Raw genomic sequence first — 133,589 nt, 5'->3', positions numbered from 1 at the left:
ATCTGCCGCCACATCACTTTATCGCTTTGTTTGCGACGCAAGACGCGACTAGATTTATCTCGATTGATCGCTGCCAGGCAGAGCTGATTCTACGTTGTTGCGGAATGTTCTAGTAACTTTGCGCTCTTTATCTCGAAAGTTCCCTATCAGCTTTAAATTGAGCACGGCCGACAGCGGCCGGCATTCTGTTCGACGACCGCCGAGCACGCTTGTCGCTTCGCCGCCGCCGAATGATTCAGTCCATTTTGGGTACAAGTCAGCCCAATAAACAGTTTTCTTTTAGAAGACCCTTTCGTCCGTCTTCATCGCTGCTTCGACTGCCGTCACCACTACGTAACAATATCACTTAGTTTACCAGCGAACATTCGGTAGTGAGCGTAGTCTCTCCTCTCGCCCGCATTGTCGACCGGCACATTTAATTTTTGCACGAGTTTTCCGTTGCACACAAATACGCTGGCCGGAACGCCGGTTAGTCTGAAGAAGGTCGCTGCCACGCCAGTAACACTGACCATCGAATAGAGGCCATGGTCATTGGATATCAGCGCGCAGAATGTGCAGGTGCAGCAGCAAACACTTGGCGATGGATATCGATGGATTTAAACCGGAGGTTCAAACTGGACGTCTTCAGACCTGATGGTGTGGGTTTGGCCCACACAATATATTAAACGTGCGCCACGGTGGCTCAGTGTTTATGGCGCTGGGCTGCTGACCAGAAAGACGCGAGTTCGATCCCGGCCGCGGCGGTCGCATTTCTATGGAGGTGAAATTCTAGAGGGCCGTGTACTGTGCGATGTCAGTGCACGTTAAAGAACCCCAAGTGGTGAAAATTTCCGGAGCCCTTCAATACGGCGTTCCTCAATAGCCTCAGCCGCTTTGGGACGTTAAATCCCAATAGAACCGAAATAATACCAAATTTATTGAGCATTAACAACAGCCGGGCCATCAGGTTTGACCATGCAACGCACATCAAGGGAAAAGGACAGTGTGAATACGTAATGTTGTCCTCACCTCACTGGGCTCGACAACCATAGGTTCCTCTTCAGTGGGAACACCTGGGACAAAATGCATGAGGACATGAATAAGATGTGGTGAAAACCGCAGGCGCAAATTCTAAATGTGGGATGTTTACGCAGAGCCGCTTTGCAAAACACACCCCGCACATTCCTTCGTGTTATGCACGCGTCCAGCGCACCACAATCTCTTATTGGGTCCAGGTTGTTGAAAATTTATGGGGCATAATCTGTCATTCCTATATCGCGGCCTTTACGGCAGGATTTGTTAGCTGCCGAAGCGTGCTTTACTGGGGCATTTCTGAAGGCGATAATATTAGAGGCCTTGTCGAAAAAAATAAGACTTCGGTCATAAAATTCGCTGATTGGCTGGAGGAAAGTGATGTCACCGGACCAGATATACTAATATATATATATGTATATATATATATACGCGAATGAGATGTATAAAATTGTCTGAAGTGGCGGTGCCCGGCTGGCTGAGTGCGTTTTACAGTCGCTGATGACGTCCCTCACATATTCTTGTCATCGCTCGGATTTTACACACACACGTCACCGCCTTTGATCGTAATGATACTAGTAGCAATGTTTCTCATTAAAATGAGGCCCGCAGTACTTATTTAGCGAACTCTTGATTTTCAGCGCCGCTGTTTGCTGGCCGCCCAATGTCTGCCTATCGTAACACATGGTGGCAGAGATGAAGCTCTGCATCATCCACTTGGGATAACCGCGAAAGGGCAGCTATACTCCATTTCAGACACCCGCTGCAACGCTGCCAAATGTAGCGCTCTTGATTGCACTCATCTCCTTCCTCTTTCACTCTCACCTAACTTCCTTTCCTTTTGGCGAGGTTGAGTTGCCCACCGGGAAGTTGTACAGTTAGTGCGCCTTTGCTTTCCTCAAAACTAATTGGCTATGAGCATTATAATAAATTATCTCTTATTGCCGACGACACGCTGTCACTTTCTCGTGCCTTAGACCACTCGATCAGAACAAAAGCGCGAATTAACATGCCTTCCTTCAGTGTCATGGCGTCTTCTTCCGTAACTTTCACAGCTTTGCACCTGAACGAAGTATAGACGAGAGTACTGCACTCTCGCACCGGCACCGGTTCACGCGTACTCTGCGGCATAAGGGGCCATCTTCCCCCTGGCTGCCAAACCACTTTTGCGCCATGCACTTACAAGCAGGCTTTGCAGTGCTTAAACATGTGCGTGTCATCCTCCTGAAAGTACAAGTCGTCTGGGCGCGACTGCGTTGGCTACGTATGTACTAACAGACGAAAACCAGCAGCTGGGTTGTGGAGCACTGTCTGCGATGTGCGCGACGTGTGTTGAGATCTCTGCCACTGCGGAGTGTTCAACCTGCATCTTTTCAAACTAGGCGTTAAAAATGCGGACCTGCGTCAACCCGTCCGCGGCGGCTACGTTTTTATAGAGGCAAAACGCTAAAGCGCCCGTGTGCTGTGTGATGTCAGTGCACGTTAAAAGATCCCCAGGTGGTCGAAATTATTCCGGAGCCCTCCACTACGGCACCTCTTTCTTCTGTCACTCTCTCCTTTATCCCTTTCCTTACGGCGCGGTTCAGGTGTCCAGCGATATATGAGACAGATACTGCGCCATTTCCTTTCCCCAAAAACCAGTTATTATGCGTCAAATATGGATCGGCATTTGAACGCCTGATTTGAAACGATGCCGTTTGCTTTCACCGAAAACCAATTTTCAATTTCAATATGGATTGCTGCGTATAACGAAACACGAGCCAATGACTAAAGCACAACAGTGTGTTTTAAACAGTCGACCAAACTGCATGGCCATAGCAATACGTTTAGCATTCATTTACTGTGCTATAACAACATGCAGGTACGATCGCAGGATTCGGGAACAAACGTCTTCTTTGAGGACATGTAAACCTGTTTCCTTGCTGCGAGCCTGCTCTGCCGCTCTTCTCCCTGCGGAGGTTGCGTGCGCCGCAGCGGTGCCTAACTGCATACGTGTGGTGGTGGCTGGTTTGGGGACTTCGGCTCGCGCGAAGCTCCCACACACGAATGTTGACGGCCGGTCCCCACCGTAGCAACCACAACACCGACCGAACGACGCCGCGTGCCAATACTGCTGCTCGGCCATGCAAGAAGGGCAAATGCAGCCCGATGCTACGTCGTTGGTTTTCTGTCTTGTCACGTTAGCGGTATCTATCATTGAGGCCGCGCTGAAATATCGCGGTGGCATACAGTATGACCGATAGAAGCCAATCGATTTGGTGGAGTGGTGCCATCGCGATGAGGCCTTTTTGATCGTGGAACCGGATTGCATTTTCATCTCGAGTGCTCAAGTGCCACACAAGTGGGTAGCGCTTCGTCAAGGTTTCCCGAATTAACGCATACCCCGGACTTCATAATATCGTGGCTACGCACGTTTGCAATTCGTGGCTCGCACATGTGCCAGCCTCGGAGGCTTCGAGATAATGGCTTGACAAAACCATATTAGACCTGCTACCTCTTCACGTATTCCCGCACTACCACGCAAAGGGCAGGCGTGCAGATGAAGTTTTTAGTGATGCTCGCTGCATTACTGAACCCTGCCTGACAGCTTCGCGGACATCTAACAACACGTGGTTAGAGAAAATCGCATGCAAAGTTCTTGCACTCAGCGGAGGCATTTGCATTGGTGGTGGACAAAGGGCCAGCAAAATCCATCGTCATTGGACGAAACGGCCCCGCTGAAATTAGCAGGATAACAAACTCGATTATTGCAAATTATGGCTCTAACTCCGGTGACGTGCAGCGTTTACATGGCGCCCTTTAGCCGCTGCTCCCATGTACCGGTACCTACCCGCACCTACACAAACGACACAAGATTTTCCATACACAATATGCAGACAAATGTCCGTGGTGCCAGGGTAAACCTACATTAGAGCATGTCAGATGAACCTGCCCTAAGGCAGACTTAGAGCCTAAAATGGACCACCCGAGTGTGACGCAGTGGGAGCACTTGCTGGCCAGCCAGGACGAGGAACCGCAACGATTTCCCGTACGCCGAGCCACGCTGGCAGCTGTCAAGTGCCGCATCCTGGACCGAGGATCGACCACGACGCCCAGTGACCCGTAAGGGTCAAGAACACTAAATTTTCCATCCATCCATTCATCCAGCCTGTGGCGAAACGCAAGCTTGCGCAGTAAGATCAGATGGCCAAAACGGGTGAAATCACTCCGGCGAGGGTAGAGTAGCTCTCACTACAAAAGAACAGAAAAAAATACAACGCATACTGCCGTCGTGAGAAAGCCCGCGTTCTTTCGCATTCCTGCACATAACCAGGCTTAAGTGCCTTCATAACTTATTCCGGCGCCGTCGCTGACACCCGGCTTAGCTAGGGTGCCTGGATGCCCCCATCGAGGCACCCTACTTCTAAGTCACAAGGAGCGCCACCTACCTCATGTATTTTGCACTCCTATTGCGACTTACAGCCACCTTCGCTACATCCGGCATATTTCCTCACTATATCAGGTAATAAATTTCATAAACGTGTGCATCACAACATTGCGAATCGTTTGACACCATCCAGAACCCCCGCGACAAACAGTTCGGTCGTAATGCCCGTCTGAAGGTCCTCGAAAGGCACGGCCCCAATTGCCTAACGTAATTTGTGCTCATTGTTCTCAATATTGCGGACCCGTTTGGAGCAAAGTTTTAAGCAGGTTTTTTCCAGAGACATTGATACCAATGTATTGGAAGTATTTTAGACGTCAAACTGTCCCTCTGTGCACATCTACTAGATGTACAAATGTCCAGCCATGACATCTGTACAACGTCCTATTTTAGAGGTACGGATGCATTTCTGATAATCCACTATATATCCCCTGAATGTTATGTGTCTAAATCTGGATATCTACTGGACATACACTGCCCAGCAAGTGCCGTATTTGAGATGTCTACAGGCTGTATGTAGTTATCTGGGGTCAAACTGGCGCCAGAGTTGTGGGCGAAATTTTATTAGCGGGAGCGCACACACGATACGGGCTGAAGCACTTATGTCACGGATCTCCCCGGAGAACACTCGGACCGAAAGAATGGACTAGGCGACAGGTGTACCCACACAGACGCACATTTAATACACCCTACGTCACACACACTAGCACACAAAACTAAGAAACTAACACAAAACCCAAAGACTATAAATACACACGACCCGGGAACACTGCTACCAGCGTCTACTACTAGCGTTCTACTGTTTGCGGTCGGCGTTCGGTCTTCCCCCTCATGCCTCGCTCTCCCTCGCCCTTTTATAGCCTCGGTTATAGCCTCGCGCTGTTATTCCCAGCAGTATGTACCAACTCGCTCAACTCTCCGTTTTATTGAAGTTTATTTCTTGTACATTGAGCCCTGTTACATGTGTTAATTCCGCTCCACTTGACAACCCGGCCGCTTTGGCTTCACTAATCGCTCTGTGTGCCTTCAAGGCACGGCTAGCCTCATGGCATGCAAGACGTGCGCTGTGCCCAGTTGAGATTCAGGTGTTGTGCGGCGGGATGCTTCCTTCAAAAGGCCACAGCCGCAGGATGTGCCGGATAATATCTTCGGAGTGGTGGCGACAGCATCGCTTTTACAAGGACTGCCTTTGGGTAGCATGTGGCCAGGATGTGCTTCACGCCCGACGTTTCCGTGAGTGGTGTGAGGTGGCAAACAGGCACACGGATTTCCTTTGGTACTCGTCCCGCCCTGTCGTCTTCTTCTTCTTTGTCCCTCGTCTACGCGCTGTTATTCCCAGCAGTATGTACCAACTCGCTCAACTCTCCGTTTTATTGATGTCGGCGTTAGTCGACGCAAGCCTTGTCGTCGTCTTCTCCTTTTCCCCACCAATCACCTCTCTTCGATTAATCCACGTCATCCTTATCGCCAACCTCTTCGTCTTCACACCTCTTTCCTTCATAATTTTATTTTAGACTCCCTATTATATATTACAACTCACCTCACATAAGCGGCGAGGGAGAGATAGAGTAGAGTAGCTATTCGGGCGCTCGTGTTGTCTCTTTCTTTGTTCGTCCTGGTGTCTTAGCGCTATATGTTCCATCAGAGATCGAGTACTTCCCTCGCCTCAAGCAAGGAGGCGTGTCGCGCGCATATGAGGCGACGCGCTTGTTCTCGTTTAGCACCGTTTGCACTGCAGAGGCCCCAGTTGATCTTATAATCAATGGTGTTACCCAGGTATTTACCGCTTCTTTGCCAGGGGAGTGTGATTCCGTGGAGGTGGAGAGTGGGCATGATTTTAATATTTTTTTGACCAAGGGTGGACCATCGACGCCACTGTTTTGAAGCGAAAAGCTTCACTACGCTAGTCAACACCGCGCTTCGCGCGAGCTGACGTATGTCGGAGCACGAGTAACGTCACTCACGGCGCAGCACGGACCCCGTCAAGCAGAAGCAAGCCATTCATCTGGCCGTGGAGGCCGCGAAGAGCCAGCAACTCTTTGCCTGCCTTTAATCGCGGGGGTCCCGGCCCCTACCCCCTAGGCCTGCGTGCCGGGGGTAGGGAGTAGGGGGCCTCCCTTCTGATGGAAATAAAGGTTTTTGGGATGGAAGGTGGCCGCCGCCGATTCCGTCGCCTGACCTTTTGCCGCTGCCGCGCGTGACATCACGCGCGGCGCAGGTGGCCACTGCCGCGCTCTATGCGTCATCGTTCGACGTTCGCCGCAAGCGCGTGTTTATCGCGGAGGCCGACTATATAACCGCTTGCCAGAGATTAGGCGTGCGCATTCAACATGGAAGGAGAAGAGAGTGATACTACCGATACAGAAGTGCTACCACGGGAGTTGGCTGAAAAGGAGCGAAGAAATGAACGGCTGAAAGCTCAACGAGCGTCCGAGACACCCGAACAACGAGAAGAACGTCTCGCTAAACAACGCAGCAAAGCCGAGTCTGAAACGCCAGAAGTACGACAGGCACGTCTCGCTAAACGGCGTGAAAATGAAGCTGAACAGCGACGTTCGGCCATGTCAGCTGAGAGTAGTCAAGATGGTGAAAGTTCGGGAATTGCTGAGCAGTTGCGAAGGCAGAATTGAAATTGATAGGCAATTTGCATAACTACACAAGGCAGACATATAGCATAACCATAAGCTAACCAAAGCATGTCAATAAGGTAAACCGTTAGCATAACCATAGGCTAAATCATAAAGCATAACCATAAGCTAAACCATAAGCATCACAGAACCTTTTGCGCATCCAGATATCTAGGCGTAACCTTAGCTAAGCCCCAGCCAATTTTTTTTTCTTCAGATGATATGGATAGACCCATATCATTGAGACAGGCAACTGTAGCATTGAGTGCTGCCTGAAGTGTCGTCGCCTTTCTTGTGTGTGTTGTTTTGGCGCAAAAATCTTTTTAGCATGTAAAACAAAAGTGGTGTGCTGTGTGGCGTCACTGCACGACAGAGACCTTCAGCGGTGGCTCAGTGGTTAAAGGGACACTGAGGAGAAATTGAAGTTGGCTTGTATCGATAGAATACCAGCTCCTGATCACAAAAACGCCGCTCTTACTGAAAACAAAGCTCTTGTAAGGTAGAAAATAGCAAGAACCAAAATACAGGTATCGCCGCCACAGGCCAAACTCGCAAGTACAAGCGTGGTGACGTCCTAGGACAAGAGACGCCACCTTGGAGGAATTTTCCTTCCTACATGTGGCGGGAATCTCTGAGGCTAACAAAGGAAGATTGCGCGGTTCAATATTGAAGTAAATTTTGTTTTAAAACCGATAGTGCACTTTTATCACATAAAGAAGGCAGACAAAAGGCAACCTGAATGTTGGAAGCAAAGAAAACCGATGCTTGGCGGCACCACAGGCGGCCAGGAGAGTTTCGATTTGTTAAGGCGCTTCGCGTATATGAGCTTTGCGTGCCCCGTGGTTTTGTTTTTGACGCGCCTCGATTTACAAGCGCCGAACAGCAGAGGAACTCCAAGTGCCGCTTCACGTGCTAGTTAACCTTTGAAGGAGCCTGTTAAGGCTTGTCAGATGTTCCCCACGGTCGATGAAAAACTATGATGGCACGATGGTCGGTAATCGTACAAGGCAGCACTTGTGTCTTCGCACGCTCGCCCGGCGAAACATTCCCGGCTGTGCCGGTAAACTTCAAACTACTTAACGGAAATCGTTTATTAGGGACGGGAGACAAGGTACAAGGCAGTTCAGAAAAATTGCTGATGGCCTAGCTCTGTTAGGCCAGGATATACGTAGCGAAAGCGCGGAGATTTCTGCATCGGAAGAGTTCATTCACTAGATGTGCCTTTATTGACCATTTCTGCTTGAGCCGTTGTGGCGGAGTGGTAGCGTATCTGCCTCAAACATCACAGACCCTGGTTCGATTCCGAACCTCGGCATAGGATTTTTTTTTTATTCAGTGAGTGAGCGGGGGGTTTCAGTGGCTCCCATAGATGCCGCCACCGAATACGTTGGTTAGCGGTTAAGCGCAGGCTCTGTTTAGGCGCGTTTATGCTCCGGCGTATCGCGCGTGCGCGCGCTGCACGGCGCCGTCACGTCGGCCAAAGCGAGATCCATATATACTGCGCTTGACCGCCGACGCGTTCGGCGGCTTCGGCGCACTCTGACCGCACTGGCGGGGAGACTTGGAGCATGTTTATATTTCGCGCCGAGTGTGCCAGCCGCCGCCGGCCCGGCCAGACCGATTCGGCTCCGCGGCGAGGTGCGCGTTGTGACGTAATTCAATAACTTCGGCAGTTGGGCGGAGCTGTTCTTTTCGAGCTCTCGGCTAATTTGATCCATTCACGGTACATGAAGGTACATGCAAGTGGGCGAGAGAGCCCGATCCAGTGGACCTGTTGGATCTAGCGGAAGACGTTGAAGCGTCGTGCGTCGGCTTTAGTTTCAAGGCGCCCACTTTAAACGCGACCGCCCTTGAGCACATATCCGTTTTTTGTGGCAATAAAATAAATAAATAACTTGGCCCTTGCAACCCTGGGCCTCGACGCCTCCTGCTGCCCCGTGCAACCGCGCCGTTCAAGGAATCCCAATCCGTTGGTCCCAAAGCCCCGGCTAGCCTCCGATGGGCGCGACGCGCCGACCTTGTCCTGGCGCCTCGCGACTCCCCGCACTGGGATTATGATATTTAGTTTGCAACGGCTGCTCACTGAGGAAGGGGTAAACGACCCGCCGGCGCCTAACCTAGCTGTGCTCCCTCGAAAGCATCGCACGCTCTGTGGGGCTGAGGTCGCTGAAATGCAGGCCGGAGATTTTGCGAGAACTACGTCGTCGGGTTCGGGAACGGAATTCATCGCAAAGCTGGCAAGACGCCGGTGCAAACGTAAACAGAGCGACGGTAGCGACCCCCGATAGATGCCTTCAACGTGCGGCGGCGGTAGCTTTCATTTCGGCAGCTGCTAGACCATACCGCTAGCCGCCAGAAATTACGGAGTCTCCGTTTACGTCACGTTTCACATCACTCCGTCCTGTGACGTCATAAGAGTTCTCCGTGTCGTCATAAGAGTTCTCGAGTTTGAATCGGAGCGGCGGGAAAAACTTTTTTAACGTCGAATCCAAATTTCTTTGAAATAAATGCATCTTTCGCCGCCGGACAAGCGGCAACAAAGCCATGAAATGCCGAACTATCAGATTTTGCTAACGAAAAAAATTTGATAGGGTTCTCCTCAGTGTCCCTTTCAGGCGCTCGTCTCCTGTGCCGGAGTACCCGGGTTCAAAGCCGACCGCGGCGGCCGCGTTTCGATGGAGGCGAAACGAATTTAAAAGGCACCTGTGTGCTGTGTGACGTCACTGCACGTTAAAGATCCTTCCTCCCTTCCCTTGCGGCGCGGTTCCGGTGTCCACCGAAATATGAGACAGTTACTACATTTCGTTTCCCCAAAAAGCGATTTTTATCATTTTACGTGAAAGATCCCCAGGCGGCCGAAATTTTTGCTGGGGATGTCCACTATGGCAGCTCTTTCTTTCCTTCCTCTTTCCCTCCCTCCTTTGCAGCTTCCCATAAGGCGCGGTTTAGGTGCCCACCGAGATCTCTGTGTCAGTTACTCTGTTATTACCTTTCCTCGAAAACAAATTTATTTCGCCAATACAGCCTCCGTATTCGACTTAAGTGTGTTAAATACGGCAGCTTCAAGTGTTTCCATCGGTGTGCTCAGTAAACATGGAGAAGATCAAATGAAAACATCCGTGGATATTTGTTTCCTGGAAACATCCCTTCGAAGTACAGTGTCTAGATGCCCGCTCGCCTCGGCTTTCAGGGTGGGGGCACCCTTTGTACTACCCTGCGCCGCCATTTCCCCCTTGTAGCGGCATTGATTGACTGAACTTTAATTTAAACCAGAAAAGACGTTTCTCCCCGCCCCCGGCACGCAGGCCTGGGAGACTGGGAGTTCCGCGTCCGCGGTTAGATGCTGGCTGGCAGCCCTTGACTGGTAGCGGCCTCTTCCGCCAGGTGGATGGTGTTGCGCTGGAGCTCAGCGTCCGGGCTTCCTTAGCAGCGTCTCTCAGGCTTCTCTACTATCAAAATATTTTTGCCCGTCTCGGGAGAATTTGGGCACTCCCAAACCATGTGGTCGAGGGTCCCTCTCGCCCCGCTGTGCATCGACCGTGCGAACTCCTCTCTGGGAACAAGTGGTAAGCCCATACTGAGTTCATAATTGTATGTATTGGTTTGTAGCCGCCTCCACGCGACAGCTTCTCTATTATTTATTTTTTGGGACTGATGGGGGTACCAGCCTGCGTCCCAGTTTGTAATGGTCAACAATTTCCCCGTAATTCTGCAGGCGCTCCTCTTTCCCCAGTGCTCGGGGAGTTCTACGGCTACCCGGAAATAGAGAACTCGGGCTATAGCTCGTGTGCCGCCTCGTTACCGGGGACGGCGGCGTGAGCGGGTGTCAAAATTAAATGAATTTTCCTAAGGATCTTGGCCGGTTCCGGTGAGATCCTGCCTCTTCCAAAATTTTGAATGGCAGTTCTACTGACGCTTACTACGAATTTTGCTTTCGCTTCTACGCAGGCGAGCGCTATAGGAACTACCTCCGCAGCCTCTGTTGCGCCCCCGGATGGCAGCCGCGGAGACTGGAGCCCCTTGGCCGTTGACGACCGTCCAGCAACTACCGCATCAACATACGCTACGTCCGCTTTCTCCATATTGCCGAACCTCAGCTCTAGAGCCTCGGCTCTCTTGGCCCCGCGTTCTACGCAGCGGCATGTTGGGTCCCACGCGTCAGTTGCGTGCAGTACGCTATGCGTATGGCACCGTATCTGTGCGGTAGCGTGGAGACTAATAAATCTACTGACCTGGAAATAGACAGCACATACTTGTGTGATGACCCCCATAATCCGCAGGTCCACACGGGACGGAGAGGCAAAGAGACACCGTATGGCTCAGTTTAAACAAACAGATATATTCAATAATTACACATGATTAAGATTATACATCAGAGGCTGGGGCGTCCGAGCTTACGTGCCGACGACTTCATGGGGGCGATGGAGTGGCTCCGGAGTTGGGCTCGAGCGGTTGCTGGAGAAGCTGCACGCTGTCGGGCTTCGGCGCTGAAGGCCCTCTTGGCGAACGATGTCGTCCTGAGCGTCCTTCTTCCGTACTGCTTCTCGATTTTTATATCCTCTTCTCCACACTCCCTAGGGTGAGGACGCCCACGCCGGAGGGGAAGGAGGGGGGGCTAGGGCTTTCACTTGGGCGCACAAACATACCACCGCACTTATTGTCTCGCCCCCCTCACGTGTTGAGTCCGAGGGAAAGAAGGTTGTCTTCGCGGTAGCGCATAGCGTCGGCTGTGGTACGGCGCGCTCTGGCCCGCTGACAGTTCCCGCGGGTCACCGGCCTCCGCTCTCCATCCATCAACTGACACTCGCTCCTCAAGGTAAGGCGCGCTCCGGCCCGCTGACAGTTCCCGCGGGTCACCGGCCGGGAAAGTGGTCCCTTGTCCTGGGATGTGCTCGGGAGGCCACCCCTGGAACCGCCACGGTAATTGGGGAGGATAAAGCACGCTTCCCCGCGGCGGCGGCGGCGGGTCCGGTTGGGTCCGGTTGGGCTTAAACCCCTTCGTTCTGGTCGTCACTCTCAGAGAGCATGGCTGGGTAATTGATGATGCCGCTGTCATCTGGGTCTCCGTCTACGCCGCGCCGTCGAACGCGGAACCTCGTAGCACACATAAGGAACGTCACACTCGCTCACCCTCCAGAAGAATGTTCTCCGAACATTTGAGTCCATGTGGCTCTACCTTGTCTTTCTGAATCGCCTCGCACAGTGCGTCCGACAAAACACTTTTCGCTCCACTCAACACCACTGCACAACACCATATGCCTCCGCTGTCATAACTGGCGTCTCCAGGGGCAGCACTCATCTTTTTTACAAATAAACATGAAACTCAGCACCCAAGCCTCTCCTTTCTAGTCCAAACTGGACGAAATAAATTTACCACAGTTACAAAGGAGCTCCCACTTCTAGCACGATCACGGCACATACAAAAATAAAGATAACGAAAGGAAGTAGGGCAGGTTCTGCATGCGCTCCGCATGCTCTCCTGTGAAGGTGTTACTTAATGACAGAAAGGTTTAACTACCAACTCCGATAACTTAACACATAAGCACATAGCAATGTTATGAGCTGCGGCATTACACAATTCTGACCAGTTCACAACTCCGCTCTGTTTACACCATTAGTCCGACTTAGCTTTCCGATTTCGCAGCGGATATCGGCCTTCATGAGTCATACTAAGTAAGTCTGTGACCCTTTGTCTGCTTTGGGACTCGCGAGGGCTCGTGGCAGGAGCCTCTCCTGGCGTTATCTGCGCGGCAACCTCGCGCGCTTCTTCTTCTAGCAATGCATGAAGTAAATCCGGTGGCATTCTGGCCGTCACCTCTGGCGCCTGCGAACAAATGCAGGAGAGGGCGTTTCTTGCGAACTATCTGCGCGCTCCGCTTCACTTCTGTCCCCATCAAAATCCGCGCTTTCCCTTTCCTCATTTCGTGAATACTGAACCGGTGCCGACTTGAGGCGATTTGCGTGTATCCTTATCAAGCGCCGGTTCACGTCTCGGACTCTGAAGTTTACCGGAGAAAGCTTCTCGACAACCTCGCACGGTCCTCTCCACTTCGTCTGGAACTTACGAGCTAGCCCAATCTGCCTTTGGCAGTTTTCAATGTACACGCTGTCCCCCACATTAAACGGCGCGTCTCTAGCACTGCGATCGTGCACCTCCTTCCTGCGCTTCGCCGCTTTCTTTAAGGCCTCCTTTGCGATGTCCCTCGCCACTTGCAAGCGCGATTCTAGCTCCACCTTATAGTCGTCCAGTGAAGCGTATGGGACACGACGGGGGCCCTCTGGCACTTCACTAGGCTGGTCCGGGTCTCGGCCGTAGAGAAGAAAGAATGGCGATTCGCCCGTGCTCTCGTGTGCTGCGGAATTGTAGGCAAACATTGCATACGGGAGCCACAAGTCCCAGTCCCGCTGGTCGCGCGAAACAAAATGCGACAGGAACCCGGCCACGGTTTGGTTCAGTCGCTCCACCGCGCCGTTGCAAGCCGGATGGTACGGTGTTGTCTGCTTCTTAGCGATCTTAAGCAGCTCGCAAACTCTCCTCATTAGCTGCGACACGAAGTTCGTTCCCCGATCTGTCAAGAGTTGCCTCGGGGGTCCATGTCGGAGCACGATCTGTTCGACAAATGCTCTTGCAACCGTGTCTGCCTTCTGATCTGGGAGTGCTACCGCTTCCGCGTATTTTGAAAGGTGGTCGACAAATACTAAAATGTACTTGTTTCCGGAAGTGGTCGTGGGCAATAAGCCCATTATGTCCATACCTGTCCGCTCGAAGGAAGCCGAAACCTCAGGGAACGGCTGAATTGGAGCTGGTCTTCGTCCCTTGGGTGTTTTTCTTTCGAGACAGGAATGACACTTCGCACAGTAGTCTCTAACATCCCGTCGCATGCCACTCCAAAAGTACAAACGCTCCACACGCCTGCGTGTCTTCGCTACGCCAAAATGACCGGCGCATGGCGCATCGTGAAACGCGCGAAGAACCCTTTCTGCCCACGACCGAGGTATGACGACTCTCTCCCAAGCGGTTTTCTCTGGTCTCCCTTTCCTGGTTGGCCTCGTGCGCCGACACAGGGTGCCGTCTTTGCCAATGAAATAACCTAGCTGTTCGGGGTGAGACGGTGCGCCCTCTAAGCTTTCGATTATTCGCTTCAGGTCAGGATCTTTGTACTGCTCTGTGCGTAATTCGGCGGGGTCGACTACGGGGACAAACTCATCTATAGCTGCCACGGCAGCTGTGCGGCTGAGTGCATCAGCATTCAGATGTGTCTTTCCTGACTTGTGCTCAACTTCAAAGCAGTATTCCTGCAGGTGTAGATTCCATCTAGCGAGTCGCGAGCTAGGGTCCCTGACACTCATCACCCATTTCAGAGGATGGCAGTCTGTGACTAGCTTGAATTTGCGGCCGTAAAGGTAGCATCTGAAGTGCTTTACTGCCCAGACAACGGCGAGGCACTCCCTTTCCGTAGCTCCGTACTTTTGCTCTGTGGGGCTCAGCTGTCGGCTAGCAAAAGCAACGGGATGTTCTTTGCCCTCGATAACCTGAGATAGCACGGCACCAACTGCGAACTTTGACGCATCTGTGGCCATAACGAAGGGCAAATTAAAATCCGGGTGGCGCAACAGCGGTGCACTCATTAGCTTCCTTTTCAGGGCCCCAAAAGCATCCTCCGCGTTTTCGTCCCAGCGAAAGGCGACATTTTTGGCTGTTAAGGCGGTGAGCGGCTTAGCGAGCTTGGCGAACTCCTCTATGTGCCTTCGGTAGTAACCGATCAGGCCGAGAAACTGCCGGACCTGGCGGACGCTAGTCGGGGATGGAAAATCCGAGACACACCTCAGTTTCTCAGGGTCCGGTCGCACGCCGTCAGCTGAAACAACGTGCCCGAGGTATTTCACCTCGTTTTTGAGGAATTGGCACTTAGAGGGCTTCAGCTTGAGACCCGCTCCTCTTAGTCGCACCAAAACCTGCTCAATATCGCGCAAATGGTTCTCAAAACTGTCACTGTATATGATAATGTCATCCATATACACGAAGCACAGCCTCCCCAGAAGACCTGCCAGGATAACATCAGCGGTTCTCTGCCAGACAGCAGGGCTGTTGGCCAGACCCATCGGCATTCTTTTCCATTCATAGTGCCCTGAGGGCGTGTTGAATGCCGTTTTCTCGGCATCTGCCGGATCCATTGCTATCTGCCAGAATCCCGCCGCCATGTCCACTACCGTGAAGTACTTGGCAGAGCCCAGTTGAGAAAGCGTTTCCTGTATATTGGGGATGGGGTATGGATCGATGCGAGTTACGGCATTTAGTTTGCGGTAGTCCACTACCAATCGATACGAGCCATCTGTCTTTTCCACCAATAGTGCTGGTGCTCCCCAGGGTGACTTTGAGTGTTCGACAATGCCGCGATCAATCAGGTCCTGCACCTGCCGCTCCATCTCCTCACGTTGGGAGTAAGGAATCCTGTACGCACGCTGGTAAACGGGCGATGAAGTGCCGGTTTCTATCCTGTGCTTTATAACGCCACAGCAGCCCAAATCCAGGTTGGACGCGGCGAATACCTCCGAGTAGTCGTTCAGCAAAGCAGCCAGAGCCTCCCTCTCCCTGGATTTTACGTGAGAAAGATCGAACGACACCTTTGGAGCAGCCGAAGGACTAGCATGCTCTACAGTTGCGAGTACCGTATCGGTGGGCTCACGTTTCTCTATCGCAGAGGTGAAGAAAGCCAATGTTTTGTTCTTGGGAAGGCTCAGTGGCTGCTGGCTACAGTTAACCACCCGTAGGGGCACTCTGTGGGCGTCATTAACTGTCACGAGGCACGCGGCTGCCTTCAGGCCATTGCTGAGAGAGTCGACCGGCTCAAGCACTCCCACGGCGCCGCTCTCTACATCTGAAGGCACAAACGCGTACAAAATGTGCTCCGACCAAGGAAGGACGACCGCCTCATCGACCAGCCTGACGGCAACCCGCGAATATACCTTCTCCAATGATCCCACTGTTTGACGGGTGTCAATATCGGTAATGCGAATCTCAGCCCCTCTCCTGTTCAAAAAAGGAACTTTTGATCCGCCCGCATTAACCTCTTCCTCAGAGAATGAGACTACTACCTTCCCTTTTCTCAAAAAATCCTGCCCTAATATACCTGACACTCCGTTTGGCAGAGACACCGTGTCCGGGCATACGTAGCAGGGGTGCTCCAATGCAATTCCGCCGAGAGAGAAGTGTAACCGGTAGAGTCCACTTATGCCAAGAGGATCCGCCGTTATGCCTACAAATTTGGTTGCCATACCACCAGACGCTTCCAACACCTCGCGGTCCCCCTTCCTTCGAAGCGTGTTAAAACTGCTCTCCTTAAGCAATGTCACCTTTGACCCCGTATCTATCAACAATTCCATGCAACAACCATTTAACTTGCAACGCACAACAGGGCATGCCTCGTCGGCCACACAAACTACCACCACCTCATCATCCACTGCTCCCTCCCCACGCTCCTCAGGCTGGGGAGGACTATCTAGTTTTTGTCTCGGTATCTGGAGCCCCGCTGTAGGCTTGCTTAGGGCGTGTCTCGCCTGCTTCTCTTTGTGGCTCCCCACGGCGCACGTTTTGGCAGAACCTGGCGATGTGTCCGCGACCCTGGCAAGCGAAGCATACGATTTCTTCAAAATCTCGCATACCGCGCCTGTAGCTTTGTGGCGGTCTCCGGTTTCCAGCGAATGGGCGCTGTTGAGCGCGCGCTTCAACCTGGCGTTCTACCTGCTGAGATAGCAGCTGTTCTAAGCGATCTAACCGCTCTGTCAAGAGAGCAACCTCAGGGTTGAGCACCGCTCTCTCTATGACGCGTACTCTCGCTGCGGCTGTCGTTAACGCCTCATTTCGTTCCTCATCCAATGCGGCCTCCACGGCTTGGTCGAAATTGCTCGGCTTGCGCGAGAGCAAGAACCGGCGCACGGGGTCTTGCAGACCAGCCACGAACAAAGCGGTCATTTCCTCTTTAAGTAGATCCTCCGCGTATTTCTTCCTTAGCTGGTCTCCTTCCTCCTCCCTGCTTAACGTATCGCGTGCTAGGCGCTGAAGCCGCGACGCAAATGTTCGCACGTCCTCCCCTACCATCTGTCCGGCGTCACGGAACCTCTGTACCCGCACGTGACGTGGTTCAGTGTCGAAATGCTCAAACGCGAGCTTCTTAAATTCCGCAAATGATTTTGTGGATTTTACTTTTTCGTCTCGCCATGCAAAATCATGAGCAGCTCCTGCCATCTTACACCTCGCCATTCCCAGCATTTGAGCATCGGACCATCCCCCCATTTTCCCAATCTCTTCTAGCATGGAAAAGAAATCGCAGATTGGAACCCCTGTCTTATCTCCCGTAAACGTCGGAATGACGCTTCCTAATGCCAGCATGCTTGCTCCGAGCGACGGCTGTGGAGTGGGAGCTCCCTCAGATACAGACATTTTTTTTTTCAAGCCCTCCGGTGCCTCAAGCCTCTCAAATGGGGGTAAAAGTCCCACAATCAGTCCCGTGATTCCCTTTTGATTACAATTTTGAAGTCATGAATGTCACAGCATTCAGAGGACATTTGCTTTTGAGACCCCACTTCTGACACCAGTGTGATGACCCCCATAATGAGCAGGTCCACACGGGACGGAGAGGCAAAGAGACACCGTATGGCTCAGTTCAAACAAACAGATATATTCAATAATTACACATGATTAAGATTATACATCAGAGGCTGGGGCGTCCGAGCTTACGTGCCGACGACTTCATGGGGGCGATGGAGTGGCTCCGGAGTTGGGCTCGAGCGGTTGCTGGAGAAGCTGCACGCTGTCGGGCTTCGGCGCTGAAGGCCCTCTTGGCGAACGATGTCGTCCTGAGCGTCCTTCTTCCGTACTGCTTCTCGATTTTTATATCCTCTTCTCCACACTCCCTAGGGTGAGGACGCCCACGCCGGAGGGGAAGGAGGGGGGGCTAGGGCTTTCACTTGGGCGCACAAACATACCACCGCACTTATTGTCTCGCCCCCCTCACGTGTTGAGTCCGAGGGAAAGAAGGTTGTCTTCGCGGTAGCGCATAGCGTCGGCTGTGGTACGGCGCGCTCTGGCCCGCTGACAGTTCCCGCGGGTCACCGGCCTCCATTCTTCATCCATCAACTGACACTCGCTCCTCAAGGTAAGGCGCGCTCTGGATCGCTGACAGTTCCCTTGTCCTGGAATGTGCTCGGGAGGGCCGCCCCTGGAACCACCACGCCAATTGGGGAGGATAAAGCCTGTTTCCCCGCGGCGGCGGCGGCGGGTCCGGTTGGGTCCGGTTGGGCTTAAACCCCTTCGTTCTGGTCGTCACTCAAAGTGCATGGCTGGGTAATTGATGATGCCGCTGTCATCTGGGTCTCCGTCTACGCCGCGCCGTGGAACGCGGAACCTGGTAGCACACACAAGGAATGTACCTCGTAGCACACACAAGGAATGTACCTCGTAGCACACACAAGGAATGTACCTCGTAGCACACAAGGAATGTCACACTTGTTTCACTCGTGGCAGTAGTGTGTTTGCAGTTTTGAGAGTATCTATGCATGATGCACTCGCTCCGACTACACGATAATCGAAAAGTTATGACGGACTGCAACCCGCCGCGGTGGCTCGGTGGTTAGGGCGCTCGGCTACTGATCCGGATTCCTGGGTTCGAACCCGACCTCGGCGGCTGCGTTTTAATGGAGGCAAAACACTAAGTCGCCCGTGTGCTGTGCGATGTCTGTGCACGTTAGAGATCTCCAGGTGGTCGAAATTATTCCGGAGCCCTCCACTACGGGTACCTCTTTCTTCCTTTGTTCTTTCACTCCCTCATTTATCCCTTCCCTTACGGCGCGGTTCAGGTGTCCAACAATATATGAGACACATACTGCGCCATTCCCATTCCGTCAATACAATTTACTATTATTATTATTATTGTTATTGTTATTATTATTATTATTATTATGACGGACTGCTGCTTTTCAATGTCAACCGCTGCACTTTAAAAGGACAGCATTTATTTGTGTTCCTTGATAGTGATAATATGGACTTTATTAGGGTCCTCGAATTCCAAAGAATTATGCTGTTTTTGTTGTTTTGAACGCAAATACTGTTCACAAAGCCCCAAGTTTCTCATGTATGCAAGTAGCACGGAGCATGCATGACCTGCCAAATATAATATTTTTGCGTAGTCAACATCCACTTTTCCAACATTCTCTGAAGTGACTTTATCTTGTTGCTGCACCGTATGTGAAAAATTCCACGTAATAATGTCAAATTTCTCTTCCAAGTAATCTGCCGCCTCACTGGTCTGGAGTGAAACGCTGAGGAAACGTCTGAAACCAAATGGTCATATTTTCTGAACTGCTTCCCTGAGTGGCTTGTGCCGCAACAAAATAATTCAATTGTCTGTGTTTCCATTTGGTGTTGACTACACATAGACTGATGATGAGACACGACGACGTCTTCCTAATTCCGACGATGTCTTCCTAATTCGTAGTTACTAAGTCGCTTTATTCGAGGGCAAATTTAACTTATAATTTATTTTGCCTTTCAAAACATGAAGAAAAATCATCAAAAGCGCCTGGTTAAAAAAGAGGCCTCACAGAAATGAGCCCCTGATTACTTATTTTCAATCTCATTGTCCCTGCCAGGATAAACTAAGTGGTGACGGAGCAACACAGGAAAAATAATAATAATAATATTAATTGGTTTTGGGGGAAAGGAAATGGCGCAGTATCTGTCTCATATATCGTTGGACACCTGAACCGCGCCGTCAAGGAAGGGATAAAGGAGGGAGTGAAAGAAGAAAGGAAGAAGAGGTGCCGTAGTGGAGGGCTCCAGAATAATTTTGACCACCTGGGGATCTTTAACGTGCACTGACATCGCACAACACAGGGGCGCCTTAGCGTTTTTCCTCGAAAATTGGTTTGAGGAAAGGAAATTACGCAGTAATTGTCTCGCAGTCTCGATGGACACCCGAACCGCGGGGTAAGTGAAGGAAGGTTGGACTAAAAGAGGAAAGAGAGAAAGAGGCGCCGTTGTGGCGGGCTCCGGAATAATTTCGACCACATGGGGATATTTAACCTGCACTGGCATCGCACAGCACACAGGCGCCTTTGCGTTTCACCTCCGTCGAAAAAACGCGGCCACCGCGGTCGGGATCGAACCCCTTACTCGCTTCGGCAGAACCGTGTGCTCCAGTTGCTTAGAGACGCTTGCTTGCTGTCTCACTCGATAGTCGTCGGGCAAAGCAGTAGATATCTCATTAAGGAACGAGTCTGGGCTAGCTGGAAAACCACGTTCAGGTACAGCACGCAGAAAGACGCGGGCTGGTGAGCAAAACCGAAAAGCTTTCATCAATGCTGCAACAGCCATCAAAAGAGAAAAAAAGTAATGTATAAGATACGGTTGCCCAGAAACACTCGTGACGAATTTTACTGACGTGGCTGCGTGCCGGCAATGAAAATAGCCTTTTTTCTCCTGTTGAGGTTTCTTTAAAAGCGATACGAAAAGGAAGCAAAATAAACCATTACTGGGGGAAAAGGCCGCTTTTCTTTCTCGTCACGCAGCCGCGCCTTCTTTGCTTACTGACGCACAAAAGATAGCTTTGGCGCCAGAATATTTGTAGCGAGCTGGCGCAAAGATGTAGAGAGAGGGGACGGGTAATAATGCCATCGTAGCATTAATATAAAACAAATAATAAACTAAACAAAACTCTCCGATGATAACTTCACATACGCTTACCCGCAGGAGTGCCCAAATAATAATAATCATCATCATCAGCAGCATTACTACACCCACTGCAGGGCAAAGGCCTCTCCCATGTCTCTCCAATTAACCCTATCCTTTGCCAGCTGCATCCACCCTTTGCCTGTCAACTTCTTAATCTCATCCGCCCACCTAACCTTCTGCCGCCTCCTGCCCCGCTTACTTTCTCTTGGAATCCACTCCGTTACCCTTAAGGACCAGTGGTTATCTTGCCTTCGCATTACATGCCCTGCCCAAGCCCATTTCCTTCTCTTGATTTCTACTAGGATGTCATTAACCCGTGTTTGTTCCCTCACCCACTCTGCCCGCTTCCGATCTCTTAACGTTACACCTATCATTTTTCTTTCCATGGCTCGCTGCGTTGTCCTTAACTTAAGCTGAACTCTTTTCGTTAGCCTCCACGTTTCTGCCCCGTAGGTGAGTACCGGTAAGATTATGCTGTTGTACATTTTCCTCTTGAGGGAAATTGGTAAACTGCCACTCATGGTCTGCGAGAGTTTGCCATATGCGCTCTACCCCATTCTTATCCTTCTAGTTATCTCCCTCTCATGATCCGGATCAGCTGTCACTACCTGCCCTAAGTAGACGTATTCCGTCACAATTTCTAGGCTCTCGCTTCCAATTGTGAACTCCTGTCCCTTGCTAGACTGTTGACATTAGTTTGGTTTTCTGCATGTTAATTTTTAGACCCATCGATCTGTTCTGCCTGTCTAACTCATTGATCATGATTTGCAGTTCACCTCCTGAGTGACTCAGCAAGGCAATGTCATCAGCAAATCGCAGATTATTTAGGTATTCTCCATTTATTCTTATTCCCAACTGTTCCCAATTCAGGCCTCGAAATACCTCCTGTAAACATGCGGTGAACAGCATTGGCGAGATCGTGTCTCCTTGCCTGACGCCCTTCCTTATTGGAATTTTATTGCTGACTTTATGGAGGACTACAGTAGCTGTGCAGTTGCTATATATCTTCAAGTATTTTGACATAAGGCTCTTCTACCCCCTGATTACGCAATGCCTGTATGACTGCTGAGGTTTCCACTGAGTCGAATGCTTTCTCGTAATCAATGAAAGCTATATATAGAGGTTGGTTATATTCTGCGCATTTCTCCATCACCTGATTGATAGTGTGAATATGATCTATTGTGGAATATCCTTTACGAAAGCCTGCCTGATCATTTGGTTTATTAAAGTCTAACGTTGCCCTGACTCTATTAGCGATTACCTTAGTAAATACTTTGTAGGCAACGGATAGTAAGCTGATCGGCCTGTAATTTTTCAAGTTGTTGTTTAAGATAATGTTTGCATTCTTCCAAGCTTCTGGTACAGTCGAGGTCATAAGGCATTGCGTATACAGGGTGGCTAGTTTTTCTAGCACGATGTCCCCTCCATCCTTCAACCGATCTGCTGTTACCTGATCCTCCCCAGCTGCTTTTCCCCTTTTCATTGCTTCTAAGGCTTCATTTACTTCATCTTTTGTTACTGGCGGGATGACGCATTGCTGTGCACTGCTGTCTTTCTCATTAACGCTCTGATTACATTGGCTACTGTACAGGTCTGTGTAGAACTCTTCGGCTACGTTAACTAATCCATATTGCTAATGACATTGCCCTGCTTGTCTCTTTACATCTGGTTTTTACCTATGCCTAGTTTCCTCTTCACTGTTTTTAGGCTACCTCCAGGTAGCCCAAATAATACGGCTGCCTTATTGGGAAACGCCTTTGTTATCAGGCTGTGAAGAAGCCACTCGGCAAATTTTGCTGTAGCCTGCCAGGTTTTAACACTCGCCTTTCACCCTTCATGGCCTAGTGCAAGCGCTTGTGGTCTGGTGGACAAAACATGCGACTCCTGACAGCGTGGTGCAGAGCGTGCGATGTGTACCGAGACAGCTGTAATCGGGAGAAGAAAGGCCGCGACGCGTAACGACAACGAGGTGCCTCTAATCGGAAGAAGAAATGCGGCGAAGAACGCACAAAACTTGCCAAACAGGCGAAAACGGGCCACGCCCCTTTGCATCAAGTGAGCTCGTAGTGTGTGGGATGCAGCAGTCCGAGACCAAGTTATGAGGGACTTGTGTTCCTGGTTATTCTGCCTACACTATTAAACTGCACCGGCTATTTGGCTTTGCTCGTGACAGCGCGCGCCGGAAAAATTGCCAGTCGCAGGTGAAACCAGACTGCCTGACAAACAGCTAGCCCCAAAGTAGGAGAGGTAAGGCATGAGAAATTCTTGTTTTCCAGAACAATTTCTGCTGGGGATGGAGGCGTAATGCACAACTTATCTTTGCATCCTCATAATTATTAAAATTAGCAGTCATAAAACGCATCTTCTCGAATTGATTCCATGACTAGAAATAAGTACACCTGAATTTGGGAAAAGTAATTTAAATGTAGAGTATCCCGGTCAACAGATTGCAGTAGAATGTGCTACGCAAGTTGTAAGAATACTACTATGAAGGAATACAGTGCAAAATGAACGCTACAGAAGAGAACCAACACGCTTGAGTGCACCGACTATTCACATGGCGCCGACTTCCTCGGCAGATTAGCTGCAAAAAATAGTATACTTTAGAGTAACTACCTCTGATTCACTGTTCAAACAATCTCTGGTACCACTCTGTCTCAGCAGAACACCACTTTTCCTGAATTCTACGCGGCAGCTGGTTTTCTCTTCGAAACAGCGCGCCGCCGCGTTGCGCTCAGTGCAGCTGAACGGGAGAGTGGGACCCAACATGCCCCCGCCGAAAGCGGTGTCTGCACCCTGAAAGCAGCGCTGGCCCATCAAGGTTCCCTAGGCTTAGCCAGATATCTGCAACTCCCTGCGTCGGCTTAATAATAATAATTGGTTTTTTGGGGGAAAGGAAATGGCGCAGTATCTGTCTCATATATCGTTGGACACCTGAACCGCGCCGTAATGGAAGGAAGGAGGAACTGAAAGAAGAAATGAATAGGTGCCGTAGTGGAGGGCTCCGGAATAATTTCGACCACCTGGGGATCTTTAACGTGCACTGACATCGCACAGCACACGGGCGCCTTAGCGTTTTTCCTCCATAAAAACGCAGCAGCCGCGGTCGGGTTCGAGCCCGGGAACTCCGGATGAGTAGTCGAGCGCTTTAACCACTGAGCCACCGCGGCGGGCGCGTCGGCTTGCTCCAAGCGCCGGAATTAGGCCTCCGGCGATGCCAGTAGCCGAAACGCTGACGCGACGCAGAAGAAACCCTGCCTGGTGGTTCGGCCTTGAAACGCGCGGCGGGTCGAACAAAAGCCAAACGCTATTGGCAAGCTGCACTTTCCGACACTAACCTGTCGGAGCAGAAATGAATGATTCGGTGGGCAGCCAATAACTAGCGCATGCTTATGGCACCGCCAAGTGTGTGCTCGATCAAAGCAAGCGGACACCTCACGAGCGCCTCAATACAGCTTTTCTATGTCCGTTCCTCTCTCGGTGAGGGCGCACGATCGAGGTAAAGGCACCGCACGATAATATGCTCAAGTCTGTTCCACTACATTTTTCACCCTCGAAAGCGCTCTTAACTCCGCCAGAGCGACAAAGCAATTGTGACCCAATCATGTCAGACAGCACCATTAAAATAAAATACAGCAAGTTCAAAAGCAATGCTCACCAGCTAGCACTCATCTGCTCAACCATAGCTGTAATCATCATTGTTTGTGTTCATGTGCACCCGCCGTGAACACAAATGAGCTTTTTTCAAATGTTTACTGCCTCGGCGTGGTTTTTCCTGGGCATAGCATTTCACACCACATTGACCATAAAGAAACAGTCCAACACACAGTTTGCAAAGTTTTAACGTGGAAATTTAAACTCATCCCGCACAAAAAAATGAAACAGGCTGGTTGAATGTACCCAAAAATAAATCAGTAAGGGCCAAGCGAGCCTAGGCAGAGTGATAGTGACGGGACCCGGGACATGGAAACGAGATGATATACTTCCGCGCCCAATGTCCGGATTAAACCAAGGAATTTCGACGGAGGCGAAATTCTAGACGCACATGCAATATGCGATGTCAGTGCACATTAAAGAACCCCAGGTGGTCGAAATTTCCGGAGCCGTTCTCTACGGCGTCCCTCATAGCCTGAGTTGCGTCGGGACAGTAAACCCAACCCCCCTCAATAAGGCAAACGAAACCAAAGAACAAGACTGCGAGTATCGCCGACGCGTTCGCTGTTGTCTGTGACCGCTAAGGTCAAGCGAGTGTAGTCCGCGTTCGGAGACAGCCGTTCTCTAGCCTTCACCCTTCCTCCTGCTTTCCCTCCACGATGCTTGCATTCGCTCGTGATTCCTCCTCCTGCACTTGTACACACCGCGCAAAGGGAGACAGCGTAGTGGAGAGCTCCGGAATAATTTCGACCACGTGAGCATCGTTAACGTGCACTGACGTCGCACGTGTGCACCGTGACATCGCACTGCAGTGCACGTTAAATATATCCAGGTGGTCGAAATTATTCCGGAACCCTCCACTACGGCACCTCTTTCTTCTTTCACTTTCTCCTTTATCCGTTTCCTTACGGCGCGGCTGGGGTGTCCGCCGAGGTATGTGAGGCAGTTACTGCGCCGTTTTCTTTCCCCAACAACCAATTTTCATTTTTTTGACAGTGGAAATTCAAACCCTTGCAACTGAGGACGACCATAGAGACACGCAACCTAATCCAGACGGAGTCCCTCGACTTGCCAGGACATTCGCGATCCAACCAGTTACTGCGCCGTTTTCTTTCCCCAACAACCAATTTTCATTTTTTTGACAGTGGAGATTCAAACCCTTGCAACTGAGGACGACCATAGAGACACGCAACCTAATGCAGACGGAGTCCCTCGACTTGCCAAGACATTCGCGATCCAAGCACTTAAAGCGCAGCATCCCCGTGCAAGTACCTCCGCTAGCGACGCATAAGCAACACGCAACCCTGCGGCTCTGCGACAGGGAAGAGGGGTCGTTAATAGAGCGTCCTTCACTGCGTTCTTGTTGCAGCGTTCGAAGCGAGCAAAGAACAGCTCGACGCCGATAGGAAGCATGCACGCCAGGACCTCGAAGTTGGTTTGGTTTTGGGGGGTTTAACGTCCCAAAGCGAGCCAGGCTATGAGGGACGCTGTAGTGGAAGGCTCCGGAAAAAAATTCAACCCCCTGCAGTTCTTTAACTTGCACTGACATCGCACACTACGAGTCTACAATTTCATGCCGCATTTCGATGGAGGCGAAATTCTATAGGCCCATTCGCGCTTGACACAAAGCATAGATGGGAAATGCCTGAACATCCCAAGGTTCTATCTCGCAAAGGTGATGCAATAAAATCCATTCAGCATTTCACAAACACAGGCAAAAACAAACAGTGTACAAAAATAACTAGCGCGCACGTTTGTCGCTTCAGGGATGAGCACTGGTCGTTTTTAACCGAAAAAACTAATCAAAAAATTTCCCTCCGTGTAAGCTAGCGAGGGAGTCTGCCTATAGTCTGCCTGAAGGCAGACTGCACAACTGAAACGCGCTTTTTGCGCTATCCGCAGAACGCTTAGGTATCGCATTTTGGTGCGGCTGATCTGCAACAACCCGCCATAAACTTTTGTTTGGAGGACGACTCAGACGGAGCTGTTCACCTACGTTCCAAGAAAAAAAATGAGGTTCCCGGTGGAGCCAGCGCGCAACTATATGCATGGCGTAAGTAGTTATACAATAACGCCTTCTTGTAGCCCTAAGCAGTACTACTGAACAACAAACGCATGGAAAAAACTAGTAGAATAGGGGCGGACTTACCATTTGTTGCCGTTGGAGGGCAATCCTCCTCGAGGTTTGATTCCTCAGGCTTGCACTGAAAGCTCTGTTTGGTGTCCATGTCGAACAGCAAAAATGACAAGAAATCCACCGAAGCGAAAGGCTGACTTCTCACCGTCACTGTTGACTGTCCTTTGTGACGCTAGTCGTGAAGTGATGCAACGCACGCGATGCTGAACTATTAATTATTAAGGAAATTGTTAATTTCTAGGCGAACGCTGATCCACCAGTAGATCCAACTGCCCAGAGCGTGTCCGCACGTGGGCTCAGAGGCTTGGGCGCTACCAAGACAATTCTCTGAGGGGGGGTGGCTTGCGAGAGGCTTGGACGCTACCAAGACGATTAAGGGGTGGGGGGGGGGGCGCGGGGACAGGTACTGAAACTCGGGAACAGCTTTCTGTGGCTGTGCGATGGAAGTTGGGAACGCGTGCCGCTAGGTAACAGGCCGGCGTCTTTCGCTCGCCAGCGCGTGCGAAAAGAAGATTCAAAATTGTTTTTTTTTGGGGGGGGGGGGAAGGAATTGGCGCAGTAACTTTCTCACATATACACCTGAACCGTGCCATAAGGGAGCCCCGCCGCGGTGGCTCAGTGGTTAGGGCGCTCGACTACTGATCCGGAGTTCCCGGGTTCGAACCCGACCGCGGCGGCTGCGTTTTTATGGAGGAAAAGCGCTAAGGCGCCCGTGTGCTGTGCGATGTCAGTGCACGTTAAAGATCCCCAGGTGGTCGAAATTATTCCGGAGCCCTCCACTACGGCACCTCTTCCTTTCTCCCTTCACTCCCTTCTTCATCCCTTCCCTTAAGGCGCGGTTCAGGTGTCCAACGATATATGAAACAGATACTGCGCCATTTCCTTTCCCGCAAAACCAATTATTATTATTATTATTATTATTATTATTATTATTATTATTATTATTATTATTATGCCACAAGGGAAGGGATAAAGGAGGGACTGAGAGAAGAAAGGAAGAAAGAGGTGCAGTAGTGGAGGGCTCCGCAATAACCTCGACCACCTGGGGATCTCTAACATGCACTGACATCGCACAGTACTCGGGCGCCTTAGCGTTTCGCCTCTATCGAAATGCGGCCGCCGCGGTCGGGTTCGAACCCGGGTACTCCGGATCAGTAGCTGAGCCACCGCGGCGGGTCGGGTGTGCAAAAAGCGCACTTGTGGAAGGTGGCGTCTCGCGCTCGCAGCTTCCACTCCATAGCCATAGAAAGCTGTATCTGCGTATAAACATTTATTCAGCCGAGGTGCACGTGTGCTTTCCAAGGTGAAAGACACGGACGCCACCGCATTCTCACAGCCGGCGGCAGCGTATTGAAATTCATGAACTGTACTGTGGGATGTCAGTGCACGTTAAAGAACCCCCAGGTGGCCGAAATTTCTGGAGCGCTTCAATACGGCGTCCCCCATAGCCTGAGCAGCTTTGAGACGTTAAACCCTAATAAATCATAAATCTTTTGCGTGTGTTTGGCAGTTCAGCGTTCGACACACCACACACGGCAGTGTCAAGCAGCCAGGCATCAAGGTGGTAGTGTCATGTAGGAACATTGAACGAGTCGCTATTGCTCAAGAAAACCGGGCAGCGTAGCCTCAGCATGCCGAGACAGGTTTACCGAATGCCACCGCCGCAAGCAATATTCGTTACCATAGTCCCCGATCATGCACCATGTTTTTTCCTGTCACCTGCTCCTTGCGGGGAACATTTTGCTTAACACAGACGCTGAGCCCAAGTGCATGCATTATTTTGTTTGCTAGCACTTACACTGGCCATTGCCCACATTTAGCCGTTGTCTGTATGAATACGGCTTTATGGCAGGCTCTTTACCTGCCCGCGTATTTTGGGTGGGAAGGTAAGGAGCCGTAACCTGCCCACCGTGTCAGGCGGCCGCTCAATTAATCGTGAGAGGCTGCCCGGGAAGAGCAACATGCATCGCAACCTGGATCGCAACCCAAGCCCCACCGATGGCAGCACCTGCCATAGAACGGGAGTGGCGCATTCGCTGCACACTGCGCCAGCACGGGTAGGAACACTCCGACTGATCTATGTATGAAGAGAACTACCAATTACGCATGTATGGGCATTAACTCATTGTCGCCATCCGTCAACACTGCATCTGATCACCGGAACCAAAGTAAAAGCCGAACTGCTAGCGCATTTATTTGACTTTAGTCTAACGACACAAATCGACCATTATTTTTTGGCAAATCCCTGTTCTGCTTTTTAATGAGCTAGCATTTATATCGGCCATTCCCCGCATTTAGCCGTTGTCAGTCTGTCCATTCGTCCGTTTGTTTGCAGCCAATTTTGTGGCAGGCTGCTTACCTACCATCCAAGTCGTGGGCAACCTGCCCAGGCATATATAACGACAGAAACCAAGGAGCATAGGTTTTTTTTTGTGGCATTGACCAATGAAGATCATTATTAAATATTTTAATAACTGCTTTTCTAATGAGGTACCTTTAAGCGATAAAATATTTACCAATATTCTCCAACAATACCACAAATTAAAAATAACTTAGTTGTGCTTTAGCTATGCTATAGAGCGAAAGCTTGGTCAGGCTGTGGTTTTACTTGTCAGGCGTTCGAAATCCTATTCTATATACCTTGCATGACCAGCAATGTCTTTGGGATCGTCAGACTCGACCCGGCACCGCTGATACACAGTCGCAACAGGACGGCTGGGTATCCATGGCTAATATTAAAAATTATTCGCGAAGGCGAACCCAAACAAAGAGCGTTAGCAAAGTTCTCACCCATGCTTTCGACAAATTCGGATACCAACATGTACATCACGAAACGGCAATTCGTTTGGTACCACCCGCATCTCTCTGCAACCACTGGTTCGCCCGCCACGACCCTATAGTTTCGAGGTCCAAACCATTACGGTTTCCAGGACCAATGGTCGTCGGTACGAATTCCTCACACAAGTCAGGGTTCAACTCGACTAAAAACTTTGTGCGCAGACTCGCGCAGTTTATTTGAAATCGCTCCAAACCCTCTGCGCTAGATGGGTGAGCCACAATTTTGTCACCAATGGCGACCCCAAGTGGCACCACTTTCGGCACACGCTCATTTGTGTTTTTTTTCTGTGGATCAATGGAGATTATTAGTGTATATTTTATCACTTAAAAGTGACTAAAAAAGCAGAAGAAAAAGAACCACATGCTGCCGGTGGGAACGGAACCCACGCCCTTCGTATTACGCGTCCGGTGCTCGACCAACAGAGCTAAGGCGACAGCTGCCAGACCTTTTGCTTTCTTCATCACCGTCATCATCAGCCTGACTACACCTACTGCAGGGCCAAGGCCTTTTTCACGACTCTCCAATTATACCTGTTCTTTGCCAGCTGCGGCCATCCTGCTTTCGTGGGTATTTAAGTTCACGTGTGACCTAGCCTTGAGAGTGCTCATCAGCGTCACCCTCATCCATAAGTGGCTGACGTAGGAACGTCTTCGAACGGCGAGGACGGAAGCTATGCGAGGACCCTCTTATGCATCCTAGGGCATCAAGGCTGCCAAAACTAAGGCCCTTGTTAAGCCATTAAGCAGACAAGAGAACCAGACATGAGGGGCTCGTTATCCATATGATGGAAGCCAACAGCCACAGAAAACAAGGAGCATAGCATTTTTAATTTGTGACAATGATCAATGGAGATTGTTAGTGATATTTTATCACTTAAAAGTAATTTATTAGAAAAGCAGAAGAAATAACAACCACATGCCACCGGTGGGAAACCCAAGACCTCTGAATTACATGTCCGGCACTCTATAAGCTAAGCTACCAACTACATGTACCCACTCTATATAGTGCTCTACCAAATATACATATATATATATATATATATATATATATATATATATTACTACTGCTGTACTCTCACAGCCGAGGTGTATTGGATGAGTATCTGACGAGCAAGGCTTCCAAGGCATCACGCTCGGCACTGCTCAGAGATTTACTAATCATCCTACGCAGTCGTGAGTCACTGGCTGGAGCAGCAGCAACTTTATCAGGTGCGTGAGCAAACAGAGCCCCCGAAGCAGAGCCATCTTGGTTACATAAGGCGATCTTCATGTGAACAGGCAAAACCACAGGTTGCGAAGAACAGTTGATGGCCCACAATTGTGCCCTGCCCTGGAACACCGTGACAGGCAATGCGAAACCAGAATGAGTATCTTGGCGCACTTAAAAGAGAGAGGCGCAACTGTGGCATCGATGGTATTGGAAACATGGCTGTGGCATGAATCTGTCACGCACATTATAAAAAGCAGGGGCACATTGGTATCCTCGGATGGGCAAAAAACATCTTCTCGAGCCGGCGGCTCCTCTAATAGTCCAGACGGAAGGGAACCGTCAACGCAGAGTTTCCGAGAGTGACAGTTGACTGGTGCACCACTCATTCGAAAAAAGTCACTACCTAAGATAACATCATGCGTGAATCTTCAAACCACTGCATACTCCACCGTAAAAACCGTTCTGCCAGCTCTGGATACCCCCAGAGTGCACAACAACTCACCGCCCGCGCCATGAAAGTCAGCAATGCAGTCCCAGAGAAAGATAAATTTGCAGTCTTAGCAGGTTCTTAAACGACCAACTTATAATAGAGAAAGCTGCACCCGTATCAATTAAGGCCATTGCGGGCACACCATCCACACACACATGAACCATATTCTTCAACATAACAACCGATGGAAGAATCATTGCACAAAGCGCACAGTCTTCAGTGGCCTCACCTCTAGGGGCTGCGCTGACTAGTTTTCCGGTGAAGGCAGTGAGGAAAGTCACCATGGTGACGAAGGATGGAGCGCAGAGTAGAAAGGTGGTGGTGAGAAACTTCGGTCAGAAACAGGAGAGTGGCTGCGTTGTCCGTCGGGCAGGGGATAATCGCTCGAGGTCGAGGGCTGTTGCCAAGGAGAGTCGTAAGAACGGTTATTTGGAGAAGCAGGAAAGACGGGACGCTCGTATCGAGGCGATGGACGGTGACAGCAGTAGCCAGCGATGTGCCCCTCGATGCCGCAGCGGTGGCACACTGGTGTCATGCGAGCAAGACATTGCTCCCTAGAAGACTCCGACGAGGCAGGAAGCACTGATTACCCACACGCGTCATCAGGCCTTCTGGCTGGGCGCCGGAAAGAACAGGCAGGTGTTCGCAAACGGTGTTTGTAATTCAGATCGTAGTGCAATTAGAAGCCAGCCACGTGAGTGGCATGAGAGGCACGACCAGGGCCAGCAAACCTAGACATTAGGTCATCGGGGCAGGCGCCAATGTGTGCAACATTTACTGAACTTAGACCGGGCATCGAGGGGACTACGCAGGAAGACCCTTAAGAAATGCAAACGTCAGACGGCACGGATGGTGGACACCGTGCTTGAGGCTCGAACCGCAGGAGTTCTTCGCGAATGATCTGTCAGGTCGTCGATGATAGATCCATAAAGCGCTCAACGTTGGCTACAGGCCTTTGGCCATCCACCCAAATTTGAGCGTAATACGTGTCTTCAATGTCTTGAATGTGCGGACATGCTGAATTACATCTGAGACGGCTCCCAGGTCATCTTTTGCGATCAGAAAATTGTAAACGTCTTCTGCAAAGCCCTTCAGATGATGTCCTACTTTATCGTTCTCAGTCATATACGGTATTCGTTACTCTGCATACTTGAGAACGTTCTCTATGTGGAAGACTCTCCCGGTAACTGAGCCCTGCGAGCAAGCGTTAGTTTGGCCCGCTTGCGTCGTTTCAGGCAGTCGCTAAAACAGTCACAATCTGTTAACGAAGCTGTCCGAGGTGGTAAACGAGCAATCGTGGTTGTCAAACCAGACCAAAGCAGTATGTGTCAGAAAAAAAAACACGTTGGCAAGATGAGAGGTGAAGTCCCACCGGTTACAGCTGCTCACCCTTTGATAATGGTCCAACCCCTCATCGACGTCCTCGCCTGCTGCTCCTGCTAAACGGCAAGGCTCCTGATAGGGCTGCAAGGAACCGGTCACTGTGCCCACAGGCCGGTCTGCAGCTTGGATTGCAGCATCACGTCGTGCTGTGGATGGCTCTTCGGCCGGTTGCATGGTGCTGGTCAGCGATTCAAGGCTGGAAAGACGACTCCGGCGAGGTTCCAGTTGCAGCTGCACTGTTTGCAGCTGCGATCATTACCCAGCAGCTCCACCACAATGTTACGGCTGTAATCTCCCAATAGAGGCGTTCTATCCGGTTCAACAGGCCAGGGACAATTCGCGAGTGGGAAGCACAGTCGAACTGGCCTGTTGTTGTTCGTCTTTCAAAAGATGGCACATACCCACACTGGGGGATCAGCCAAGAAACGAGAGGCAGAGGTTGCTATTCAGCTGTACTGAATAAAGGCAAAAGAAAAGCACGCGTGATCGCAACAAGAGGAGCATGGAATGAAAAGGGATGAGTTTGGATGTAAAAAAAAGGAGAAGGATTAAGCCAAAATATAAGGACGCATAGAAAAATAGACCAAAACACCTCATCTTTCTCTTCTTTTCTCTATCTTTCCCATCCTAGCTCTTCAAGCCCGTAATACATATATGCGAAGGTGGCAAACCCTTCATTTAGATAGGGATGCCAACGCCTAAGAAGAGAAGCAGGAACCGTGCAACTTCAGTCTTGAGAAAGGACAGGCTCTCTATAAAACTTCGACTGTACTTAAATGAAGTGTTTCAATACATATATATATATTGTAAGTCGACATTTTTTTTAATTTGAAAATCCGAAGTGGGGGTCGACATATAATCAAAAGGAAAACATCGCACTATAAGTAAAGGTGAGACAAACGAGATATCGGGCATGCTCCAGCATGGTTGCATTTTTGCTGTGCGGCTCCGTCGCATCGCTCTTGGTGCTGGCCTTGAGCAACTGCTATGTCAACGCGTAGAACTGGCATACCCTTGCCGCTGACTGCAGTTGCTGATAAGCAGCAGCGGCCTGATAACGCAATCGCATTCTACGGGAAGCTCAAGCGTCCAACAAGTTCTCTTTTTACTTTCAAATGTGCGCTCGGTGCCCAAGGGAGCGTTGATAGTTGATAAAAGACCCGGTGTTTCAATCGAGGTTGCACCCCGACTCTGAACGGCAGTGGTGCCGGGAGTGTTGATAGCCGACGGAAGAGCCGGTGCCATTCGCGCGTAGTTTCTTTGGCTCTGGAACATTTGACTACTGCCAGCCGTGTGCTGGGCCGCAAGTTTGACATTCGCAACGAGTGATACAGGAGTGGCAGCTGCTGCGAGGAATATTTTCAGCAGTACCACGTGATGCCGTGATGTGGCTGTTTGCGATGAGCGGGATTTCGCTAGATGACGACGTTAGAACGACGTGCTCTGGGACCACAGCAGCGATCACGACAGCAGCGCTAGTGAGGACGATAGCGTAAGTGTGGATGAGTAGTAACTAATACATTTTCGCTTTGAAATGTGCCCACGGGCATGCCCGCGCGTGCCAGCCGATGGCGGCTGGATATAAACAGCGGCCGCTGAATAATGCTATCGCGTTCAACTATTAAAGGCCAAGCTTAAACAACCTTGGAAGTTTTTTTTTTATTTTTCGGAAATGTGATTTGGGGGGGGTCGATTTAAATTCTTGTCGACTTACAAGCGTTTAAATACGGTAATATATATGTGTGTGTGTGTGTGTGTGCGCAAGTATTTCCTATGATCCTTGGTATCTGTGGCTGTTGATTTCTAGCACGCTTCTAGAACGCCTAACTGCTAATTAAGAACAACTAGCGCACCTAATTCGTATTGGGCCTAACATAAATCCACGTTAGCTCTCTAGCCTAGGATTATTCATTTGTGTTGGGTTTGCAAATACTGGAAAAGAATGTTATGTCATGTGCCTTCTAAAGAGGCTGTGTGGAATAGTGAGAAACTCCATCAAGAAATCCCAACAAACCTCCCTAGGGAACATGTCCAATCTATGCAAACGGAGAAGGCCGATGATGTCTTGTTTGGCTCTGAAGCACAGCTAGCAAGAAAAGGTTGTTTCCTTTTCTCGAAAACAAAAACTGTGAAAAATTCTCGTGGACAGAGAAGCACAGAAGGGCAGCTGCACCGGTTTAGGAATCGAAAAAGGGGTTGAAACAGATATCAAAACAAATTGCCTCCTCTCTTAGGCTCCATTTGTGACCTGCATACTAGGCTTGCAAAAATTATATTCAGCGCTACTATTTATTTCTTGTAAAAAAGAGCAGTTGCAATAACTTTATAGGCCTAGCAACAAAAAAAAAACATTTTAAACTTGTAATAAGGAAATAATTACTCATTGGCATCCACCCAAGCATAGTCATACGGCCCTTAAGTGTTTGACTAACATTTAGAGCCTCCTATTGCTTACCGAGTGTAGGGGAACCCTGAGGCAATGCAGCATTTCTGAACTCCCAACTTATCCCACTAGTACGAATTGGGTTCGTACCCCGATGACCTAAACAATACCCCTTTGAAATATCAAAGTTCAGAGCCGCACCAAACCTTGCAGAATTGTGCTGGTAAATGAAAAGTGGCAAGCACATTCTTTTTATCAGAACAGAAGTGGGCAAAGTCATCAGCACAGGATAAAATCATAATTCCACATTAAGGAACCGAGAAACCAAAAATAAGTGTTTCCAATTATACAGAAATAAAGGGGCTCGAGGTAAAAGCTGTGTGGTTTTAATAGGGAAGATAAGCACGCTTTCCCGCAAATTTAACCACGGCTGACACAGTTCAAAACCGCCGGACCCCCGGCCGGACCCCGTGATCGCGCACGCCGACCACGGCAGGCCTTGCTCTGAGGGAACAAAGGATCGACACACTGGTTGACACAAGCAGGCATTTATTGCTACAGCAACAATAACGCCAGCTAGCAACAAAATACGCTAATGAATCGAGGTCGTTAAATTCACCACCAAGGTTACGAGCAAATGTTTACCCGCGCTAGGGCACGGTATTCTCCAAGGCCGGACGGGACGAGATGCAGGAGAACGGTCCTTCCCACGAAGCCTCAACCCGCAGGTGGTACGTCTTCTCCCGATAACGTTCTACAGCTGAAAAACACACAAAACGTGTAAGCAAGCATTAATGCTTGACAAATGACTCAAGATAAGCAATCTCATTTTTTGTCAAGGTAATAGATTCTTCTTCCTTTTTATGTTTTTTGTCGCCTGTTTCCATTTTACATTCTGTAGCGATCCCAATAAAATCCAGTTGAGAGAAAGTGCTCATTTGTGCCCCCTTTCTTTCACCGCCATCCTTTTTGCACTATTTTTCCAAAATGGAACTTGGAAATACCTTCCACCCTGCTCTACTCATCCAATTAACCTATACATGCACTACATTACCTTGACCTATATATTAACCAATATACGTCCTACATGTAGCACACTGTTTTTTTTTGTGCAGTAGCTCTAAAAATTAAAAAGCTTGCCTCGGCTAACGTACGTTCAAGAGCATCTAAACTTTTCTTGTGCCATTTCTGAAATTCGATCCCATTGACATTATATTTCTGCAAGAAAAACAGATAATTTTTGGGCGCTGCCATAAGAAAAGCACCATGCGTGATGAGAAATGTGATTTTAAAGTCGGTGTGAAATTTTTGAAGCTTTACCACAAGTAACAGGTGGCGAATTTGCATAGTATCCTACATTGCAGAACGGCTCAAAAGTCAGTGTTGAGAAAAATACTATCGCCGATAAAAAGATTCTGAATTGTGGACGTGAAATAAACACTTTATATCGAAAACTATTTTAATTCTTTCAAATTTCTGAAGTTTTGGCATATATGGGTTAAGTGCTAATTGTTTATTTTAAGGTATCACATTTCATGTTAGCACGGTTTTCGGTTTCATCCAAGTTGTAGAATTACTGCATCTGCACAAATAGACCCAGCCACGAGTATATGAAGGGGAAGTCTGATTCCATATGAAAACGAAAGCGCTGCGTGAACACGGCATTGTCTTCCACGGCCTCAGTGTCATTTACGAGGCAATAATTAAGCGTGCGCAGCAAAACCCCCCTCCCCTACTGCTGCTTTGTGCTTCACGCTGTCCAGTGCTGCTACTGTTCACCCCCCTTTTTTCCTTTCCGTTCACTGCTCAATTGCTGCCTTCCCCTTCTCAGCAGCTTTCTTCACATTCATAGCTAGCTTTTCTTTTTCCGTGCACAGCACATGCATTTCCTCATGGCCTCAAGGCCTTCAAAAGTTGGCTTCTGCTTGCAATCCTGAGAATGATGGTTAAGCCCCCAAAGAGCCCCACTGCACTGCAGCCGACTGTTAACCTTGAGATTATGCCGTTGCATGTCTGTTGCTCCAAGACGTTCTTGATCAGGGGTCTCAAAACACTCTCCCAGTTTCACCTTTTAGTGCCAGCTTCACGAGTCAGATTCATCGCCAGACTTAATTTACAAATGAAAGCGGCCAAAATGTTACGTCCATAGACGGCCCTCATTCTTTTTTTACTACTACTACTAGTGTGTGGAAAGGAAAAAAGGGCCCCTTTACGCAAGTTACCTTCTGGCAGACATCAGCTGCCTTCAAGGGGGCTTAAGGAGCAAGGTGCTGTACAACCCTTTCTCTCGGCAATAGCCTGCTCAACTTGTGTTTAACTTTTGGCACACCTATACGGTAGCCTACGGGTAATTCGGACTCCAATAATTCGGACTTGTAGGTTATTTCGGACCTCGACGAGGCACCGTCAGTCACTCCATAGAAGCGCGTACATATTCGCGACGGACATTTCGGACTTCAAAAGTCCGAAAGTTCGATTATTTGGACTAATTTCAGTCACCTGCTGCCCAAATCGGCAATCTTATTGGGTTTTCGGCGGCGAAAAAGGTGCCATCATGGATTGAGGTGGATTTACGCTGCAGTTGGATTAGCTTGACATACTTTCGGTACCTCATTGTTGCCAGTGGAGGTCCCTGCGATCTCTGACACTTCGAGGGGAAAAACAGCCCGACGACAAAACAGCACGTAGGAGTACAGTGCAGCACTGCTGTACAGGTGAACTATCATAGCCGTAACCGCAAACTGCAAATCAAAACACATGCGGCAGCGGCCTCCAGAGTTAGCGAGTGCTCATTTCACAGAATTGATTAGGAACGCAGTAGGGTAATAATTGCGATCTCAAATATTAGCTTTTTTATGGTGCGTAATGGAATGAATAACGTTTAAGTTGTTCTGGATGCATCGATTCTGCGGGTTGACCATCTTGGCACTGAATTCTGGCAAATATGCCCGACACAGGGCTCTGGGTGTACCAGAAGTTCTCATTCATCAAAATTTTCGGTGTTGTCAATTGAATCTTCAGCAATTTTGTTTACAGTGAGCTACAGGACCTTCATACACTCAAAATATTCGGCATGCGATGTTTAGTTTTAAAGAAAGCAGGATTGCCCGAGCCAACATTTTCAGGTTGCTTGGTGTCTAACCAGGACGCTGCCTACTGGTTGTACGAGGCTGACCAGCGGTTACTTTACTTTACGAAATGGGCTACACTGCTTACCAGAAAATTCATGCATCAGCGTGCATTTGTTGAGTCTAATTTTATACTGAGGCCCTTTTTCCACTTCCAAGAGAATTATCTCGAAGCATCAATTTTCGCCACATTTGACCACAGCTACTTTTTTCGCTTGAAAGCCAACCTTATTAAGACATCAATTTTCGCCAAACTTGGCTCTTCTGTACAGGAACCACAAGAAACTCCTAACACCACACACCTAACCTAACAAACACAGGTGGGAGTCTACTGAAGCAGAGTTGTAAAATGAACGCAGGGATTTCGTTTCACAAAATGTTTATTGCCAAATCGGGCTTGAAGAGTGGGAGTGTCCAGCCGAAAAAATAACAAAAATAACGAATTGGTAATATGCAAGTTTGCTTTATTATAAACAGCAAGGAAAGCTGGTCATAATTATACCGATGGGATGACTCCAGCTCTGACAGTAGTAGTAGTAGCAGTGTGAGGCATTTATTCAGCCAAGAGCTACAGGCTGAGCATATTTCTTGTAGATACTCGTAAAAAGAGAAGAGCTGCCAACTGCAGGGCTTCTTTTCAGGGTATTTAAAAATTACCAATAAAAAAAAGCTGCCCGAACTAAAATACTGACCTGAGGTGTTACTGACATCATCGTTTAAACTACTATAAGAACACGACTTCTTACTATAATGCCGTTATGTGTTCAAATCAAAGCAATGCCGTTGAATATTCTTTCACCGAATATGCACGGACTTCTCTAAACACATTACATAAGCAAGCAATATACAGCCAGCATCATGAAACCCCATGGAAACAGCAAGTGCACTGAGATAAACAACCCGGGGCATTTGCCCGCAGAACGGATGCTTGAGCCATTTTATCTCTCAGTTTCCCAGATTCTTCTTACATATAATACAGAAAGAAACTAGATAGTTGTAACCAAGCAAGCAAGGACTATTTAACCACTACTTCTGCTAAATTCACTGTTCACACAATGCTGTTACCGACCAGTGCCCAAAGCTGTTCCATGCAGCAACTTAAGTGTTAGAAATAAATAAATAAGCAACGCTGTTACTCAATGAATGAGCCTGCGCTGTTTCTTAATGAACCAGCAAAATGAGCTCTCGCTAACACCAAAGGTCGGTGCTGCATGAGTTGTGATTTACCACTTGCTGTTATGGCTATGATAGTTCACCACTCCAGCAGCTGCACCGTACTCCGATGTGCTGTTTGGTCATTGTGCTGTTTTTCCCCGCACTCTTCTGTCGTCATGCTGTTTTTTCGGTTTGCTGTATTGTCACTGTGCCGTTTTGTCTGGCATGCTGTTTTGATGCGTGCTGTATTTTCCCAGAGCTGCTTTGTCGCCATGCTGTTTTTTCCCTGTGCCGTTTTGTTGCTGCATCCTTTCTTTCCTTGCGCTGTTTTTTCGTGTCCCAGGCAAGCATCAGCAGCCAGTGAAGAGACACCAAACTCCAACATCTAATGACTTGTACCAAAAGCCCCAAAGTAGCATTAGGACATGAAATGCACTGCCATGCTGCAAACATGTGCTTAATACTCGTGTACACATACATAACTAGGTACAACCACTACCGATCACTTTACATATGAGCAAGATTAGATTAACATAATGAAAAGTGCAAGATGGAACTGCTGGCATTGCAAACAGACCACACAAAAAGAAAAACTATGCTAGCAGACTACATTCCAGAATAACAAGCCGTGCCAAGCATGCTTACAATCACAACACAAAACGATAAAACTCTTGTATCGTCTGATGTACCCTTCAAGTCATAACCTCTGAACCCATAAGCAATAAATCAATGTTGAAAACTAAAGATTCACTGGTACACCAACAAACCCATCAGAAAGAGATTACGAATTTCTATGAAACTTTGAAAGACAGATAAAGGAGCACCTTACCATGAGCACCTCAGGGTCAGTCTGAATTCCATTCTTCCACTCATATCTGCAAGAGAACATTTATTTTTTATTTAGTAACAAATCCTGATATCTCATGAAATGGGGACATTGCGGGAGTGGGTACAGAAATTTTGACATAAAACACAACATAAACATAAGAGTATGTACACGATTAGGTAATTCTGACACAAATTGCCAGACAGTTGATGTAGCATGCCATCAAAATTGTTGCGTAATTAAACTGCAAAGGCAAAAGAACATGGGAGAAATAAATTTCCTGGTTGATAATCTTGTGAAGAAGGATAATGCGTTCACAAATGCGTTGTGAATTTCAGCAAGGAAGCTTATACTAATACAGAGAGACAGACACAGCACTTTTGTGGTCCTTGCTATGTGCCATTTATGCACATATGAGAGTTCTTAACTTACCACCGTTTCAGTAACCAATGTCGTTTTGGCCGCAGCTCATATCCCGAAAGTTGCCACCACCACCGTAGCACCCAGAGAGCAATCGTTACAACAGTTTTCCTTTCCACGAACACAAGCTATTGCAACATTATGTAAACCTATTCAGTAAGATATCCATCAATATAAAACCAACTGCAGATTATGTACAGGCAGAAGTATCACAGTGCTGTTAAAGGCACAAACTCCTGAGTGAGCACACTACAAGCTCCGAAATAAGCTTTCTCAACCAAGAACACCACTCACATGTGCCAGGAAAGTGTGTGGGCATTTGTGCATCTAAAAAAGCGACAGCATGCAGAACAGTTTTATGCAAAGGGGTGCCTGTGGAGAGAGCAAAGCAACAGAAGAAATAAACGAGAAAAAAAGGAGTAAGGAAGATTACTGTGAAATTTAAGGAGCATATACGGAATATTCAACCGTGCTGTAGAAATCACCGGCCCCCATTCTTTCTTTTTGGATGGTTATTTCTGAAATCCCGTGAAAAGATTCGGTGCAAAGGTGAACTTGGTTGCTGACACCACGCTGTGATATTTGAAGCAGTAGTGCATTTAGATTGCATTGTTTTATTGACTGTGTTGATTGTACTGATTGTTTTATTGTATCGGCCTGCGTTTAGCTCAATTTGATACTTGAACCCACTACTATGTTGGTTTGGATTGAACCGACAATATGTACAAATACAGTCGAGCCCACTTATAACAGAGCTGATGGTCATGCGCATTCCGTTCGTTAGATCCCATGTTCGCAGTAAGTGGACTTTCCGTATAACAGACAGGAATATTTAGTCTGCCAAAAGCAGCAGTTCTTTTTTAAAAACTGCATTATGCGTGCCTACTTGTTCAAAGCAGTTCCTTCAGCAACTCTTTCCAGGCTCTCCAGGGTGGTCATCTTCTCCTCGCCTAGACCATTGCTGCCAGCAATCAGCTCTAGGGACAGCATTTTGTAGTGTGCAGCGTTGTGCTCGGTTCCAGAAGACGACGACATACCCCAGCATGCCCGGTCGTCGCGCGCAAATCATAATTCAATGGCTATGCGATCGAATCTCGGCGCTGTGCCTTCTTGGCTTGCTGGTGGCTCCGCTCCCTCCTGGCTAAACGAGTCTACTTAATAAATTTGCGGGCACCAGACATCTTCGGCTTGCATCTGTGACGCGCCTGCCACAAACTGGTGACTCCGGACTTCTAGCTGCCCCGCCTCTGTTAACAGACTGCGCCTGCATCAGCCTACGCCTACTGATGCACGGATTTTGAGACCTTGGCTGCCTTCAACGCCTGACACCGATGGCAACAGCCTCACTGCCTCGTCGCTTCTGTCGTCCTCGCCACCGGCCCTGCATGAGCACGTCTCCACACTCCAACTGCCCGAATTCTGGTCCTTGGATTCGGAACTCTGGTTCCTGACTACTGAGTCCAAGTTTCACCTAAGTGCATCACGTCTCAGAAAGACATGTATGATCATGTCATCGGTGCTCTCCCTCTTGTCACTGCTACGGTCGTCCGAGACATCACGCGCTCACCACCTGCTCATCGCCCTTGCGACCATCTACGAGCGGCGCTCATGTGGCGCATTTTTTGATCAGAGCAACATCGCCTGCAACACGTGCTTCAGGCGGAAGAACCGCCAGCAAGCCCACCGACCTCCTGCGTTGCATGATGCACTTGGCTGTTAACCATTCCCCGTCTGTAGACGCATCGCTGCTGCGGGAACTGTTCCTGCAACGCCTTCCTGAGCGTGTGCGCGAGATCCTTAGTGTGTCAACAGCAGACATCTCTTCACTGGCCCAAATGGCTGACCAGCTCATGGACGTCTTGCCTGCAGTTCAGTGTTCCTCGGCTCCTGTCTCATCGTCTCGATCAGCCACCGACGACTGCTTAAACCGGCTAACCGCCGCATTGCTGCGCTGAGCTGCGAGATTGACACGCTGCCTTCTGACAGTGCTGTCCTACGGGCCCATCACGCTGGCGGCTTATCCCAGTCTCGGCACTAAGAGGCACTCCGCAGGGAAGACCGGTCTCCCTGGTCTCATCGCCGCCGCTCATCCCATGCGCACTACTGCAATTTCTCAAGCAACCACCGTGCTTGGGATGTGCCGCTGTCGACAGCCCCGGACGACCTCTTCATGGCCAGCACAGAGGCAGGCCAGAAGGCTTCCACTGCTCCGACTTAACTGCGTTTCCAATCCCACTGTACACCGCAAGTAACGACTCCACCCACTGTGACCACAACTCCGTTACCTGTTCCACCACTCCTGCCTCCTGTCTTCTCACTATCCCACGCCTTCTCACTGGCTGTGACGCCTTCATCTTCTGCCGCTCCCACTGTTGCGGCGCCGCACGACCCACCTACTACTGATTCAAGCCCCTGTGCCAAAGCACACATACCTATTCCATCTCCCTCACCACCCGGTGAACATTTTCATGCTGCCCTTGCGCTGACGTCGCATACAGACTAAGTGGCGGTGACAGCCCTGTCCTCTCGTCCGCCTTGCACCGTTGGTTCCCTTCCACTGCTCCCAAATGTCCCGACCTGCGAAGACGGTGCGGCTTCCGCAGCATCCTCTCTGCTTACCACAACGACCATGCTGCGGCTTGTCACCTTTACTGGCCCCCACCTGGTCTGTCCAACAGTATAGGACGCATGCACTACAGTGACCCTGTCTGGGCCACGGCCGGCACACTACAGGCCGCTTTCGCTGCGCTATTGTTGCACTGGCACGTCACCTGTCCATAGCACCCTTTCGATGCCCTTTGTCTCCGCGGTGGCTCTTCTGCTCCTTTCCACTCACACTCGGACACCCGGCATCAAGTGCGTCTGCCTTTGACCTCACCGCCTCTTCCTTGGCCATCACGATGCAGCCTTGGCCGCCCGCCCCCAGGCCTTTACCGGCAGCTCCACCCGGCCTCGTTCTCGCTTTGCCATCGAACTTTAACTTACATCCCGTTCCACCATGCATACCACCTCGCTGTCCCACTACCATATCGCTCGTCTCCCTCACGACTTCCTCGCTAGGGGGGGTGGGGCCTTGTAGCATGCAGCGTTGTGCCCGGCTCCAGAAGACGACATAACCCAGTATGCCCGACAGGCGCGCGCAGATCGGATCTCGGCGCTGCATCTTCTCCGCTTGCCGGTGGCTGCGCTCCCTCCTGGCTGAACGAGTCCTCTTAATAAATATGTGCACTCCAGACACCTTCGGCTTGTGTGCCATATTATATTCGTGGTTGAAGCACCCATGGCAGCTGGTGGCAGATGAGCCAGATTTACCAGAATCCTAGTGGTAGAGGAGTGCTCGTACTACAGACATTCAGAAGCTTCGTCAAAGTATACAGCTCTGCGATGATGTTGCCTGCAGGAATGCAGTCATCCATGGAAACATGAGGCCAGCTATACATCAACAACGCATTGCCACAAATCTACATGCATCTGAGCATAAGTGTTTTTGAGCTCTTCATCCATCCTTCCTAGGTCCATGCAGTGACGGAAGTAGTGCAGCGCTCGTGGCACACAACGTATCAGCTACATTGTCCACTGTCTGACGCTGCCTGCACGTAGCAACAGCATAAGAAATGGATCTGACTGGGCAGGAGATGCATACCATGTGACCAGCATGGCCAGCAAGGCATTCAAACTTCTGAAATCGGTGCGGTTAGTTGATTCGCGGCCATGGGCAGTAGCTTCACTTGCAACAATTCCTTTGTCTCGCGTTCACCGTGCTCTCGCTTCTACTTGAGATGCTTTGCCCATCCAGCAAACATGCAAGCAAGAAGGGTTTTCTGGCGGGCTAGTTGGTGCTTCTTGGTCATGATTAAACTGCATGAAAGAACGGGGACAGACATAAGAAACACGTACACACACAAAGCTGGAAGTCTGCACTCTGTGTGTGTACATGTTTTTTTTGTCTGTCCCCATTCTTCCGTGCAGTTTAATCATGAACGCAAGCAATGGTTGCCCTTGTAGGCTGTTGGTGCGAGCTTGGATGACGGTTACTTGCTCTACCAATGGCTTCTTTTTATTGCTTTTTTGGGCCGACATGCTCTTTCTGAGGCACTGTCGAGAGATGAGAGATCTTCTTCGATCTCTGTGCTTGCTGGAAGTGCGCCCTCAACTTCGGGGAGGAGAGTTCACAATAACGAGCGATAAGGCCAAAGTTGTTCATTGTACAGTTGAACATCGTTATAAGAAACACTGATATAGCGAATTATCGGCTATAGTGAACTAAATTCGAACTTTGGTTGGCCATGCTTCATTTTTACGACATTTACTGTTTTATAACGAAACTGAAAAAGCGAGATGCGCCGTGATATTGGCGGTGACAAAGAAATATTTGGTTTACGCGAGGCTCAAAACGATAAAGGTAGCATAAAAAAAGCAAAACAAATATTGGAAGCCAATTCACAAGTACACTTTTTTTTATCGTTTCAAAAGGTTGCAGAAAGTTTGGCGGCCTGGCATATAAATTGCACGTTTTACTGGTCGCGCCACCTATGAAAAGAGCGCAAAAACTCTTATAGCTCATATGACGACAAAGGGCCGAAGGGCGGCGCCACTTGTCCAGCGGTGAAGGCAAGCCCAGCAATACTGGCAACGAAGCGGAAGGTGGTCTCGCTCGAGAAAAAACTGCAGATATTGAGAGCTGTGGACAGTGTCCGCAAGAAAAAGGGTGTTGCCATGGAGTTCAGCGTTCCCCTAAGTACCTTATCCACCATTTTGGCCGTAAGAAAGAAGATTGAAGGCAACACCGAGGACGCTATAAAAGCTGACCGTAAGCGAGTTAGGCCTTGCCATCACCCGGACGTGGATGTGGCTTTGCTTTCATCGCTTAAAGACATAAGGGCACGAAACTTGCCAGTGTTACGAGCACTTCTTCAAACGAAGGCCAACAGCGTGGCCTGAGCACTAGGGCATGACGATTTCCATGCAAGCAGCGGTTGGCTGCAACGTTTTAAAGACAGACACGAGATCGCATGCCAGATGTCTGGCGAAGGGTCTGCTCTCGATGTGGAGACATGTGAAAAGTGGCTAGAGAACTTCCCGCCTCTGCTCCAGGAATACGACGAGTGCAACGTGTACAACGTCGACGAAACCGGCGTGTTTTTCACGTTGTTGCCAGAGCGGTCACTGGCAGTAAAAAACGAAACCTGCCATGGAGGCAAAAATAACAAAGACCGGGTGACGATTGTCGTTGCAATGAACATGGACAGCTCAGACAAAAGACGGCTCACCGTTATCGGCAAGCCTGCACGTCCGAGGTGCCTGAAGGGCGCCTGTAATTTGCAGGTTGCTTACTTGTCTAACAAAAAAGCCTGGATGACGGCCAAGCTTTTCGAAGACTGGTTCACAGCTTTCAACCAGGACATGGAGAGGCAGCACAGGAAGGTCCTGTTGCTCTTGGACAATTCTTCGGAGCACAAAGTCTCGATCGTGCTGAAGGCAGTTCATTTGGTGTTCCTGCCACCAAACGCAACTTCTGCTTTGCAACCAATGGACAAGGGCATTATCCGTTTGCTCAAGTGCAATTACCGGAAGCGTTTGGTGATGCAAATGGTTTTTGATATCGATCGATGCTGATCAACAACCATCAACATCAAGTCGACACTTTAAATGTTGTACGGATCACAGAATGAGGTGAGGCAGTCAACAATAAGGAACTGTTTCGCGGATGCCAGTTTTGTTTTGCCTGCCATAGAAGACAAAGTTCAGCCTAAAAACCTGGTAGAGCTGGACAGAACTTGGAATCAACTGGGACTTCCAGGCATCACATTTGACGATTTTGTTTCGGCGGATGAGAGCTTGGCCGTGGCACCTGAGCTGATGAATCAAGAAATTGTGGATCGCGTCGTGGTCCACGCGGATAACAGCAGCAGCGATAGCGAAGGTGACAGTGAACGTGATGGACCACCGATAAGCAGTGCTGATGCCATGGACATGGCCAGGAGGCTGAAAGGCTATTTAGAAAAACTGCGGGCAACCAAAACTGCTGAAGTAGAAAAGGCCCTCTTGTGCATGGACACTGCAGAAAACTTTATTCTGCTCAGTGCTTTGAAGTGAAAAGCCACCAGACGAAGACCAGATCCTTCTTCAAATAAACGAACGCATACCCGTTTTGCCGAACAAACCTTGTTTTTTTGTAATTCGACTTTCCCATACTTCGGTCTATTTTGTTTGAAATGCCACAATCCACAAGGAGGGAGGTAAGGATTACCTTGTTTATAGAGGGTTCGAAGCCCAGAATAATGCATTTTAGTATTTAGAATATTTGCGCGAGCCAAATTGTAGATTTGTCAGAGGCGATATTAATGTATACTGTTACAACGAATATCGGACATAACGAACTAATTTACGGTCCTGATGTTACTTTGTTATAACGAGGTTCGACTGTATCTGAAACGAACTGCCACTGTCCTAATGCATATTTTCACAGTAGCAATGCACTTGTTTGTAATAAGCAGGCGCTCATTATATCTGAGCAGTTATAACTGAGCATGACTGTAAATAAATATCAAATGTTTACAATAGCTGTGCCCAATGCACATGCCAAGTCGGATTAGCTACACTGTACCATACACAAAAAAATTTCTGGCTACATGCCTGCCGTGTGGTGCTGGGATGCGCTGTCCTGGACAATGATGACGAGGCCGTGATTTCAATGAGCGTGCTGGTGACAGATGTGGATTACAGCTATGCGTCCCTTTCCTGGTGGGCAACCTCTTATTCACTTCTTGCGTTGTGTTTGTATACAGTTGTGAAGGAAGGCTAAATACCCTTACAGCTGTTGAGCACATCACACAGCAAGAATTCATCTGCTTTTCTTATGTCAACGAAAAGCATTGTTCTCCACTAAAACGAGAAACTGACAATAAAGGGGCATTAGGCAATAATAAATCAGCTGTTCTGCTGTGGTATGAGGCACTTAGCATCCTGCATCACGATTTAAGGGGGAGACGGCTCTTGTAGGCAAAAAAAATCTCGAAAAAAAATCGATTTTTCAAAAATAGAATTTTCAAAATCTGCAGCTGTTTATTTACCAGCCTGTGAATTTTACAATCTCCAGAGCCAATATTTGAGCTGTAAAATGAGTAGAAAACTTGGATCCGAGCTCTCTCTCGGCCAATTTTCGCTCAACTACAAGGGTTCTTCCACGATATGCTTTATCGTTTCACTGCAGTGATCGGTGCCATCTTGGTCTCATTTCGAAGAGCTGCTTTTCGTTTTGAATTTCGCGCAGTTGCTCTCTTTTATGCTTATTGGGTGAGGGTGAAAATGCCCCCAAAAACCAGTTGCAACGCGCAATGCTATTCGCTAGTCGGTGCACGTGACAGAAGGCTGCTCTCTAATTGGCTGAAGGGCTTCGTATCGTATGCTGGAAGTGCCCGTTGAGCGCAAGCGGTAGCCATCTTGTCAAGGTGTGTTCGCTAGTGCGTCTCGCAACGATGTCAACGCTGGCGACAAAGTTTGGCACAACTCACAAAGATGGGAAAAAGAGGAAAAAATCACTCGTTAGCAACCTGAAGAAGAGCGCCACGGTCATCTCGAGCATCGCGGACACCGCAAGCGCCATGGATACGCCTCCGCCAGCGGATCGGGAGGTGCTGACCGAGCTAGGCCTAACTGCGGCGCCGGTCGCGGAAGCCTCATCGGGCAGTGGTCGTGTTCGTCATGATACCCCAATGCTGCAAGCTTGTGAGATTGAAGAAAAGGGCAAGAAAGCTCAGGAGAAACTTCAGCAGACGATGCATCAGCAGCAGCAACAGAGCGCAAGGCAGCTCTTCAGTGGAATGGGAGACTCCGCAACTGCCCCACTCGGCGACAGCTTCTCCATCGTCAGGTTGCGTTTGGTGAACGAGATGCTGGCATCAGTGAAGTGCAAAGTATGTAATGGCGACGTGACGACTGAAAAATCCGACAGAGAGTACGGCCTCGCCACCAAACCGACCCTGACATGTGGGAACTGTGGCGAAATCTCATCGCAATGGAGTTCGCCGCGTGTGGAGACCGACCGGACAGTGAGCCCGTTCGTGGTGAACATCCTCGCCGCGCCTGCAATGCAGTCAACGGGGAACCAGCGTGCCCCGTTGAATGACATATTTTCGGTGATGAATATATCCCACTGCGGTCTGCATTCAAAAACTTGGCAGAAATACGTCAAGAAAGTTGACGCCCGTGGTGGACCATGCGGCTCAAATTGACTTCCGAATGTGCGCGATCAGTTCAAGAAGTTCACATGGAGTTGAATCTGCAGAAAATCTGCAGTGTACACTGAAAAAGCGCCATTTTAATCACTCTGGTCAGACAGACTACATCCCAGGAGGCTATTACGTGTCTGCTAGTGCCAGTTTGTGAATAAAATTGAAGTACTTTGCCATAAACAACACTTCGTTTGATTTTGCTGTTTTTCTCAAAATGAAAATTTTGGACTCATAGCAAATCCTGAACTTCCTAAACTAAATATCTCGGCGTCTATGGCAGATAGAACCACAATTCCTTTTTTAGCACATAGCCATATGTGTAGACTAGGCAATGTTGGGAGCAGAATTTGTAATTATTGTTCAGAAATTTTTTAATTTGCTCAAGTTTTTGACTGCAAGTTAGGCATTTTTTGTAGTTTGAGTTTCAATGTCTTTTAAAACTACCTATGATGGTAAAATTAAAAACTGTTTCCAGCATTTCATCCCTTTTTGTTTCTAGAACCTAACCAAGTGCTATTTATGAACGTTTATAATGTGCTTTTTCTCTTAATTATTCTTATTAATGAGAGCATGTTAATTCAGTGTACCTCAGGAACTAATCAGCCTATCCTGATACCAATGACATTTTTGGAATCAGCACAAAAAACTAGTCAAGGGTGTTTCAGTTCATAAACTTTAGTGCAGAAACAAAAATTTTTTCTTTAAGAGCAGTCTCCCCATTGAATAATCAGGAAACCTCCCTCATCGGATCTGCTCTGCAGAAACAGACGTCCATCACGGACTTTTTCGCAAAGAAAAAATTTACTGTTTTGACAAGCAACTGTCTTTAAAGCTGTGGTCCACTTACTACGAACTTCGGGATATAACGAACGGACGCCGCGTGGCGCTCATGTTTGTTATAAGCGGGCTCGACTGTATTGAAGCCCGAATTACCCGTCGGCTACTGTACATCAAAGACGCTTGCAAGTGCTCAAGTAAACATTTTCAGAAACATCGATTATGACTCTAAACTCTGCACCCCTCATGTTTTTGCTGACAGTTCTAATGTTAGGCAGCTTCTGAATATTTTCTTTAAGCAGACATGACAGACAAGACAGATTTCGGTGAGAGGGAGAAGAGTGTCTTCACATTTTTAAGCCCTTAAAGAAATGAAACCAGGCCCAACCCAAGCTGCGTCACTTTTCCACTACAGGTGCGAATATTGAACGAGTACATGTGTCTTTTTTTGCACATACGCACATTGTCTAAGTGGAAAGCGAGTTATCCAGGTGGGAAGCGCAAGACAGGTTTTCCAGCTGATCAGCACACCGACGGCATTGACCCCACCAGTCCTTTTACGTATGGCATCAAGACTGCCAGAACTGAGACCCCGTTAATTAAGGTGTTGAGCAGGCAAAGGCATGACAGCATGAGGAAAACTTAAGGTGCCGAGAAGTACCAACATCTGACAAAAGTCACCTCATCCACGTCCGTGCCACCCATCTTGGTGACTTGGTGCTCTGCCATCTGGGCAGCTAGGATCCAGAGGTGATCCCCAGCGCCAAGGGTTGTGGCTAGCTTGGCAAACAGTGACAGCCACCAGTGCTCAGGAATGTCCGGAAATGGGCCCACAAACACTCGCGTCACCGATGCCACTGCGCTCTCTGCGGCCTCAGCTGACTTGCTCTCTCCAGTGCAGGCCTGCACAGGCAAGATGGCACAATGATTACATAAATACTCACAAGGTAGAGCTACCTGCCACAGTAAAATACTCGACGCAGGCACCACCTCATTCATATGCAGATCTACTTGAAGTGAGTTGTGTGCTATGGCATGTTTTAAAAATGATTTCATGACACGGTGTATATCAGTGCAAAAGCTGACATTGCTATTACAGAGATTGTTAAATGCTCTGAAGTGGAAGTGTCTATAAACAAATGAGTTAGGCCTTCATCACTATAGGACAATCATTAGCACAACTTTGGCCTCACATCAAACTTTAACACAGAGGCCACTTTAGTTTCTGCCGACGAGCATAGTCCCACATAAGACACCACAATGTCCACACAAATTTTCTTACTACAGCATTCGACTTCACTAGCTGCAGACCAAGGTTACTAAAGCCCAACATGCCTGAACAAATTCAAAGTGAAGTAAGGTTATTCATATGCTATGCAAGCAGTGTCGACAAGAGCACAGTTGACTGAAAGCATCAAGTGCATCCATTTCGGGACTAATCAACCTATTCGCACGAATCAGCTGTTTCAAGCCAGAGAGTCCCAAGTGGTGAGCGATGACCTACTTGCAGCAGGGCGGGCACGACAGTCTTGACGGTCGGCATGACCATCTGGAAGCTGCAGTTGTCGACCTGCCACAGAAGGCTGGCCCCCTTGTAGGTGAACACTGAGGTCACGTTGTGCAGAACCTCCTTCTGTGGGCGCACCAGCAAGGCATATCATTGCTCAGACATCATAACCAGGGGCATGCAAATACTAATTTCTTTTTATGAATCAAACACAAATAGAAGAAGAAAAAGTCTTCAAATATAGCAAATTTTTCAGCGCGAAAAAATTTTAAGAAAAGTAATACCGTATTAACTCGAATGTTACGCGACAGCAAATGTAACGTGGGGGTGACTTTACAAGCTGCTCAGCAGGAAAAAATGAAACCACGAATGTAACGCCAGGCTTAATGACGCAAAGCAAAGTACCTTTAACAAACATCGTGGCCAACATGTTTATTCATATTCCTTGCTTTCGGAGGGCGAGTTCTCGGAAACAGAGTCCTCCTTTTCGCTATTGATGTCTCCTGGTAACTTCTGCCTTATCGATGTTATTCACCGCAAGAGAGAATCCATTCCTCTTCATGAATGTTTGGGCCCACCCAAGAGATGCTCTGAACCTCCCATTTCCCGAGCAACATTAACTTTTCAACTGATCAGCTCAACACTGACCCCATGAGACAGCTGCGCTGCTGGCTAATAAAGTACGTCACTTTTTTCTCTAGCTCGACGTGATGGCCATGGTGAGGCCCACGAAATCCTTTGCACTTGGGCTCACATTTAAAAAGCCCCTCCCGCTGCAGCCGACCTCCGCGGATGGTTGACTCATTGAGGTCAAGTCTTCGAGCGGGTTTCGTAAATTATTCTCATGCGAGACGCAACTTCTATGCTTTACACATGATCTTCATTTCATTCTTAACCGGGGTTCCATAGCTGACTGTATACAGTAGCCGACGGGTAATTCGGACTTGTAGGATATTTCGGACTTCGATGAGGCACCGTCAGTTGCCCTATAGAAGCGCATACATATTCGCGATAGATATTTCGGACTTCAAAAGTCCGAAAGTTCGATTTTTCGGACTAATTTCAGTCGCCTGCGGGCAAAAGTCAGCCATCTTATCAACTTTTCGGTGGCGCAAAAGGCGCCATCTTAGATTGAGGTGGATTTATGCTGCAGTTGGCTTGGCTTGACACACTTTCGGTACCTCATTGTTGCCAGTAGAGGTCCCTGCGATCTCTGACACTTCGAGGTGGCAGCCGGATTGTCATCGCCGCCTACTTGCGTTTGTCACCGACGTCGTCGCGGGCAGTTATCGCTTGTCCGATACATTGAAAATTGGTTGTTGGGAAGGAAATTGTGCAGGAGCTATCTCACATATCGGTAGGAAAGGGTAAAGGAGGGACTGAGAGAAGAAAGGAAAAAAAAAGGTGCCATAATGGAGGGCTCCGGAATAATTTCGACCACCTGGGGATCTTGAACGTGGACTGACATCACACAGCACACGAGCGCCTTTGCGTTTCGCCTTCATTGAAACGTGCCCACCACGGTCGGGTTCCAACCCACCCCCGGATCAGTAGCCGAGCGCCCTAACCACTGAGCTACCGCGGCGCGTCTCATACGTTCACCATTCGCCGTTTCATCACCTGGGTTTCTCTGACCGCGTTGACCGAGTGACGCTCAGTCTTCACGAAGTTACATCTGTTCACCGTTTTCTGATTGCGTCCGGCGGTTCCGCCGCTTTGAAAGAAAAGTGCCTTATCTTTGCGTGTGTTTAACGAGCGATGTGGTGCACACTCGGATTGTGGACAACATGGCCCCGCCAGGTCCGTCAAAGAAGTGTGGGAAGTATTCCAACTAAATGCGGTGACCTTGCTGTCTAGCGAGTACTGTGAAAGCACAACCTTGGCGCAAATACGGGCGCAAATCGTCGCCAGCAAGAGAAATTTTCCGCAAGGTAAAATCAGCGACATTTTTAAGCCGATTTCATCTCAATAAAGTGATTTTTTTGTACTTCACGGATTTTTTGGACTACAGTAAAAGCTCGTTAAATCGAATTCCACGGGGCCGCCAGGCCAGTTCGAATTAACCAAAATTCGAACTAATGAAAGTGAGCAAAAATGGACGCGTTTGATGCCCGGAGGGCACGAAATATATTTATTTAGCAAAACAATCTGTTATCTTTTGCTTTTTCTCTTCGAGGGCTACCGTAGTCACTCGGTCTTCTAGAAGACAAAATTATTTCTGTCTCGAAAGCGGTGAAACCATCCTTCGGAGGCGACAAAATCTTCCACATTCATGCGCAGGGCGAAATCGGCCGCCTTCGCCATGATAATTGGGCCGCTCAGTGGAATGTCTGCGCTTCTCATTTCCTTCACCCACGTGATCACAGCGGTCTCAATTTCCGGATACTTGGCTAATCGGAGCCTTTTTCTGTTGCTGGCGAAATCTTCGGCTTCGTAGGCATCCTCGATGGCCTTCCTATTTCGGACGTATGTCGACAACGTGCTTGGTGGAATCCCGTGCTTTTTCGCGATTTACTTTGCTGGCCTTCCGTTCGCCCACCTTGCGTAAAATCGCCACTTTCTCCTTCACCGTCTTGGACCAGTATTTCCCACGCAAACACATCTCGCGGACACAAGCTCACAGCAAGCGGCGTGCAAAACGAGGGCTAAAACACTAAAACGTCGTTCCTTGAAGCAGTCGCGGCAGGAAAGACTGGTTAGTACTTGTTCCAGCACCCTAGCAGCGCCCCGATGGTTGTGCCATCTATGGTTCTGCCGTGAAAGCTTCCAACGATGGTTTTCAACAGCGGCGCTTGGCGGCGCGCAGTTCGAATTATGGGTGGCGGCGCCAATTTTTGAGTGAATTAACGAGCTGTTACGCACATAGACTTCTATGCACTGCAGACCGGACCACGATGACTATTTCGAATTATCCAAAATTTCGAATCAACGAGTTGTGAATTAACGAGCATTCACTGTATTCAATTATTCGGACCATTTTTCGGGTCCCTTCGAGTCCAAAAAATCGGTAGGCGACTGTATTTGTCAACACACAGGGTTCCACTGCTATGCCCAACAAGTGCATGCAACCTCTGCTGCCGTCACAAACAGCCACTGTGGAATGTAGCCACTGGAAACCCTGTACTGCACAAAACTGTCAAGACAGCAAAAAGGAGCGGCGGCAGTGGCACTGCATTTCACTCACGGGGTAGTGGAGGGCGGCAAGGCTGAGCAAGCCCAGGACAAGCTGCTGGGCCTGGGCACTCTGGGAGATGCGCAGGCACTTGACCAGGGAAGCAAGTTCGTGGCGGGGCGCCAACAGGCCATGCGCCTGCAGGGCCGTCAGCACGCACTGGTGCAGGTATGTACTCGACATGGGGGGACATGCCCAGCTCCAGGCTTCTGCACCACAGGGAAGAAGGGAGAGGAAACATTTATTACCCCATCGCCCGTTGCTACCAGCTGTAGTGCTCACAAGATTTGTAAGATGTGATAGCAACAGCCTGTTATTCACTCGTTGTTTCACAGCGATAGCTGTTAATGAGAGGACCCTCCAAATCCGCAATGTTGGCGTAGACATTCCCACAACAAGGTAGGAAAAAAGGAAGAAGGAAATTGCAGCTGCTGCATAGCAAGAGCAAGAGGGAAGCACTGCACTGCAGAGGCACAGCGCAGAAAGTAAGGCACCTGGAAGCTGCACAGCGGCATAATGCAGAGGTTGACAGCAACAACATGGCATGGAGGGAGGGTATGAGTCCCCAAGGCATAACACAAGACAGCACTGCACTCGCAGCACAGAGTGAAGACAGGCATGGAGCAGTTACCATATTTACTCAAATGTAACGCGAGTTTTTTTACCGAAAGTAGAAAGGAAATGTCACCCCCTGCATTACAATCGAATACCAGGTTTAAAAATGCTATGAAGAGCACCAAAAATGCTATGAAGAGCACCAAACACACACTATTAAAATCATTTCATGTGTCAAACGTGTGCGTTGATCGTACTGGTCATTCGAAATCACGCACTCCAATTCGCCGGTCAACCAGTACGCGAACCACAGGTCACAACTACTAGGACAAAGTGGCAACCTAATCGCAAACGCAAAAAAAAATGACCAGTGAGAACAAGCCAACAAGAGTCGATGCCAGCTAGAGGCACTGGCGCGATGAGAGGGCGCCACCTCTTGACGAATGCTTGCAACCTGTAACGAGGTTGTGTGGCCTCCATGACCGCAAAATGAAACAGCCATCTCGGAGGCACCGAGCGCTCGCAATCACCGCCAAGACACCAGCAAAGGAGCGAGCGATCCCACCGCCATCTGTCTGTTAATCCTTGCAACTGATGCAGAAGGGTGGCCACGTGACTGACAGGCAGCAGGGCATGGAGCAGCGCGCTTTGTTCGCTCTTTCTCGTGTTTGGTGCCAGTGCGTGTAGTTGTGCGTTTGTGCTTTGAGTCTTAGGCCATCAAACGGTCGAGTTGTCTTCAAGCGGAATGGCGTGCTCATGTGCTCAGTATACAGCTGGCTTCAAGCGCAACGCTATTCTGCTTGCTGAGAAAGTGGGAAATTCAGCGGCTCCAAGACGTCTGGACGTCAACGAATCAACGTTCAGGGGATGGAGGAAACATCGCGAGGAATTGTTTAACTGCAACAGCCTGCGAAAAGGCTTTCCGAGGCCCAAGAAAGGCCGCTTCCCGGAGTTGGAGCATCGCCATGCAGAGTTCTTTAGCGAGCAACGTTCCCGACTAGTTGGAGTAAGCATTGAAATGCTTCAGTGCAAAGCACAGGAGCTTGCGCGGGACACGGTTTTGGCCCAAAACCAGTTTAAGGCATCACGAGGCTAGGTGCAGAAGTTTATGCGAAGGGCCGGGTTCTCCCTTCGACGCACAACTTCTATTTACCAGAAGCTGCCCGGGGACTTCGAATCAAAACTTCCGAGAGTTCCAGCGCTACGTCCTCGATCTTCGTCGCTCTACCAACATGTCACTTGGACATATCGGCAATGCCGACCAGACCCCATGTATCTGGACATGCCTATGTTCAGAACAGTGCACAAGTCTGGCGAGCATGAAGTTCGCCTTAGAAGCACAGGCAACAAAAAAAGATCGGATTACCGTTATGCTGGCATGTTTGCCTGACGGCCGCAAGCTCCCTCCATTCATCATTTTTCGCCGGAAGACGATCCTGAAGGAAACTTTCCCGAAAGACGTTATTGTGCGCTGTCACGAAAAAGGTTGGATGGACTCGAATCTTGTCATAGATTGGATTCAAAGCGTGTGGGACCGAAGGCCAGGCGCATTGCTGCATCCGGAAGCAATATTGGTTCTGGACTCTTTCCGAGGTCACCTGACACCCGGCGTCAAACAAAAGCTACAGCGTGACCAAACGCATCTCGTTGTTATACTGGGTGGCATGACCTCCATTCTCCAGCCTCTGGACGTTTGCAAGAACAAGCCCTTGAAGGATCGCTTGCGACAGTTATACTGGGAGTGGATTGAAAGCGGATCAACAACAACACCTGCAGGCAGGCTGAAATGCCCAAGCGCATGTACCGTTGCCCGCTGGGTTTCAGCAGCCTGGTAAGGGCTGCCTCATGATTTGGGCTACCGCGCATTTAAGAAATGCTCAATTTCAAATGCTCTACACGGAAGCAAGGACGACCTGCTGTGGGAGGCAGCTAGTGACAAAGTAGAGTCAAGCTGTGATGATGACAGTGACGGCGACAACTGCCGTGAGGATGACGGTGTATAGGAATGCCTGTTTGGCTTGTATTTCAATAATGTTGTCTTTGACCCTCAGAACTGTGCGATGTCGGTTCCTCGCGTCACATTCAGGCTCTTTCGGTTTTTCTGTCGCACGCCCGAAGTCTACCCTCGCGCTACAATCATAGTTTTCTTTTTCCCCTTTTCACACCCTAAAAGTTGACCCTCACGTTACAATCGTGGTCGTGTTACATTCGAGTAAATACAGGATATAGCACAGCATGACGGGTATTGTTGGGTTCTCGCGTTAAATAGCATAGCGCAACTGTATGCCAGTTATTTCTTTCTCAAAACATTGACAGATCCCCAGCGCCGCAGGGTGCCCACCGGTGTTGCAAATGGGTTGCAAGCCCCAAGGGTAGCGTTGGCCTGGCGGCCTGGGGCACAGCTGGAAGCATCCGAAGGTCCTGGCAAAGGATGAGTCGACTGCCAACAGAACAACTTGTTTATTCTGACATCGCAAAAGAGCAGCCGGTCAGGGCGACCACGTTACTCGATGAAAGAAATCGAAGTCTCTCTTTGGCGTCCGGGGCAGCTGCCTTTATACCCTCGGAGTCGAGGGCAAGAAGGAACGGCTCAGGATGAGGCGCCCGATACGGCGACGCTCGGACATGTTCAGACGTGACGTGCGCGTCCGCCGGGCCGGCGCCGGTCAGACCTCCTCGCCTCCCAGTTGGGGAGCTCCTCTCCCCGGCTGCCGCGCTTTGACAAGCGTGGGCACCAACATGCACACGCACACACGAAGACACGTGGCATTGAAACCTGCCTGGACGCGCTTGGCGGGAGGCGTTGCGGCAGCGATGAACGGGTCAAAATGACCGCCACTTTGAACGAAGCCCCGGCGTCCATTGCATCCGCGCCGGCTATACCGCGCGTCGTAGGCGAAACGTAACAGACCGCCCCGCCGCGAGAAGGAGATCCCGATGGTCAGGGGACTGCATCCGCTGTCCGGAGGGGTGTCGCTCGATGAAGCTCGTAATCGAAATCGGTCGTCCCTCGGCGTTGCTTGAGCGCAGAGCACAGAGAAGGCCTCGTTCTCAGGTTCAGGCTCACACAGGACACTGCAAAGTGACTTCGGGAGAGTTTCCACTTTTGTTCTCGTTCCCAGCAAGCGTTAGAACTACGCCGAAACGCAACCGCTCAGTCAGCAAGCACGAGACAACCCTCACTAAGCTCTGCCAGGCTCTTTCCCCTTTTATACTACTGCCTAGTTCCTTACAGTAGTCAAGCAGCACTCAGAACGCGTTCACAAATGGGAAAATTGCACTAGAAAGCACGTCATCACTATGAAACACTAAACAAAAGCAATATGTTAAAAATCCTGCCTCAGGAAGAAAACATCAGTAACAAACAACTTTGAAGCGGATTCCTACGTTAGGGGCCTCGACTTAAGCCATCGGCGTTACCGTTGAGACTCCCCTTTTTGTAACGCACCTCAAAGGAATATTGTTGCAAAGCGAGGCTCCAGCGCAGGAGGCGGCCATTTTTGGGAGAGATGGTCTGCAGCCATTGGAGAGGGCAGTGATCCGTCTCAATGATAAACCTCGAGCCGGCTAGGTAGCATGACAATTTCTGAACGGCCCACACGAGACACGCACACTCTTTCTCGGTGGCGCTGTACACCTGCTCACGACAGGTCAGCTTACGACTAGCATACAGGACAGGGTGTTCCACTTCTCCATTTTCCCTTTGGCACAGTACAACGCCCATGCCTCACTCACTAGCATCGCATTGAACAACGAACCCTTTTGTGTAGTCTGGCGATCGTAGCACAGGCTGGCTTGTTAGGGCGCTCTTTAGGGCGCTAAAAGCTCTTTCCTTTGTCTCGCCCCAGACGACTGTTTGGGGCTCTGTTTTTCTTAGAGCATCCGTCAGGGGAGCCGCAACATCGGAGTACCTGGGGATGTACCTCTGATAGTAGCCGGCGACACCTAAGAACGACCGAATATCGGTCTTCGTGCGCGGTTGCGGGAAGTCTCGCACAGCGGCCACCTTTATTTCAGAGGGGCGGCGACGACCCTGTCCAATCACGTGACCGAGGTAGACAACCTCGGCCTGTGCTAATTGGCACTTGGGAGCCTTGACTGTCAAGCCCGCTTCGCGCAGGCGGGTTAGCACTGCCCGCAAGTGTGCCATATGCTCAGACCAGGATGCGGAGAATATCGCTACGTCGTCTAAATACGGTAAAGCGAATTCTTCCTGTCCCCGCAACACTTTGTCCATGAGGCTTGAAAAGCAGTATGGCGCGTTCTTCAAACCAAAACTCAAAACTTTAGGACAGAATGTTCCCATTGGTGAAATGAACACCGCATACCTACTAGCCTCTTCTGTAAGTGGAACCTGCCAATAACCCCTGACAAGATCTAGGGTGGAAATAAACTGAGCGCTACTAACTTCCTCAAGGCGCTCCTCGATGTTAGGGATCGGATAAATTTGATCCTTAGTGATGGAATTAAGCCTGCAGTAGTCGACGCAAGGACGAGGTTCCTTGCCCGGTACCTCAACTAAAATCAAAGGGGAGGTATAATCACTCTCACCCGCCTCAATAACACCGAGCTGTAGCATTTTCTTTACCTCAGCCTCCATAATATCGTGCTGGCGGGGTGACACCCGGTACGCCTTGGATCGTACTGGCTCTGGGGAGGTAAGTTCTATATCATGAGTAAGGACAGAAGTCCTACCAGGCCTCTCAGAGAACTGACCTTGAAACTCTTGTAAGAGTTGGTGTAGTTCGGTTTTCTGCTCAGGCGACAGCGGTGCTTTACTGAGTAAGTCACTAATGACCTGATCGGTGTCTTCCCTGTTCGTCACTGAGCTTAGTCCCGGAAGCTCGACCGGAAGCTCTTCTAACTTTCCCGTGTCGGGCATTTCCTCTCCAGTACCTGGTGCCTTCAACGGTACAGGCTCAATTTTATTCAGGTCGGACGTGCTCTGAATATCAGCTTGCTGCGCCTCCGACCCTTTCTCATTGTTCGACAACGTCGGCCCCGCAACTACCGCCTTTGCAGCGAGCTCCCGAACTCTCGATCTGGTTAAGGCGTGAACGCTAGCCTCACCAAACAAAAGCCCCTTCTCGCGCAGGAGGTGATCGGACCTGTTCGAAAATAGGTACGGGTACTGGGGGGGCAGCATAGATCACACTACGGCCTCCGTCTCAAGTGCTCCGAAAGGTCCTTCAATAAGCACTTTTGCTACGGGCAGACACACGCTATGAGCTTCCACGGCTTGCTTGATCCATGCGCACTCGCCCGTGAACATATCGGGTTCTATGTAAGAGGGGTGAACTACATCTATTGTAGCTGCGGAATCACGAAGCACTCGGCACTCTTTCCCGTTCACGAGGAAGTCTCACATGTAAGGCTCGAGAAGCTTCATGTTCTCGTCAGTGCTACACAATGACAAACACACGACTTTTCTTTTTGTTTCTGGACACTGCGCCGAAAAGTGACCCGGCTTCTGGCACGTATAACACACGCGCGCTTGCCTCGTCTCGAACCGCTTTCTGCGTTCGGCTTCGGCTGCCGCCGTCTCCTTACGTTCGGTCGGACTGCTTTCACTCGCATCCGCACTACGTGTGTCCCCCCTTGCTCTCATGGGTGTGAACTTCGGCCTCTCAGACTTGGAGCCAAATTCACCCTTTTGACCGTCCTTAGCTCCGCGAGCCCGACGCGTCACAAACTCCTCGGCTAGCTTGGCGACTTTAGCCACTGTACTAACGTCTGGCCTATCCAAGACCCAGTACCGCACGTTCTCAGGTAACCGACAATAATACTGTTCCAGCCCGAAACATTGCAGAATTTTCTCGTGGTCACCAAACGCTTTCTCTTCTTTGAGCCACTCCTGCATGTTTGACATAAGCCTGTAGGCAAACTCTGTATATGACTCACTTCTGCCTTTTTCATTTTCCCGAAACTTCCGACGGAACGCCTCCGCTGACAGCCTGTACTTTTTTAGCAGACTCAATTTCACTTGGTCGAAATCCTCTGCCTCCTCTCTCTTCAAGCGAGCAACTACGTCGGCCGCCTCGCCGGGTAACAAAGTGAGCAAGCGCTGTGGCCACGTTTCCCGAGAGAACCCCTGCTTCTCGCACGTTCGCTCAAAGTTAACCAGGAACAAACCAATGTAATCTCCAAGCTTAAACGGCCGCATCAGGTCAGTCATTTTGAACGATACTCGTTCTCCTGCACCGTGTGCCTGACTTCCATTACGAGCGCGTTCCATCTCTACCTCGAGACGCTTCATTTCCAAAGCGTGTTGACGGTCGCGCTCTTCTTTCTCTTTTTGCTCTTTACGTTCGCGCTCGTCTTTCTCTTTATCTTTTTGTTCTTTACGTTCGCGCTCGTCTTTCTCTTTTTGCTCCCTCTCCTCAATGGTCTCAAGGCATTCCGACAGCTCGTCATCCTCAGCCTCCAACTCAAGAATAGCCCTTAGCAGTTCTGGTTTTCTGAGTTTGTCTGAGACATCCAGACCCAACTCTCTTGCAAGCTCCAGCAATTTCGGTTTGCGCAACGACTTCAAATCCATGGCTGCTCCGAATGCTGCTTTCTCTACTGCCTACTATTGTCTTGCCGCAAACTAACCCGGCAGCAACGACAACCACAATTACCAGCTCTGTTTCTGACACTAACAAAAGCCTGGCAAAACTCAGAAGAAGAAAGTCCCGCACTCACCAAACCTCGCAGCCAAGAATTCAGCGCAGTCGTTCCGCTGCAGGCAACCAGTCATCACACAGGGCTCGTTGCACTGCTCCCGGATGGTCGTTGTGCTGCTCAGCATACAGTTGACCGCATATCTTCGCTGCTGGCCTCCGTTGTCGCGATCTCACCGCTGGCAACCAGTTGTTGCAAATGGGTTGCAAGCCCCAAGGGTAGCGTTGGCCTGGCGGCCTGGGGCACAGCTGGAAACATCCGAAGGTCCTGGCAAACGATGAGTCGACTGCCAACAGAACAACTTGTTTATTCTGGCATCGCAAAACAGCAGCCGGTCAGGGCGACCACGTTACTCGACGAAAGAAATCGAAGTCTCTCTTTGGTGTCCGGGGCAGCTGCCTTTATACCCTCGGAGTCGAGGGCAAGAAGGAACGGCTCGGGATTAGGCGCCCGATAAGGCGACGCTCGGACATGTTCAGACGTGACGTGCGCGTCCGCCGGGCCGGCGCCGGTCAGACCTCCTCGCCTCCCAGCTGGGGAGCTCCTCTCCCCGGCTGCCGCGCTTTGACAAGCGTGGGCACCAACATGCACACGCACACACGAAGACACGTGGCATTGAAACCTGCCTGAACGCGCTTGGCGGGAGGCGTTGCGGCAGCGATGAACGGGTCAAAATGACCGCCACTTTGAACGAAGCCCCGGCGTCCGTTGCATCCGCGCCGGCTATACCGCGCGTCGTAGGCGAAACGTAACACCGGTGATGCAATGGATACAAGCTTTCCCCAGGCCTGGTGCTCAGGTTCTTTAGGGTGAAATGCTTGGGAAATGGGCCTTTGATCCCACCTTGAGTAGAAGGAAAATACCTTGTGCCATGGCGCTCTTTGGCCACAGATGCCCTGGCGCCATAAAGAATCCATCATCGTCAAATCACTAAGCACAGAAGCAGAGACCTCTTAAAAAGTTTCCCAATGTGTCCATTGCACAAGAACTCCTCCAAGCTACATGGTTTCAGGACACAAAGGGTGTTAACAAAGCAGTTCTCTATCAATGCCAAGAGAGTGAGGGTTTATTGACTTGAAAGGCAGAGAGGTTGGCCTGAAAGATATCTGGCCTGCTACTCTGCACTGGGGAACGGGAAGAAGAGAAAAAAAAGGGTCACGATGGGGGGTGATGATGATAAGAGGAGGCAGATGAAAAAATGTATTAAAAAATGCACACTTTCTAACATCACAAACGTGAGACAAGATCCGTGTCACTTAAAAGTGTTGTCAATGCCAATGTAATGCAGCAAGTGAACAAGGATATGCAATGACTCTACCTCTTGAGCAGCGCATAAAGTGGCCCAACCAGCAGCATGACCTCTTCGATCGACTTTCGGCTCTGGATCATCTCCAGCAGGATGATGACGCGCTTCCACTGTGGAGACTCTGCTGGGTCCTGTTCTTCTGAAGCATCCATGAGCCTGCCAGCAGGCGAAAGCAGGAACACAGATTTTTGCGAAAGCAGATGGGATTCAAACACTACGAAGTTGCTAGATGGAAGTTTCAAGATAAGCAAGACAGTCGAGCCCACATACAATGGCCGCAGTTATAATGAACATTCGCTTATTACTAGTGAGAGTGATGCTAGTGTCAAAATATGCTTCTCTAATTACACCGAGTCTTTGCTGAAACAAACAACCATGGCTACAATACTGTTAGGGCAAAACAAGGAAGCTTACACAATGCACCACAAGCCCAAACTTCCACACGGTGTGGTTCCTCTTTATCTATGGCACTCCTGCTAGCATGACTCAAGTATAACGTCAACACTCTGGGCCTCTCTGCCATGTCGGGGCATAGGATTTACTTATGCACAGCGGCGCCCTCTACATGTGCCGCTCAGTCGCTTCTGTTGCGGCCCCTTCATATACAGAATTGTCGTTCTCTGCTCCGGCACCTATCCCTGCCACATACCTCTCCTTGCCCTCTCCCTTTCCAGAGCCTCCTTTCCAAATTTTTTTTTTTTCCCATTTCTTGGTAGCTATTTTACAGCCACCGCTGTAAAAGGAAGCGAGGCCACAACCCCTAGCAGAGTGAAAGCCTTCTAAGGCTAATAGCTGGCCAGCAGAAAAGCCAACATAGCTACTGCCGTGCCCTGCAAGGAATGCCTAAAATATCACCACCCCCATCATCATCATCACAACCAACTTGAATACGCCCACTGCAAGGCAAAGGCCTCTCCCATGTCTCCCCAATTAACCCTGTCCTTTGCCATCCACAGCCACCGTATCCCCGCTATCTTCTTAATCTCATCCGCCCATCTAACTTTCTGCCGCCCCCTGCTACCCTTGCCTCCTCTTGGAATCCACTCCGTTACCCTCAAGGACCAGAGGTTATCTTGCCTTCGCAGTACATGCCCTGCCCAGGCCCACTTCTTCCTCATGATTTCGACTAAGATGTCATTAACCCGCATTTGTTCCTTCACCCACTCTGCTCGCTTCCAGTCTCTCAACGTTACACCTATCATTTTTCTTTCCATAGCTCACTGCAATGTCCTTAACTTGACCTGAATACTTTTTGTTAACCTCCACGTTTCTGCCCCATAGGTGAATACCGATAAGACACAGCTATTGCATACTTTTCTCTTGAGGGATATTGGTGAACTGCCATATATGATCTGAGAGAACTAGCCACATACGCTCCACCTCATTCTTATTCTTCTAATTATTTCCCTCTCATGGTCCTGATCAGCCGTCACTACCTGTTCTAAGTAAAGTATGCCAGTTAGAAAACAAGAAACTGAACCTTGGAACCTCCTTTTTGTTCACAAGGTTTGCCTTGAACACATGTCGGCTCTAAGAAAAAGCAACTGTTTGCATGTAAAAGTGTGAAACTTCTGCAACCTCAAATTTCTGGCGTCCAAAAAGCTTGCTTGGCAGTCTGTATTATCTTCATTACTAAGTGGCTAGTGGGCAGGAACTTGCATGCAACTACGTTTCACCAGTACGGCAAGCTCATTTACATTAACACAAGCATCAGTTTAATTCAAAATCGCCAATTCAATTCACAAACAGAAGCGCTGGTACCGAAGAAATGAACCTCAAAGCCAACCAAGAAACCAGCCTAGTCACCTTATTTTCTTGGCCTCCCGAACCGTCCGGGCTGGACTCTGCTGTGACACACCAGTACGCTGCGGAGGTTCCACGAGAAGACTTCTGAAGAAACACACCTGCAAGAACACACAGGAAACGCTTGAATGTCATGAGTGCTACGAGGCAAAGACGAACTCTCTGTGCTGTAAAACAAATGTTGCCGCTCGACTGCAGCATCGTGACTGACACAAGATGTAGGTGTCATCTCATTCTCCCCTTCATCTGCATTGTTTTCTGTGCTTCTCCTCTATGAGCAACTACCCCCTACTGTACCTCCCAACTATCCCGCAGCAGCAATGCTGTCTAGATTCAATAAGCAAAACACCAGGAAGCCCAAAGGCCAATTTCAGCAAGAATATTCTTTACCTGTAATGGAGCTAATGATGCATTTATCAACCACCAAACATCAGCTTACGGATACGCCAAATCAACGCAGATTGAACCAAAGCTGATTTCAGCACTCTACAGGAAAGCAGCTATCCACTAAATTTCACTCCAGATCAGGAGCTAAAGAGAAGTGAAGTAAAAAAAATGGATTTCACAAAAACTTAAGCAGAGGTGCCGAATGAGCAAGCAGATTTTCATGAAGCATTTGACTCTAGCCCCAGTCAAATTAGGAACTTCTATGAGACGTCCATACAGCTAATGTCATACATTGGATACCTGTGACTAACATGTGCAAGAAATGATGTTTATTTTCCAAGCCTGCATTACACATCCCAAATTAATACCATTTATCAGAATGAAAGCTACTCATAAGCTTGAATCCATTCACATCAATACTGCAATACTAAAATTGCCTTGCACAGAATAAAATTCTTTTTAACCTGGAAAACTAGTTTTAAGCCAGTGCACTAGCAAAACAGTACCAGTCGGACATGCAAGCAGAAACGGTGTCTATATCATCAAGTGTGCTGTGGAGATGCCTCATTTGACAGTTATGAATAAAATTTTAGCTGCTTGATAAGATGCTGCTGGAAATTAAATAATATGCTACTGCATGTAAGAGACTGCAACTGCAGAACAGTACTCATTCCATAAGCGAAAGAGCCGAGATAAATTTATCAAACTGTAGATACCTCATGCCAAATGTCATTGAGCTTGCTCACGCAACCTGACAACGAAGGGCTTTACAGCTAAGGGCATGAGAGGGCTAGAGTCAACTGCTGATAATCTGAACCCTCTAAGAGGACCAAAAGTTTCTTAATATTATATGTAGTTCGTGAAAATCTTTTTTTAGGAGGACAGTTATCATAAGAGCCGAATATTCGAAAAATAGTTTTTTTACTTTCTAGAGTACACGAGTTTGAATTACCCAGAGTCCACTGTAATGCTGCTGTAGAACCTTGTTAACATGAAGCCCGTCAGAATGCAACATATTCTAATTAGGTGGGTTTAAGAATCGTCGAAACCTGAAGGTAAACAAAGGAGGCAAGTACAAAATGTTGTCTAACCGCTTGTGGCACTGTTAAGAGTCGCTATGACTGCACACAGTAAAGCTGCGGCTGAAGTTAAACGAACAACTCTTCCTACATCGGCAGCTCATTTGGACTCATTATGGTTGCCACATCACTGCCGGTTGCCCAAAATTTGGTCAGGCTGGTTTCGATATCTGAGGGATATTTTCGATGTTACCAGCGCACTTGAGGGCAGCGGCCAAGGTCAGATACGTCAGGTTAATGGTGCAGAGCAGCTTTAACTAAGGTGCATGCGCAAAACAGCAACTGTTGGTTAAAGAGAAGCAACAAGAAGAGTGTGTATGCAGTCTATCACGACTATCCAGGCACTGCACAGCACAGCGTATTTTGTTTCGATGAACTCGGTGCACCACACGAGGTGCAAGAGATGAAAACTATATTCTTTATTGGTGCCGGCACCTAATGCCACCAAATGCTGATCAGGCACCGGTGAACCACAAAGGGTCGCCATGACCAGCACAATGTCACCGTGCTGCGCACCAGTGCTGCCACTACCTGCACAATGGTGTGGGAAGCAGTGAAAAGTACAATATTAGACATCGCGCTACTTAATGTAGCCTTACGCTCTAAAATAAGCGGTATGACATTGTGTTACTAGCAGAACTCAGGTGTTACCAGGTCTGGGTGACGGCAAACTTGGTGGTTCCCACATAGCACCAGCCATTGAATTAACTGAGCCAGAGCAAGATGCAGGCTCAAATTATTTGGTAGAACTTACATTACAATCTAATGAACCTTAGAAACGTTTTTAATTATCCGGGATCTCGAATCAGCCGACGCTGATTTATCGAGGTTTCAATGTATACTTCTGTGCCTGTGTGGCATGGTTACACAGCAAAGAGAATCACCAAAGCAAGGAAATTTAGTGCAGCTCAGCAGATCTTGCATACCTTTCACAGTGCTCCGCTGACAGCTGAGTGCTGAACAGAAGGTGGGGTGTCAAGGGCCAAGTCGACCAAGGTGTCCAGAAGCATGGCCTGGTTTTCTTCGGGCAGCTTCTTCACCAAATCCTTGCTGACCTGCACATTGTGGAATGCAGAAGTCTCACTGCGTGCAGAAGCACTTAACAAACTAGTCGTTTTTTATATAAGAGTAGCATTCAGGGATACCTAATCATTTTAACCTCTCAGAACTCCAGATTCCAAAAGATGCTAATAAACCCTTGTTTCTTGGCTTAGATCTCTTCGTGCCTAAGATGCATGCAAAAAAGGGCATGTAGATGCATGACCCGTCAAAACGAACATACTGGCTAGCTGCCGAATGCTAGAACCTGCTGTGAGTACTTGTAGGCACGCATGAATTTATAGGTGCTCCTGGTGTGGAGCACTTAAGAGTATAATCAGTCCTCAAAACGAAATATGTAAAAGAAAGGGGCTGAAACATGCATAGATTCAGGTGCTCACGGAACCTAAAAAAGCACTCCAAGGAACCAAAAGGTTCTGCAGGAACCATTCTAAGGAGCCATGCTGCAGGCTCGTGTCTTCTGACTAAAATAAAGAACCCACAAGCGCAAAAAAAAAAACCTGCTCAAAGATGAGCAGGTGTTTAGCAATAGGCAAGATTCAATGCTTGAAGCACCACGGTGGCTACCGATGCAGCGCCTTTTCCAGCACCTCCACTGCTCCCTCCGCATCGGCCAGCCGGGTTACCCGGGAGTGTTGTACTTGGCATAGCAGGCCCTCAGCAGTAGCGCCTGACTGGGGGGCAGCGGTGTCGCAAGTGCGACGTCACGGTCTTCTGGACCAAGGGTTGTCGAGAACAACTTCACAGCTGCTTACAAGGCAGCCTGGAATTAATTTATTTATATACTCAAATACCCTCAGGGCCCGAAGGCATTAAAGAGGGGAGTGGGAAGGACATACATTGGGTCCGATACAGTGCAGCAGAAAAGCACAATAGAAGAAACGAAAATGCAACAAAAAATGAACAAAACATAACACAAAATAAGGCAAGAGAAGGCAAAGGGGGAAAAACAGCAATTCCAAAAAAAAGAGAACATTTCCGGCAGACAGCAAAAAGACAACGAAAACGAACGCAAAACAATACTGACTAAAATCTACAAATAAAGATTACATAGGGCAGTCTTAAAAGAACTTGGATTAGAAATATCGACAATGTGCCTGGGAAGGTGGTTCCAACTGTCAGAAGTTTCAGGGACAAAAGAAGAAAAAGCATGTTTAGTATGGCATGACGGAACACCTACTTTGCGAAGATGATCAATGCGGCCTGAGACATATGTAGGGGTAGTTAGTAGCCAGCTCTTAAGGAAGGGTTTTGTAGTAATAGATCTTATGAAATAGGCATGAGCGCGAAATTTTTCTGCGGAGTGAAAGAGGTGGCAATGATAAAGTAGTTTTCATAGCAGTAACACTGGAGATATGGTGATAATTGGAAAGTATGAAACGTGACGCACGGTTTTGTACAGATTCGATTTCAGTAGCTAATGATGAGAGGTCAGGGTCCCAGATAGATGCTGCATATTCCAATTTAGGCCGAACAAGTGTTTTATATAGGAGAAATATTATTGAAGTAGAAGAAAGGGAGAAATTTCTGCGCAGGTACCCCAACATGCGGTTAGCATTGTTAGCAATAAATTCCACGTGCAGATTCCAAGAAAGATTAAAAGTTATGTGCACACCAAGGTACTTATACGACGACACAGTTTCAAGAGGGATATTATTAAGGTCGTAAGTGGCTATTCCAGTGTTACGTCGAGAAAGACGCAAATGTTTACACTTATTATTGTTAAGTTCCATGTGCCATAATTTGCACCATTCTGAAACTTGGTTGAAGGACAGAAGTGTCAGAGTCAGTGTTAATTTCACGGTAAATAACGCAATCGTCGGCAAAAAGATATACGGAAGAAGCAATGTTGTTAGGCAAGTCATTAATATAAATGAGAAAAAATAGGGGCCCTAGGACAGAACCCTGGGGAACGCATGAGCCCACTGGAGAGTAACGAGAGTTGGATTTATTAGCAGTCGCAAATTGAGAACGATTAGTAAGGAATGACTGAAGCCACGAGACGATGTTAGTGTCGAGATTGAGATTATTTAATTTGAAAAGTAGTAAATGGTGAGAGACTTTGTCAAAGGCTTTGGAGAAATCGAAGAATACAGTTGCCGACCGATTTTTTGGACTCAAAGGAACCCGAAAAATGTTCCGAATAATCGAACAGTCCGAAAAATCCGTGAAGTACAAAAAATCACTTTATTGAGATGAAATCGCCTTAAAAATGTCACTGATTTTACCTTGCGGAAAATTTCTCTTGCTGGCAACAATTTGCGCCAAGGTTGTGCTTTCACTGTACATGCTAGGCAGCAAGGTCACCGCATTTAGTTGGAATACTTCCCACGCTTCTTTGACTGACCCGGCGGGACCATGTTGTCCACAACCCGAGTGTGCACCACACCGCTCGTTAAAGGGACACTGAGGAGAACTCTATCATTTTTTTTTTGTTAGCAAAATCTGATACTTCGGCATTTCATGGCTTTGTTGCCGCTTGTCCGGGCGCGAAAGATGCATTTATTTCAAAGAAATTTGGATTCTAAGTTGAGAAAGTTTTTCCCGCCGCTCTGATTCAAACTCGAGAACTCTTATGACGACACGGAGAACTCTTATGACATCACAGAACGGAGTGACGTAATACGTGACGTACACACAGACTCCGTGATTTCTGACGGCTAGCGGTGCAGTGCGCAACCTTCCTTTGCCAGCCTCAGAGATTCGTGGCTTCCATGAAGTAAGGAAAATTCCTCCAAGGTGGCGCCTCGTCCTAGGAAGTCATCACGCTTGTACTTGCGAGATTGGCCTGTGGCGGCAACACCTGTATTTTGGTTCTTGCTATTTTCTACATTACAAGAGCTTTGTTTTCAGTAAGAGTGGCGTTTTTGTGATCAGGAGCTGCTATTCTATCGATACAAACCAACTTCAATTTCTCCTCAGTGTCCCTTTAAACACACGCAAAGATAAGGCACTTTTCTTTCAAAGCTGCGGAACCGCCGGACGCAATCACAAAACGGCGAACAGATGTAACTTCGTGAAGACTGAGCGCCACTCGGTCAACGCGGTCAGAGAAACCCAATTGACGAAACGGCAAATGGCGAACGCATGAGTCCCGCCGCGGTGGCTCAGTGGTTAAGGCGTTCGGCTACTGATCTGGAGTACCCGGGTTGGAACCCGACCGCAGTGGCCGTGTTTCGATGGAGGCGAAACGCAAAGGCGCCCGTCTGCTGTGCAATGTCAGTGCACATTAAAGATCCCCAGGTGGTCGAAATTATTCCGGAGCCCTCCATTACGGCACCTCTTTCTTCCTTTCTTCTCTCAGTCCCTCCTTTATCCCTTCCCGCTAAGATGTGAGATAGCTCCGGCACAATTTCCTTCCCCTCAACAACCAATTTTCAACATATGGGACAAGCGATAACTGCCCGCGACGACGTCGGCGACAAAAGCAAGTTGGCGGCGATGACAATCCGGCTGCCACCTCGAAGTGTCAGAGATCGCAGGGACCTCTATTGGCAACAATGAGGTTGCGAATGTGTGTCAAGCCAAGCCAACCTCAGCATAAATCCACCTCAACCCAAGATGGCACCTTTTGCGCCGGCGAAAAAGCCGATAAGATGGCCGATTTTGGCCCGCAGGCAACTGAAATTAGTCCGAAAAATCAAACCTTCGAACTTTTGAAGTCCGAAATATCCGTTGCAAATATGTATGCGCTTCTATGGGGCAACTGACGGTGCCTCATCGAAGTCCGAAATATCCTACAAGTCCGAATTATTGGAGTCCGAATTACCCGTCAGCTACTGTATACAGTCAGCTATGGAACCCCGGTCAAGAATGAAATGAAGATCCTGTGTAAAGCACAGAAGTTGCGTCTCGCATGAGAATAATTTACGAAACCCGTGTTGGCAATGACTGAAAAAAAGAATTTGACTCAAGAAAATTGGCAAGGTGAGCGCAAATGACATGTTCCATGATCTTACAAGGGATGCTAAGAAGTGAAATGGGCCGATAATTATTAAGAGAATGTTTGACACCAGCCTTGTGCACGGGAACCACCTTGCCCACCTTCCAGTCGCTAGGAATACAGCCAGACACAAGAGATTGTTGAAAGAGTTCAGCAAGAATAATAGCACTGTACACTTTGGTATTTTTCAAAATTTTCGAGTTTATGCTATCCACTCCGCATGATGATGACGTCTTCAGCTGATCAATTATTTTTTCGATGCCAACAGCATCCATTATAATGGGGTTCATAGACAAGAATTCGTGGAGTGGGTAAAGAGGAATTGTGGTAATTAAATCGTTAGGAAAAGAAGCTGTAAACACATCATTAAGAACATCAGCACACATTTCACTGGGAATTACTTGATCGTCTAAAGTTTTAAGATTAATTGTAAATGGATCAGTTTTCTTAACCACGTTCCAAAATTGTTTGGGATTATTTAATAGCATCGACGGGAGAGTATGACTAAAAAATGACTATTTAGCTAGTTTTAGTCCTGACTTATATTCAGATGCAGCGGAGTGATAAGCATCCAACCAGAGCACAGAATTGGACAGTTTGGCGGAACAAAACAGACGTTTCTTTTTGTTTGACAGCGTTTTCAGTGAAGAACTAAACCAGGGCAAACATTTGTTAGTTAATTAAACAGGTTCCATTTAATTTCGTTTGGACGCTCGTGAAAAGACGGTAAGTACACATCGATAAAACCAGCGAGTTCACGATTTATGGCCTTAAAGTTGGCATTTTTGTAGTCACGGATGTATTTAGAATCGTTATTTTGGCGTGGTGACACGACGTTCAATGAAAAATGAAGCATACAATGATCACTTAAGCCCGGCAAACAAGATATTAGAGCAACAAGATCAGGCAACGTGGTAAGAACAAGGTCTAACAAGTTGGACGATGAAGATGTAATGCGGGTAGGCTTAGTAACAAGTTGGGAGAGATTAAAGTCAGCACATAAGCGCAAAACACCATCGCACTCCGTGGAAAAAGGGTCGGCATAAGAACGTACATTGGACCAAATAATAGTTGGAAATTTGAAGTCTCCAACCAAAAGAATAGGAACATTTGGAAAGCGAACGGTAATCGTGCAAACAGTGTCATGAAGTTCTTCAATGAAAGTGGCACTGTACGAGGGAGGGCGATAGCAAACGCCCAAAATCAATTTTTTCACGCGCGTGCGCAGTTCAACCCAAAGAAGTTCTAATCTGGTAACAACATGAACAGGAGAAGAAAAAAGTGTGTCAGCAACAGCTAACAAAACACCACCACCGTTTCTGTCGCCCCTGTCATACCGATAAGTGGTAAAATGCTTGCGGCAATGGAATATTTCCGAGCTATCAACTTTAGCTGAAAGCCACATTTCAGTAAGGCAAACGATGTCGGCATCACATGCGTCGATAGTCGCAAAAAGCTCATCACGTTTAGGCAGAACACTACTAATAATAGTACTATACAGAAATGACAATGAGCGATTGGACAGTGACGGGTGCCCACTACGCCTCACGCATCGTTAATCTGCGGGCGATTTGGATGAAAGGCATCCAACACCGTGAACTTCAGAAACGCTGTCGTTAAGCTGATCGTAACAGTAACACCTACCGTTCATGTAAAGCTTATTATAGCGCAGTTTGAATTTAGACTTTTGAGCGATACCAAATTCAAAGAGTTTTTTCCACGCATGCCGAGTCATGAGAGAATAATCTTCACCTACACTAATGTCATTATCTTTCAGTTTAGAACTTGAGAAGAAAATTTTTTGCCTTGTTTTAAAAGATGAGAACTTCGCAATAACTGGCCTGCTTTTATCTTCAGAAAAAGCTCCAAGTCTATGAGCCCGTTCAATCGATAGTTCCGACGGTGGCAAATTCAAGGCTGATGAAAGTACATTCACTAGTTTTTTTTCAGTCTCATCCCAGGACTCAAAATTGGCATCAGAAAGGCCATAAAACGGAAGATTATCACGGCACTGCCTATCTTCAAGTTCCGCCTGATTAGCCCTCAGTTTCAAATTTTCACTAGCTAGGCTATCAGCAATACATCGTAATCGTTGGCACTCCTTCTGCAAAGATCCACTGGTAGCAGGTTTGCCTTCGACCACAGTTAGCCTACTATAAATATCAGATAAACGATTCTGAATTGCCTCCTGACTTCTCTTGATTTCATTGACAGTACTGATTAAGGGGGGACACGGCTCTTTGGCACCGAAAATCGGCCCAAAAATCAGATTTTCAATCTTTTAATTTTCGTGTTCCTTGCACCGTTACGCATCTGTATGCAAATTTTCATCATTATACCTCACGTAATTAAGAAGTTACAGCAATTTAAAAATGCAGTACCACACCCACTGCCCTTTAAATTGTGGACAAACGACACCCAATTTCGATCGCCCGGCGCATCGAAACTACGTGCTCTACCGCGGCCATTTTGGTCTCGTTCGAAAGCGCGGGCTTTCGGCTTAGTTTTTCTTTCGAGCAGCAACCCTGTACATGCCGCCTTCGCCAAAAAAACGAAATAAAAAATGAATAGCGGCGCGCGCTGCTATTGGCCGGTTTAGGCACGTAATCAAAATGACGTCGTCTGGTTGGTTCCGGCAAGCTAGCCATGAAAAGCAGACGCCCGGCGACGCCATTTTGTCTTTCTGCTGACCACACTAGTGCAACGCGAGAACCATGCCAGGAGGCGCGAAGAAGTACCGCTCTGTGCACAAGTTCGGGCAAAAGCGTGCAAAAGGAAAAAAAACGTGTTAATGACGCGACATTGTTGCATACTGTGCAACAAGCAAGCGCCAGTGGTACGGGATTGCGTGACGGCCACGTTGTGGACGGCGACGCTTCTCCGTCTCTGCTGGATAACGGCGCTGTTCTTGGTGCCGATTGTAGTCGCGTACGAATTGATACCGAGCCTGTAACTAACAGTGACATAACTCAAGCGAGTGCCCGTGAGCAGTCTACACTTGATCGACTGGAATCAACGCCGGCAACGGCACGAAAGACCGCGCTGTTCGCCGATGCAAGTGGTGCGTCCGCAGGATCAGACGCAGACGGAATAGCCTCCTATGCAATAATTGACCTCAGCGTTGCGAACGTCCTCTTGGATGCCGTGCGGTGCAAAACGTGTCGCGGATGTGTGCGGTTGATTACCAGTGATCAGAGCTATGGCCTCGCCGTGAAACTGATCGTGCTACAGTCGAACCCGGATATATCGAACCCGCATATTTCGAATTATTGGCTATATCGAACACACAGATTACCCCCTTGAAAATACTATGTAAAAGTATAGGACAATTGCGTAGTATATCGAATTCCATTTTCGTTGGACATTCGATATATCGAACGGCGCGCTGCGCTGCGCCGCGCCCCTGGAAGGTGCGCTTTTCCCAAAAACATTCGTGTCCGGTCCTGAGAGGTAAACTTTTCCGCAGAGTCAGTCAGCAGGCTCCTCCTCTGCGCATGCGCGGCCGTCGCCTAGCGACGGAGACGGAGAGCCTTTCCCCCGTTCTTGCGCCCCACCGGCGCGAGCTCTCTCGCTCCTCCTCTACCGCCGGCGTGTGCATTGGGCAAGGGCATTGGAGCTCATCGAAGAGAGCGCGGGGCATGGAGACGCGGCAACGTTTCCAAGCCACGCTTCCTGGGAAAAGGGAGAGAGAGAGAGTGAAGGGTCGGCACGGTCGCTCGTGGGCCAGGGGAGACGAGAGAGCCAGAGAGGGCTCAAAAAACGAACATAGCGCCTTCGACGGCCGATCTTTTTCCCCGCTCTCTTCTTTCTTTTCCCTTTGTCGTTCCTTCGCAGCCCCGTTGACTGTCGCTCGAACAGGCTTCGCTCGGACTGCTCCATCTGCACATCGTGCGTGTTGTTGTGCGTACCTCTGTTTCAACGTGCCGTGTGTGATTGCAGTCATCTGGTGAGCTATGGCATCTGCGGACATAAAAAAGAGGAAGAATCTGGACTTTGCAAGAAAGCTTGAAGTAATCCGGCGTGTCGAGAATGGAGAAAAGAAGTCCTCCGTGGCAGACGCATTCGGCATTCCGCGGAGTACTTTAAGTACGTTGTTAAAGAACAAGCAGGACATCAAGCTTAAAGCAGGTGAGGAAAGTCGCTCGGGAGCGTGTCGTGTGCGCCCTGCTGCTTTTGACAAAGTGGAGAAGGCACTCTACACGTGGTTTCTTGAAATCCGAGCGAAAAATATTCCCGTGGATGGCCCGACCTTAATCGAAAAGGCCAAATGGTTTGCTACGGCTCTTGGCGAAGAGAACTTTTGCGGTGGCACTGGATGGCTGCAACGGTTTAAAAACCGCCACGGCATTGTAGGAAAGGCCATTTCAGGCGAAAGTGGGGCTGTCAGCAGCCAGGAGATGCAGCAGTGGCTTTCTGAGGAGTGGCCGAAGATCACTGAGAAGTTTTCGCCTGCAGAAATCTTTAATGCAGACGAAACTGGTCTCTTTTAGCAAATGTTGCCGAATAAGACACTCGCTCTTCGTGGAACCACATGCCACGGTGGTAAAATGAGCAAAGTGCGTGTGTCGGTGCTGCTTGCAGCCAACATGGACGGCTCGTGCAAGCTACGGCCATTCGTGATCGGGAAGAGCAAGTCACCGCGCTGCTTCAAGAACTGTAAACAGCTTCCCGTCCGCTACGGCTGTAATAGGAAGGCCTGGATGACACGTCAACTTTTTGTTGAATGGCTGCAGGCTTGGGACGCTGAGTTGGGCAAGTTGGGCCGCCGAGTTTGCCTTCTGGTAGACAACTGTTCGGCCCATCAAACAACTTGCAAGCTGCAGCACATCGAATTGAAGTTTCTCCCGCCGAACACCACAGCGAGACTGCAGCCCCTCGACCAGGGTATCATAAAGGCATTCAAGGTAGGCTATCGGAAGCGACTTATTCAACGGCTCCTCATAAACCTCCGCATGGGAACCGATCTCAAGATTGACCTGCTTGGCGCGATCCAGATTACCGGCGCTTGGGGCGACGTGAAGCAGGCCACAGTAGCCAACTGTTTTGGCAAGGCAGGCCTTGAAGTGGCTAGAGATGAATGTCCGGAAGCTTCAGATGACGATGAGTGCTTGGAGGACGCGTTCCGCGACTTGTCCAATTTTTCCGGCACCGTCCCGCCCGAAGTTACTGTTGATGACTTCATTAACGCTGACAGCAAAGTTCAAGCGGTAGCCGACCTCGCTGATGAGGACATTGTGGCCGGAATAGCTGGCGTTCAAGACAGTGATTCCAGCGACAACGAGGGCAACTGTGTTTTTGAAGAAACGCGTCCGTGCACAGCCACTGAACTGGCGTCAGCGTTCAGCCTGATTCGGCGCTGTTGCGGCGAAATGGAAGGCAATGGGCTCTCGCACCTAGACAGTCTCGAGAAGATTGAAGCTAGTGTTTTAAACTTCATTTCCCAGAAGAAAAAGCAGCCCAAAATTAGTGATTTTTTTTCCGTGAAATAAAGCGCTTTCATATTGTGTGCACATGCTATGTGATTCGCGGCTGTTCCAATTGGTAAGCCACAATTTTTTATGATCGCGAGTGCTTTTTTGGCCTATATCTGTATATCGAATTTTCGCTATATCGAACTAGGGTATTTTCCGATCCCCGTCGAATTCGATATATCCGGGTTCGACTGTATGTGACAACTGTGGTGAGATTGCGGCCGAGTGGAACTTGCGGAGGGTTGACGATGAGAAAAAGTGCAATCCTTTCGAGCTCAATATTCTTGCTAGTCAAGCAATGCTGTCCACCGGTAACGCCCAGACAGCAATGAACGATATCTTTTCGGCGATGGGATTGTCGCGGCGTGGCATGCACAACAAGACGTTTCAACGGCACTTGAAAAACACACTGCAACCTGCTGCTACTCAAGCAGCCGCAGCAGCTATGGCACAGGCAGTGGCGAAGGTATATGACGACTTGTGTTTTAGACACAGGGGGAACATTGCCATGTGTTACGACGGCACATGGATGATGCGCAGGCACTCGTCACATATAGGCGTCGGTGCCGTAGTGGAACTCTTTACTGGTTATGTGCTCGATTATGTGCTGCTGTCAAACTTTTGTCTGGGCAGCGAAACTGGCCCAAATCCGAACACTGACGGCTATGAACTCTGGAGATCGCGCCACGAGTGCCAAAAGAACACCAACTGCAAGGCTGGCCAAATGGAGGTAAAGGCAGGCAAAATTCTATTTGAGAGGTCTCTACAGCGCAACAACATGCGCTACACAACGATGTTATGCGATGGGGACAGTCGCACGTTTAATGCCCTTCAAGATGCTAAAATCTATGGCTACATTGAAGTAGTCAAGGAGGATTGCATAAACCATGTGCACAAGCGTATGGGAGCAGCTTTGCGCAACCTCTTGCAGAGGCACAAGGGTGCAGGAAAACAAAGCCTTGGTGGCAGAGGAAGGCTCACAGTTGATCTAGTTGACAAGCTAGCTATATATTATGGCCAAGCGCTAAGGTCAAATGTAGGTAATGTGGATGCCATGAGCGCCGTGATGGCAACATATTACCACATCACGTCTACTGATGACTGCCCCAATCACACTTTGTGTCCCACTGGTGAGCAGTCTTGGTGCCGCCACAACGCTGCAAAAGCAAAAGAGGAGCCCGAATCGAAGCATAAGTACAGTCTGCCAAGCGATGTGGCTGAAGCTCTTTCGCCCGTGTACAGTCGCTTATCAGACAAGAGCCTGCTGCAGAGGTGCATTCGGGGGAAGACCCAGAATTCAAACGAGAGCTTCCACTCGATCATCTGGACCTTGATCCACAAAGAGCGGCATTCGTCACTGTTTGCTGTGGAAGCAGCCATAGCAGAAGCTGTGCTGCGCTTCAATGCCGGCTGCAAGCATACAGCAACAGCAATTCTGCAAGAATGCAACACGAACGTGCCAGCAACTGTCTCCAGGAGAGCTAAAGGAAAGGACTTGCGCCGTAACGCGCGTTCTGCGAAGAAGCGGGCGGCTTCGCTTGGCTTTGCTAAAGCGGAAAAAAAGAAGCACCGCGACAGCATGCACCCTCACTATACTCCTTGTGCATTTTGAAAGCATGCAAAGGTCCTTGGGGTTTCCTTTCCTGATTAGATACGCTGTGAGGCTTGAGTGCTTCTCACAATCCCACAATTTTGGTGGTGTTGCATTTTTGAAAGATTAACATCTCCGGTCCTGTTCTTGCTATTGCTATAATTTTTTTATTTGCTAGAAAGGAAACCTCGTGAATCACATGACACCAAGGTAAATGCAATGACCACAAGAACAAATTTATTGAGAAGGTTATCTGTCTAGGGTACCCAAATGGACCTTTCCTTTCAAAAGTTTCCTATTGCATAACTTAGGCTGAAATTGGCATAAGCCATTAATTTTTGCTTTAGTTCACTTTCCACTAGTTCTGATCATGTTGACATATCAAGCATTGGCATAATTTACATGTAGATACTGTGAGATGTTTTTTCTCGTTTTCTCAAAACTGCAATTTTCAAACTGCTTTTCAAAACTGCTTGTTCTGTTAGAAAGAAAAACTCTTGGACAGTGCATTAAGACTAAAATATGTTCAGTTATTACAAGGCAACATTTACAAAATTAATTATCAATCTTGGGTGCCAACCTGGGCTTTTTGTCACTAAGGTTTGACTAGGTGTAACTTTGGCTGAAATTTTTCTAGCACATTAATTCTTGTCTTGTTGCACTCTATGATCCTTCTAGATCACTCTGGCAGGTCTATTCTCATCATGCCATAGAGTGTTTACTAATTAGCCCACCTCTAAATGAGCAACATGAATTAGGTGGAATTTTGAAAACTATTTCGTCTACAAGAAAACTAATCAGATATTTGAAATCAGCATGCAAAACTACACAAAAGGTGCAAGCTTCAACCAGATCCACCTATAAATAAGGAACAAAAGTTCTAAGAGGGGTGTCCCCCCTTAAGTAGACTTGGTCTTTCTCCATTTTGTTGGTTCAAATATTCATATCTTGTAGCAACCCAAACATATCACTTAGCTGCCTCTGCTGTGCATCGTCGTCATCTCCTGCATCATGGGAACCGGTATTGCATCGCGGTCCTGGGCTTTCTTCCACATCACCGGACAGCAGAAGCAGCTCTTTAACAACAACGCACTCACATAACAAAGACAAAAGTATTCCCGGGCGTGGGAGCAGCAACAAGCAGGCATTGTCCGATTTACTTGCGTAAAGACAAGAGCCATGACTGACCTGGGCAAAGAAACAGACGAAATTTAAGAGCCGCATCACGTAGCCGCACCACTGAACAGTTCCGGGACACGCCAGCAGTTCTTATCGACGACGAGTGTTGATGACATAGTTGATCCGGATGCCTTGATCCACGAGGAAGCGGTCCAGCAGGGTTGCCAGTCGTGGTCAAAGTCTTCACCGTGAAAGCTGACGAAACTTGTTGGCGAGTCGTTGCATTCCCGTGCTTCCGAAGTATACAAGGCGCCAAGCTGGAGACATGAAGTAACCTGGGCAAAGAAACGGACGAAATTGAAGAGCCGCATCACGTAGCTGCTCCCACGCCCACTGAGGGTGGCAGGGTGGCAGTCAGTCATGCACCTATGAAGCAAACAGTGAAAGGAGGCAGGTGCTTCTGGCAAGAAGAATGTGATGCACCCTACCCCAAAGCAGGGTCACTGTCACTTGTGATGTAGCAGTGCCATACTCTACTTGAACACAGGGGCTCCGTGATCAGTACCTTCAATTCAATTTTATTTACCTTGGAACATACACATTTACAAAAGTGGGCAACAAAAGTATCTGGACCCTTAGCCAGTTGCTAGTTTGGGCCCACACAATAAGTCCACAAAATAGCATACCTGGGCACCAATAACAAATAATTGTAAAACTTACTTGTTAGATCAGCAAGCCTGTTCCCATTTATATAATCACTCTCCTTTTTGTGTCTTCAGGCAGTAAGCACTCATAAAGAAAAAAATACAATGTTTGTTCATATGCTCCATAAGCATAGCTTGTTGAAAGTTTACTCTCCAATGTCATGGGAATGCAAGGAAGATGATGAAGACCATGCAGCCAAGCCACATTTCATCACCATCGCTGGTCGCCTCCGCACGAGACTCAAGCTTAGGCTGCTGGCATACGTCGGTGGTTCCTGCCTACACTGCCTTAACTGCTTTGTGCGCTAGTCCATTCTCCCCCGTCAATAAGTCCCCTCTTCAGAAGTTGCATCACGTCAAAAAAAGTCCATTTAGCGGGAAAAGAAGACTAGTAGCCATCTTGACAACAAGCAATACAGATGTACACAAACACACAGAGTTGCTCAATGACAACCTCACTGTGTCAGTACCATACATATGCTACACCCACTTCAAGCATGCTCAAAACAGACCAAAGTATCCACTAATAATTTTCTTACACAGAACAATGAACTCTTTTTCCACTAGGTTAATAAACTGCCAAGTAAAGGTAGACAATGCTGCTTTCTGAATAGTTCCTGAACTGCATTTGCCATTTAACTCAATTCACACAGCCCTTCAACATTTCTAAGTATTCGAAGCTTCAATACATTTCAAAATTAAAAATATCCCTGTTCATCCCACCTTGTAGCCAAATGCTGCGGCATTTAAAGCATCTCGCAGCTGTCACGTCCATTAAAAGAGTATAGACAACGCATTTTGGTGGCATGTTGTCTTCTTCGCAGTGATGTGTAGGACATTACTATAGGTGGATCACCACATGGTATTTCCTTACCACAGCTAAATAATTTATAATATAATTTTCCTCCCATGCTCTTTTGGTTTGAGTTTCGGCCGCTCTGTGATGTCAGTTTCGCATGCGTAAGGCATAAAAAAAATGCAAGATAACTGCTGCTGCTTCATGCGTTGTCATTCCAGCCCTTGAGGTAGACTGGCTTTAACATATTGAATTAAAATGATGAAGCAGTGATTACATCGCATTTTTTGTGATGCCTTGTGTGAACTGAAACTGCAAGTTGTCATCGTTTGGCCACTGAAAGTGAAACTAAAACAGCATGAGAGAGAAATGAGACTTTAAATTATTCAGCAGTTGTAGGTGAATGCCATGTGGTACTCCACGTATACCAATACCTTGCGCATCATTAGAAAGAAGAAAACACACATCCAAAAATTAGCTGTCTATACAGCTTTAATTCACTAAATTAACCAACACAAGGAGGCAAGTCATTTGTTCTGACCACCAAAATGAACCAAAGGCAACCTGCACCCACATCTTGTAAGCTGCAACCAATGCCACTGTCAGTGGTGGTGAGAATGGCGAAAGCTTTTACAGCGAGCTTTGTAGCAGAAAAAATGTCAATACAAAGCAGCTTCCCAGTGTTTTGCAACAACCTAAAGCTGAGAAATAAAATAAAAATGCTAAATTATACCCTTAAATGTGAAGGTATCTATTCACCACAAGCACAGATACCCGAGTGCCTCACTTCTGCTGAAGTATACTGTGTAATGTCAGCACCAGCTAAGGAATCTCCAGGTAGTCAAAATTTATCCGGAGTTCTACACTGCAGTGCTTCTCAGTGCTCGGGTGGAGCTTCAGGACATTACCTACTCTCACCAGGCCAGAAATACGCAAAACAGGCAGCTCAGGCACACAGATAAAAATTGACAAAAAAATCTGATATCGAAATGACTTTGCCTGCACATTCTAAATGTTCAAACACTGCGACACTTCCAAGTGGCATTTACTGCACCTTGCTGCATACAATTGATTTGTACAGTTAAACTGCAAAAGGAGGCATGCCATTTGCTTTTACTGGCGATATGAATGGAAGGCAACTCACACTTATGTCTTGTAAACTACTATCTGGACCCTTATCTCAACGCAACCAATGAAAACTACTTTTGAGACAAGGAAGTAACGCAATGAGCAACTCAACCAATCTCAAAAGAAAGCTGTCAAAGCAAAGCTCTCTTACTTTCCATTCTGAAACACTTTGCCACACAAAAGACATTACATCAGCCTTAACACACGTGGCACAACCAAAAGCCCTCGAAGCAAAATAGGTAAAAAAAAAACACTGCAGTGATGGCCTTGACCATCTGCTTAGTACGGAGGAGGTGCAGGGTTCGATACCCAGTGTCACTACCCATCAGTTTTCTAGCAGATACAAGTTTCTCCTTGGCCTGGTGCTCAGCTTTCTCTGGGGTGAAATCTTAGGGGAAAAAAAACCTAGTCTTTGACTCCCACATCGTGCAGACCAAAAACATGACAGCCACTGTGCATCTTTGTCGCAGTGGCTTTCTGCCACCGAAATCAAAGCCCCCCGTCGTCATCATCAATAGTCCACACACCTTGGAGTCAACGTGCGTCACCAGTTGGAGTATGCCATTCTGCATCGCCACAGGAACCTGAGGGTGGTTCAAAAGCACCAGGAGTGTGTTCTGCTTCTTCAGGCCATGACTCCATGTGACTATCAGCTCCAGCAGCTCCCTGCATGCAGGCACGACACAGAGCAAGGCTTTTCAGACACTTCATCAACTGCTACTGTTCATAAATGATGGCCAATTTTTCAAGCAGCTCCAGTCGGGGACTGCGGAACACTGTGCTGTCCTGGCACTAATCAATGCCTTGCTCATTTGACATATATACTTGTGTAAGGGCTGTGTTAGTGCAAGGGCCGCAACCACGGCTTGGCAGCCAATAATTTAGAAAGAAATAAAGTCAGCCAAAAGAATTCCACTTCACGTATGTGTCGTTTAAACACATGGTGCATTCCACCCGGAGCCAACAGATGGTGAAACCTGCCTACGACACTCTGTACAACCAGTGCGATCATGCTGATGACGTGTTGTTTCGTCAGACTGCCTCACTTTCTACTTGTGAGCAGGGTGTTACACCAAAAAAGGCAGAACGTTATTGGTATTATCTCCAGCTGCACAAAAGTCGGAACAGGGTGCACCCATGCTAGTGCCGTACTTCCCTGCAATGACATGCTGCCCGCCTGGCTCAGACGCTGGCGGTTGGGCATGCTTCGCATAGAAGTCGCAGCAAAGATGCTTTGAAACTAGTCGCCGTTTATCATAAAAGGCATAACCATGCTACCAGTTAAGCACAACACAATACTCTGACATTAAAATGAAGGTACCACTGACGTTTTTCATGCCTTTGCCAGTAAAGCGATCAGAAAAGCAACCCAGGTAAGGCCAGCTCGCACCAATGGCTCCAGATCGCACAAGCTAAGCATTGTATCGAACCTTTGGCCAAACCATCATTACTCTCAGTAAGGTACTATGGCCCAACAGTTGTATGCACATACCTCTGCCAAGGAAGGGAAGGGAACTTTGGCCAAAAAAGTGGCCTACCAGCTTCTTATTTTAGGTGGCTCGTGCTGGCTATCAAGCAATACAGCATGTCACTGTGCACTGTACCGTCCATACCTTTAATTAATGCATTATGTACTTAAAAGATTCACCACAGCAGTGCTAATACGTCATAAAAAAACGTGCCACCCCATAAACAGGGCACGGGTTCCATGTAATGGCTGCACACCGTCAAAATCGCAAAGATAAAGAGCAGTCCTTACACGAATGCCCACGGTACTCTTTACCTTTTCAGTTTCTTTTCATTCTGGCACCTTCTTTGAATTTCAGTTTGATCATACTTCAGCACAATGCACCTGCAGGGACCCTAAAGACAAGCATTGTAACAAGCTACCGTATAAGAAACTTGTGTAAGGGCCGCACTTTTTATTTAAATTTGGGAGTGAATTTTGTAGATGCGGCTCATACAGGAATTAAAAAAAAAAAGTACAGCCACATTTTTTTTCTCAATTATATAGCTCAAAACCGAGGGTGTGGTCCATACATGGGTGCAGCCCTTACATGAGATTATAAGGTATATATTTGTGGATCATCATTCTAAGAAATTTGTCACTCTGCATAGGAACAATCGTCCACAGACCAGAAAAAAAATTCACATCAAAGGCAAGTGCCAAATTAGGAAAAAAAACAACAAATGCTACTTCACAAAAATGTGCTGGTTAAACCGTCCCTGCCAATAAGAACATTTCCCCAACTTCATCAATTTAACTCAACTTGGGGTAGGCATGATGCTTACGTAGCATTGCTCCTCATAACAATAAAATGAAAAGAACACGTTGTGAAGGCAATGTCCCTTTACTAGCTGCAATTTAATGTAAAAAATTCTACCAAATTCTTGTCGGGTAATGAAGCAAGCAACCAATTACTTGTTTGGGGTGGCGAGCACCACCCCTGACCTCCCCTTGTTGTCATCACTGAACCTGAAACACCAGCATTCGGGTTAGCAAGCACGTACTCCGTGTCAGCGGCCACTTCTGCAGCATGCTGGTCGATCTCCTTGAAAAGAAGATGGGGCCTGCTGCACCCCTTGTGAGACGAGTTCAATGCCGCCTGTGCCAGGCTGACAGCCAGCTCTTGGATCCCTTGTACTGGCGACAGTAGTGACAGCACGATGGCACTGCACATGCGGACAAAAAAACAGAGTTGTAACTCTCGCTAATGGTGCTCGTAGTCTACTATATTCGGCTGCCATTCTGTGCTAGATAAGGTCACATGGTGTGGGAACACAGGATGGCATCAAACATTTTTAGCTTCAAAAATCGAAAAAAATAGTAAATAAATGAAGAAGCAGCAATAGTGACCTACACACGCAGAGAATAAGCCTCTGCATTCTGTGTTCTCCATACTTATCCACAATTCTTGATTATATTTTATTTCAGCAGAGTTGACTACCAATGTCTTCCTTTTTTGCAGAATATTTCTGCCAGACTTCTTGTGCACCATACAATGCACTGCTTCTGACACCCTCACTATGTAACTTCTTGCAAAAATACCGATCAATGACTTTCGCTGTTTGGCCCTGCGCATCACGGGAGTTAAAAGGTGTGCACTGCAACCAGCCACCACTTTTTCCTTTCTCTGTAAACATTTTACTGTGCACAACATTCTTTTTTTCAGTCACAAACAAACCACCTAGATTACAAGAAGCTCCTCCAACCACCGAGTGTATCCCTTAAACACTCCCATGATTCCCATCCCTTTTCACGAGTCAAACATGCTTCCTTTACTTTTCTTTGCTGTACAGGCCACCATACCCACCAAGATTCTGTTCGACCAAGATCCACTTGATGTCCTCGACTGTCTGCAGCAGCTGGGCCGAAACAACGAGAGCCAGAGACTGAAGCTTCTCCTTTGGAAGGGAGAGTGACGCCCCCTGGTGACCGCTGCTGGCGACGGCACAACAGCTGGCATCCAGGTGCAACAGCCACAGGCCACCCAGGAAGTGCACCTGGGGAAAGCAGGAAATTGAAACAGAACAACGGGCTTAGCCAGAAATGGCAGAGGAGTGCTAATATGTTCTCAGTTCAAGCAAACGGAAGTCAAATAATAATGGCAAACTAAATTACTCAGTTCAGCATTTAGAGATATAGTATATCTGCTTTCAACTCAGAACAATCACGAATGCCAGCGTGGCCTTTAAGCAACACACCTGTTTCTTTGTTCGATTATTCATTTAAAGTAAACATTTACATATGTATTTTTTATCTGTTTATTTATTTACCCTCAGGGACGTAGGGCATTACAGAGGAAAATGGAATACATCATAAGTACTCCACTTCCCTTATCAGAAGTCTGTTGGTGTAAACCTGTCAGTGCAAACCTGTGTGGAAGGATGGTGTTTTTCCTTTTTCTTTTCTTGGAGAAAACTTTCTAAGTGCAAAAAATAGGGGCACTGCAATTGTATGCAGAACCTACACACCATGAGTGGTGAACCCAGTTGTGCTTACGGCACAAAATGCCCTACCCCCAATTTGCAAAAAAAACAGAGGGAGAAAAGCAAAGGCATCAGAATGACCTAATTGCATCATATTACAAGGAGCATTGCCAACACTGAAACAGCAAAATTCTCGGTTCAATGAACTACAGTTAACTCCTCTTGAAACAAACTCAGTTGAGATGAATTCTCAGATGAGGTGAACAATGTGTGATATCATTTGATTGGTTTCCCATAGGATCCAATGCAAAAGAAATCCGCATAAGACGAACTATTGTGCATATCCTTCAGTTAAATAAAAAATAGTTTCACAGCAACTGTGAACCACAGCGATTCTGGTTTGGTTTATGGGGGTTTAACGTCCCAAAGTGACTCAGGCTATGAGAGACATCGTAGTGAAGGACTGCGGAAATTTCGACCACCTGGGGTTCTTTAACGCGCACTGACATCGCACAGCACACGGGCCTCTAGAATTTCGCCTCCATCGAAATTCGACGCCGAGGCCGGGATTGAACCCGCGTCTCTCGGGCCAGCAGCCGAGCGCCATACCCACTCAGCCACCGCGGCGGACACACAGCGATTCTGCACAACAGTACTTACAGAATGCCCGCGCAAAACCTCCTAGGAGCGAAAAAAAAAATGTTTCCACGCCATAAAGCGCAACTCTACAAAGTAGCTTCTGTGCAGTACCTTCACTCCTGGCTGAGCACGGCGCAGGGATCTGATACGGCCAGAGCTCGGCATCGCACAAGCCACATGACGCAAGCTGCCCTCCTGCTGACTAAAAGGCGTGTAGGTACGAAGTGGAGCTGCTCATTGATTCAGGGCTGAAACAGTTGAGAGGTGAATTTTTCAACTGATACGAAGCCACAACACACACTATCAAGGTGCTGAGGCGGCCAAATACTATCCGCATCACCGGGGCATTGCCTGAGCCAGACGGAAAGGCATGTGGTGCAGCTGCTCATAAAATTAGCTGTACAACTAGGGAAGGATTGAGATGTGAGACACATGTGCATGCCTAGTCATGCAGTTGTGCTTTTGATTGCTCAGAGCTAGGGGGAAAGCAAAAACAAAAAAGGACAAAATATCAGTCGCTGCGGAAGAGAGAGGAAGAGATGCCGCAAAAATAAAACTAGACTGGTGCCGTTTTCAAGCACAATTATCAGAGCTTATTTCATGCCCTCACTCATCTGCTCACTTGATCCCACAATAAATGTTGCATGTGTAACGGGGGCTTAGGTTAATGCTGAGGCGGCGGCGACCGAGTCTCTCATCTGTTCAGGTCAGCAGGCGCTCGGTCTGAGCGATGGCAGTGCGGCTACCTCTTGTTGTTGTTGTTGTTGTTGTTAGCCTATCAAAAGATGGCACATACCCCCACTGGGGGATCGGCCAAGAATCTGCTTCTTTTCCTAAGTAAATATAGGATGATGCCCTTCTTCTTCACAATGGCCCCGGGAAGAAAAAGTGCCATCCTGGCGACTCAGGGTGGTGACAACACAACCGGGTCATAGTATGGCTTCAGTCGTTGGACATGCCCAGTCTCGCAACCACGTCGGCGAAGATCGGAAGACGGTGTGAGGGGCTCAATAAGGTAGTTCACGGAGGATGTGCGCTCCAGGATGTGGTAGGGGCCATGGTATTGTGAAAGAAGTTTCTTTGATAGGCCGGGAGCAGTGGAAGGAATCCACAGCCAGACAAGTGAACCAGGTGGGAAATCCGGATCAAGCTGACCGTCGTCATGGCGGTGTTTCTGGCGCCCCTGAGTGTCTGCCGTGAGCGACCGTGCAATCTGGCCGTGCAATCTGGGCAATCTGGGCAGCTTCAGAAATAGTTGTACACTCAGATGAGGCAGGGCGGTATGGAAGAACTGTGTCGACGCGAGCGGATGGATGCCGGTTGTAGAGCAGAAAAAATGGGGAGAAACCGGTAGTGGACTGAGTAGCAGTGTTGTAGGCGTACGTAATATAGAGTAGAACGAGGTCCCAGTTCGTGTGGTTGGCAGCAACGTACATCGCTAGCATATCGCTCAGAGTGCGATTAAATCGTTCAGTTAGACCGTTTGTTTGCGGATGGTAGGCTGTACACGTCCGATGAATGATATTGCACTCGGCGAGTAGATGTTTAACGATATCAGACAAGAATACGCATCCTCTGTCACTGAAGAGTTCATGAGGAGCACCGTGGCGAAGTATAAAGCGCTGCAAAATGAAGCACGCCACTTCACAAGCTGTAGCAGCTGGGAGCGCGGCAGTTACTGCATACCGGGTCAGGTGGTCAATGGCAACAATGACCCAGCGGTTGCCAGCAGCGGTGTATGGCAGAGGAGGACACTGCAGTGGCTGCAACTGTCCAGCAGAGTGATGAGGCAGTTGCTTACAGCGTAAGGCTATAGAGATAAGGTCAAAACTTTCCAAGGGCCCAGACAATGGCCAAGCTCTTTTTTTCCGTCACGGAGTAGATGGATTCAGATTTCGTGAGGGTGCGGCTGGCATAAGCAACCACATATTCCTCAAATCCAGACTTGCGTTGGGCGAGCACAGCCCCGAGGCCAATGCCACTGGCATCCGTGTGTACTTCACTTGGGGCTTGCAGGTCGAAGTGACGCAAGATAGGTGGTGCTGTGAGGAGACTGCGCAAGGTGTTTTAGGCATCGTCGCAGGCAGGCGACCAACTCGAACAATCCACATTGCTGCTGAGAAGCTCAGTTAAAGGGGCAGCAATGGCTGCAAAGTTGCGAATAAAACGTTGAAAATAGGAACAGAGGCCTAGGAAGCTGCGCAGTTCCTTAATGCAAGTAGGTTTTGGAAACGCAGTCACAGCACGAAGTTTGGCGGTGTCGGGGCGGCCGCCCTCTTTTGACACAACGTGGCCTAAAATTATCAGCTCAGGAGCAGCAAATCAACACTTTCTTAAGTTCAGTTGAAGGCCAGCGTCCGTAAGGAATGTTAAGACGTGCTTCAGCCGGGATAGATGAGTGGCAAAGTCGGGCGAAAATATCATGATGTCATCGAGGTAACACAGGCACGACTTCCATTTCAGGCCACGCAGAATACTGTCCATCATGCGCTCAAAAGTAGCCGGAGCATTACAGAGGCCAAAAGGCATGACGGTAATTTCATACAGGCCATCAGGGGTGACGAATGCGGTTTTAGGGCGGTCGTCAGCTGCCATGGGGACCTGCCAGTACCCAGAGCATAAGTCGAGAGAAGAGAAGAGTTCCGCTCCTTGAAGGCAGTCCAGAGCATCATCAATGCGCGAAAGAGTTTCATGTGACCTTATTCAGGCGGCTGTAATCAACGCAAAAACGAATAGAGCCATCTTTCTTTTTCACGAGGACCACGGGAGAAGCCCAGGGACTGTGTGAGGCCTGGATCACGCCACTCTGAAGCATGGTGTCAACTTGGTCTTTAATAACTTGGCGCTCAGTGGCTGACACACGATATGGGCACTGACGCAGAGGGGCGTGGTCACCGGTGTCGATATGGTGGGCGACAGTCGACATGCGGGTCAAAGCGGGTTGGTGTGAATCGAAGGAGGAACGAAATTGATGAAGCAGAGCGAGAAGTTGAGTTCGTTGAGGTGCAGGAAGAGAGGCGTCGATGGAGGGAAGGAAAACGTCTGGAGACGAAGTGTCGGGTGCAGGAACCGGCGGGCTGACGGCATTGACGTCAAGGGATGGGGAATTGTCATTTTCATCGCGGTAGAGAATGAAGTGAATGATTTGCATGGTACCCAGGCACTCACCGCGATGCACAGCGGAAGCATATGTAAACGGATTGGTCACGAACAACGCGCTAAGGCGAGCTGACAGAGTGAGGTCGGCATAAGGTATGGAGCGGTACTTGCGGCACAGAAAGAGGGGCGATGGTGTAAAAAGTATGTTGCCGTCGCGAACAAGGTCAGAAGTGAGGGGCACAAGAACAGAAGAACAGGCAGGCAGTTCAGTGTCTTCAGCAACGACGGCTTTGGCAGGAGTAGCAGAAGGGGCATCGAGCGGCGTGGAACCGCTGAGCGCAAAGAACTCAAGTTCAGCACGAGCACAATCAATGACTGCGTTATGGCGGGACAGGAAGTCTCAACCCAAGATGATCTCAAGAGAGCAGGTTGGTAAAATGACGAATTCAAACACGTAGAGAATTTCCTGAATGACGACGCGAGCCGTACACGCCACTAACGGCGCAATAGCCTGCGCGCTTGCGGTGCGCAGCGAGAATCCAGAAAGTGGGGTCGTCACTTTTCCCAAGGAGCGGCAAAAGGAGGCGGCCATGGCAGCCGGTGTCCACAAGCGCCAGAACAGAAACACCCTCTACGGAAACGGCGATCAGATTGGCGGGACATAACTGAGGCCTTGGACATTTCGCTGGTGGCGCAGTTCTCGCCTCAAGAACTGCGGCGTCTAGTTTTCCTCTTGCGAAAGATTCGGGTGCCGACACATGGGAGAAAGGGAGCGGCGACGAGGAGAAGGTGACCGCCGGGTGGAGAAGGTGGTGCGATCACGGGAAAGCGGGCGACTCTGTGGCGTCTCGGCTGGCGGTGAGTAGTCACTGGGAGGAGGCCAGTAACCGGCAACTGGGGAGATCAGCGCACGACGACGGCAAAGCCGGGCCACATGACCAGGCAGTCCGCAAGAGTAACAAATAGGCCGATTGTCAATAGTACGCCAGAGATAGCCAAATTGCCGAAGCGGTCGCAAAAAAGGCGTCGGAGCGTGAGGAACTTGAGGCACAGACGCTTGAGGTGGAGCGTAGGTTGGGCGGTAGTTAGGCGGCCGTGCGACGGCGGCAGCGTAGGTCAGGGGTGCAGCGACAGGTGCGGGCGGCTGTGCTGGTGCGGGCGGAGGGGCCGGTGGAAGGGCCTCAGGCACTCGGTCTGAGCGATGGCAGTGCGGCTACCTCTTCTTTTCCTCAGTAAATATAGGATGCCCTTCTTCTTCACACATGAATGAATTTTTATGGCGCAAGGGCAGCTGTGGCCGAGTGCCATGGAACAAGGTTTTATTTTTCTTTTACTCACGGTGGGGTCAAAGACCCATTTCCCAAGCATTTCACCCTAAAGAAGCTGAGCACCAGACCAGCAGAAAACTTGTACTCATTTTATCTCCAGTGGGTACCCGGCAGCCCTGGGGAACCACAATAAATGTTCCATTTGCAATTGTCCTCTCATTGCATGGCCACCTTATTCAATCTTTCATATAACATATATTTGGATACACTTAGCATTCTCACATATGCCTTTTATAGTGGCACATCTGCTAAAACAAACTTCTTATAGGACCCCAGACTATAATCAGATGACGAAACAGTAAAATTCTGCTTTCAGGTAAAGGCCGAAATCTGCCAAAATGGTGGAAAAAAATGTGGTCCTTACCCACATATATACAATACTTCCAACACCCTCTCAGGATACTGTGCAATATAATGCAACAAATTTTCCCACAAATGAACGAGTTCTGAAATGCGGGTTCTGCTTCAAAGAAGCATTCGCAAAACGAAACTAACTTGAAAGCTTATTCTGCAATACAACTGTTAACCAATTCTTCAGACCTTAAGATTGGAATGCATTTGATTTTTCTGACTTCTCTGTACCTCTGTGAGACATTGCAGTAAATTGTGACTGAAATTTCACATGCGCCACAACTTGCTGCTTGACTTTTCGGAATGCCTTCATGCTCACCTGCACGTCGCCCCAGCAATCATGAAGGCGAATTCTGAATCCTATTTGAACTACAAAACTTAAAGAATTTGTTTAAATCAAACTCGTTAACATCGGTTTAGATGACCAGACTAACATGTTTCCTATGGGTTGACACACAGCTCACTAACTGCACATTGTGCGCTTTTTTTTATTCTGCAACGCCTCCATTCTTTCATTTGTGCGAAGTGCCACACATGACCCTGTATTAGGCTTTATGTACCCACAGTTCCCAAAACTGGCTAAAGCAGCCACTGAAACCCTAAGTAATTGAACACTGGCATTTCATCTCATGAGTGTATTTTTATGTAAAATGAGGACACATACACACAAGCATGCACGCTTGCACACATGCAAGGAAGAAGGCTAGGTATGCACCTTGAACAACTTCTGCATCAGCTGCCGAAATTGATCGGCTGCTGCCCTTGCTGACCGAGTGCTCCACAACTGTACCAAATATGTTGGCAAGAAGGTCCAAAGTAGCGCAGATGGCATCGTCTTGTTGCCTTAGAATCCACATGGGGCTTTCTGCAAGGTTTCAAATAAAAATGGTGCAGCACACGTGATACACAAAACTTAACAGTAACAAACAAACACTTGCACATCAAAGCAGAGGCAGCAGCTGTGAAGCAGTATGCTTGTTTTCGATCACTTCCCAAAGTGACTCGGACAATAAAGGACACCGTAATAGAGGGCTTCAGATAATTTTGACCATCTGCGGTTCTTTAATGTGCACTGGCATCCCACGGTACACGGCCCTCAAGCATTCTGCCTCCATCGAAATTCAACAGCGGCAGCTGGGATCGAACCCACACCTTTTGGGTCAGCAGCTGAGCACCACAACCACTGAGCCACTGTGGCAACTTTAATGACAACAAAGGACGGCTTATGTCATTAGTGAATTAATGACAGTTCTGTCTAGAAAGCAGGAGGCAAGTAGCTGTTAGTGGCATCAGAACTGTAAACCTAGGCGGTCAAGTCAAGTCCCATGGGTAGCATTTCAGCGCATCTTGTAAATCATCTGTGCTATGCAGTCGAGACCACTTATAACAAACATGAGCGTCACACGGCGTCCGCTAGTTATATCCCGAAGTTCGTAGTAAGTGGACCAGAGCTTTAAAGACAGCTGCTTGTCAAACAAAAAAATTTTTCTTTGCGGAAAAGTCCGCGATGATCGTCTCTTTTTGCAGCGCAGATCCGATGATTGAGGTTTCCAGATTATTTTAAGCAGAAGCGTGCTATCGCCGAGGCCCTTGGGATAGATGAGTTGTCTGAGGCTATCTATGTAGCTCATTGCTACAGGCACGCTTATGGGTGCTGGCTCCGAAGCTTCATCCTCATCTGATTCCTCTGCGTCACTCTCGTTCCGCACTTCAGAAACGATGCCCTCGTTTGTGCACTGTTCCGTGGTGTCGGCGTCATCAACAGAAATAAAATCATTCCAACCAATGTCATGACCCCCATGTCGGAGTTGGTGACACGCCACCACAAATTGCCGCTGGGCTGGTCATCTTCCGAAGAATCAGGCTCGGCATCAGACACTGTGTCGACGAAGCCGCCCTTGCGGAAGCAGTTTTGCTAGCCAGTGGCCGTCACCACCGCACAGGCCGCTTTCATAATCTCTACAGCTGAACACAATGGAAGTGGGCTCGGTGTTCCCGTCCGCCATCCCGAATTACAACCTGGGCCCAAGATTTGAACTAAGCCAACGAAACGTCCGCACCGCAACAAGAGTGACAAAAGCGCGCGATGGGGTGGGCGTGCAGCATGCACAGGTGGCAATCAAGCCAATCAAGCTAAGGATACACACGCACAGCGCCATCGGAGAGACCAATAAGGGGCGTCCGTGAGTGTCAGTGCAGCCACCTCTTGGCTCCCACGGAAAGCCTGCTTCACAGTGCGTGGCCTCCGCGATCGATACTGGCGGCGGCGGCGTTGTTCGCAGAGGCCACGGGTGGATTTGGAAGAGGGTGAGGATAAAGGAGTGGAGTTGCGAGGAGGGGCGGGAGGGCGATCTTGGAAGTCGCGTCGGCAACGAAAGGGTAGCTCGCTCAAGTGCGGCACGAAACAGGGCGGGCAGTTCGCTCGTGATGAGGCTTGGGAAAGCATACCGCACGCCAAGCGCACAAAAGGGTTGGAGGCAGGTTATCTCGCATTGCAGCGCCGGGTTTACACCGTCCGTTCGCTGTAACCGATCAGCAGGACTTAATGACGTTTGTTATACGTGTGATTTTGTGCCATTGAAATAATGTATATTTTGACGGTTGCGCAGGTCTAGTTCGTTACAACCGAAAGTTCGTCTTAAGTGGGGCCGTTATATAAGGGCTCGACTGTACATTCAACAACTTTTTTAAAACGAAGATTTCCTGGGCCTGGTTACATGCAACACTGCACTGTGTTTTGCCGCTTGAAAATTCGTCATGTGGTATGAGATTACGGTGACCGTTGATGTTGCCAGCTTGCAGCTGGCTGTAATTTGAAGGCAACGCCGAGGCTACCAGACAACCAGGCCTGCACTCTATCACTCGTTCTGGAAGCAGCCAGTGGCAAGCTACACTTGGAGCTGATGCTGCATGCTGGCGGCAACATTGCAGAACTCCATGAAACTAGTGCAGCCAAATCAAAGAGAACTTATGCTGTCAAAGTGTTCTCCGATATGAGGCCACCCGTTCGTCGTCCTGCCTGCCATTGCACGCAGTCAGAAGTAAGCAAGCGACTATGCAGCATGAAATTCAGGTTTGAGTAAAGCTATTTCGACGATCTCCTGCCGCACCATTCATACCTGAACACAGCCTCCATTCGGAAGTCCATTTGATATAACCGGTGCGAGATCCATTGCGTCTGAATTAGCGAGCATCCGACACTCGCTGGGACAGAGCCGTCAGTTTGAATCATCCGGATTTCCGAATTAACGGAGGCCAAAGCAATGAGCTTTTACTGTACTTGGGAAAAAAAAATTGTTAGCTCACCACAGTAAGAGGTTGGTCAATCTTTCCAGCAGCCTCCCCAAGATCAGCAAGAAGCAACTCCGCGATGGTGTCCACATCCTCAGTCTCCAAAGCGGCCGTTATCTTTTCTGCAACAAGAGTCAGAAATGAAATGGCAGGTGCAGCTTCCTTGGAACAGATCCTTCTCTGAATGAAGGAACAATGTTCATGAGCTTGCACTGCAAAACAGAGGGCATTTCCTTCCTTCTGTTGCCTCCTGTTAAGTACTATGTTCGAAGTCGTTCAGTTTGGCACATTAGTAGACTGTGCTAGGTGCCAAAAATGAGCCAAACATGTTGCACTCAACAAAATGCACAAGTAGAAGCATAACAGCTTGGCAAATGCAGCAAGGCATCACACAGTGTACCCGTCATGGGAAGATGGAAGCACTGCCAAGAACCAAGAAACCTCAAAAGTTTTACCCCAGTTCTTGGAGCCCTTCGTTAAGCACATCAACAACTACTGCAGGTGATAATCAAGACCTCGCAGGTTCGTAACCGTGGCAAAGTAAAGCACTTGCACTCACTGTCAGCAGTGACGTTGCTGAGCTCTGGCAACCGCTGCAAGGCCGTGCTTGCGTACGCCAGTCGAGCAAGAGACACCTCCGAGGCGTCTGTCGGCATCAAGAATGGACGCACCATTGTGAGAACTTGCCCCTCGCCCAGTGACGAGCACAGGTCATCACACACAAACACCAGTGCGCAGGTCAAACCTACAACAAGTACGATGGCAGTTCTTGAAAAAAAGAATGGCTACTTCAAAAAATGGGCTCTGACTCGTCAGTTATGTGAGCCACTTCGATTAACTTTCTCCTTGCTTTCTTTCAATCTCCTTCTCACCCATTCATGAAGAAGTGGGGTGAATGTATCACATTTGAAACTCCACCTACGTGCAGACCTCAGGCATCAAACACACCACAAGACAAAGACTGTGAAAAAACTTCTTAAGCTGACATAAGTTATGCCTTACGCTAAGGCTCAATCACAACCAACCACAATCGAATGAATGTGTATGATGCCATTCTGACAACTCCTCATGGAATCATGGAAAAGAAAAAAAATGTGAAAGAAACCAGAGAAAAAGAAAAATATGCAAACCAGCAAAGGCCATGCGTCGATCAAATGCAGGACAATTATAAGAATACACGCATGCTAGGAGCAGAGAGGGGACATTCTGCACACACCATTTCTTGCTCTGCTCTGTGGGCTAAAACAGGAGGTGCCTCAAGGTGCCAAGGACAACTCCTTGCTCCAGAAACTTGCACAGATCCTGAAACAAGGAACCACTGCAGATTGAAAGAAACTCCAAAAGGATCCCAGAGGTCAACTGGCATGCAGTCACGACTGAAACATTACCCAAAGGATGAAAATTTACAGATGGGTTGTAATTCTCTTTCCTGGCTAGTTCTACCACCATGCAGCCAAAATCAAAGAACCTGAACCGAGGGGCTACAACACAGTATGAAGTAGGGGAAAAGGCACAAACAAATAAAAATAAAGTCGGACTTGAATTAGAGAAACATTTCTTTTTTTACTGTTTTGCCCACTGCTGTCACACTTATCCCTCACACTACTCCCAGTGCGTATGTCATTCATAATAAACTGCTGTTAGCATGTTTTCTGTAATGCTTTTATGCAGCCACAGCAAAGCAAAGGTGAGTAGGCAAACAGTGACAACAATTCAAAGTGAAATCAGTGACAACTATTTAATGCAATGCATGTAACATAGCTGACACAGTGCACTCACCTTGCCAAGTGCAAGCACTGCTTGCACCAGCTCTGGTTCAGTGCCAGCTAGCCGAATTTGGAGAGAATCCCGAGCAAATTTTTCATCCACGTCCTGCACAGTAAAGGCATAATTCTGAGCCAACCACAATAATCAAATGTGCTCGAAATGCACCCATCATGCTAGCTCAAACAAATAGTGGACATTTTTATCCACATACTATACATTCCCCCAAGACTTGTAATGGGGTTGGTTCATAACCCTGAACAATCTGGATCCATGGTTATGCCAAATATGACCAGATGTACCAGCTGGCAGGTAAGCTTGGTCCAGCCAAGAGGTGAAAACTTTGCTGACAAATCGAAGGATCTGTGCTGACTAAATTAATTTACAAAAGAAACAATTGTTGGAGAGAACAGAGAAGCACCGAGAGAGGAAGAGAGGTGGGCACGGCGCCGACAAGGCAGAAAATAGTACGACACATGGCCCCAGTTGCAAAGGCACTCACTGCAGAGAGCTTAGTTGGAAATTGGTACCGATGAACTGAACATCACAGAAGAGGTGAAGCTCTCGTTGCAGCTAGCACTTCCAACGTACCCTATCATCTTTCTTCAGTAGCCATTTAAGGTTCCAGTTAATAGCTCTGCCTTGGTGTCCCTTGTGGGTCTTGAACTATGGTCACTTCCCAGAAGGACGGTACCAAAAATCCAGAACTCTGCAGGTATGAATGGAGAGCTGAAGACCACCACAGAAGCTGCTACCGAGAACACTGAAAGTGTAGAACTTTACACTGCCAGCAGCCAGGACCCGACGTCCTTGAAGAAGAAGACGACCAGTTTCTGCACTAGAGCGACAGAAACACCGAGCACCGACGGTATTTCGTACCAGCATTACCTGTGCACTTTTCTCTTCAACTTGAAAAGCTTTGTCGTGCACGGCACTCAGCTGGCATTGCAACAGTAATTGAAATCTTGGCAACCCGCCATCCTCCCTATCCAAACCCGTAGTTGAGCTGCATGTTAATCTGACCATTCTTTTGATAGAGGCATCCCCACCCAATGCTGAAAAAGAAACCAAAAAGCGCCTGATGACTGGAAGCTAGGAGCCAAGCTCCAAAAGCAGCTGGAAGCTGCGCCTCCATCTGTTATAGATTAATGTGATGCGAAGGAATGCGGAACTGCAACATGCTACCAACTAAAATCCACGTGCATCAGTTCGCTATTTAAGCTCTCAGGACGCATCAGAGAGAAGCGAGGCCAATAGGCAAACTTTTTAGACCAGAAATCAGCAGGTTTGATGGAACTATGCTCATGACTATAGCTCCTGGGATCAGTATGAAGCTTCAATACATAGCAATGAAGCTCTATCAAAAGTCATAAAAAAGCTACTGCACTGGAAAAGCAGGAGGTATGAGGAGTCTTTCCTTTACTGAAGAAAATGACCACAGTGCACCTGACCTAGTTAATGAGCAGTCTAGGAGAAAAGAACTTGCTCTAAATGATCACAACTCACCTGCTATGGCTAGCAACCATTCTGTTCATTGGCGACACAGAAGCATTACAGCATTTAATGATGAAGTCATTAAGAATGTAAGATGCCTTGGGTGTGGAGCAAGTGGAGCGCAGTGCCTCACTCAAGAAGCCTGTTGAGAACTTTGCCCTGAGAAATGATAAAACAACAATGCAAAGACACAACCGAAGCAACCAAGACCGGTTTGAAGGGTATTCCGCATGGTTAGACTCTGAACAAAGAAGTTCATAGCAAAGAATAAATGCAAGAAATTGTCGGACTCATACAGAACCAAATAAACTCGGGTCAAGTCATTACAGGCATTAAAGCAGAGACTATTGCACTGCACACACTGCACCTCGGGTATTTGAGCATCCTAACAATTCCAGGCACGCTTCGTCATATATATACCGAAACACATTATAACAGATGCTGAAGGCTACATATATACCCCGCTACCCAGAATGAAGTGTCTTCGTTGTGGGTAGCGGGATTGATGATAGCGCACGTGCCTCAGAAATTTGTTTAATGTTTTTTTTGGTGTCTTCATTGTGGGTAGCAGGGTTGATGATAGTGCATCTGCCTTGGAAATTTGTTTAATGTTTTTTTTTTTTGAGGGCCGGTGGTTTATCACATTTGGGTGATTACAGTACATCTGTGTTTGACGGGACAATCTTACATGTGTGTGTGTGTGTGTATTGTATAAATTGACTTCTTACTGTCGAATAAAATTCAGTTGTAAGTTCAGCGCCTTCTGTGTCTCTCGTCTCGTCCTCTTGTGTGTGTTTTAACGCTGGTTTTTAATGCGATGGATAACCACCAACTCGCCCAATCCTCAGTTCTTCTGCAAAGGTGTGCATGCAACCTTCCAAATCCAAGCAGATTTTTGTTTTTGCAGCCATACTCATTTTTGTTATGAAATTAAACTTCAGGGCCTATGTTTACGAACCGGTGTGGACAGTGGTGGTCCACGGTCCGGCGCACCTATATACCACATACGGACGCTACAAAAACGGGCACTTTTGACCTCTTTCAAAATTTCAGAACCATTTTCTTGACGCTGCGACATGATGGCTTTATAACTTGGTAGGGTGGCTTCACCATAGAGCAGTGGTGTCGCGTGAAGAAGGCACACGCGAAGCCGAAGTTGAGTTTTTATTTTCAAAACAAAATAGTTGTCAAGGAAGTTGACGAAAAGACAATAACATGCCTGACTAAGCGTAAACTTCCTATAACGTCGCACATCACAGAATGGACGGCGACAGATGCCACACAATATACATACAGGTTTATTGTCATACATTTCTGCCATATCCACCCCGCCCCCCCCCCCCCCCCCCCCTTTTTCTAGCTATGCTCAGACCTGCTACTACATTTCGCTATATTTCGATGCATTTCGCATAGCGCAATCAAGAGGGTTATGCCTCAAAGAGACAACTTTAAATCTTGGCCGTGCACCCTAGTGACCACACTGCCGAAGCCAGCGTGCATCCAAGAATCAGCTTACTATGCATACATAGGCATGGAACAAAATATGCAGAAATTAACCCACCTTAGTGCTATGCTGCTGTATTGCGCGTGCTTTACATAATCCTCGGATCAGGCCTTTTGTTCTTAGATGAGAACTACTCTCGGCGCGATGAGCGACCGTGCTTCCTGCGGGCTGGGATAATTGGGCTCTCGAACCTATTCTCTTGTGGCCTCTCGTGGTGAACGAGCAACCTGCGAAACGGCATCCTGAGTCGTGCAACTTTCACTGAGCACCTTTCCAATGCACCGTTCCCTCCTCGCGAAAGAAAAGGAGCGCGCCACAGACCTTATGAATGGAACTGCACTTACCGTTTGTGTCTGCCGAGCTAGCGAAGTAAAAAGACCGTGCACAAGGTGCAAGTCAACCGAGCGGCGCGCATTGAACCTTGGCTGCCTTGGCAGAGAGGCACCATTTGCAAGCAGGCGCCTGTGCTGGCGTCCCACCGTTGTCATGACAACAAGTGCTGTACTTCAATGTCTGTGCTTCGGAATTATTTTTTTCTCGTAGAAAACATTACTTGTAACAATAATCTGCAACATTCGCTAAGTTTTCTTGACAAACGCGACACATCGCCGAACATGACGTACGGGCGCTCACAGCCAATCCTGCCTCGCTTACAACTAGGTCGAAATAACGCAAGCATTATTTCAACCCATGACGTCGAATCTGGTTTGATCAAAAAACTTCACATCGGCTTTTTTTTTTTTTCCTGTTCATGTTTGAGCCGAGCCGAGCATTGCTTTCAGTAGCACTACGGCCGGTCGGCGGGAGGAGTGTGCGATCGTGTTGCACGTGAGTAATTTGTTCTTGCTATCTGTTGGTATGCACATACTGAGTAGAGATGGGCAAAACGGCTCACTTCAGTGAGCGGCTCAGAACGGCTCCGCTCACTGAAGTGAGCCGGATCATTTGAACGGCTCACCCGCTCACTTGGGTCGCTCAGGAAAGAGCCGGGTCTTTTTAGCAACTCCTTTAAAGAACGAGTGAGCCGTGGTTCTTTCCTTTCCACTCCCTCTCTCCACAAGTGCGGCGCAGGGACCATCACTTTTTTTTTTCTTTTCCTTCCGCATGCTACCGGCTCCTTCAAGCGCGTCTCTATTCTTGATGGCGCCGAGGCGTCGCGGGCCTCCGCTATCTGATATTTCTGGGACGAGCCAGTGGGTTAGTGGCACCGCCAGTTAGCTGAGAAAAAAAAGAAAGAAAACTTGTCATCCTTCGAGAGGCGACGCAGGCGACGCGCAGATGGGGCGGGGAAGGGAAAGAGCACGCAATAAGGGTAAGGGCTCCCGTAATAATAGGTTTTTCGGAAATTTTCGTTGTGTTTTTCTTTTATCCAAGCCCTGGGCTCGAGGTTGTGTCAAACTTCAGGGCTGTAGGTGGCTACCTTCATTGGTTATCGAAACTTAGGACGGGCCTCGAAATACGGCCGCCCTAACTTATTTGTTTATAAAACTTACAAAAACGCAAGCAAATGCATTACAAATCACAAGTCGGTATTGCCTAGTTTAGCTAGAGGCTCCGTGCAGTGGCTTGTAATTCTGCAAATATACCTAGGCTTTAACACGTGGGTCGATAAGTAAGGTCTTGTAGTGTATGTTCTCTGTGTGAGAATTACCTTTTTTTTAGTTAGAGTTAGTTCGGCCGTCTGTATGAGATCTGCTTCTGTAACTCAGTTTGCCTTTGTACATTTATGTAGATATATTTCCTCTCTTCATCATCTGCATTTGACAATCGTCCCCATCTTCAAACACTGCCTGGAGAGGCCCTGTTCCTCTCTAAAGAAAAGGAAGAGACCATGCTTGAATTTACTACACGGCTATTTTACGGATGCATATATTGTTTTGTTTTCATGAAAGCCAAATAACTAGCAGGTTACACTGTAACCTCTGCTATAGAGTTTAGTTATTTGGCTTTAAAAAAAACGATATGTGCATTAGTAGAATAACCGTGTTATAGGTATTTTTACTAATACCTTCGAAATGTTGCACCAGCTCACGATGCAAGATCGGTGGGAGTCGTGAGACATCGCTCGAACAACAGCTGTCAACGAACAGCGCCATCCTTTGCCAATGATTTGCCAGAAGACACGTTCTGAGCGAAACAGCGCTCGCAGACAACGGACGACAAGAAAGACACAACACCGCAGGACAACACAAAGCGAGGACAAGCTCTGCGAGCGCTCTTTTGCTCGGAATGTATCTCAACCAACTCGCCCAGAAATATGCACTTTGCCAGAAGACCCGGCTCTGATTGAATGGTTCTTCGAACGGCTCACTGAACGAGAGAGAAGCGCCCCTTCAAAACAGCCCCACGGCTCACTGAACGAGAGAGAAGCGGATCTCCAAAAGAGCCGCACGGCTCACTGCACGAGAGAAGCAGTTCACCAAAAGAGCGACTCTCCAAAAGAGCCAAATGGCTCACTGAACGAGAGAATCGGTTCACCAGAAGAGCGGCTCTCCAAAAGAGCCAAAGGACTCACTGAGCCAAAGACCCGGCTCTTCAAAAGATCCGGATCTCCAAAGGAGCCAAACGGCTCACTGAGCCAAAGACCCGGCTCTTCAAAAGATCCGGATCTCCAAAGGAGCCATTCGGCTCACTGAGCCGAAGAACCGGCTCTTCAAAAGATCCGGATCCCTCGTTCAGAGAGCGGGCGACCCGTTCACTCAACCAGCTTTCTCGCACTGCTAATAGATGGCGCGCAAATCGCACCCAGCAGCTCTGACGGACGGTTCGACACGGCTAACTGAACGACAAACCAGCTTTCTCGCACTGCTAACAGATGGCGCGAAAATCGCACCCGGCAGAAGACCCAGCGACACAGCTCTGACGGAACAGACAGTTCGCCGTTCGGCACGGATCACTACGCTGGACTACGGTCCTATGGATCAGTGAGCCGGATCTCCAAAAGAACCGCCGCTCACTTTTACTGAGCCACGGCTCACCCGCTCTTTTAAAAGAGCGGCTCAGAAGATCCGGCTCACTCCTGAGCGACCCATCTCTATTACTGAGTGCTGCCCGTTATCTGACACTCGGCATTCCGTTGTCAACTTCCTTGCGCGCGAATATTTTGTGTTAGCAGATAAAGCGCTGAGCCCCCTTTCCCGGCAGTGGACCCAAAGGCCCGGAGGGAAAGACTGATCTGTTTTTTCGTAAGTTCTGCTCAAAAGCTCTGTGCAGTTCAACAGAAAAGAGCTTGCGCTGAGCGTGTTTTATATCTTTTGTCAACCCAACCCAACATAGCTCATGGTCATGTAAAACACGCATAATTACCAGCTTTTGCGTGCTCCCGAAAAAAGGCGGGAAACTTTTGACAACAGTCCAGTTGAACTTACCGTTTGTGCGATGAGTTTTGTATGCGGTCCGATTTTTTGTGGCTCCGCGACTGGGAAAGCCTGTAGAGTGTTGACTTAATGCTGCACTTTACAATTGTGGGGTGCTGTTACAATCCGCTTTCTGAAACAGGTGCAAAAATTGCGGTGAGATAAGCAATTACGCTTTGGCGTCTGCACCGCGAAACATGTTCTTTTAAATTCATATTTCTTTCAGAAAACGACTTTAAAAACTGACTGGCAGTTTTGTGGTATGCAGGGACCTTCCCGATTCCTGCTTCGAGTCCGGCGTTGGCTTGCTGGCAGTCCGGCGTTGGCTTGCTGGCGCAGAGGCTGAACAAATGGGACGTTAAAATGCTGAGGCAGCAAAGGCTCTAAGGCGCCACAAAGTGAGCCCTCAACCTTCTGTGAGAATTTTAAAATGAGTGCTGTGCCACTTTCGCCGAGCATCGGTTTTACGTGGGAAAGGTGCTTGGACCCAGGCAGCCAACTAGAATGGAGCGCATGAGGCAACTGGAGAGGCAAGCTTAATTTTAAGGCCTCTAAGCTTAAGACCTTTTTACAGCTGATGGTGTAAAGAGCCCTTAAAGAGATGAACATTGTGGGCAATGTGCTTGGTGTCCTTTGACTGTTTGGAAGCTTGTGAGGTGCATAAAGCTCACAAGGCACTGTTGCAGTGTGTGACAGGTCATTGTGGTGATATTAGAAAAAGACATAGTGCAGCACAATGGGACAGAGAAAAGGAGCACACAGGATAAGCGCTCGTCCTGTGTGCTCCTTTTCTCTGTCCCGTTTTGCTGCACTATGTCTTCTAATATGCTATACGAACAAGCCCAAACTACAGCTTTAAGATTGGTCATGATAGGTTTCTTTGATTTGGCTGCACACTCTGCACTAGTTCTGTGAAGTTCCGCGGTGGTGCCGGCACCGTGCAACGTCAGCTCAGGCAGTTCAAATGCAGCTTGGCACTGGCCGCTTCCAAAACGAATGGTCGAGTGCAGGTCCAATTGTCCAATAGCCTTGCTGTCGTCACGAAATTGCATCCACCTGCGTGCCGCCGACACCAACAACCACCAAAATCCTGAAACACTTGGAAGAATTTTCAAGCATCAAATCGCAATGAGGTTTTACTATGAACCTGCTCTAGGAAATGGTCGTTTCACGGAAAGAAAAAAAATCGTGGCATGTATACACACAGGCGACTTACGAATTAGTGCTGAAATGCTGCCCATGCGACTCGACTTGACTGCTTAGGTTTTCATTATGACGCCTCAATCACTCACCTCCTCTATGTGTAGGTCGAAGAAGCAGAGAAGGTATGGCACGAGTTATTTAATGAAATGGTGACAGTTATTTGCTGAAAGGTTATGGCTTACGGGGGTTTGTCCTAAATCGAATCAGGCTATGAGGGGCGCCGTAATGAAGGGCTCCGGAAATTCTGAGCACCTGGTGTTCTTTAAGGGAGCATACACACCTAACTTTTGGGTGTGTGGTTTCTTCTTTTTAATGTAATGACGCCACTGTGGTGGCTCAGTGGTTATGGGGCTTGGCTGCTGACCCGAAAGACGTGTGTTTGATGCCGGCTGCAGGGGTCGAATTTTGATGGAGGCGAAATTCTAGAGGCCCATGTACTGTGTGATGTCAGTGCACGTTAAAGAACCCCAGGTGGTCGAAATTTCCAGAGCCCTTCACTAGTGTCCCTCGTAGCCTGATTCACTTTGGGACGTTAACCCCCCCTAAACCAAACCGATCTTTTTTTTGTAATGAGGTGTAAGGCATTATTATACACGGATTACCGCGTGGTATGCTCCTATGGCTGCCAAAAAAATATATAACTGAATTTCTTTCTTGTGCTGTTTCAGTTTCACTAGCTTAACGATGACTGACCTCAAAGAGAGGTTGTAGTTCATGTGAGACGTGAAAAACTGCAATATAATCGCTGCTTCCACATTAGTTGTCATTCCGGCTCTTGAGGAAGGCTGGCTTCAGCACTGCAGTAAATCATAACGATGAAGCAGAGATTATATGGGCGTTTTTCCATGCCTCACATGACACAAAAGCACTCTTTGATGTCACAGCAATTGTTCGGCTCTTGAAACTGAAACAGTGTGACAGAAAAAATTCAATTATAAATTATTTAGCGGGGATGGGCAAATATCACATGGTGATTCATGGGTAGTAGTATTTTCTGCATCGTTGTAGAGAAGAAAACATGCCACCAAAATTACGTGTCTATATTCCTTTAGCACGCAGAAAGCCAAATGGAAAATGCTCTTGGCCATTCCCTCCAATGCAAATGCTGTGTGGTGTATAATATTGTTGTGTGGTTGCCGTCCAAAGAGCGAGGCGCGGTGAACGACGGCAGAGATATAATTTAATGGTCGTTGGCCTAGCGCGAGTGCTCTGTAACGCACCACAGCCAGCTTCGTGGTCTTTGTCACAATATTCCTTTTTCTCATGGACATTGTCACATGTAGGGAACTGGGTGGTGTGTCATTTTTTGCGTAAGAACTTAAGGACACTGAGAAGTTCCCTAGGCAGCCGCCGACCCCACACCATACATGGCAAAATTACTTTTGAAAAGTGATTAAATTCCATTACTAATTACTTTCCTAGAGATCACAGAATTAAATTATATTACAAATTACTGGTCTCAAAAAGTAATGATATTACAATTACCTGCCTTAAGTAATGAAAATTACTTAGTTTCGGTGCTAAAATGTTGCGCATTGGTCATAGTTTATGCAAAATTTCTAGTTTTTTTTTTTTGCACCGCCACTGAGCTTGAAAATGGGCGTCAGAAATTTTGCCCCTCTTTAGTCAATTTGAGCAGCCGCTTTGCTGATGTAGATGAGTTCTTTGTCATATCAGTCTTCAATCAGAAGTACGTCGTTCAATGTGTAATATGGTCCCACCATCCTGATTTTGAAGAATTTGTCATCCGCGTAAACAGCGGGAGTGCATTGACTGCTTATCCACGCATCATCCCAGAAGTGCGCAGGGGCGCGAGAAGCTGCCAATTCTGCTGTTCAATTGATTTGTTCTGGAGGCAAGTTGGTGGAAATACATTGCATGTTGCTGAGACGCTGTTGCCTATGTTGCCCTTCAGTTAGAAATAGGGCCTCAAATGAGGCCACAAAAACTCGAAAACTCACGAACAACTTTCTTAGACGTGTCAGTTGAGACTTCTTGTCAGTGCGGCGACGTCAAAGTACTTGCTCAAGCGCTCGCAGTGTGTTTGTGTGTGAGATCGTGTGCAGTGCAGGAAGATGCGTGCCAGTCCTGTGACTGATATGCAGACTCTTCACCAAGGCAGTGCTGACGCCTATGCGCACGTCACCTCTCGTCCACGTGCTCCGCTTCCCTGGAGTGCTGGCCATTACTGGTTGTGCACTTTTAAGGGGAACGCCTTATATGACACATTGACATTGATACCTGGCGTCGTCGTCGATTTCCAGGAAACGTGGTCCACAACCCCCAATGATGTCGTGAGCAGAGGGAAAAATTTCTTCCTAAGGTGTAGAGAATTGAACCAATTGAGGGCCTTCAGATTGCGAGGCGATCGCGCAACCCATGGGCCACAAAACTGCGTTGCTTCTTGGCAAATAATGATTCATTTAATGTATGTGTTACCTAATGACTGTATGCTAATGAGTAGGTGTGTCATTAGAAAGGAAGGAAACAATATAAATTAAAAATTAATGTTTTTTGCCTTCAAAGCATCGAAGTAGTCTCAAGTGCCCCCGTAATTTATTCTTGCTTTGGGAGTCGCCGCGGTGGCTCATTGGTTATATGGTGCTCGGCTGCTGGCCCAAAAGACTCTGGTTTGATCCCGTCTGTGGCGTCTCATTTCAGTGGAGGCAAAATGCTATAGGCCCGTGTACTGTGCGATGTCAGTGCACGTTAAAGTACCCCAGGTGGTCAAAATTCCCGGAGCCCTTCACTATGCCGTCCCTCATAGCCTTAGTCGATTGCTTTGGGACGTTAAGCCCCCATAAACTGCATCTGTGCTTTGTATATGCTCATCTCCACAAACGCGAGGCCAAAGGATGGCAGACACGAGGAGAAGCATGGACTCAGTATGCAGCAAAAGTAATATTGCTAGTAATTAATTACTTTTTGTGAAATTACTGCTTGAAAGTAGTTCATTACATTAATAAATTACCAGGCCACAAAAGTAATGAATTACATTAGAAATTAGTGAGAAAAGTAATTTAATTACTGTAATTATAGTACAGTAATTTAATTACTGGCTAGTCTGCCTCACACTGATTTCAAGGTGATTACACACTGCTTTTCAATGAATGCGAAATCCTGACATGATAGCTTGTGCAAATGGTACGAGACAAGGCCTTTTGCATTTTTAAGGCAAAGGTTTGTGCCACCTTACCTTTATATTTTTTCTCTCGCCCGCCTTTTTCCCCTTTCTGTTTTTTTGGATGTTATGAATGCAATGTTTTAGCAACAAGCTTGAATTAGCCCCTATGAAAAATTTTTTTGCTGGTCTGCAGGTGACTGGCTCTATGTCCAGGTTTTTGCACCATTTCCTAGTCCCTGGCATTTATTGGCACTTTCACTTCATTAAAACTTTTGTGAATGTGCTGGAACAAATTTTGAAAAGTTCCTTTTCTAGCGTTTGCAAGTTGTTTCCATATTTTTGTTTTCCATGGGGGTGAAGTTTCATGGCATGTCCAGTCCGTCAACTATTTCTTACCGTTCTCAGATACTTTGTCCCCTTACACTTGAGCATTGTGGAAGAGCCGCAGCTGCTCTTAAGATGCTTTGTGTCCTTGCCTTTGTGCAGGGCAGCAGCGGCGTCTTCCGCAGTGCTCAGGTGCGTGTGGGCAAAGCATCCAAAAATGATGACTAGCTTGGCTGGTATTTTCTCTTGGTCTCTGAATGCATCCTATGTTCACAATTTGGCAAAATTATGGACATGTATACCAGGGAATCGCTTCAAAAAGTTATCCAGAATTTGTATTGTGAATAAAAATAGCACAACACGCATAATTTTTCGTTTTGTGATACTGCAGATTACACGAACCAAGAACAGAACAGCAAGGTTCTACTGTATTTCTTTGAAGGGCTGTGATGGTTTTAAAGGGTGTCTGGCAACCTAGAATTGTCAAGAGGAATTTCGTTTACCTGGAAAAATCGGCGAGTTGTGAGGGATACCATCAAGAAAGTGGTCAAGTCTCGGAAAAGGACAGGCTGAAATTAACGCAGAGGTCTGCTGCGAGTTTTAACGATACTGCGAGTGTCCAGCACACGGTCCGTTCTTATTGGCATGACATATTTTTGCTTCTAATGAGTATTAGGCATGGCAGCCTGTCTGTTCTAGCTGTCTTTTTCTTGTCTTCAATTAAGTGAGCATCGTGTATACTGGTTGGCTGTGTACAGGTTGCCACACTGCTCATTAAATTTGGTCTGGTGTATATGAATAGACACAGCTACATTCAAAAGTATTTTCTGTGGAATAAGCCGTAGTCATAGTAATGTGCAGAATTCATGCACTTTCAGTATACTGATGCGAGGTGCCACGCCACTCCAGTGTGGCATCAAAATCGATCTGTAAATCTTGCTCTCAGGCCCCGTCAATCTTGTAGGCTGTTGCAGAAACAAATAGAGGCTAGTTTCTCTGCGGTTCGAGCTGTGATGACGAGGTCGTAAAAAGCTGTTACTTTTTGTGGAAATCGCTTGATGCTTGTCCTGTGGCATTGCTGCTATCGAAAGGGATGCCAGAGTGTGCCTTCATTGGAAAGGCAGTAAAAGGCAGTGCTTCTCAGTGATGAGCAAACCAACCTTTCAGCCCTCTTGTTCAAGGGTCCCTTCTTGAAAGCCTGAAGTATTCTTTTGCAGTACAATGAGCAGTGTATGGAGCCCCTGAAAGCATGCAGAGTGTTCCGTTTAGAAATTTTCCAGAATTTTTTCAAAGTAGAGTTGTTTCTTTTGTGAAAGCACATGTAATGTCAGCACATATGGCCACCACTCTTATGAATCATTAAAAGAAAGCAAAAACTTGTGAGCATAATTTTAACAGACTTCCAAATCTAGGACTCCGGATCGCCCAGGCACTTTTCATCTAGTGAGAAGGGAAACAGCTGCTGAAATTCCTGCACGGATTCCTAGTTGAAATGTGTCAGCATCTCTGGGTCCATTACGGCCAGGGATTCCAGTGTGGTGAAACCCATGCACAAGAGTTAAGTGGGCCATGTCCCATCAAGAATGCGGCATCTGGGGCAGCATTCCACAGCTGGAGGTGTCACAAGGGAGAGTGGAAGAGGTCGTCTTGTTAATGCTCTCACTCTTGTTGTAGCTTAAAGGGACACTGAGAAGAGCTCTATCAATTTTTTTTTTGTTAGCAAAATCTGATAGTTCGGCATTTCATGGCTTTGTTGCAGCTTGTCCGCGAGCGAAAGGTGCATTTATTTCAAAGAAATTTGGATTCCAAGTGGAAAAAGTTTTTCCCACCGCTCCGATTCAAACTCGAGAACTCTTATGACGTCACAGGACGAAGTGACGTGAAACGTGACGTAAACGCAGACTCCGTGACTTCTGGCCGCTAGCGGTGCGGTCTAGCAGCTGCCGAAATGAAAGCTACCGCCGCTGCACGTTGAAGGCGTCTATCAGGGGTCGCTACCGTCGCTTCGTTTACGCTTGCACCGGTGTCTTGCCAGCGTAACGAGTGATCCCGTTCCCGAACCCGACGACGAAGTTCTCGCAAAAACTCCAGCCCACATTTCAGCGACCTTAGCCCCAGAGAGCGTGTGATGCTTTTCAGGGAGCACAGTTAGGTTAGGCACCAGCGGGTCGTTTCCCCCTTCCTCAGTGAGCAGCCATTGATAATCAGATATCATAACCCCAGTGCGGGGAGTCGTGAAGGGCCAGGACAAGGTCGGCGCGTTGCGCCCATCGGAGGCTGACCGGGGGCTTTGGGGACAACGGATTGTGATTCCTTTAACGGCGCGGTTGCACGGTGCAGCAGGCTGCATCGAGGTCTCCCACGGTTGCAAGGGCCAATTAAAGTTATTTATTGTTTTGCCACAAGAAACGGGTGGGTGCTCAAGGGCGCTTGCGTTTAAAGTTGGCGGCTTGAAACTAAAGCTGACGCACTACGCTTCAACGGCTTCCGCTAGATCCAACGGGTCCACTGGATCGGGCTCTCTCGCCCACTTACATGTACCTTCAGATGTGTACTTTGAATGGATTAAATTAGCCGAGAGCTCGAAAAGAACAGCTCCGCCCAACTGCCGAAACTATTGAATTACGTCACAACGCGCACCTCGCCACGGAGCCGAATCGGTCTAGCCGGGCCGCCGGCGGCTGACGCATTCGGCGCGAAATAGAGACATGCTCAAAGCACTCTGCCAGTGCGGTCAGTGTGCGCCGAAGCCGCTGAACGCGTCAGCGGTCAAGCGCACTTGGAGTATAGAGGGTCTCGCTTTGGCCAACGTAACGTCGCCATGCAGCGTGCGCGCGCATTACGCCGGCGTATAAACGTTCCTTAACAGAGCGTGCGCTTAACCACTAACCAACGTATTCGGTGGCGGCATCTATGGGAGCCACTGAAACCCCCCGCCCACTCACTGAATAAAAAATAATCCTGCACCGAGGTTCGGGATCGAACCAGGGCCTTTAGCGTTTCAGGCGGAGGTGCTACCACTCCGCCACGACGGCTCAAGGTTAACCATTAATAAAGGCGCTTCTAGTGAATGCACTCTTCCGATGCAGAAGTCTTCGCACTTTCGTTACGTACATCCTGGCCTAACAGCGCTAGGCCGTCAGCAATTTTTCTTAACTGCCTTGTACCTGATCTCCCGTCCCTAATAAACGATTTCCGTTAAGTAGTTTGAAGTTGCCTGGCACAGCCGGGAATGTTTCGCCGAGCGAGCGTGCGAAGAGCACAAGTGCTCTTTATACTGCGAACGGCCTTCTACGATCACCGACCATCGTGCCATCATAGTTTTTCATCGGCTGTGGCGATCACCTGACCAGCCTTAACAAGCTCCTTCAAAGGTTAACTAGCACTTGGAGTTCCTCTGCTGTTTGGCGCTTGTAAATCGAGGCGCGTCAAAAACAAAGCCTCGGGGCACGCAAAGCTCATAGATGCAAAGCGCCATATCAAATCGAAACTCTCCTGGCTGCTTGTGGCACCGCCAAGCATCAGTTTTCTTTGCTTCCAACATTCAGGTTGCCTTTTGTCTGTCTTCCTTGTGCGATAAAAGTGCACTGTTGGTTTTAAAACAAAACTTACTTCAATATTGAACCGTGCAACCTTCCTTCGATAGCCTCAAAGATTCGCGACCTCCATGTAGGCAGGACAATTCCTCCAAGGTGGCGTCTCTTGTCCTATGACGTCAGCACGCTTGTACTTGCGAGATCAGCCTGTGGCAGCGATACCTGTATTTTGGTTCTTGCTATTTTATACCTTACAAGAGCTTTGTTTTCAGTAAGAGTGGCGTTCTTGGGAACAGGAGCTGGTATTCTATCGATACAAGCCAACTTCAATTTCTGCTCAGTGTCCCTTTAAGCTGCTGTTCATCGATTTTTTGTGTCATTAATGTTTCTCAACAATGCCACATCACGTCATACGCCTTTTCAGTGTCTGAACTGTGACAAGAGCATCTCCACCGCAGCCGTGGGCGCGTGCTTGAGTGCTCGCCTCGACTACGGGAGGTCGTGGGTACGATTCCCGCGGCCTACGGTCCACCAGCCAATTAATCCAATGAGAACAGGCGGTCCCCTGGCCTAGTGCTCGGCTCTGCAGGGGTGCACTGCGTGGGAAGGATAGCCTGCGCCTCAAAATTCCCGTCAAATGCGGACACAAAAATGTCACCACGTGGTTAAAACCCACAGTCCAAAACTCTCGCCTTGTGCCAGTTACAAAACTTAACATTCACTTCTCTAGCCTCAAGAGAGATGTGCCATAGCTCTCTCCGCTCACAAACCTCCTTCGAGCAAAGTGCAGCGGTATTTTCTTGCTACCGTTGTGGCTGGCTCACACGCATCGGCAGGTGTGCATGACTGGTTTAAAAAAAAAAAGATGGGACTTCTACCGCACCAGATGGATTTAGGGTTGTTTGACGCCGGAACTTATTTCTGATCCGTCAAGGCAACGGTTTGGTCGAAGACCCTTCTCCCAAGCATCTCACCCTAGATGAGCTGAGCACCATGGCGGCGAAATCTTGAAACCGGTGGGTACCCGGCGGCACTGGGAATCAAACACAGCACCTCCCGAATGTGAGGCGGATGCTCTACCACAAGGCCGCGTTTCAGTGCTATGATCTTTGCCAAAAGGCCGAGAAATGAAAAGTCGAAAGATTGTTGTTCAGCGACTTACAAAGTCAAGCTGTTATGTTTTTTCTTGAACACAGTTATGGCTCAGACTAATTGTACCATTCTACATGATTTTTCCTCATTCATTGAGATGCTCAATTAGCTTTAGGATGCGATAAATTATGAAGAGGAATGACATGTTTCTTTTCATCACTGCATTTTGTGGAAACATGTTTGTGTTGTAATTTCAAATATCTGTTTTATAATTTGAACTAGTCGAAAATAAAGCATATCGCAGTACTGGCCGGCATTTCGAAAGGCCCTGATATGCACAGCATGTGTACGAGACCAGACGATGCAGCGGTTCCTGTGTCACTACTTTTGGAGCCCACATGACCAGGGTTGCTGCTCTTCCTTGGGAGTGACGTCATAATGCACCCCGACACTCAGAAACCGAAATCGCTCAGTATAAATGATGCGATAATATTTAATGTGCATATTTGAATTGCAGAGCACGTATCACGTGCCGGGTAAGAGTATGCAATGTTTGAATCTAAGAACACTCCAACCAAAAATTTGATGTCTCCGCCCCTTTAAGGTTTTGGGTTTAACATATGGAGCTTGTGACCTCCTGTGTGTCAGCTTCAGAAGCCTTTCAGAAACTCTTTCATTGTTTGTCTTGATTATTTTTATTCATTCTTGGTCTCTGCGTTGTACACACTTCTTTTTGTGTGTGATTTCTCTGGCACATCTTGAACAATGTTCCTTTTATCCTTTTTTTGGGGGATCTTTCTAGTGTCCATACGCAAAGCCACTACAGGAGTGCGTGGGCTGCTGCTGTAGCCTGTTGGGAGATGTCTATCTTTTTTCCTTTATATGCATTCCATTATTTGTGTATTTGTTTGTGGGTTTCTCTTAGTGGTTTATTAGTTGCATTTTATTGTTCTGAGCTTGCATACTTTTTCTCTTTTCATGGCATCCAACCCTGTGTATGACTGATACTAGTGGAGGGACTGCAGCAGCCGACCTTGCATGGCGCGGCATTCTCTGGTCCAAGGCTCCTATTCCCCGTTCCAGGCTACTGGCTCAAGAATGTGCCCACAAGTCTGCACCTTGGCGTACAGGCAGTCGCATTATGCCCACGTCGGCCAGGACTTCCTTGCCAAATAAAGTACTCCTACTGACTCGCCTTGTTAGTAATTAATGAAGTGTATGAATAAATGAGTAACAACTTCGTTGGCCGTATGGAAAAACCGTGTTACAAAGCAGTTTTTTTTTTGAAGACTATACCCAACCACCACATTGTTTCCTCTGAGTAACCTACTCATATTTGAGGTAAGTGCTTGCCGTGTGTCGCATCACAGTCTGAAGTGTTCCTGCAGAACCGCATAGTGCCTTCCTGTTTATGCCATTGCAGCAGAAAATGCTCCACAAAGCTAATGAAAACAAAGAAATTTCACTAACATACTGCTTTGAGGCAACTTAAACGGGTGCTGAAGCCCACTGAAAATGTAAATCAGGGAATAAACAGGATGATTGTGGGCACTGCATGTGCCTACTTTTATTGCATAGGAGGGGCCAGTTTCAACCTTATTACAGGAGGGTAGTGACTTTTCTAATTGCATCATCACTGAGTGGGATGCTTGTACCCATACGACCACCTCATTCAGCACTTGAGCGATGACAGTGCTAGGGAAGCTCTTGCTGAACATTATAATCTAGGCCCTTTGAATTGAATGTTCATTGTAGGTATTTTACAATGATAACAGCCCTAGCAGTGCTACTGGGATTGCAACTCTCTGCAAACGAGGCGGATTCTGTAGCGCTGGGCTCTTGCTGGCAGTTTGTGAAATTGGCATTACCCGAAACTGCACTGTAAAAGAGCATAAAGAAAACGATGTCTTCCGCAGTAATTCATGCCATGCAACATGACATGGAAACCATCACACGGCCAGTTAATATATTGCCTTCAGGTTCAAGACGTCTGCCAGTTTCTGTACGGTAGCTTCAGACTGTTGGACTGGAAAATTACATCCTCTTGAAAATAAGGCACTTTTTGAGCAGGAACTGGACTTAACCTGATTTTCATGATTTATGCTTTGGGTGCACAAACTGGGTAATATCAAGCTTTTATAGTCTTTTTTTATATTATAGTCTTCTCTTATTATAGATTTATAGTCTTCTCTTACTGTTGTGTCCTATCTTTCCTCAAGCAGAACAGTGGCTTGAGCTATGTGGTTGAGTGAAGTTGCATCACCTGTTAATGTCAGATTAATTTTTTTTCTTCTAACATCTCAGCTGCTGAGGGCCATTATTGCCAGAGGGGTATGTAAGGTGTGTACTGTACACAGACAGGGAAATCTCTTAATTCCAATCTGCGGTATTTACAAACTGGCACCTCGCTTCCGTCAAAATCGCGTATTTCAGTGCGACAAAGCTGCCCCTTTACCTTTTGTTTCTAATCAGCATAGTTTGAACAAATTTTCGGTCACTTAATAGTTTGAAGTATCGAGACGTCGAATGCCTGACCAGAGCCGCCGCGGTGGCTGAGTGGTTATGGCGCTCGGCTGCTGGCCCGAAAGACGCGGGTGCCATCCCGGCCGCGGCGGTTGAATTTCGATGGAGGCGAAATTCTAGAGGCCCGTGTACTGTGCGATGTCAGTGCACATTAAATAACCCCAGGTCGAAATTCCCGGAGCCCTTCACTACGGCGTCTCTCGTAGCCTGAGTCGCTTTGGGACGTTAAACCCCCATAAACCAAACCCATACCTGAGCATTGGTACGTGGCCATATACAGTATTGTGCGTTTTTATCGCTGACACTTTCAAAAATTTCCCCGCCTCAACCGCTGGCTCGTTTGCGGTGAAACTGCACACAGAGCTTGCGTATTATGGTAACTTTTGTATCGTAGCAAGTTTGACAATGGTAATTACTTAGTTCAGGCGCACATGATGCGAAAACGTAAGCGTCTACGAGAGATCGACGAGCCAAAACCCGCAGACGACGCTTTTTCGCTGAAGGGCGGCAGTGGCGCCATCTGTTTGCGGTAGCGCAGAGCGTCACGACAAGGCCGTCGAGGAGAGCGTTGCAAGGAGCGCGGGCCGTTTGAATATGCCGTTCCTGTCGTTTCGTCTGCTTCTACTGAAGCGCTTACAACATTTTCGACTAATTAAGCGGAAAAATATCAGAACAGAAGATTTAACGAGGCTTTACCTTTTAAAGAATATTGTTTGCAATGCTCGCCTCGGCGGCCTAGTCGTGACGGCTTCCAGTGCCCAAAACAGATGGCGCCACTGCCGCCCTTCAGCGAAAAAGCGTCGTTTGCGGGTTTTGGTTGCCGATCTCTACGTAGACGATTACGTTTTGGCATCATGCACGGCTCAACTAAGTAAGTACCATTGTCAAACTTGCTACGATACAAAAGTTACCATAATACGCAAGATCTGTGTGCAGTTTCACCGCAAACGAGCCACCGGTTGAGGCGGGGAAATTTTTGAAAGTGTCAGCGATAAAAACGCACAATAGTGTATATATTTCCCACCCTTTGCGCGCGCACAATTTGTCCCTAAACGTAATAACCGTTGGATATATTGTCTTCATCTTCAAAATACTTGTCGCGAATCTCAAAAGTTTATTATAACGACAAATTTATATATAAGACTGCTCAAAGGGAGCACGGCTACAAAACCACCGCCGTACACACGCGCTCACTCTTCGCGCTCTTAATGCAGTTCTAATAGACTGACCGAAAGTTTGAGCTATAAAAGCGAGTACGAAGCAACGAGAATTCACTGTGTGAGCGTGTGTTCGAGGAAGGATCGCGCATAAAAGGATTTGTCACCAAATGCACTGATCATAGTGCTTGCATGCGGCACAGCGAAACAGTGATATCGATATGAGATGGAATTCCGCATCTGGCGCTTCTAGCCCTCGCAATGAAAAGAGGCAGGATTAATTTTCCCTTTGCAGAACAAACATTCAGTAGAACCCGCTGTTACGTTCGCGGTTGCTCCGTTTTCCCGGTACGTTTTTTTTTTTTTTTTCATATGAGCCAGATAGTCCAGCCCTACAACTGAAACTCGATCGCCTACATCTGTTGCATAATGCAATTGTTGCATAATTCCCTTGTCGTACGTCGTGAAAGTCATCTCACGATGGTAGTTTACACCGTCCTGGAATTCGTTCAATGCGCGCGTAATGGCGACGCCGACCAGAAAAAGCGAGACTATACACGTACTCTATATAGGCACTTGTTCGCAGCTGCGTTCGGCGACTTCTGGAAGCACCCAGGCCAACGCCAACACACTTACAAACCACGTGATTTTTTGTGCGTGTGTTGGCAGAGTTACATCGACGCTTGCACGAACGATAGCACAAAAACGAAACCATGCCGGGGCAGACGGCACAAACAGCGCTGTACGAAATGCGCTTGCGTGGGTTCGCTCCAACAATTTTGTTTCTGCCATCCGCTTTATTCTTGTCGCCTGCACCTTAAAATACACAATTTCTAGATTCAAATATAGCGATGATTCTATGGGATTAATGAGGCCACCGCGATAGCAGCGAAGAAGCGCGCGCGCTACCGCATCTTCGCACGCTAGAGGCATGCTCCCCTTTCATTGCTAAATTCCTTCCACAGACAGCTGCTCAGGCTAACCGAGACTCATCGCAGTGCGTTTCTGAAGAACGGTATTTGCATACGTCCGCTTTGTCCCCTTTTCCCTTGTATATCATGTTCATTCTACTTGATCGCCATTCATTGGGGGCTTTGCCATCCACTACCATTTTGTTCACTACCTCTATTAATGTTTGCTTGGGTTTTGGTCCAAGCTTTTTTATTAATATAATCGGAATACCATCTGGTCCTGTCGACGTGTCACTAGCAACCTTCTCTTGTAACGCGAGCGCATGGTTGCGCTCTCTGGAGGGCCACTGCGCCCGACACGGCCGCGCATCGAAGCGAAGTGGCAGATGACGCGAAGCGTTCGTCGCGTTTTTAGCGCTCGTTGAGAGCTGCCAACCAGCAGAGGTGTCCCAACTTCAAGATGCATTTTGACAAGCTCGTTATTGGCAACAAGGTGTACATTTATGACGGTGTCTCCGAGTCCGTGCAAGAATTAAAAGCATAGCAGTCACCGCGAACGAACCGGCGCCCGGTCCTGGCGTTGTATACACAAGTCCAAGCTCCCATCAGTGCGTCCGCGTATCTTTTGAACAATGCCTGTAGTGCTCGCTAACGTTCGCGGTTTCATCCCAAAGAAGGAAACTGTGGAAGCTCTTTTAAAAAACAATCAGAGCGATATTGCGGTATCCACCGAAACATGGCTGACTCCGGACAGCAGTAATGACGAACTGCTTGAAGACATGTCATCTTTCGCCATTCATAGGCTCGATGGGGCTGGTCGTAGGGGCGGCGGGTCTCTCGTGCTGGTAAAATCGGGTTCAGCTTCCTTCACTTGTTGATATTGGCTACCGCAGTGAAGTCCTCTGTGTAAATATTTCGCCTCCTGGAAGCACAAATATACTGATTGCCTCTTACCGCCCACCGAATTTTGATGCCTCTTTCACCAGCGATCTGCACTAGGTCTTTCTTGAATTTAATTTTCGCTTTCCTCACGACAATTATATATTTTGTGGCGATTTTAGCTTTCCTGATTTTGAATTGATCAGCTTATCTGCATCCCCCTGCCGGTCCAAAGAATTTTTTTACCCCGCTTTTACATTTAACATTTCCTGAAAAGTCAGCACGCTAACTCGCAATAATAACACATTGGATCTAGTCTTGTCCACCACTCCAGATTTGGTACAGTCAGTGCAATGTGTCAGTGGTGTGAGCGATCACAAAATGCTGTTATTTGACTTATCCTTCCCCAACCCTGTCCGACAACCATCTGTCCGACAATACATGCGCGACTACAAATGGGCAGACATTTCTGGTATCAACTAACAGTTAGAAATATTTCTCATTCTTTTCGCGAACCTGCCACTAAAATCTGTGAACAAAAACTGCTTGTTATACAAGCACAAACTTTTATCTCTGATTCACAAGTACGTCCCTCTCGCTTCTATTGATAGCAATACAGGAAAAGCCTGGTATTCGAACGCTTTGAGAAAGCTATCCCGAAAGAAAAAAACGCTTTTTTCTTGCAGCCAGGACATCACATTCTAAGCCCAAATGGGAAAAATACTTGCGTGAGGCAGTACACAAAACTTTTAAGACGCTCAAAGGAAAAGTTTCATCAGCAGGACCTACTCTGCGTCCTCCGTACCAACCCCCTAAAGATTTGGAATATACTTACTCCTCACGAAAAGCCACAACATTTCCTTATTTAATCATGACAGCTTCCCTGTAGCAGACGATCAGCTTTCTGATGCTATGAATTCATAGTTCTCTTCTATTTTCACATCTGAACCTGCACTCAGCAGACCTACCCTGCCTCCTTTAAACTTCGTCCAGATGCCCTTCATTCATATCACTTTCGAAGGAGTCGTAAAACGTATTGACAGCCTTAACTCTCAAGTAGCCCCGGCCCCGACAATATCCCTGCAAAGGTACTTCACTCTACTAAAATTATTTCCAGCAATATCTTAAAGATCATATTCATCCAGTCCTTAGTTAGCAATTCGATTCCGGACTACTGGAAACTAAGCAGAGTAGCTTCTGTGTTCAAATCGGGAATCCATCCAATCATCGCCCTATTTCATTAATTGCCTGTAAGATCATGGAACACGTCGTTTACTCCAATGATGCAAACCACCTTGAAAATAACTCTTTTTTGCAAGTCAGCATGGTTTCCGCTCTGGCCTTTCATGCGAGACCCAACTTTGTTAATTCACTTCTGACCTTAACTTTAACCTTGACTCGTCTTTCCAAACCGAAGTAATTTTTCTGTAGTTTTCGAAAACACTCGATGATGTCTCCCACTAAAGGCTAATGTTTAAATTGCCTGCGTATTCTTTAAATGCCTGTGTATTGGTCCACTAATCTTATCCTGGATTAACTGTTTCCCCACAAACCGCTTCCAATGCACAGTCTTCGGAGAGTATCATTCCGCCACTGACGAAGTAACGTCGGGCTGTTGCTTTTTCTAATCTTCGCAAATGACCTCTCCTCGGGCATAGCATCATCCATTGGTCTGTTCGCCGTTAACTGCATGTTGTACCGTCACATTTCTTTTCACGATGAACAGCTAACCCTGGAGAACAACTTACGTAAAATTGAAAATTGGTGTTCAGATTGGATCACGGAACTGAACGTAACTATAAATTAAAATTTACGCACGTCTCAGGCAAAGGTTCCAACGTTTCCTATGCATATTCACTAAACTCAGCTATCATATCACAACTTGAGTCTAGGCGACCTGATCGTCAATAAACTAACATGGAATGAGCATGTCACAAAACTAGCTGCTGACACTTGAACGCCGGGCTTCCTAAGAAGGTCACTTTCACAATCACCGCCATCCACTGGTAAACTTGCGTACGAAACTTTCATTCGCCCGAAGCTCCAATACGCATTGGCAATGTGGTCTCCTAATCAGGCGCACCTCATTAACGAAATTGAATCCATCCACAATCGCGCTGTCTGTTTTAAATCTTCAAACTATGACATTCGCTACAGCATCAACAGTATTAATTTAAGTCATCTCTCGGTATCAGCCCACTAGCCCTTAGATGCAAATTTCCTGCCTCTGTCTGTTTCATAAACTTTACGACAACTGCCCCAATCTCTGTGATCCTTTACTAGTGCCACCAGTGCACACGTACATCATCTCGTCTGTTCAACTTTATCAGCATCCGGCGCATACATGGATCTACACACGCATTTAACAAATATTTTTTTACCCGGAGAAATTGGGACATGGAAAGAGTTTCCTGTACATGTTGTAATCGAACGTGTTCCTGTTAGATTTAAACAATGCCTGATGTGTCATCTGAAGTCATAAATTGTTGCTTCCTCTTCGTTTTGATTGCAGCGCCTGTATCATTCGAAGTGTGATTTTGTACTTGAGCCTTTTGAGTTTTGTGCTTCTATTTTGGTCATCAATTTTTGTGTTCTTTTCATTCGTAACCTCCCCCTCTTTATCTAATACCACACCCGAGTTAAGGGTATAATAAATAAGGATGATGATGATCTGTTTACATTTGTGTTCCCGGCACAGTAAGCGCTTTAAGGGAACTAGTGGAAGCCTTTCATATTTATGAGGCTTACACCGCGTGCATTAGTGAGCTATCCATTGCGCTGCAGAAGCATGGGATTGTGCCCTAGGTGAGCATTTTATGAGCATATATAGCCACATATGACATCATAATTGTAGCCTGTATATACTGTTAAATCTCGATATAACGAAATATTCTCGTTTTCTTAACTTCGCATTCATAGAACGTCATGTATATTCAGATTCAGTATAACGATGCAGATTGTACTGCACTTTCAATGTGACGAAATTTCATTGCTGGCTGAAAACGAACCTGCCGAAAAATTATCGCAGGCGCTCGTGGTTGAGCGGAGCCTGTGGTGAAGCGCGCATCATCAGAGCGTGTACGCAATATATGAGACCTGCCCGGATTTCCCATACAGAGTGCATAGGCAGACGCACTGCTGGCCACGGCATCTGGGGTAGCCGGAGCAAGGCTGGCAGAGCATCTCCGCAACCTCGGCAGTCTGACAGATCAGCCTGTGGCCGTCACTGTCTCACCCAAAATTGAATAAAGAAGAAAGACTGGCTAATTGGCGCTATTGATTCACTGGCTGAAATATGGTAAATAGCGCTAGAAAATGCAAGGGACAAGAAAAAATAAAAATGAGACATGCTGGACGTCAACTCTATCATCACGTTGATGTCTAGCGTGTGCCCCATCAGTATCTTTTCGTTGCCTTTGTATTTTTTAACGCTAGTTACGATGTTCCAGCCCAAAACTGGCACCGAATGCAACAAAACGCTGCCGGTGCTCAATGGGAGCACACTGCGTTTATCGCGTTTACAGATGCCCAAAGCTTGGGAAAAAGGACTGGAACGGTTAGTGCTTGGCACACCCGTCAGCTGTAAAGCCAGTTGTGTGCTTCACACCTGCCAACCTCGCTGCTCACTCACACGATGTGCGTATGTGCAAGAAGACACACACACGCGGTTACGGAGGAAAACATAAGGAGCAGGATCAGCCTGATTTTATTTCAATTGTTGGTGATTCAAGGACACTCTGCTCGCTCTTGGCGACATGGAGATAAAAAGGAGAGTAAGGAGCGGTGGGGGTAGACGACTTGGCCTGCCGCAACGCTCCCGTCACCGGCAGCGACTGAAGACGTCGCTGTGTCCGTGGTGTGGTCGGAGCACTTACAAGAAGGTGATAAGAGCAAAATTCGTTGGAGGCACTTGGATATAGCTTAAGTGCGGGAAGGCGAAAGCTGTTTGCGACTCATCGCGCTGGTTTGAATTTGCCGTGCTTGAATTCATTTCACGACAGAGGAGATGAGCAGCTGGCGCTCTCTCACGTGACCTAGGCGGCGATGTAACGAACGAACGGTAACAGCAAATAAGTCACGTGGCCTAGGTGGCGATGTAATGGACGGACGGTCACCGCAGTATGCGCCACTAAAGGCTATTGGCTTAGAACCAAAACTCAAGACGGGTGCGTCGCCCTCTTTGTCCATGCTACGATGGTAGGCGAGATAGACGTGCTGAGACGGCTTGGGAACTCGCAACATAAGCAAGACGCGCATAACGCTGTTGTTCCTGGTGAAGAAATGGCAGAAATAAAGGACCATTTTAATCACAAATAGTTGTTTTCCCGTGAGCTATCCTCAGCGCGTTTTTGGCAGATTCTTAGCATGCTAAGTGACTAATTTCGATGTAGCGAAATTTCAGTACTACGATGTAAACTGCCAGTTTTACCCACTTTGATAAATCGAGGTTTAAATATATTTTTTTCTCTTATGGGTAAACGTTCTGCTAAAAGTTAACGCCCATTCTACCTTAATTTGTGTTACCCTTTTCCTTCTGTGCTATGTTCTCTAAGCAGAAGGAACTTGCCCGGATTTGCATTATTCTTCAATGCACAACCACTCTTCTCAGAGGCAAAGCGAAGTTTTAGGATGTACCTTCTTTGCCCAAAGTAAGCAAGCTGTCTTTACCACCTCTCATTTTTTCAGGAGGCTAGTTTTATTGAGAGCAGAATAGTGGCAGCACAAGTTCACGTCACGCAGGTTATCCTCGCAGATGCCAAGGGCTGACGACCGCTGCAGGGAGTATCCGCTGGTAGCCAGCTGCTTCCATGGCCACAGCTTCCTGGTTAATTTTAGCAGAGAGGGTACAGTTTGTTAATACTGGAAAAATTAAGGTAGATTTCATGAGAAGTTCTAACCTTGTGTGCATTCTTCGTTTTTAATGTTTGCCAACCTAAGGAATGCTTAGAGTTGGATGGTACTTTGTAAATAGCAGTCAAAGACAAATTGTGCGGCACTATTAACCTTGGAAGTTTTGAATTAACTCTTTTGCAAATGGTGAGGTCTTTTACAAAAAAGCCAGTCAGGCGCCTTGCAATCATTATTGAAATGATTATGTGCTGGCTTCGCAGTTTTTCAGCAATGAGCTCACTAAATTGAGAAGTGTCAGCTGCTGCAGTGTGCCTTCTTCTGGTGAAGAAAAGAGTGGAGGTGAGAATGGCTGCCACTAGAATGTTTTACCATTACCGCAACAACCACCAGCATGAAGCACTATGCATGGTGTCTGTGCAACAGTAGTTTCATTTCCGCGGCGCCTCGGCTGTGGTTTGTACTGAATCTGCCTCCTGAAGCCTTGAGCAATAGTGGTTAGGGCGCTCGACTACTCATCCGGAGTTCCCGGGTTCGAACCCGACCGCAGCGGCTGCGTTTTTATGGAGGAAAAACGCTAAGGCGCCCGTGTGCTGTGCGATGTCAGTGCACGTTAAAGATCCCCAGGTGGTCGAAATTATTCCAGAGGCCTCTACTACGGCACCTCTTCTTCATTTCTTCTTTCACTCCCTCCTTTATCCCTTCCCTTACGGCGCGGTTCAGGTGTCCAACCATGTATAAGACAGATACTGCGCCATTTCCTTTCCCCAAAACCTATTATTAATATTATTATTATTATTATTATTATTATTATTATTATTATTATTATTATTATTATTATTATTATTATTATTATTATTATTGAGCAATCACCATTAGCGATTTCCTCTCATGTGCTTCTTTGGAACGTTAAGAAGCCACTGTAGTACTGGCTGTGTGCTCTGTAGTCATTGTCAAGAGTAAAGTTCCAGTAAAAGCCCGAAAATAATGGCTGTTGTAAAGGGGCTCATTATCTAATGCCACTAGCTCCTACATGTGGTCATCCTTGTGATGCAGTACGCCACACTCACAAGGGCTGATCGATGGTTATTTACCGGAGCCGCAAGCACCACCACTACCACTTCTCGGTGGCCACTGTCTGGCGGTGCGGTGTCTATGCCACACCAGCCATGCCTGGTAAATGTTAGTTTCTTTGTTTTCAAAGGATGAGAAAGAGATGCAACCATGAGGCAAGCTTGCTCTGTGTGAAGGGTTTCTTTCTAGTTGTTTCTTGGACCAGTCTGGAACAATCAGGTCTAGTCTTGGACCTCACTTTCTTGTCAGGCAGAAGGAAGTCTGGCACAGGATCAAACCCGCATTTGTGCAACATCTCTGGGTAGCTGGCACAATCTGGGGAAACAGCCCAATATTTGCGATCACTTACATATGTGGTTGCTACTCGATAGCAGGCTAGGAAAGTATGAAAACTTAATGCACCGTCTTCATTTCGACATCAAGCAGTTCAGAGACAAGGCAAAGGCGACTCTGTCAAGTGATATTTTCATACAGCATAGATGGCATTAAGTCAAGGGGCATGCAGATGCATTAAAGAACAAATTGTTTACTTTGGCAAACGTGTGCCCTTAGAATAAACTGGACTTGGCTGCAGCAGTAGCAAGGTGCATGCTTAGTGGTCTTTGGCCAAAGAATGGCCAAGCTTGTTGGCCCTGCCATGTTTAAAATGGCAATCATGGGAACATCTCGTGCTTGCTTTGTGTTCGGACATTGAATCATAAAATGACCAAATCTCATGCAGTCAGAACATTGAACGGCCGCAAACAGGATCTTGCCATCAGCTTTTGTTCCCTGGTTTAATTTCAGTTGCATCTGTGTAAGTTTTATCTTTTCCAGCTGAATTAGGAAATTCAAATTCTCGATTTCAAGCAGCTTTTCTGCCTCCTTCTGCTGTATCTTTACACGTCGAATCTTTCCTCCTGATCATCGTGCGGCAGTCATCTCCGTTTTCCATGCGATTGTTTCTAGCATGTAACTGTTACCCTGACATGGTGAATTTTAGAAAGCAGACAGGTCTCGTACCTCCCTGGTTGCTCTCCTCCGCCATGGCGATCTCGCCGTCCTGAGTGACAACGACAGGCTCCTCGATGTGGGGGAATTAAGCCCTGGCTCCCAGCAGCTCTCTCATTTGAACCTCCCCGATGATGCCGCCTTGTTCTTCCAGCAGTTCTTTAACTTGAACTTTCTCGATGCAACAGGCTGGTTCCTTCAGCAGCTTGCTAACTTCTGCCTCTTTTGACTTGCTGGTTGCTTGGTTCTCGCCTTTAACCTCCTCAACTTGGACACCTAGTTCCTTCCGTAGCTCACTGACTTAGCACCTCCACGACTCACAGGTCACCTGTCTTCTTCAGCTGCTCGCTGACTTGAGCCTCCTGCGTCCGGTTGATTTCGGCCAGCATTCTCCGAAGCTTTCCTGCGTCAATAAGAACAGAAAGTTGGGCTAGTTGGTGTGGATTCATACTTGGCTGCGCAAAAAACCGAGGACAACAGCGAACGAGGAGACACAACACAAGCGCAGACTATCAACTGAACTTTTATTCACTGAAATGCAGCTTTATAGGCGTGACAAAACACAAAAACAACAAAAGGAACCGCCACAACCGATGTACAAAGAAATCTTTCCGCTCTCCGTCGGATGTCTCGAGCAGAAAGACGTAGCAAATCCTGTCTTGACCGTGGCAGTTGGTTTTCCCTCTCGATCGTATAGAGGGAAAGAGAGTTTATGATTATGGTTAAAGGAGGCTTGTCATCTTGCAGATTCGATATTGCTCAATCACGTTGCTCAAGCACACTTCTGGAAAGGTTAACTTTTTATTAATAAACAAAGAAAGAAGCAAGCAAGGAGAAAAGTTGTTTCATTCGACTGACTCGTAGTGTTACCTGAAGAAACCTGCCCTGTATTCCCACCGAGACACCTGGTTTTGAACCTTTTGTCTCCACCCTCGGTGGGGACAATAACCACTTAGGTAAATTCAGAAACGCCCACCCAATAAATTATTGGGGAACGGAAAACATAACCAGTGAACGATTGGGGAAAGGAAAACACAGCCAATCAATGATTGAGAAAAGAAGATAAGTAATATCGACAAGCACTGTACAAGTATGTGCACTCTTCACCATCAAGATTTCAGAGGATTCTTTTTCCTCCCTCGAGCTTTGCGAACGCTCTTGCTTTCCCATGGGTGCAGGTTGCTTCAACCTCCAGTAAACTCAGTTTCGAAGAAACGCAACCTTCAAGGCCCATCTGTTAGGCACTTTCCCTCACATATACTGTCATCATGTACAATGGACGCATGGAGAGCATCTCTTGTACAAAGCACTGCTCGCATGTTCCTTTCCTGTGCCCGTGAGCTGAGGTTGACTCCTGCTAACGAGCAGTCATTCTTCATATCTGCAGCTAGCGGGGCAATGTCTTGTTGAGCGCGTTGTAGGCTATCAACGAGCTCCGTCATAGACACCCTATGTTTTGAGCAAAGACGTCACAGACATGGGACAAAAGCCACGTCAAACGACACGAATTAAGGTGGTTCGTCGCCGCCCGTGTGTACCCGCCTCGCCGCAAGAACGTGCGCAATGAAATGCAACCTGACGTACACACCATTCTACGAAGAGCACGCAGGAGAGGGTGAAATACTCTCACACACGTGCACTGCACGACACTCCACTGTTGGCACCCTCCCCTGGACTGTTAACCCGGCGCGTGGAACAATGTCCGGCTGCTTAGCCACCGCTGAAGTCCGTGTTTGTGTTTGCATAACACAAGCTGCAATATTGTACGCAATGCCAGCGTCCTCTAGACATCAATGTTGTATTGCCGGTTGCGGCAGTAGTCGACGAAAGTAGAAAAAAACGCCACAGGTATGTACGCACACCATGTTCTGCGAAGGTCTCAGTGCGTCTGCGATGTCTATTTCTACACCTCATTGCCGGCTCCGAGTTGCATTAGCAGTTTGCTTATTTGGTGAACAGAAAATACTTGCGCCAACAACAATCTTATGCGTCAACGCACTTTGTAAATGAAATGCAGACAGAAAGAAGCCTACTACCTATGCTTAATTGCAATGTGGAATGAAGCACGGCACCTGGTTTACAAACTATACTCTCCAAATAATTTTAAGAGATTAAGCTGTTGAATTGTTTTGGCAAATTTGTTTTAATTGGGGAACACACGGTGTAGGACTTCACAAATTTGGCCACAACTTTGTTTCGCCACCCCACAGGTTCAGCAATATTGGGAGCGTGTAGGCATCACAACCTGAAAAAAAACATGCCGTTAGTACAAAAATACGAATCTTATTTGCACGGCACGAATTAAAGCGGCAAGACAGACTTTTACCCAACTGCAAAGCGAGCAAAGATGCAGCCAGAGCACTGTAAGAAGAAAGAACGCACCTCATGCACGGGACTGTAAACTTTGGCATGCATTGTAGAAAATCGCACCACTGAAATCACTTCCAATGCACTGTAAAAAAGTCAACTTATTTAAGTGATGCATAACTGTGCCAGAGATAGAACAAACGCTAGGACTTAAGGAGTGCCCCTCTCCGACTGAGGTTGGAATTCTCAGTGCAGATGCAGCAATTCGGCCTGCCTGCCAGTAAGTGGTAATAGCATTTCATTAGCGTACCAACCTATCAGTTCGTGTAATTACACATTTTCTGGCATTAATAAACCAGTGAGTACTGGCGGGGGTGGAGTAAGTAGGAATGCGTGGTGCTTTGAGTGAACTGGCTTGCGCCACTCGTAGTGTGAACAGACCTACACGAGCAGCAGAGAACCGAATTTCAATGTCATCGTTCGTACTGTAGCAAACAAACGTTGCAATGATCACATGTTGATTCGTTTCGGTCACGTAGCTCGCTATTGTCTCCCTAAGGTTCAGTTTGTGAACGGAGTGCTCTGTCAGTCTCTGCATCTAAACTGTCAAACTCGCCATGCCCAAGCAGACAGCAAAAGCGGTCATGAGAAACTATGCTCCCCGAAAAACTAGATATTCGATTGCTCTCTCCGATCTTCAGTGCCGGCACATTTTGCTTTCATTTTTTCATCATGCATAACAAATTAAAATCTTTGTTTACATCATTCAGATGTTAGGGGCGTAGACATAAAGCTCAAACTGCAGCTTGATTGTGCGCCTGCCCCCAGTACAAGGTTTCAAGTATTGGTACTTAGCCTTAGCATATACATTGGCAACAACATAAAAAAATTAATTTCACTTGAGGAGATAATCAGCTAGACACTGTTTACAGAAAAAGAAAAGGAAAAATGCACAGCAATATTCAGACATAAAAATTGATGAGATTAAGAAAATGAGTTTAGTAATGATGGAAAAACATACCAGAGCATATGAGCCATTCTTCGGGAATTCGTATGGCATATGAGTGTGTTCTCAAAGTTCTGGCTGAACCATATTCATAAGGAAATGTTGGTAGATAATGCTTTTTTACCGCTTTACTAGACTGGTACTGTATTGTTGAGGTATTGGAGTTTTTCTAAGGAATTAAAAGAAGGTCTAGTTGTGACTTCTCGTGTAATGTTAGCAATACTTCATCTTGCTCTTTTTTGTATTATATGCAGCCTGCTTAGTTTAGGGTGTAAAGTATTTCCCCAGATAGCAGAATAATATTTTAGGACAGAAGCAAACATTGAATTTAAAAAAAATTAGTTTTACCTTTTGCAGAAGAAGAGAGCGTACTTTGCTTAAGATACCAGATATTTTTGATAACTTATCAGCAGTCCTATCCACATGTGATAATCACGATAAATGCTTTTCAAAAAAGACTCCGTCTTTTCACAACAGGGACAACTTCCAAAGTCGCTGGCCCAATTTTAAGTAAAAGCTCAGTATCGCACACTAATTTATTTCTTTTGTTTTGTTTATGTCGGCAGTTGATGAGTTTAGCATGGGACAGGTATTTAAAAGGTTGAAGAACCTGTTTGCTTCTTCGGTCAAGCGTTTTTGCTGGTAGAGGAGAATATAGGCTGGAGTCATCAGCATGTATTAAGAAAGTTGGTAGCAGGCCAATGAGAACGATTTCATTCATGTAGACGATAAAACGTAATGGTCCCAGTACACTTCCCTGTGGAACTCCAGCTGGAGCGGATTTTATGTCGGATAGTTTATTGTTCATTATGATTTGTTGTTTACGAAATGATAGGTACGACTTCAATATATACAGAAAAACGCCACGGAAGCCATAGAAATTAAGTTTAGCAAGCATTGTCTGAAGAATAATGGAATAAAAAGCCTTTGAGTAATCTATAAATGTACTACCTCAAAGTGCGATTGCGGCGTCCACTGCCCGCCGACCGTAGCGGCCGCGTTTCTATGGAGGCGAAACGCAAGAGGCGCCCGTGTGTCCTGCGAAGTCAGTGCACGTTAAAGGTCCCCAGATGGTCGAAATTATTCCGGAGCCCCCCACTACGGCATCTCTTTCTTCTCTCAGCCTCTCCTTTAACCGTTCCCTTGAGGTGCGGTTCAGGTGTCCGCCGAGATGTGAGAGATACTGCGCCATTTCCTTTCCCCAAAAACCAATTTTCATTTTTTTTCCCTTTGCGTTTCGCCTCCATCCAAACGCGGCCGGGTGCTGTGAGTTGCCAGTGCACGTTAAAGATCCTCGGGTGGTCGAAATTATTCCGGAGCCCTCCACTACGGCACCTTTTGCTTCTTTTCTTTTTTCAGTCCCTCCATTATCCCGTTCCTTACGTAGCGGTTAAGGCGTCCACGGAGTGGTGACAGTTACTGTGCCATTTTCTTTCCTAAAAAAACAATTTTCAATTTTGTTTCCATTGCGTTTCGACTCCATCGAAACGCGGCCGCCGCGGCCGGGGGCTATGCGTTGTCAGTGCACGTTAAAGATCTCCAGGTGGTCGAAGTTTGTCCGGAGCCCAACGAAAGGCATCAAAACTGCCCTGGGCCTCGCACCGTACACATCCACCCAGAAAATTCTTAACAAGGGGATTTCAAACACACTAGACGAGCTCATTAGACTACCAGAATAGCACAAAAACAAGGACTCCTGCGTAGCCATTCGGGGCTAAAAATACTAGAAAAGTTAGGCTTCGAACCTCGAGTGCAGCTCACAGACATAAGGAACAAACAGACGTTTCCCAACAGACATAAGGAACAAAAATTTGACTGTGCTTTAGCTCTGGTTAACCCTAGCTGAATTGCGGAAGTTTCGTTTCCTCTGCACGTCGTCCACACAGCATCTTATTCCGATGCTAGAACTCAAACCGGTCTCCCGCAATTGAAGAGTCACCCCGGACCGTGGCACGACTTCTTCTATCCGCATCTTCGTTACGGCGCTTCTCAGTCGCGCGGCGCGCTCTTCTGGCATCTCTTGAGCGCGTTCTCTCTTCCTCGCTTCATTCTGTCGTTGGTGCGTCTCTTTCGCGCTCTCCATAATGGCTACAATACACTGAAAGCGCGCATATATATATATATATATATATATATATATATATATATATATATATATATATATATATATATATATATATATATATATATATATATATATAAAATCCCCGCGAGGCGACACCTCATCTCCCTCTACCCCAGCGGAGCACACCTGGTGGAGCGAGCGGCGACGGCAGCATCGTCGACGGCGGCGCCATCTGTTGGAGCGCGGCTGCAGCGTTGCTAGGCGATGGTGGCTCAAGGTCGTTCGTCCGCCACCGCACAGGGCGCGACGAGCCGAAATGGCTCGCTGGCTGGTGTAGTAAAGCTTTCGCATTAAAATCAAAATCCCACCAGAACCTAACCTAACCTAACCTAACCTGCGTCAGCGCACCTACTATGTCGCTCCGAAAAGAAAAAGTGAAATACCTTGGAGCCTAGGAGTGCTTTATGCTGTCCTTTGTCTTGTTTTTATTCATTTCACTCGTCACAATCAGCCACTCTGTTATGCAGGCAAGAACTCGTCATTATGTGATGTGATCTTAGTGTCGGTCATGTATTTTTCGCGCCATCTTTCTTTCCATCCTGATATTTGTTTCCAAGTGCTCCAATAACAATTATCAGCCGTTAGTCAGCGCGATTCTGTGTCACCTTCTTCCCGTCCTCGTTTATTTTGCGCCGTTTCCCGCCTGTCTTCCTTCCGACTTCTGTGGCGAACCGTGACCTGCCTAGAGAGTCTAACGTCAGCTATGATATCGCTCTCCATGTGTCCTCGCAATCGTCCACTCGCTCCGTCAACGACGACGAAGGTCTCCCGGTGCGCTCGGCGCCGCTCGCAGCTATCTCGGGTGCCGTCATCTTTGTTGCTGTAAATGCTTGTAAATATATTTTTTCGCTCCAGTAACATTATTATATATGATAAAAAGAAGAGGTCGTAAGATGCTGCCCTAAGGGACAATCAGAATTACCTGCCTCACAAATTCAAAACATTGCTGAAAGATAGATAAACACATGCAAAATGTAATTCCAGAGCCAAAACAGCCTAAACTCACTGCTGCCACAATACGGCAGTCAGTTTTGCCCTTGACTACTCTCTGCGCCTGCGTATTTTTCCTGAGTTTTATTGTTCTTAGACATTAAGAAAGGGTCAAAATTAAGTAAATGGAATTAGGAAGTAACAATATTTTTCCTTGATAAGTTTTTTAAGTTGCTGGAATGAAGAGATCATTAGTGATGAAATAGTTGGAGTTGATAACTTTGAACAGATGCATTGAATGCAAACGACAAAAAAGTGAAATAATATGCTACCGCTCCCCGGTAGGTGTGTGCCTTTTCAAGGGAAGCGATAACAGCAAGTATCCGTCATGTGACCATTAAAGTTGCTATTGTTGCCCGCTTCGAGAGACAAGCTGGTGTTTCGTCTACCTACGGCGACAAGTCAACCTTTCTTCGCCGTCGACACGGTGCCCTCTCAGACCTCCTTGACCTCAGCCCCGCGTTCTTGAGAACACGACATCAAGCCGCGCTCAGCATTTTCGCCGAGAATGAGTGAGCGTGGGGACGCGAGTCGGGACCCACGAGAGGAGGGCGACAAACAGCACACAGAGGTCAACGAGAGGGACCTCAATGACACCTCCCCTCAAACGCCAACGTGGCTGAGCTCTGCCCGTGAGTTCGAGGGCCCTGAGCTGCTTAACATGGGTGTCGACGAGGCTGGAGGCCGCATTAGGACAGGCTCACTGCTCTTCGACAGAGAAGTTCCAGTCGACCGGCATCTTGAGGGCTCCAAGCACATACAAATCACTTCGAGCATAGACTTGCCCGTGCCGCCTCTGAATGAGGCTTCTGCCACAGACGGCACCCGTGATGGAACTCAGCCACAGTCTGCTGATTCCACTGATAGCCGAACAAAGTGGTACATAGACCTAAAAATTAGGGCTCAACAGGTGAGAAAAGACTGTGGGGAGTGGGGGATGCCTCTCGCAGCGATTATGGAGAAGATGTCAGACGAGAGAATCAAGCGAATGAACCTCACTGCAAAATGTGAAGCGCTCGAAGAAGATTTAAAGGAAGCCTGGCGGCGAATAGCTGTTCTCAAGATGGCAGCAAGTGCAAGACACCATACCGAGCAAGGACAGCCGGTGCCAGATGAAAACTGGGACCGGCAGCGTGAAATTAAAGAAACTCGAACCTTCCCACCACAGTCAGAAAAGAAGTCTGGGCAGACTACAATGATCTTCGAGGAACTTGAAAATCAGTTACTGCGTGGCATCGAAGACCTAAAGTCAACTGAACGCTCCCGTCGCACTGCCGAAGCAGAACGTGATGAGCTTAGAAATGTGGCGTCCTCTGCTTCCTGCATGCTTAGGTTTCTTCAGAAAAAAGAACGTAAGCTAGAGTGCATCTTGCATGCTGCCGAAGAAGCGCTCCAAGAGGAGAAACAAAACAGTCAGACAGCGTGCGAGGAGCTATGTGAAGTCACAGCAGTGGCGGACAAGTTGCAGGTTGACCTGGAACATGAAACCTTCACTGCCAAGCGCCTCCAGGCAGCAGCTCTTTTTTATGAGCGCCAGAATGAGCAGCTGCGCCGTGAACTGGACGAAGTGAAAAAGACCTTTTGCTCACAACTGGGGTCAGCTACAAGCCAGTCAGAAAGCTGCTCGCGCGACAAAACATCGGCGCAGGGCGCACATGCGCCTCAGTGCGCTATCACGCTGCGTGACCCGACCTTCAACAGAGCTGCCCTCCGCGAGGCCTACGTTGATACCACTGAGCCCATGTGCTCGTTTGAGAATGTGCCAGGCTGGAAGCTTCAGCTTCACGTTGAGGAAACTTCGAAGCTCCGCGAGATGTGCACCAGTGCCCTAGCCGGTGCCCGTAGCCGACTCTTTCCACCTCGTGCTGGCCCAGTTGGTCCTTGTAGCACTGGACACTTCACTAGCACTGCTCAAAAGCCGGGGAGCCATTCTTGCCTTCCTGTGGACGAACGCCCTGGTTTGCCGGACGATGAGTTGGGCGAACAACTGGATAAACTGCCTTTGTGAATAAAGCTTCTAGCGTCGCTGAGTGAGGAGTAGACTTTACAAAGAGCCTTTGATAACGCTTAGTGTGGACATTGTATTCTTGTTGGCCACTTAAAGTGGGGGTCAATTCGTTGTATCTGGCATTTTGCCCTCACCTTTGGGATGCTCTTTAGTCACGCCCACGCTCCTCCGTAGTGTACGACGATGGCATCGGCGTTGCGCATGGAGCCCGTGTGTTTGAACGCCCTAGCCGTTTTTGGCGTCACGAAGCTTGATTTCTTTACCCGCCGGTAACTCCTTTTCCCTAAAACGGTAACCATAATGCCCACGTGTTTCCCTCATGAAATTTCGGTATGCTTAGTCTGCCATCCTTGCTCAGCTTCCATGCTCTCAGCATCGCCTTAGTCGTGTAACCTGCTCCGGAGGTTTAAACGCAAGCTTAGTAGCTCTAAGACAACGATAGTAGTTCGTATTGTCTGGTTTTTCTTGGAGAAACAGGGAACCGAAGCTCAGATCTTAGTCGGTGAAGAGCCGCTTTGGTACTGTATAAGGCAAGAGGTTCTATTCTGTTCCGCCTTGCCACGCCAAACTCTCTACATACGTGCACTGTTGTGTCGCTCTTCCTACGCGAACAGTCTTAAACTTTCTAGCCTCTTCCGCATTTCTATCTCCAATTTCACAGAAGTGGATAGTTACGGTGCACTGGGCGTCGTTGAGGTAGACTCAATTAACCTGAATGGTCGTTAGTCAGTCAGCATCGGCCAGGCAGCCGACATATCCTGCAGCTCGAGGCGATGTGCTGTAATTGAACCCTCACAGCCGAGAAGGGGACAGCCTGATTCTTTTTGTTCCTTTTGTTTTGCATAGGGCATTTTCCGGGGGCCGGCTTTCCGACGCACCGGCTGTCCTTGCGCTGCCCCTTCCTCTGCTGCTCTGCTCGTTCTGTTTCGCCGATTCCACTCCAACGGTGAATGGCCCCTACCAGCCAATGCGCTCATCCTGTCCAGGATCGAGGAACAAAACGCTGCCAACTTCAAGCGCAAGCAGA

The 133,589-nt window shown here is 47.9% G+C and overlaps 2 protein-coding genes and 2 long non-coding RNA genes across 17 annotated transcripts; 1 reads left to right on the top strand and 3 right to left on the bottom strand.

Annotated features, from left to right (window-relative positions):
- Window positions 1–35,418: 35,418 nt before the first annotated feature.
- LOC144116179 (HEAT repeat-containing protein 1-like) lies at window positions 35,419–62,781 on the bottom strand. 5 transcript variants are annotated; one of them, XM_077650896.1, is made up of 6 exons: window positions 62,642–62,781; window positions 54,118–54,314; window positions 50,931–51,059; window positions 50,092–50,329; window positions 39,999–40,044; window positions 35,419–35,646 (listed from the first exon to the last, which is right to left on the bottom strand). In XM_077650896.1, exons 1-6 carry the CDS (start codon window positions 62,655–62,657, stop codon window positions 35,604–35,606), a joined length of 669 nt encoding a protein of 222 aa, XP_077507022.1. In that variant the 5' UTR covers window positions 62,658–62,781; the 3' UTR covers window positions 35,419–35,603. The 5 variants fall into 5 exon arrangements, with proteins under 5 accessions (XP_077507022.1, XP_077507021.1, XP_077507023.1 ...); XM_077650895.1 differs by lacking the exon at window positions 62,642–62,781 and adding an exon at window positions 61,345–61,474; XM_077650897.1 differs by lacking the exon at window positions 62,642–62,781 and adding an exon at window positions 61,345–61,466 and having other exon boundaries at window positions 50,108–50,329.
- On the bottom strand, window positions 62,746–99,686 carry LOC144116177 (uncharacterized). 10 transcript variants are annotated; one of them, XM_077650890.1, is made up of 13 exons: window positions 99,454–99,686; window positions 99,167–99,336; window positions 96,127–96,219; window positions 95,564–95,649; window positions 94,907–94,993; window positions 94,363–94,469; window positions 91,772–91,921; window positions 85,024–85,213; window positions 84,221–84,382; window positions 82,237–82,375; window positions 66,825–66,953; window positions 64,436–64,533; window positions 62,746–62,785 (listed from the first exon to the last, which is right to left on the bottom strand). In XM_077650890.1, the coding sequence occupies exons 7-11, from the start codon at window positions 91,911–91,913 to the stop codon at window positions 66,828–66,830; spliced, it is 759 nt and encodes a 252-aa protein (XP_077507016.1). In that variant the 5' UTR covers window positions 91,914–91,921; window positions 94,363–94,469; window positions 94,907–94,993; window positions 95,564–95,649; window positions 96,127–96,219; window positions 99,167–99,336; window positions 99,454–99,686; the 3' UTR covers window positions 62,746–62,785; window positions 64,436–64,533; window positions 66,825–66,827. The 10 variants fall into 10 exon arrangements, with proteins under 10 accessions (XP_077507016.1, XP_077507015.1, XP_077507010.1 ...); XM_077650889.1 differs by lacking the exons at window positions 62,746–62,785; window positions 64,436–64,533 and adding exons at window positions 67,525–67,720; window positions 79,151–79,416 and having other exon boundaries at window positions 66,820–66,953; XM_077650884.1 differs by lacking the exons at window positions 62,746–62,785; window positions 64,436–64,533 and adding an exon at window positions 79,151–79,416 and having other exon boundaries at window positions 66,820–66,953.
- A 107-nt stretch (window positions 99,687–99,793) lies between these two features.
- LOC144116180 (uncharacterized) lies at window positions 99,794–112,984 on the top strand. The gene is made up of 3 exons (XR_013311769.1): window positions 99,794–99,937; window positions 102,734–102,863; window positions 112,756–112,984. It is a non-coding gene; the product is annotated as an uncharacterized LOC144116180 (long non-coding RNA).
- On the bottom strand, window positions 102,881–115,028 carry LOC144116182 (uncharacterized). The gene is made up of 3 exons (XR_013311770.1): window positions 114,964–115,028; window positions 114,684–114,764; window positions 102,881–108,357 (listed from the first exon to the last, which is right to left on the bottom strand). It is a non-coding gene; the product is annotated as an uncharacterized LOC144116182 (long non-coding RNA).
- Window positions 115,029–133,589: the final 18,561 nt, after the last annotated feature.

The sequence above is a fragment of the Amblyomma americanum genome, chromosome 1 (genome assembly GCF_052857255.1).
Source record: "Amblyomma americanum isolate KBUSLIRL-KWMA chromosome 1, ASM5285725v1, whole genome shotgun sequence".
Classification (NCBI taxonomy): Eukaryota; Metazoa; Arthropoda; class Arachnida; order Ixodida; family Ixodidae; genus Amblyomma; species Amblyomma americanum.
Note: the sequence above shows the minus strand (reverse complement) of the source record. Positions and strands in the feature narration are given on the sequence as shown.

Bases quoted from the DNA above. Each gene is read 5' to 3' on its own strand.
- LOC144116177 (XM_077650889.1), bottom strand. From the start codon at position 91,913: ATGTGGATTCTAAGGCAACAAGACGATGCCATCTGCGCTACTTTGGAC. The intron at 85,214-91,771 runs GTGCATACCTAG...TGCTTTCCCCAG, and splicing joins TGATGCAGAAGTTGTTCAAG to GTGCACTTCCTGGGTGGCCT. The intron at 82,376-84,220 runs GTACGTGCTTGC...GCCTGCATGCAG, and splicing joins GAAGTGGCCGCTGACACGGA to GGAGCTGCTGGAGCTGATAG.
- LOC144116179 (XM_077650895.1), bottom strand. From the start codon at position 61,450: ATGCTGAGCAGCACAACGACCATCCGGGAGCAGTGCAACGAGCCCTGT. The intron at 54,315-61,344 runs GTGAGTGCGGGA...CCTGTGGTGCAG, and splicing joins ATTCTTGGCTGCGAGGTTTG to AAGCCTGGAGCTGGGCATGT. The intron at 50,330-50,930 runs GTAGGTCATCGC...TTGCCTGTGCAG, and splicing joins TCGTGCCCGCCCTGCTGCAA to GCCTGCACTGGAGAGAGCAA.